The 144,179-nt window shown below is 44.3% G+C and overlaps 1 protein-coding gene across 1 annotated transcript; it reads right to left on the bottom strand.

Annotated features, from left to right (window-relative positions):
- Positions 1-28,030: 28,030 nt before the first annotated feature.
- Positions 28,031-127,122, bottom strand: TBX15 (T-box transcription factor 15). The gene is made up of 8 exons (XM_054838434.1): positions 126,623-127,122; positions 67,262-67,475; positions 57,919-58,020; positions 55,999-56,170; positions 55,474-55,641; positions 52,666-52,730; positions 44,961-45,058; positions 28,031-30,212 (listed from the first exon to the last, which is right to left on the bottom strand). The coding sequence occupies exons 1-8, from the start codon at positions 126,822-126,824 to the stop codon at positions 29,428-29,430; spliced, it is 1,806 nt and encodes a 601-aa protein (XP_054694409.1). The 5' UTR covers positions 126,825-127,122; the 3' UTR covers positions 28,031-29,427.
- Between the last annotated feature and the right edge of the window lie 17,057 nt (positions 127,123-144,179).

Below are 144,179 nucleotides of genomic sequence, written 5' to 3'. Positions count from 1 at the left end.
TTCTCCATCAGACTGCGCGATCATTAGCTGCTTTAGAGAGATATGCAAGTTGCACTAGGCTCTCCACAACCTCCGCATTGCTAAGCTGGGAAAAAAAAAAAAAAAAACAAAAAACCCCAGGATTAAGACATAGTAGTGACAAATAGTGATGATGAACCCATAGATATGAGGCTGGGAAGAGTAGGACCTCTTTCAGTGGTAACAGCTCAGGCCTCCGAATTCATCCCTAGCAAGGGTAGCAATGAAAGCATGGTTGCAGAGATGGATTCCCACTTTACACATGCGCTTTCTCCATCTCGTTTCAGGCTTGGATTGAATAATCGTTATCACCACATGGTAGCTATCAGGGGCTGGCTGACACGTTATAAAAGCCTAATGTAGCCAATGCGCATTAGAGTCTTAGCCAGCACCTGAATTGTTTGCCAGAACACTTTTGAGATAGACTGTTCTTGTGGTATTTGTATCACTGGCAAGAAGCAGAAGTAGAGGAAATCTGGAAAACATTTCTCAGGGAAGAAAAAAAAAAAATCTGTGAAGTGTTGCAGAGTCTAGAGGCAGATAGATGGTATTGAAATTCTGATTGCTTATTCAAATGACTGTGGAGCTTGGGAGTCTTTCGGGCCCTCAGACCAGTATTTCACACTTTCTGATTGTGTTAGCAGTTATAATTGGTTGGTTCATTATTTTCCCTTCAACTCTTTGGCCACTCATCTTGCCCAAAGCCTGCATTTTGGTGTTGCTGTCCCTCTAAATAAGGAAAGAAGAGGACTGTGCCTACTGAACTCAGCTGCTTAGAAATCAGGGGAAAAATATTTAGACTATTAATAAAAAATGTATTAGTCTGTTTCATGTGGCAGTGGCCTTTCCTGTTTCAGTGCTGTCCCCAAACTGCATGCAGCATCCTGAGATCTTTAGGGAGCATTTGCTATCTGATTAGGCAGTTGCATATTAGGATGACAACTGGAACATAAACCAAAATAGCCATAAAGGAAGCAGAACAGTCCCTCAGGGAGAGATTTCTGCTGCCATTCGTATACCTCTCTCGCACAGAGCTAATTGTGAGAAGTGCTACAAGACGACTACTAGAGCCCTTTGATGGGAAATAGAGAGAAAAACTGACTCTACATAAATGCAGTTGTAATCTCTAGCACCCATTCACCAGAAAACTCTGATATTTCCAAATATTTTTCATCCTGATGGATGGATGACAAAACTATTATGGTTTTTCACCGCACCAGAAGTACTGAGACATCCTGATTGACCCCTGCCTGACATTTCTTACCGAGATGAAGTTTTTCAACAGACCAAAACTGTAGCTGGTTTATGAAAAATTGAACTGGAATGTTTCCACAGCAAGGGCCTTTCCAGCTGTTTTTCCAAGTCCCCAGGAGGTGTGATGGACCTCCTGGGACCCTCTGTGCATCCTTTGTGGGCAAGGATCTAAGCTGAGCTTCCTCTTGCTGTTGCTCCATCGTGATTCTCCCAGGCTTTTTCATTTTGGTGAAAAAAATACTTGATTGATTTTAATTGCTCCTCTGACTTTTGGGAATATTTGCATTTTCTCCCCTGCCTGGGCAAAAAGAAACTCACCAAAGATCTCAAGCAATTTTTGTGGGAAAGCTGATGTAAAATCCTTTTAATCAGTTGTGTGGAAAGGAGTGTATTTATCCTGTAAAACCCTGTGGTCAAATAACTTTCAATGAGAAATATGAGCCTGGGACTCCTTCAATTCATGCTTGATAAAAAAGGATTGAATGTATTTTTTTCTTAAATTTTTCTCACTTCATTAGAAATTTACAGTAGAAAATTACATCTTTACACCTTTTGCCTGGAAAACCCAATGGACCGCTGGATGGTTAGTAAGACTGTGCATTTACAAACATGCAAAAAATCCGAGTAAGCGGGAATGGAAGGAACTTCTAATCAGACTGCTAAAAATGCCATGTGGCAGAAAGAGGGAAGCAAACGCATGAGGCCCAAGGGTAAGAGGATGCCAGGCAAGAATGGTGGTGAATCCAGACAGAAAATACAGGTATTTTGCTAGAAGAGTGTCAAGTGCCATGCTGAGAATTTCCACCACTCAGCCCCTCTTGATTGCACAGAGCACACACAGCTCGGCCACAGAGTATGCAGTGATTTCGAATGTTTTGTTGTAATCTCCCCAAAAAGTGATTCATGAAGTCTCCAGCCCCTGTCCCAGGCTTGTGCAGCCACATTTATAGCAGAGTTCATGAGGAGTTCATGAGCAGACCCTCATCCCTTTACATGGGCATGTACCCATGGCTTCTTGTACCCATTTTAGGACTTTTTAATAATGTTGCGATCACAACCACATTAGTCTAAGGCCAGTGTCTCTCACCATTGCAGGGAGGCTGTTTCGGAACCAGTCCTTTTTTCTTGTCTCAGACATTTGCATGGTCACCTTCAGCTTTCTCTGCTCACTTCCACAGAGAATATCCTGTATCTTGGGATCTTCCAGTTGCTATGAAGCCTGAACAGAACTGGACTTCCCAGCAGGAGACAGTAAACACCTCTGGTTGGTAACAGAGCTGTACTTGTGAGGTAAGTAAAGGGTGAGAAACTGATGTTTGGAAGCAACAACCTTGTTTTTCCCCTCTTTTAAGCTGTGGTGGCAGCTGAAAGAGTCATCAGAATGGACCTACTTGTTCTATAATGTGTTCTCTTAGAATGTGAATTAAATGCCGGTGTTGGTGGGAGTTGAGCTCTTGGCTTGCAGAACTGTCTGTGCTACCGTGTCTTACCAGGGCTGAAAAAAAATAAAGAAGTTTCAGTGGTCAGAAAACCCAGGAGAGAAACAGGAGCAGCTTGTGCCCTAAATGACTGTCTGCAAGTGCCACATGCTGGGTGCTAAGTGACCACGGAAATGCACACCATGGTCACACCAAAGGGGAGCTAAGAAGCCGAGGAGTGCTGTGCTGACATGGTCCTTACCCTGTGCGGGTGGAGGCATTCGACACATACTCGTAAAGCTTTTGTTCCAAGCAGATCACCTTTCTGGGAGGTTGCGTTGTCACTGGCAAATATGAGGTGACATGCTACCGAGGGGTACGCCTCTGTTAACTTTTAATTCCCTGCAACATGCGTATGTCTGTCAGGTTATGGACCGTGGAGGTTAGTAGAAGAGTTGGTGTTCAGATGGTGGTGGAAGAGCTGTCTGTTTTCAGATGAAATGCTCTTAATGAGAGATTTTTGGAGCTAACTCTTCCTGGTGTTTCCTATCACCTCATGACCTACCACTTTCCTTTTCATCCCGATTAGTCTAATTTGAACGTTAGTGTTTGCACCTTAACCTCCCAGTTTGCAGGCAGTGGGGAGATGACATGCATCTGAGTAAAACGCCAGCAGTGGCTGATGCCATAAATCAGAGGGATTTTAAAATCTGATGACAAACCAAATTCCTGTCAGAAAAGAGCAGAACTGACCCCTCCCAAACTGTCATCGAAGTCGGGTCATAAAAATCACAGCTGTCACCAAAGCATGACAGGCCTCTGGGGGACATGCCATCCTGGGGACTCATCTGCTGCCTCCACGGCCAAATTCCAAGCCCTCAGGCACATTCCACTTGACATTTTGTCACATATCTTGCTGGTGCATCTGTTCAGGAGCATTAAGTCTTCCTAAATCACTTTATTCCTTTTTTTCTCAGAAAAAACAAGGCTATGGGAGATGTAGAGGTCTGAGCAGTGGTCTGTGGCATGAAACAGAGTCCGAATGTTTAAAAATTGGCAGCCTTTGGGGTAACTAATCCTGTAGGCCATGCCATTACAGAAATAGCATCAGAAATAAAACCTGTGTTCACATAAACTTCAAAAATTATTTTAACTCACATTCATACATCCACAATGTATGTACGATAGCAAATCATCCCAGTTGTGTCCCTTTGAGCTTTTGCCGCAGACAGAGATCTGTTTCCAAAGGAGATGGGTGAGCATGAAGTCAGTCCATGATGGCTATGGTTGACCTGAGATGACTGTACACTCAGTAGTGGCATGTAAACGTAAAGACATTGAGGCACCTTTCTCGAATCATTTGATGGGGTACAAGCTCTAAGATGCCTCCATGTGCTTGAATGAAAGGAATGTTTCTCTGCTCCACGTGTGCATGAGATAATAACCAGACTGGGTGACATCAATCCTAGAGCCAAAAAACTAGCAGTCCCTACAACTAGGATGTGATAAGTCTTATGACACAGGCATTAAAATTCACAGTTACAACTTGCCCAGCAGGGATAGCAGCAGAGAGGCTTTGTCCCCAGGCATCAGAGAGGCTGCAATGTACTGAGGAGTCGCTGTTTTTTTCAGAATCACAAAATTTGAAGGCATGTGGGCTAAAGGTCTAACTAGTTTCACTGAGGATGGGGAATGACAGACATCTGGCTGAGAAGAACCTGGGGAGCATTTGCTGGACTTCTTATGTTACCAGTGACAAAACTTCTAAGAGTTTCTAAAAATAATAGATGGTAATTTCTTTACATGCAGTATCCTGCATCCGGGATGAGGCAGCTCAGTACAAATTCTTGTGCTGAACAAGGAGTTAATAACTTACCTAAGGGTCATTGGTAGTCTCAATGCCAGTGATGGCAGAAATTTATTTGTCACGTGCAAACAGAATTGCATGAAACAGTAAATTTTAATTTTTTTTTTTTTTTCAAACTCCAAAAGCCATTTCAAAATGCTTGTAAGTATTCTGACTGGAAAACTTGGAAAAGCTCAGCTAAGCCTGTAAGTCCTTTGTGGATCCCCTACCGGATGAATGCTCACAGGAGATCATCGTGTGCATGTGTAAAATGCTATTTTGTTGGGTATGGATGGAAATACAGCTGAATGGAAATCACCCTGGTTAAAAGGTTATCTGAAAGCAGTGACTAATTAACAAGCTGTCAGATAAAAAAATAGAGAAAGTAGCAGGTGGTTAATACAATTTACGAATTAAAAATACATATGTGAGAAGTCAAAATAAAGCAGTTTTTAAAATAAAAGTGACCAGTGTGGCTTTAAAGAGAACATTTAAAAATATATTAGGGGAAGAAAAAAAAAAAAAAAAAAGCCTTGCTTGGATACAGGTAGCTTTAGCAACAAAATTATAAAGTCAGAGGTATTCAGTCCACATTGTGTTTCAGTTCTACAGACAAAACAAAGCAGCGGGGTGGGGTTTATTATGTATGATACTTTGGATGGAGTAAAAAGTTCATGGTCTGTAGCAAAGGAAGGTGTAAGACAGAAGCTACTTCAAAGCAAAGTTTCTTGAAGTAGTGAAGGGAACTTCCTGAATCATATTCTTTTCACAAATCTTGGGAATCTGGGAAATTTTGGAAGTTTTAGAGTATTTTTACTGTTGCTCTGGGCGTTAAAAAAGGACAGAGCCATGAGAGAAAATCTTGAGACTCACAAATGCCCATTTGGTTTCCAGCATGAGAGCCCACAGCTTGGAAAGCAATGGCTCAGAGAAAGTCACATGCGTCAAAATTCTCAGTAAAAAAATTATCTCCCTTTGCCCTCAGTATGCTGAAAACCCTCCAGTTCTGTATAACTCTAAATGAGCAACAACTGAAAGCAAATGCAGTTCATCCGATTTCCTCTAGTTCCCTGCAGGTATCAGAAGGGAAGTTTTCTTCAGTGTTCAGCTGACCAGACATGTTCTGGTGTGCTTTCTGGCTTTTGGGGAAAGAAGTAACATTTGTTTTCTTGCTTTGCTTTTCCTGAGGCCTGAGAAATCACCTGAAGTCAAACAAAGCTTTTTGAGCGGGAGCTGGTCTGTGCTCCAAAGTGCTTCCACTGTAGATGCCTGGGCATGACGTCCTCTGCCACTTTGTTCAAGATCACAGTCCCCAACTTACTTGAGGTGCAGATGGGGCTTCCCCAAAGTCACGCTGGCATAGACTTGGAGGGGGTTTCACCTTCTTCTGCAGTACAGAGGGAACTTTGTTTGCAGGGCTGTCAGTTGTGTTCATGGATCGCTTCCCCGCTCCGGCAGGGATACGGGCACGGGGCTGGTCGGAAGCTTCTGCCGTGCCTTGCCCCCGGCTTTGGTCAGGATTTGGTCTTGGAACTTGATGTAAAAGTAGCTGGGCAACATGTGTATCCTAAGTCAGTGATACACAGTAGGTCTCAGCAGACAGCTTGGTGAGCCCTTCTTCCCTGTGAATCTCTGAAAATACTTTTGAGACTAATTTGAGAAGGTTCTGAACAATTACTGAAATTAAACATTTTATGGTCCACAGACCAGGTGCATTTTACCAGAGAGCTTAAAAGAGACTTGCTAGGGAGCGCTTTGAGCTATTTCTGTTGATATTTCGCACATCCTGAAACACCGAGACAGTTCCAGATGACTGGGAAAAAAATCTTGTTGTTGTTCCTGTGTTCAAGAGGATAAATGAGTTTGCTCAAGCAAACACAGGCACATTAGCCTGGCATCAATCCCACGGAAAACTATAGAAAGACTCATAGGAGACATGACTGGTAAAGAATTAAAGGATATTGATGCAATTAAAGACCATTGGTGCAATAATATGGAGAGCAGATCCTGTTGGAAAAAATTAAGATCTCTTTTTAGAGAGTGATTACAACGTGACTGATAAAAGTATGTTTGCTGGCCAAAGCACTTGATTTTGTGCAATGACTTTCTGATGTAAGCTTCAGCTTGTACAAATGTCTGGGCTGTGCTTGTTGGTAAAGAATCCTTCACTGAACCCTTTTTTTTCTCTCTCTTTTTTTTTTTTTTAATGGGAGCTTGTTTTATATAGGATTTTTCCCATTTGGAGAATTGAAAGCATATGTTTTGGTTTTGGTGTATATTGAAATATTTCAGTTTGCTAAACAGAAAGCAAGCTGTACTTGCCCATGATACAGCAAAGTCTAATCACAAATGTAGGTGTAATATGCTTATGTATTTTGCTATTCCATCCTAGAGGTAGGCTTTTCGGTGGGGTTACATCTGCATAAAATGTTCTTGTGTCAATCCTGGACTGACCGCAGCTCTGTCTGAAATCCCATTCTTTGTGGGGAAGCCATGAGGACGCTCAGCACTCACCTGGACAATTTCAAGTTTAACAGTCTACAACTAAATCACGCAGACTATGGATTCACTCAGTGGGCCTCTGGAGTTAGAGCAGCAATCTAAAGAGGTAATCAATAGCTTTAAAAGCTCCAGACTTCTGAAGTAGGAGCCTAAACCAACTTCTACAAAATGGAAAGAAGAAAGACAGGGCTTACCAAGAATTTTCCCCAGTAGCACCTTATCTGCTAAGCCTTCTGCTGCAAAAGTCTCCTTTGAAAGCAGCTGGTTTAGGCCACCAATGCAAACGTGAGACTAGTTGCACTACTGCTATGACAGCAGCGTGCAATGCCTCTGAGGATTTATAACACCCTCCTTGCTTGCACCACAGCTTTGTACTGGCTCAGGCAGCCTCTACCCCGCCTTGCTCTGGAGGTCTGACCTCTGGCAGCACAGGCCGTGTGCTGGATGGGTCAGAGTACTACGGTCCAACATAGCACAGCGGAAGGAGATCAGTGCAGGCACCCTTCCTCATTAGCTTGACGTTTGGTCTTTAATTCCCTTATGTTTTGTTGCATTCAAAGGGAAAAAGAGAGCATAAGGGTCTTCGTTCCTCTTCCTCCTCATTCCTCCCCTTGTCACCTCTGTAGCTTTCTCAGCCTTCTCCCTCTGCTCAGCAACCCCCAGCAGCTCTTCCTTCCCTCTTCCCTAAGGTTCCTCCTTCCCAGGCTGCCCTTCCCCTTTTTCTCTCTTCCTTTGGTCCCTTTCATTTTCTTTCCTAGCCACCCCTTGTCTCCAGCCTCTCTACTTCACAGACTCGCAGCTGGCAGCTTTCCACATTCCTCATCCTTGCTCCTGCTAGCCGCTGAGTTTTAATCTCTTGGAAACAATCTCTCCTCTCCCATATCCTTTAACCTGTTGCATCTGGAAGCTGGTGCTGACACAGCTGCAGCGGCAGAAGGGACAGCTAGCCAACTGCCCGCTCCCGTGGCTACCACTGCAGCCTCACAGCTGTTACTCTGCTTCCCAGCTTCCAGGTTAAAGGGTGGCTTTTTTTCTTTTTCTGGGGGTAGGACGGGGGGTACTTTGAATTTTGCATCAATTGCCATTCATTGGTTATTCCTGAACTGCTCCAGTCCAAAAGGAAAGGAAATCAAATGCAACTGTGTTGATCCTGGATTTGCCACTTTTATCCTTCAAAGAAATTTAAGAAGTCGCACGCATATGGCAATGAAGAACCATCACAGAAAGGGATAGCATGTTACATAGTAAATATTGACAGATATGCAGCAGATATCTGTCCCACTCCTTGCTTTTGCTCTCTCTCTTCCTCTCTTCATTCTTCTATCTCAACAGCCAGCCCTGTTTCTGCTTTCTTCCATCTGGCAGCTCTCAGAATAATCTCACCCACCTGTTAAATGAGAGAACGTCAAGTTAAATTTACAGCAGGGCCTGGAAACAGGATGCTACAGAAAAGTATTTTAATTAAAATCCTCTAATTGAATGCATGCTTCCTTGTGAAAAGGGAGCTGCCAAGAAGGGCCTGATGTCACCACCTCTACCCCCATTTGCCACGAAAGGAGGGCAATTGAAACCAGCTCTCAAGGTGGAAAGAGAAAAGGGCATTTCCAGGGAGTTTTCCAGGGTCACCCCTGCAATGCTGTTAGATGGTTCATGGGAGGTTTGCCTCTTTACCAGAATCGGAGCAGAAGATGGTACGACAGCTCTGCTACTTCTGGTCAGGCACTGCGGAGTAACAAGCTGCCACACGTGTGTAAGGATGGGGTAATACCTATGTGAAACCTGAACTCTGGGTAGAAATTTGACAAATACAAAGCCTGCCTCTGACGCGGAGATCACCATCGCGCAAACTCTCCTGGGAATGCTTCACGCTCCGCTTTGCCAGGCAATCAGGCGGGATTTTAAGACCTGGTTTACTGCAGTTGCTGGAAGAGATGCATGAATGGAGAGCAACATTTTGAGACGGAAAGCAGGATGGAAACAGACAGCAAGAGACAAATGTCTGGGCTTCCTGTTTGGAGAGTCTGGATGACCATGTCTGATGCTTGTGGGTGGGGCAGCGGACCCCCATCCGGATGCACTGTCAGCCTGAGATCTGCTGCAGAATATTAAATGCAGCATTAATACATTAAACTGCAATTGTCTGGTAACTGCGCAGCGCTGGGAGAGAGGAATAACAGGCTGGGTATGTTCAAACAAACAAGAGTGGGAGCCAGGAGGAAGTATTTGGGGAGAAGAGGGAATTAGCAAGTGCTGTAGAACTGCGTCACTGCAATGTAACTCTAACTCTTCTAAATACTATGCAAATCCATCGACACTATATACTTCCTGTAAGCATGAAACCTCTGACTTTTCTTTCCTTGTTAGACAGTAGTTAACTGTTATGAAAAGAGAGTTACAGCGAATAAAATGCACAGTACATGCCTCTATCTAAAGACTTAGTAATATTACTAACAATTCACGACATTCTGCAATATTTACAGGTTTTTCCATTAAGTTGCCCACAACACACGGAGGGGAAGTTTGGCACCACCGCATTCCTGCACCTCCAGGCTGGTAAAGGTCATTTCCCGAGAGCCTCAGGTCACAGAGGAGAAAAGTTCCCAGTGCCCTCAGGTGTTTGCCAGCCCTCCTTCCTTGACAACAGAGAATCCTTTCATAAAACACATTCATTTTATGTTTCGATATTTTTATGCTTCATTGGCCTATTTAGAAATTGGAAAATCTTACATCCCCTCTTGAGAAATCTGGCAGGCATGTTTGGCTCATGCTGGGAAAGCAAAACCACTGGCAAACCCTCCAGCCTTTGCTAAAATTTAAAATGGACAGTCCAAGTGCTAAAGACATTTTGAACACCCTTTGGGAATGCTGGGGAGTCAAGCATAAAAGAATTAAGACCTAGGGAAGGGTGTTGGTTTTTTTTCAACAGCAAATTCTGGGGTGCAAGAGTGACTTCAGACCAACAGTACAGCTCCCCAAAATAGTAGGTAGGTCAGGTTTTCAGGGTAATGGAGAATAGAGAAGCCAAGACTTTTGTCCTTTCAGCTTTTTGAGTCTCACTCACATACTTGTCAAATGTGCGCTTAGCAGCAGCTCTGAAAAAGTGTTGTTGAGTGCAGTAACTGCACACCAGGAGCAGTATTTGCCTATTCTTCAGCAATTCCTGTCACCAAATGTGTTCTGGAAAATGCTCAGGCATTGCTTTGGTGATGAGAAGGAGAGCTGGTGGACCAGGAGTGCAGGGCCAGTGCTGCAGATGTCAAAAGGGTGAGAACAGGGCTAGGGGTTGGAGAGAAGCTCTTAGGATGGCTTGGAAAAGAACTGCTGGCAGTAGAGATCACCCCGCCAGCCAGAGCTCAAAATGGTTATTTGTATACACATAACATCTTGTACAACCCAAGATAATGGAAATTTCCCATGAGATGCTTATCATGTTTTTTAAAGAAACACCTGGTAAAGATGCTCCAGTGTCTGAAGAACAATTCTAGTGTTGAACTAATGCACAAAAATGGAGAACTGCCCTTGAGAGACTGAAAGTTTCTGTAACAACATTGCTTTATAGCTGCATTAACCATAGTGTGCTACAAAGGGTATTAAATGAGCATGGAAGTAGGGTTCAGATCTTCAGCTGATGAAATATTTCTGTAGTTCGCAAAATTTACATTTTGCTTCCTGTTAAAAAATCTCAGGCATTTTCAGGCATACAATGAAATATTAAGATTCTGCCTAAAATCCTTTAAGTAATCTACAGCACCGTGAATGTGCAGCCATAGACTTAATTTGGACCATATGAACCCCATGAGTCATTTTCAAGCAATCAGAAAGTAACAGTTCAAGAGTGAGAGACAGCAAAATACAGCTAGTGCCGTACTACAAGCCTTGCACAGTAGACACACAGAGTGCCAGGAATATCCAGTCCTGCCCAGTTGTTATCAGGCTGTTAAGCTGATATATAAAAGACAGTGAGAAGTGTTGTCACTTGCAGCAGGGATCAACAAGGCTGACTGAGCTCCAGAGCAGCGACTATAAGTAAGAGAGTCAGTGTCATTTTAAAGGAAGTTTTAAAAACAGAATAGAAAATAGGAAAGAAAATAGAAGAGAGAGAGAGAAAGAGAGAAAGAGAGCAAGAAAGAGAGAAAGAGAGCAAGAGAGAAAGAGAGCAAGAAAGAGAGCAAGAAAGAGAGAGAGAGAAAGAAAGGAAAGAAGGAAAGAAGGAAAGAAGGAAAGAAGGAAAGAAGGAAAGAAGGAAAGAAAGAGAGAAAGAGAGAAAGAAAGAGAGAAAGAAAGAGAGAAAGAAAGGGAGAAAGAGAAAGAGAGAGAAAGAGAGAAAGAGAGAAAGAGAGAGAAAGAGAGAAAGAGAGAAAGAGAGAAAGAGAGAGAGAAAGAGAGAGAGAAAGAGAGAGAGAGAAAGAAAGAAAGAAAGAAAGAAAGAAAGAAAGAAAGAAAGAAAGAAAGAAAGAAAGAAAAAGAAAAAGAAGCAGAGGTTCAGAGAGAGCAAGGCTGAAAGGAACTTCCCTGCAACCATTTAGTCCTTCCCTAATGCTCATGGTGGGGAAAAGCTAAATGTGACCAGTCGCAGAGGCTCTATAAGACCAGGCTGCTGTTTTGATGAAGCAAACACTCGCCTGGTTCAAGGAGCGCCCAACTGAGGCAAACCGCCTGCAAGGGGAGGTGGATTAGGTCAATGGATGGTTGTTTGGGTCTCCTGTTAAAGTTCAGCCCTGTGCTGCAGTTGACCTAGAAAACGGGTGGATGGCAATGAAAGGGCTTCCAGTCAGTAGATGCCCGTAAGAGACGAGCCTTGCCAGCATGCTGTGATGGTATCTGGCTGCCTTCTTGTGGCTTTTGGCAGCCTCAGTAATTGCAGCCAGCATCTGAGAAAGTTGTGGTGACTGAGCTCGCCGTTCACTTCTCAAAGCTGTCACTCCAAGTCGGGTGTGAGGCCAAGCGTTGTAGCCAGAGACCTGTGTGGGTGTGAGAAGCTGGCCCTGTCTTTTGTCAGCCTACATCTGCTCTTTGGGGACACAGCTCCAATTTTTAACACTGCCAGTCTGGTATGTCTCACTGCTCCACTGACCATTTCTGAGGAAAATGTTAATCACATGTATTAGTTACAAAGAAAAGACTGTAAAGTCCAAATCACTCAGGTTAGCAGCATTGTCACTGGCACACTCCAGAGCTTAAGGCACATCTGAGTCATTACCATCAGCTAAACGAATGTAATATTTTTATTGAGGGAATGTTGCATTTTGTGAATGTTAAGGCTTTTAATGGAAGAACCTTTCTAGTGTAAGTGCATCTGCGGGGATACCACACTGTTACATATGAACTGCAAACCAGAGATGTGGGTTCTCCACAAGATCCTGGTGAGGACCTGGAAGTCACCCACATTGTGAACAATCTGTATGACACCACTGAAAGGCTGGTTTGAAGATCAGCTGGTAAGTGTGCCCAACCTTATCCCAAGCAGTCAAGTGGGAAGGGGTAGCAAAAAAGTCCTCCCCACTTTTAGTAGAGCATTACTCCATTAAGCACTTTTAGTAGAGCATTACTCCGTTAAGGCTTGGTGTGCTCTAAAAAATGCATTCAAACTGGGATTTCTGGGACATTTTCACCCTTACTGGAAGCCCAGTATACACAGCCTGTCCCAAAACTCTGCTAAAACTTACCTACCTTGAGCCGCACACTGAGTTGTTTGAGCCCCAGCTAGTCAAGGGAAGGGGTGATATCTCACCCCAGGCACTACTAATCCGAGTCAGAACCACCCTTTCTCCAAATCCCATTTGCATGGACATTGGTTTAAGCATCATGTAACTAAACATGTGGCTTTCATTCCTTTCATCTATTTCTTCATTTCAGTGCTCAAAGGAACATTTTCCCAACTCTTGACTGACATGTGGTTGCTTTAGGTTCAAAATACAGCTGTCAGTCCTACATAAAACATGGGCTCCACTTCCTGCTCTTCCCCTCCCTGGAGGGGGAAGAGCTGCTGTTGGTCTCTGCTTTTTCCCCTCTCCCACTGCATCCCTCCCAACCTCTCCAAGGCTCTTCCCTTGCCTTTCTTACAATTTTCCTTACTGCTGCGCTCCCCTCCTCTCCTCTGCAGCCCTTTGCCATTCACATCCTCACTCTGAGCCACTCTGCCCTCTCTTCTTGCTGTGCCTTGCATTTCTCTGTGCTCTCTCAAGCTCACTCACGTTCTCTGCATTGCTTTTGGCCTCTCCTTCCTGCACCCTGGACCCTCCTGTGCGTGCCTAAGCTGTGACCTTAGCTAACTACAGGTCCCTATGCCACTCTCACTCCCTGTCCCTGCTCCCCAGTCTCTCCCTAATTCCCTGCCTGGCTTTCTAAGCAGCTGCCCCTTCCCTCTGCCCTTCCAGGCTCATTCTCCTCTAGTTGTAAGAAGGCTTTCATTTCTAGGAGCATCCAGCTGCTGTAAGACTATAGGCATCTGGGATTGACTGCTCTGTTGGTCAAGAGTCTGATAGAAAATGTTGGAAGATGGAGCCATTGTGGATAATGTTGACTTGTGTCAGCAGATCCTGAAGGAAAAATATCAATATTGGGTAATTCAAGCCTCATTAGACATAGTTATTTGTTGCATTCTCTCTCTCGATCTTTTCTTGGGCTCCCTGCTTTCTCCTGAAAGTTGTTCATCCTTTCCTCTGCCCTCAATGACTTTTGCTTTTCCTTTTTCCTACCATTTCTTCTCCCTGGTGTTTAGGTTATAATGAGGGGTAAATTAATTAAATCAAAAACAAATGAAAAATAATGAGTCTCAAAAACCCCTCAGGACAATGTCCGATCACATGTATAGAAAAAGCTGATCATGAACTGCCGGTACAAATCACAGAGAAAGATTCAAAACCAAACTGCATGTGAAACTACAAACAGGGTGGAGAGGGGGAGCAAAAGGAAAATGCATGACAAATCCACATGAAGTGTCCCAGACAGCTTTTGTCTGCACAGAAATGGTTTTATGGGATTCTGTGCAGAAAAAGGAACAAAAAATTAAGGAGTTGAGTTCAAAAGATCAAGTTGCATTTTCATTGATCTCAGACTTGTAAGAGCTGCCCCATCAATCACAGTTGCTTAAAAATTCCTATTAATGGCCTCAAGTGCTGGGGCTGCCCATATGGTTCATCTTTGTAACATTTGGGCATCTCCCTGGGAGCAGCGTGAGATCTGTCAGTGTCAGAGCCAGACACTCCGTGCTCATCCCTACATTCCCACAAGTGGCATAAGGAAAATACTACCACTACAAGACTGACGACCTCCATCTGATTCAGGACAAAAGTAGCAGCAGAGGATGAGATAAGAATAAAACCCAAATGATTTGGCTTTCAGAGATACCGAGGACAACTGCAGACCTGGGTAAAGCTCCCAGTTTGTAGTCCAGGAGGTGTATGGGACATCTTCAAGCCAAGGTGCTGCATGGCATCGCACAGAAATAAACACCTGTTTGCTCTTAAGGAGCTGAGAAGAACATGGCTAGTGGCGGCTTTCAGACTGGAAAGGAAAATTAAAAGGAGAATCCCCCCCCGCTGCCGCCGTTATATGGACTGATGTGATTAACACCATGGTAGGCTGGAAGTCTTGTCAGGTACAGCTTGAGCTTGTCTTGCCCCGAGCAACGAAGTCAGCATGGTGGTAAATCACTGAATGGTGATTTTTAGAGAGAGCTTTGTAGATGTACAGACAGGAGCTGTGCTCCTCACTGCTAGCTGACTCATGCCCATGGGCAGCAGATACGCTTTTACTGAGCTGAAGACTTTGGCTGCAGGCTTTGGCATATGGACATCTGCATTAGTATGGACAGAGTATTAGGAATACGCTTGATGCTGAGCACATGTTTAAGACTTTCCTCTATTTCAGAGGACTATCTCATCTAGCTAAACTGACTCCACACCCTTAATGCCATCAGTTTTCCTTGGAGACAATTCAGATCCACAGCCAAAATTCAACAAACAAATCTTTCTAATGGGCACAATTTTTTCTTTGCAGTAAGTTCTCCTTCTTTCTTGCGTTGGGGAAATTGTCATGAGGACACATTTTTGAACTGGATATTCAACTCAAGTCCACATAGGATGTAAGTAGCAACACAGTAACTCAGAAATGTACACTGAAAATGATTGTGCTGGAGTCTGCTAAGAGTTAGAGCATTCACTTTGCCACTGTTGTCCCAGAAGTTGTGACAGAGTAAGTAGGAGCCGTCAATACGGCCAGGAGGTCCTTTGAGTTTGCAGGGTCTTTCTGCAGAGAAATCTGCGAGGGCAGAAGAATATTCACAACCCATACTCCCCAAATGCCGAACAGAGGCAACATGAGTAATGCTGTGAGAAAAGTTATTTGCCGCAGAAGCACGAGCAGAGATGAGATGTCAACGGTGTCAGCCCTCCCTCTTCAGAGAGCCGGCCTGCTGCAGCCAAGTGCTAGTAAGCAGGATTAAACTTCTTGAACTAAGGCCTGCCACAGGTTGGGTGTGCAGGGACCTTCTCCTGCTTCTCAGACTTTGTACACGTGTACACACACACGCACTTCCTTTACATGTGAGCTGTTTACAAGTAACAATGCTGAATTTCCATGCGCATTCAGTATTTCACACATTTTCTTCTGGTCTCCTTTTTCTCAAGCACTTATGCATCAAATTTTTGAGGGGACAATACAGGTTGCCGGCATTTTCTGGATGTCTTTATCTTGCTGGTTCTACAAAGTTTCTCTCTTTGTAGCTTTGAGAAACCACTCTGATTATTTTCCCTTGGCTAGTTTGATCCTGCTTTGTGCTCGCAGGAGCAAGAACACTTTTTCTGGTGTCTGCCTCAGGATCCCGGCAAGATGCCATAGTGTGTGAGATGAGAAATGGTGACCTCATGGATAGGGGGAGGGAAAAGAGGGGGCGAGACTGAATTTTTGGTTTTCTACATTTAAATCCCATCAGGTTTCGTGTTTTCATTTCAAATTCTTTCCAAAATACTGTATCTATTTTTCTCCAAGATACTATGACCGAAATGACTTTACGCTTTGCCTCCACTGATTATTTTTCTAAATAGAAAGAAATTATTTGTCTTCAAAAGGATTGAAAACTCATCCAACAAAAAGTACCCAGAAATAAAGCAAAAAATGGGAAGATGTGAGTGCTGTAGAAACAGGAAAGTCAGAAAAGAGTTAAAGTTCTTTACACATCGCCAAGTTAAATAAGACCTGGAGGGACACATGGTTCTCCCCCCAGCACCCCCTGAACTCTGGGGTGTGGGCTCATGAAATGCCTGGGAGGCAAAGTTGGCCCCCATTGCGTCTTGTTTAATTTGGCTGCTTGAAGTACTTACTTTTTTTGTAATTTGGCTCTTCCTACAGCTCTCACACCTTCCTTTAACGTAAATGTCCTTTACATTTTCAACATGCCTTTTCCCCTGCTCTCCATACCATATTGTTTGGACAACTGTCTCTTTTTCTCTGTGCACCTACACAAGGCTGCTGGCACGGGGCTGTGTTTATCCGCACACAGAGAGGGAGTAAAACCAAACTGAAGAGCACCATCAGCACAAGCACGGCGTTTCCAGGGGTGCACTTTTCAGCTCTGCGTGCTAGTAAGGAGCTGGCAATTGTGCTCTGGAGATTTCCACCAGCCAGCAGCAGAACTGCTCTGGAGCAGCATGCCATGGCCAAGTTTTCCTGCCTGTGCAACCCACAGCCTTTGCAGCCTCAGCTGGAAACTCTTTCACCACCGCCTTGCCATGGGTCGGTGATAAAATACTGAGCTTGGTCCCACTAAGCCTGCGTGTCCGGGTGATGTTGCAACAGCGACGTGAGAAATACAGCTCAGACTACCTGCGCTTGGTGGTGTCATCGCACGTCACGCTCTTCCTCTCATCTGACTTAAATGCTGGAATTATAAATGGAGCAACGTTACCTTTAATGCCATATCAAACCGGCAAAGATGGGGACTTCGTCATCGCTTCTACCAGTGATTACAGTTTTGCAGTAAATGGAGCGGAGACTAGTGTAGGGTATGCATGGCCAAGGGCAAGTTCAGTTTACTGGTATGTAAAATGGGGCTGTAGTGCCTTGACCAGAAAGGAAGATGTAAGGATTACTTAGTTAAACTCTCTAAATGTCTTGGCCATGGAAAGCAGAGGATAAATGTTCAAGTACTGTCACAAAGAGGAGGTTGTAGGTATTTTTCTGGCTATATAAAGCAGCAAAATTCTCTTTAAAATTAATTAACATGAAATAATATTTAATGGAAAACCTGAAATTATGGGGGTTTGCTATATGAAAGTCTTTATTTAGACATAAATGCCCAACAACTTTGCTGAAAAGCAGTCAACTCATTCTCACACTGAAGAAGATTCAATCTGCACTTGCAGCATTAGAAATGTGTTCGCCCTAAGGTGTATACCTGTCTGAAAGGGCAAGGCCCAAAGTGGGTGAGAAAAATGATGGAACAGAGGAAATGCCAGCTGTTGAGACCAGACCAGAAGGTTGTGGGACCACATCCGTCCATGTCTCTGCAGACTCTCTTTCAGGGGCTGCTGAGTCAGGGGACATCCTGTCCGTGTCTGGGAACAGCATCAAGGACAGAACTTATATTCTTTCCACTGTATGTCACTGAAACAGTCCCAGAAGAGAGGCAGCTCCTGCTGCTGTGCCGTTTCAGGGACTGAAGACCAGCAGCCAATAACAATTTTCTTTCTATTATTGCTGTGCAAAAATAAAAAAACCAACAAAAAAAACCAAAACAACAAAACCAAACCAAACCAAAACAAAAAAACTCCAGAAGGAAATCTGAAAAAGTGCAGTGAGAAGCCAGTGGGGCCAGGAAATGGAAATGGATGGCTGGACACTTTGGGATTGTTACAGGCAGCTCTGGTTCAGTGAGGTTTGCTGGGCTGCCACTTTGCTAGCCTGGGAGATGCATTAGAAAATGATGTTTAGAAATCATAAATAATCTCATTATATTGCAGCCGTTAGCATTCTGGGAAACATGGATAAAAGTAGTGGAGAACTGAATTAAAGAACCCCCCAGTGGCACAATTGTGGCAACAGCTGAAGGGAGAAGAAAACACAGATATTACGGATGGATGAACCTATAGAATTTTTTAGGTTTGGATTTAAGCTCAATTGAAATTGTGAACTCCCCACTTGCCTCGTAGGGGCAACTCATGGATGCCGTATGTTGCTCCTTCTGTTGTAAAACTGTTGTACTTAGAAATGGAAAATAGCATTAGCACTGGGCATCTAGTCTGCAGCCCACCCAGGACTGATCCTGCAGGACTTTCCTAAGCTTTAGAGCTGTGACACCTAAATTCAGCTGGTCAAGCTACTTTACTTGGTATTCCTCTTGAATTTCCCTCTTCTTGCTGCATCTTCTTTTCACCACTTGTTGTATATGACGAAAAGTAAATCATTGCTGAAACTCGGGGTCAAGGGATGTCAAAATGCACTGAACACGTCACATTGATTTGTATATGGCTATGGCCCCATTTCATAGATATTGCTCACTGATGCCAATACAATGAACTACCAGCTTAGACCTGAAAGAGATGGGCATCAGCAGACCCCTTCACATCAGGTATCACGGCACACTCATACTCTCACAAGGTGAATATGACCTGGATATTAGAAAGGAGAAGGCGAAGGAGTAGGGCCATGACAGCTAAGCCTTGCTCCCTCTCTCTGATCCTCTCACTTTTTACTATTTATAAGCCTCAGTTGACAGGTTGGACTATGGTCACATTGTACAGATGTTATCAGCCTTAGATTTCTTCTACACCATTGCAGAACCTCCCCACCATGTCCTCTGTGGTGGAAAACACAGACCTTAAAATTATTTAGTTCCTCAATTTGGATTTGTGCATGAGTAGACCTGAGACAGAAGCCAGGGTCTTCATTTTTCAACAGAAACCAAGTATCAGAAATCAAGAATCACTATTAACCAGGGTTTTAACTCTAGAAGTTCTTTGAATCACATTGTTTCCTTCCTAGGTCATGGCAGTGATGGAAAATGCTTCCCAAGTCCCCTGTTACCCTGACAGCTGAGATAAATCCTAATACTTATTGGTGTTTGTGTCACCCAAAATAAAGAAAGAACAATTAGGCATAGCATAGTACCATTTATGTTTGCGTATACTCAAAATAACCAATTTTATGTGCTTTTAATTGTGAATGTTTAGTGATTGCCTGATACATTTAGTAGCTATAAACAGTCTATACAATAGTGTATATAGTGTAAACAATAAATTTAATACAGCACATTTTATGTTTAAGAACATGTTTCTTTTCAAAGGCTGATTTTTTTTTTTGGTTGATATGAATTTTATCTATGTGGTAAGAAGCTAGAGCATCACAAGCTCTTTTGGACAAGCTCAAATTCTCCTTTGAAGATGGAGGGTCATTTATTATTCAGTATTCAAAAGTATCTGAGCTATTCACAGAACATCTTCACAGACTCTATGCTGTCTCTTTTGCTGTGTGTGCATGGCCAGTTCTTTCTTATTTTGGATGTGTGCACTATATTTTTCATTTTTATGTCTGTTTCTTCAGGCTAGTTCAATCTCCTTTTACATAATCTTTTATTTTCTTTTACTTTTTTTTGCTTAATTCACCACATTTTGGTGTTGGTTTTCTCTAATCTTCTGTAAAACTTGACTTCGTAATGTTCACAGAGTTTGGAGCTGGTGTATTTTATGGGTAATGCTACAGCTGTAGGAACTCATGTTAAAAAAAAAGTGCAAGACTGTATAGAAGTGGAAGTGACTTTTATTTAGTTTTCTAAAAACATGACACTGCCAACACATTCATGGGAGTCACAAGCTGCAAAATGTATGTCTCCTAGAACTCTGGGCAGAATTCTTCACTTCATCTTCTGGCTTTCTTTTCACTGGTGATAATGCATTGGGTTTTGGACAAGTCTTTTTTATGTTTCAGGAGTCACAGGTATTGAGCTTTCACCTTGGATTCTTGGTTAATTACCCACTGTAAATCTTGGGTGACATTGCTGCACATTGTCATTGCTGCACATTGTCTTCTCCTTCCTCATTTTGGGTAGCTTGCTGTTAAAGCCTGGCTCCTTGCTGGGGTTACAGGAAAAGAAATGGTGCACACAGTGTGCTGTAGTCTTGCTGCCATTCTGCCATTACTGGATTGCAGATTTTCTGCTGTTGAGTCATCCGTACTGTGATTTTGGTGAAAGCAATGCATTCCTCAGTGTTTACCAGTTTCACTGCTGATGATCATGTCCCTGGCTATCAGTACAGGCCATTCTTTGAATTCTTGCTCTCATGTTCCTCTGGTGCTTTTACACACACACGTGCATTCATACCTCTTTCTAATTAATCTTAATATTTCTGTATACAGACCTTTGCATAGCAACATAATATAAACCATGGAGCACAGTGCTGGCCCTGGTTTGGATGGTTGGCAGGCTGTACATAAGCTTATGCTGAGCGAATTGCACTGCAACTTGTTCCAGCTTTACTGGGTGAGGCAGATGCAGGTAATTACATCAAGACTCCAACCAGTAGACTGCATTATTTATTTAATATATCAAACTGACTGCAATTTTTCTTTGCGCATGTTCCTGGGCCAGTTCCACCAGCTTAAAATGAACTCTATAAATGTGCAATTACCTGACTGCACATTAAGGGAAATGTTATAAACCAGGTCAGGTAAGAGAGGAACTCGAGGCCATGTCACCCCTCCCACCACTCCCTGGGCACCCCTGATTCTTTCAAAGGAAGCACTGGGAAGGCAGTGGGTGCTGCAGCACGTCCCCAGGGCTGTCATCCGTGTGGTCTGGAAGGAAAAGCCTATCCCAGGTGCAGGCACCTCCACTGAGAATATCTGCAGGCAGTCCCCCTTTTTGGCTGAACCAGCACCACGCTCCCCATTATGCTAAGAGAAGGGCTGATGCTCTCTGCTCACAGCCCCCCTTGGGCCAACTCTGTGTCTCTGCAGTACTGCTGCATCCAGTCAGCTGGAAAATAGTGCCCTGAGGTGTGTACGGTGCTGGATGCTCAAGGGTAGACATGCCCTAGCAGAACCTAGCTCGTGAAAGCATCCGAGAGGAGCCCACAGAAGTCACTCTATCTCAGCAGAGAAGGGCATTATCCAGCTGAATGTCAGAGCTTCCAAAATGCTCAACAAATTTAGAACATTACTAGAATAAGAACAGCATCTGTAGGAACTTCAACCAGTGTAAAATTATACAGGCTCTTAATCCTTCTCCCCCACAGCATGCAATGAGTTCCACATTGAGTCAGAAACAAAAGACGAGCTCAGTGCTCCAGAGATAGACCATTGCACAATTAACCCTACTGTGGAGGTTTATTGCTCCTCCCTGAATCAGCCGATGCCGACCACTATCCAGCACAGAAGCCATGCTCATCACTGCAACACCACAGTGTGCAGCCATGTGAACTGCTCTTTTCCAGTCCAGTCCTCCATTCAGACAAGCTAGAATTATCACAGATTTTTATTGTAGAAAGGAGCTAATATTTAAAGATGTGTGCTCCATACACTGCTCCTGCCATTTATGGCCATGTTACTCTTCTGGGGCAATAAGCAAGAGTTACCGACCTGGAAAAACAACCCTTGAAAAGAGTTCCAGGGATTTTAGCTGTATTCGATACAGTTTCCTAGATAGCACTTACAGACAAATTAGAAGGAGCAGTTAGAAAAATGAGTGAGCCGCTTTTCCAGCAGAAGCTTTTTAGGTCATCAGCAGGCTACACAAACCCCTCCCAGCAGACCAACAGACAAGCTCTCAGAAATGGTCCCATCACCTGGGTTACAGACCTGGCCAAAATGCCTGGTCCTGCAGGCTGGTTCTCTAAAGAAGTAAAAGTGCTGAAGGAGTCAGATGTTCCCTGGATGGGAACTGGCTTATTTATAGCAAATTATCCCTTGGCCACACCAGCACCCTCCTCACAAAGTTCTGTCACTGCTTTTATAGTTGCATTTCTAGTGCATCTGCAGCATGTCATTGGCATGCTCAGGCATTCCTCTGCCCAGTCCTTGGGTGCACTTTCATGTTGTCGCTGTTTTGTTTAGAATGATGCCCAACAAGCAACATCCAGCAGAACTCATCTGCGAGTGCTAGTCTAACATGGGATGTGTGCTCTGGGTCAATGCACACATTGGGGAAAAACAAATCTGAACACTTTTTTTTTTTTTTTTTGATGGCAAATGACAATCTGTCAGCCCTCACCTACATCAGTAAAGCTTCACCCAGTATGCAATAAATCAGGCACACTAGCTGTAGTTTTTGCTGTAGTATATTTAACATAATGTCACGGGCAGTGTACCTTAATCTGTATTTATGTTTGTGCCCTGAGCATTTTGCTTTAACACATAGTATTTACATTCCCTCCAAGAACACTATGTTGTACTGGAGTGCAATGTCCTGGGTATGCTGAGCTGCGCTGACTGTGGTCACGGTAATATTTATGTCTTGTGCCTGTCAGTGTGTTAAGGAATGAAGCTAAATAAACTTTGCAAAGCTGACAAACCTGCTCTGATTACTTTTGCCCCATCCCTTTCATTTGTGTAACAAGTTGCCAGTTTTGCATTTGGAAGAGCCTGTGCTGCAAGACCAGGGATCTCCTATCACTGAGATTTCCACTGTGCTTCCTGCCATTTGGATCGGGCTTTTTAAGAAGGGTACTTCTTCAAAGAGCTACATGATGTTTCACCTTTTAAATTTGCAGCATCTCACTGGGAGATACAGAGTCTTCTCTTCTCCTGGACTGGAAGTCAGAAGCCTGCCTGGGCTAAGAGCAAACAGGTCAGCTCAGGAGTTGTGGAGTAAAGATCCCCTGGTTTCTGCAGCTCCTCTGGCGTCTAAAAAAATGCATATGCCAGATGAAACTTGGTGGGTTGTGTGGCGTGTGTGCATGCATGATACCTGTTCCTTGTGTGGCTTCTTTGAATAAGGAAATGTCACATGGTGACCGCCCCTGCACTGGGAAAATGAGTAAAAGCCCTGTCCTCCTCCGCTGTCTCTTCTAAAGAAACATGTGAGAACTTACGTCTTTGTGACTGTGACCACACTATCAAAGCTGCTTAAAGTTGGCCAAGGGGTTCAAATGTTCGTGGTGAGGTAGGGAAGGAAGGAAGGGGAGAGGAACCACACAACTGCTGCCTCTGCCCCCACGCACACATGCTTTGCAAATGAGCAATCAAAGGGCTCCTGGATGAGAGCGTGACCATACCAGGAGGACTCTGAAGCCCTGTGGTTAGGGCAGTTACCCAAGAAAAGGGAGTCTTCCGGGAGTTGCTGCTGTGTGTACTACAACCCGGGCCGCCCACCAGGCAAGCTGGTCCCAAGCGGATCTCCCAGTCTGGCCCCGGTGCACCTCTCCCATTGCCCATTGGCCATTGGCCATCGCCATCGCTTCTTCTCTGGGAAGCCTCAGTAAAAAGTGGCAAATGGCTCAGAGCCTTGTGTCCTGCAGGGGTGGCAGGGGGAGAAGAGCCACTGCTCTAGAGCAAGACACCTCTGTCATACCTGGGTCCACTTCAAATTCAATGCTCACCTCGTGTTTCGGGGGGGACATCAAGGCCTTAAGCAGACTGCCTGCTCAGGGGAGTGTTATCCTGTGAGGATTTCACCTCTGCACCTAACTGAACACTAAGTAAATAATTTTTGATAATGCCCTCCAAACGCTGCTCTACTTCTACTTTGCACAGTGACAACCAAGGAAAAAGTTTACTATTTTTTTCCCATTTCACTGTTAGCTTGTTTTCAATCCTCATAGACTGTCAGTGTAACTTTCACACTGAGTCATATTTGTGTACTTAGAACTTTACATCCTGGGACAGGGAAGCCTCAGGGCTTTTTCCTGTTCTTTTTCAGTCTTGATGCTGAATATTCTGATCCTGAATCAACAAAACACTTACAAATATGCTAAGATGAAGGAATAACTATCTAGCTAGCTAAGGTCTCTCATTTTATATGTGTGCCACATGAGCTAAATAATTATGTCCATGAATATGGTAAATAAATATGGTCAATAAATGCTTACCCTAAGTTCAGTAAGTTTCATACTGTAGGCAATTGGATAGAGTAACATTATCTCAGTATGCTGAAGAGCTTGGTTGGATCAGGGGCAGGGTGCTCAATACCTTGAAGGATCATATTGCTGAAGAGTCTGGGTGGCAATTTCAAAGCTCTTCCCCATGGATTCCTACTAAAATGCATGGAAACTGGGATTCCAGTTCTTCACACTAATATTGAAGGTTGTGCCCTATATCTGCCTTTTGCTTTCTTCAGCGACTGTTTCCAGTGATAATTTTTTTGTTTTAATTGTGATTAGAAACATGTGTTTTGATACTGAAGATGATTTCGATTTTGTTGAATCACACTCTCTTCTTAGCTGAAATACAGATTCACTCACAAAGAATTAAATAGAATAAATAAGAAAAAGCAATCTAACACAAATAGCCAGCAGAAGGAAATACTGGTTCCCACTGCATATTATTAACCTGTAGAAATCATTGCCATAGGACGGAGTCAAACCCAAAAGCACAGCAAACCTCAAAGCAGAGATTGAAGGGTATTTCTGAAAGATTCTGAAAAGACTTTAGAAAGGCTATAAATCTCCCTGTTTCAAGATTAAACCAAGAATTAATTATTAAGGGTAAACAGAAGAGCTTGACAATGGTGACAATAGGGTTGAATGTTTATGGGTAAGAATCAGGGGGAAGGCCAACAAGGCAGATATCATGGTGGGATGCTGTTATAGACCAACCAACCAGAATGAAGACGCAGATGAAATATTCTGTAAGCAGCTGGGATAAGTCTCACAACCACTAGACCTTGTTCTCCTGCGGGACTTCAACTTACCAGACGTCTGCTGGAAATACAATACATCAGAAACAGTCCAGGAGGTTCCTGGAGTGTGTGGACAATAACTTCCTGACACAGCTGGTGAGTGAGCCAACTAGGGAAGGGGCCCTGCTGGACTCGTTGTTTGAGAGCAGAGAAGGACTTGTGGGTGATGTGACGGCTGGAGGCCATCTTGGGCATAGTGATCATGAAATGGTAGAGTTTTTGATTCTTGGAGAAGTAAGGAAGGGGGTCAGCAGAACTGCCACCTTGGACTTCCGGAAGGCAGACTTTGACCTGTTTAGGATCCTGGTTGGCAGAGTCACTTGGGAGGCAGGTCTGAAGGGCAAAGGAGTCCGGGAAGGCTGGACACTCTGCAAGAAGGAAAACTTAAAGGCACAGGAGCAGGCTGGAAGACAAGCTGGTGGGGAAGAAGACCAGCCTGGCTGAACAGAGAGCTTTGGCTGAAACTCAGGAAAAAGAGGAGGGTTTATGGCCTTTGGAAGAAGAGGCAGGCAACTCAGGGGGACTGCAAGGATGTCGTGAAGTTATGCAGGGAGAAAATTAGAAGGGCCAAAGCCCAACTAGAACTTAATCTAGCTACTGCCATAAAAGACAATAAAAATGTTTCTATAAATACATTAGCAACAAAAGGAGGGCTAAGGAGAATCTCCATCCTTTGTTGGATGTGGAGGGAAACATAGTGACAAAGGATGAGGAAAATGCTGAGGTACTTAATGCCGCCTTTGCCTCAATCTTTAGCAGTAAGATTAGTTGTGCTCTGGGTACCCAGCCCCTGAGCTGGAAGACAGGGACAGGGAGCAGAATGAAGCCCCCATAATCCAAAGGGAAATGGTTAGTGACCTGCTACACCACTTAGACACACACAAGTCTATGTGGCCGGATGGGATCCACTCGAGGGTACTGAGGGAGCTGGTGAAAGTGCTCACCAAGCCACTTTCCATCATTTATCAGCAGTCCTGGCTAACTGGGGAGGTCCCAGTTGACTGGAGGTTAGCAAACGTGATGCCCATCTACAAGAAGGGCCGGAAGGAGGAACTGGGGAACTACAAGCCTGTCGGTCTGACCTCGGTGCCAGGGAAGGTTATGGAGCAGATCTTCCTGACTGCCATCACATGGCGCGTACTGGACAACCAGGTGATCAGGCCCAGTCAGCATAGGTTTATGAAAGGCAGGTCCTGCTTGACTAACCTGAACTCCTTCTATGACAAGGTGAACCACTCACTGGAAGAAGGAAAGCCTGTAGATGTTGTCTACCTGGACTTTAGTAAAGCCTTTGACACCATTTCCAACAGCATTCTCCTGGAGAAACTGGCTGCTCACAGCTTGGATGGGCATACGTTCGTTGGGTAAAAAAACTGGCTGGCTGGCTGGGCCCAAAGAGTTGTGATGAATGGAGTTACATCCAGTTGGTGGCTGGTCACAAGTGGTGTTCCCCAGGGCTCAGTTCTCTTTAATATCTTTATCAATGATCTGGACGAGGGGATCAAGTGCACCCTCAGTAAGTTTGCAGATGACACCAAGTTGAGTGGGAGTGTTGATCTGCTTGAGGGTCGGAAGGCTCTACAGAGGGATCTGGACAAGCTGGATCAATGGGCTGAGGCCAACTGTATGAGGTTCAACAAGGCCAAGTGCCAGGTCCTGCGCTTGGGTCACAACAACCCCAGGCAATGCTACAGGCTTGGGGAAGAGTGGCTGGAAAGCTGCCTGGTTGAAAAGGACCTGGGGGTGTTGGTCAATAGCTGGCTGAATATGAGCCAGCAGTGTGCTCAGGTTGCCAAGAAGGCCAACACCATCATGGCTTGTATCAGAAACAGTGCAGCCAGCAGGGCCAGGGAAGTGATCATCCCCCTGTACTCGGCTCTGGTGAGGCCACACCTTGAGTCCTGTGTTCAGTTTTGGGCCCCTCACTACCAGAAAGACATTGAGGTGCTGGAGCATGTCCAAAGAAGGGCAACGAAGCTGGTGAAGGGTCTAGAGCACAAGTCCTGTGAGGAGCGGCTGAGGGAACTGGGGTTGTTTAGCCTGGAGAAAAGGAGGCTGAGGGGAGACCTTATCGCTCTCTACAACTACCTGAAAGGAGGTTGTAGCCAGGTGGCTGTTGGTCTCTTCTCCCAAGTAATAAGCGACAGGACAAGAGGAAATGGCCTCAAGTTGTGCCAGGGGAGGTTTAGATTGGATGTTAGGAAAAATTTCTTCACTGAAATGGTTGTCAATCATTGGAACAGGCTGTCCAGGGAAGTGGTTGAGTCACCAACCCTGGAGGTATTTAAAACATGCATAAATGTGGTGCCTGGGGACATGGTTTAGTGGTGGACTTGGCAGTGTTAAGTTAATGGTTGGACTTGATGATCTTAAAGGTCTTTTCCAACCTAAACGATTCTATGATTCTATGACAAGGGGAGGGACAGATTCTCTCCCATCCATAGTCCCTTCAACCCTTTTCAGCAACATCCACGGCTAGTCACAGTAAAAGCCAGAATACCATCAGACAGACTAGGCACAGAACTGGGAATGGTATTGGTGTATTTATCTTCCCTTGTAAAAATAACAATTAAGAAATGCTTGCAGAATTTCTCTTTCAAGATCTTTCTACTTTCCTGGTGCTTTTTCAATTCAGAAAAAAAAGCTTGTTGACACAAGGAAAGCTGTAAACTCTGCAGCCATAACTTACTTCCAGGTTTGGAGGGGGCTTCAGCTTCCCCATTGCTTTCAGTGTTAATCTTTTAATCTCATACTAGAAATGTAGTGCAAATGAAAACCTGACACATACCCCAAAATTACATTTAAAAATGAGAAACAAATTATACTGTTATTTGTAAATATTATTTTCTATATCGACTGCGAAAAATTATTCTGAAGAGCTTTTTATTAGACTTCAACAATCAAAATAACAATTCTAGCTGTCCATAAGACACACTTCCTGTGGAAGCAGGCACCTTGCAGATCCCAATCACTCATTTTTTAAAATTTCTTGAGAAGAACAGAATTTTTTTTTTGGTGGTAATATTGCCTGGAGTTCACAGTTTAGCACCATGTCCTCATTTCCTCTGTTGTGCAAACACACGTGGCGGTATTTTGAAAATGTCTGTCTCTAAAAGACCACTGAGGAAGCCTTACAGACAGAGAAAAACACAGAGGGAACAATTGCAAAGATTTATTTAGCGCATTCTGTGCTTGGCACTTAGAAACAGAGTTCCGTGCATAGGGCAAATCTTTATACACCTTTTTCTTCTTACATATTTTACATACCATTTTTATTGCCCTCTTTTATATTCATAATATTGAATACCCCACTAGGCATATAAATACATTTATCTACAACACCTCACAACAAATCTCAATATCTGTATTCTGTTACTTGGTATTTGCATTTTCACACAACTTAAATGCATAGCTTGCACCAAGCTACAATTGTTTTCTTATTTTTAAAGGATTTGAAGAAAAAAACAAAAAGAGAGAGAGAAGAAAAAAAACAGAAAAGAAAGATGTCAAAAGGCAACGATCTATTTGGTTAAACAGAGATCATGTGGCAGGCGGGAGGTTGGTGAATACTCGACCTCACCGTTACTGAAATGCTAATGGTTTTCTATGGCAACTCTTGCATGCAAGGTGGGGGAGGCTTGGCTGCACTTCTGTAGAGCAGGGCTCTTTTCTCATTGCTCTTCCCCGTGAGCTCAGTCTGGAGAGTTTCCTCCCATTGGGTTGAGTGCTACGGGACACACGTTCCCCACAAAGGCTGTCGTCCATTCGGTTTGGGCGCGTCACTTCGGATCACGTCAACAGGAGGTGAGCCCCCTCTCCCCCACGCATCTTTATGAAGATCAGTCCCTGCTAATGTCTGAGCCTCACCTGTGGGATAAAATTTTTCTCTCTCTCCCATCTCTGTCTGCAGGCTGGGTGCTGGTAAGCTTGACCCTCGCAAAGAAACCACCAGTTGGGTAGAGCTGTGGTGAAAACGCAGAAACCTCTTTGGGAGGAGAAGCTCCAGGCCAGCAGCACCATTCCTGTGCTACAGTGGGAGAAGGAGCCACGGGCCACTGTTGGCTTCAGAAACGGGCTGAACCACTCCAGGAATGAGGAATGGTCTGGAAAGGGGGAGGTCTTTAAAGCTATGGGCAGGGCAGCTTCAGAGGACGAAGCCTTGGGAGACTGCCTTTCTTCAACACCTGGAGGAGACAGCACAGGGGCATGGCTCCCTCCACGTCAAAAGCTCACACTAGCTGAGAGTTAATGCATAAATGGTATATTCAGCTGCTTCTCTCCAGGTTCCATTAAAGTCACGCCCTTCTCTCTGCAATGTCCAGAAAGAGCAGATGCTCCGTGCCAGGTCTGGAGGCCCTGGGCTACAACAAGCTGCGATGGCTGTCAGTTGAGGCTTTCCACAAGGTTCGGTGGTGCATACCTAGGTGGCTTGTGTTCTTATTTGTCATTATAATACTAGTTCCGCTATAAGTTTGAAGGCAAAAAGGTACTGGGATGGGCTTTCCCACAGAAACGACGAAGGTCCGTCTGCCTTCGATGCCAAGGAGAGGCACGGCTTGTTAGACCATGTGCACAGACATCTGTGAGGAGGAGCCCTGAACCGCACCGTACTGTCTGTTGTCACAGGCGTTGGCCGTCTGCTGGTTGCTGGAGGGAGGGCTGATCATGTGCATCCCGTGATCCATCCCTGTGGAAAGGTATTGCCTCTCTCCGAAGGCCCCGCTGGATGGGGAAGAGCAGAGTAAAGTGCTTTGGGAGGTGGTGAGTTTCTCCGGGCTTGCCGCCAGCCTAGGGGAAGCAGGGAAATTGTATCCGTAGAGGTTGTAGGGATTGTGCAGGGAGAAGGCGTTGTAGGAGCTCTGCTGCATGTGGCCGCCACCGAACATGTGTGAAGAGGAGGAGGTGGAGGCAGGGTTGCCTGCTTGCATGACATACTGAAACTGGGAGCTGGGGAAGGACCCCAGCTGGCCGCTGTATGCCTCCATCTTGCTGTTGCTGGGCAGGGAGGAAGGAGTTGGCATTCCTGAGATCAAGGATGGAGTCCTCTGAGGCATGAAGGTTTCGGAGGGCTGCGAGGAGGAAGCGGTGCCGCTCTGCAGCCGGTTGTAGCCGCCGTCGCTCAGCCCGGGGTAGCTCTGCAAGGCAGCCATGTTGCTTCTGGCGCACGGGGGATAATCAGACAGGTTGAGGTTGCAAAGCTGACTCTCCCGACAGCCAACGTTGAAAGTGTTGGGGGCCAGATGAAAGGCTGGAGGGGAGCAGGATGGAGAGAGCAGGTGAGAGGAAGCGGAGGGCGACGGGGTCCCCGTGCTGGAGGTGGTCGGGGAGGTGCCTGTGCTGCCTCCTGCAAAACAAAACACATGGGAGGATGTTCAGAGCCTGGGATCACATCTGCAAAACGAGACGGTCTCATTAAAAAACAGCTTAGTTTAATAAAGAAACAAGGGTGGTAAAATGGCCGCTGGAAAACTCAGCCTTTCTTGGCAAGGGCCCTCACTTTATTAACAGCATCCCTTGGTCTTTCCTGCTGGTTTTTTGTAATGATTTTGGTTTTTTAACAGAGGTTTTCTTTCCTTTTAAAATAGGAGAGGGAAGCAAGCCTGCCACAGAGCAATCCAAGGCAGTAGGAAAAGCTGCAAGGAAGCACTGCTCCGTCAAGAGATCTGCCATTTCCAGGCATGTTTATCTAGTCCTTCCCCCCCACCCCCCAAAAAAAAAAAAAAATCTCATCTCCTCTCTCCTGGTCTGCAGGAAGATCATCAGTCAGTGGGCCGTATGGCCCCACTGCAAACATGCTTTATTATCTGCTCGGGGGGGCTTGCGGTGGGAAGTGGCTGAAAGCACGTTGGACTTCTGCACCATTCAACAGTTTTTTCAGATGGCTTGTGGTGCAGCGGTACTGATTTAAGCAAGAAGTAACACTGTAATGAAGGGACACAGTTTCAAGCTATAGCCTGTTCCACAGAGCGGAGAAAGGGGATGTGTCAGGATTTTCAATCATGTGCTTTAACTTTAAAAGGGATTCCATATGTTGTATCACTGGTGTTAACAAAATATTGATATATATGCATGTCCATAGCATCGATGCATTTATTATACATTATTTATGCTATGAATGATAGAATTAATTATTTTGCACAGCAGGGATGCTCACATTCTGACCTGGGAAAACAACACTGCATAATACAACCAAAACCAGTAACAAACTGAAAGTATGTGATATGAAGAAGCTGATGGCACAATTTTAGGCTTGAGAAGAGATTATTATAGGCAAGATTCTGAGTTAGAGGAAGCTTCCTTCGTCAAGCAGGAAAATCAGGTCTGTGTTTAAGGGAATGCAGTTTTCTGGTGTGAAACACGGGTTTTTTTCAGTTGAATGATTCTCGTTGCCTGAGATCCCATTTCTGCATTAGGGCAAGTAATACTGAAGACTCTTCTAAAAGGAGCAAAGAGGTGCTGGTGAAGAGATTTGACCAGGGGATAAGCAGAACCAGAGGAACTAGGAAGACAGCATTTTGTACAGGCTAGAAGATGACAGGCGAGTGGCAAGGGGACTGGAAAAGAGGGCGTTAGAGTGGGCGGCTGAAATTTAACCAAGGCAGAGATTGCACATTAAGGATCAAAAGTAAGGGACAACTTTCTCTTGTGTCACCTTGCGGAAAGAAAAAAAAAACAGCGGGATATCGAGACCAATCTAAGTATACTGCAAAATGTGGGAGGAACTGAATGCAGTGTTGCCTGATGAAAAGAGAATAGGTGATGCTAATGGTTAAGACATGCACGAGAAAGACAGGTTCTGTGTCAGTATATGATAGTGAGAATGTGAGATTATATTTGACTCTAACACACCTAGGATGAAACAGAATGGGGCATTACAGTGAAAATGTAACTCTGAGACATCAATAATATCTGGGAATTTTTAATTTAAATATTTTTTTTAAACAAGAGCCAGAAAAAAGAAGAAAACCAGCCTTGGGTAAGCACAGCCTGGAGTGACTGCTGTTGACCCAGGCAGCATCAAGAAAATGTGTGTTTCTGTGTTGGTAAATCAACGCAGTCATTCCCATTACTAGCCGTGGGGATGAATGCTTATTGCTAAGCCACTGACACCTTTTGTCATTCATTCAGAAGCATAAAAGAGAAGCATTGTGTCAAATCTCAGTTAGAACTAAAGAGAAAATTTAAGTTTCAAATGGCATCATGGACTCCCTGTACTCCTTTCTTGACAACACTGAAATGCTCAAACAGAGTTCAAAGAACTTTTATGTGAATTTCTAATTCTGTGTTGATTTTAAAAGGTACACCTCCCTGGTTCATTTAAAGCCTCTGATAGACAATCTCTGGCTAATTCTGTTGTGGTAAGTTAAGATGGTCCCTCCTCCAGCCCTTCTCCCTGTCTCTCTGTTGCAGGTGGTCAATACCGCAGCAGGATCGGCAGAAGAGAACATCTGCCTTCACGCAAGTAGTTTCATCGCAAAGTCTATTTTAGTTGAAACTGCTGATAAAGGTGAGATTGAACTGATGTGCACAACTACAGACAGACATTTTCCTGTTAGCCATGCACTAAAGAGGGTAACCTCTAACAGAGAGGGCAGTCAGACAGCTGAGTTCATATATCATCATTTGGCTATTAAAGTCCAAAATAAAGAGGTCACATAATCACAAAACAAATACAGCACAAAGTGAGATGTATTTCACCCACAGTAATCCCGCACTTGATTCTTTACACCACATATTTCATGAATAAACTTCAGACGGTGACTTACTTGCTGACAGTGTCTGGAGAATAAGTAAAAATACATATGTATATATGTATGAGCATTTAATGATCTGTTTGAAATAAAATATGTAGAATAAATTATTAACTGCAATGTCTTCATTTCAGTCTTCCTTTACCCCATAGTTAACCTTTAAAAACTATGCAGGAGAAGAGCACACACACCAGTTACCTCGAGCATTAGGCTTTAAACATCTGCTAAGGAGTTATGAGTGAGTCATATCCATAACTGAGGCTTTAGCTCCACAGAGTAAGTGGAGATCGCTGATTTGCAAGGGTTGCTTAATGGTTCCAAAACTGAGACTTGCACATTTCAGGTTACCCCCAAAGAGGGACTGAAGTGATTCTGCTCTGAATTATCCCTATTTGCAGGCCAACAGAAAAACCCTGAAGTGACAACACAGCAATTAGGAAACAAAGTAAAACAATATTTTTTCTTTTTCTCCATAACTTTAAAATGATGAGAAGGTGAGAGATCTATCAATGGGAGCAAACGCCAGACCTGATGAATCTCTTTCAAGAATGGTTTGCTGCTGATGCCAACCACAGGACACACCATGCTTCTTCTGCAACACAGCCTAATGCAGAAGTGTGAAGTTCCCGATCATTTGCAGAATAATCTTTACACCATTAAGTGGAACGGTAAAGAATACAAAGCAAGGCCCATCTCAGCTCACTCTCCTCAGAAGGCAAACAGCTCTACTCTGCTCTGAATGATATTTCTGATCCATCTTTGCTGGCAGCACTAAGTATGGGCCAAACGCAACCTGGACTTCTGTGAAGTTATAGCTTGGACTGTAGTTGTTACAAAGTCAGCCAAATACCCCTAGAGATGGCAGCAAGCCCAGCAAGTACATCCACACCATACTACAGTCTCAGATACACAGATGTGTATGTCATTTTAATGGAAGGCATTGATACAAACCAATCTAGTTAAACTGATACACAAGGCTATGTTTAAGTCTGGTTAAGTCAAGTGAAACCACATTTAAGCAAGAACAGAAAGAATCCCTCAATAATTCTCCTCTGTTCCTTTTCTCTACCCACCGTTACCCCTGGAAATAGTCGCCAACACCAACAGCATTTACCAGTAATGTCACAGTATCTCTCACCTCCACACTTCTGATGATTCCAAAATGATTAATTATTATTGTGACTGGTCTCCAGAAGATCATTTCTGGCCCTGCATACATCAGTGCCACATATGTGTGGTTAGCAAGTCACGTTTACATAAAATACAAGGAGCCTGCTCTCTGTCTGGGCATATAAGTGATACCTAAGTTGACCTTGTCAAAGGATAGGAGCATTTCCAAAGAGGAGGCGTGAAGAATGATCTAGTGCAAGAAAGAGTAAAACCTGCAAATGGGGCTGAGAAGTAAGAAATAATTGGTAAGGAGGGGAGGTGGGAAAAAGAAGAATGAAATCATGGTGGAAGACAGGGAAACCCTGTGGAGAGGGTGGGATGTAAAGGTAAACTTTCTTCCCCATGCCAGTGTTCCCTCTTGTGACACCATACAGAAATGCTGGCTGTGCGCCAGTGTCAAACACCTACCCATGAGGCGCAGGGAAGAACCTACATCTAGATACAAATAAGACTTGCCATTAAAATTTCATCTCAAGTAGCTTATGACCGGTCTTTCCTTCCTGTTGCATGTGTCCTAAGCCTTGGTAATAGTGCCATCTCTCTATATGTTCCACATAGACCCTTGCTTTTTCTTTTACTTAGACTGAGCTTGTGTTAAGGACAATTTCAGGATAAACTGCAAGCCCAAACATACCCAGTCCACAGGTAAGATGTGCCTTAAAACAAGGGACTAGAGTATTCTTGAAGCTCTCAGCATGCCAGGGTGTCTGAAAAGCAAGAGGGACCTCTTCCACCCAGGGCAGGTCACGTAGAGAACTTCTAACACTGCAGTATAGATGGAAAACACATCTGCCAGCAGCCAGTGTTAGCCAAGGCAGCTTTCTGGCAACAGGGAGATAGAGGGGAGAGCATCCATGCCAAGGGAGCCTGAAGCAATTGTGCATGGAAAAATTTCTGGGATCTCTCTTATGAATGACACCACACTAGTCAGTTGACCCACAACTTATCCCAACCTCCTTTATCTGAAAGGTGGACATAAATCACACTTTGGACTCAACTGCAGCGTACTTTCCTTGCTAATGTTTCCAGGCATTAGTTGCTACCATCACCTGCAGTGCCTCCGTACAAACCTCTCAGTCCTTGAAGTCCGTCCTTACTGCAGACGAAGAGAGCAAGCACAAGCTGAAGCTGCAGTCAGCACAAGATACCTGAATGTGAGGGCCATGCCCTGTACAACGGCAGAGTCTCATCAGACAGCTACAGGCAAGAGCTTTAGAGTAGTTTGAGCAACGTTTGCCATTATCTGACCACGCTGGCAGTCTCCAGCTCTTGATGTGATTGGGTTCAGACAGTGATAACCTGGTATTCATGTTCTTGTTAAGAACAGATGTGGCTGAAGGTCCTCAGAGCTTGTGCCTTGACTTTCTAACAAGGATGGGAACAAGGTGATTTGTCTTAAGATCTTACATTTTGATGTTTCAAAACACAAAGTTATTATTTTTTGAGTGCAAACACTTCTTAAACAGCCAACTTCCACCTACAAGCTAGCTGAGCTTATCATGGCCACAGATATGGGCTGCAGGTTCAGCATGGGCAGCCTATGGGCTGTACTCAGCCCAACAGGACCAGTGTCTGGCCCACAGCTTCAGCCCAGCCATCTTCTCCCCCCAGATCTGAGCAGGATCTAGCCCGAAAGCCAGATGCTTGGGAGTGATAGGTGCACAGCCTCACTGATCCACCTCCTGGAGAAGCCACAGCCCCTCTTCTGACACACACCCAACACATCGGCGTCTCCACCGTGTGATAGGCACGTGTCCAAGCACCTGAGGGTGCAGAAAAGAGGGGCTGTAGCCACTAGTCATTCATCTGGCTCACGCCTCTCCTCTTGGCACTTGGCTTGAGCTAGTAAGCCCTCCTGAGTGGCAGTTTATATTCACTTGGGCACAGAGCCACGCTAATGCAGCTCTCCAGCTTTCCAAAGGGAGCTGGCCAGGAGCTGGCATGTGTTTGGCCTGCGTGGAGCACAGACAGGAGCCTGTCCATGCAGACGTACTCTAAGTCACTCCTGAAAAGCCTGATTTTTGTGAAGGCTCTACAAATATGTACACACATGTAAAGGGACTTTCTAAAGCATGGGAGAGACCAAGCCTTCACAATTTTTTGCAACATTCTACCCTTGGACACAACAGTAGATAAATGTGATGGCATGCATAGAGGAAAACAAATTTGAACTAAAAGGTAAAAACCCTTTCCCATTCTGAGCACTGACACATGCATGCACCCTAAGTATGGCTTATGAAAGTTACTCCCTGTCTTCCAAGTTACTGCACCTTTGGTCGCAGAACAAAAATGAAGTACTTGCCCAAAGGTGGAAATCTGAGACGGTAATGAGGGAAGGTTTGTGCAGATTACCAGGTGATCTGACTGATAGATTATGATGCCGGAGTGTGCCACTGTAATCATCTGACTTCATGTCCTTTAAGAGCCAGGCCTAGCACAAACCTGGATTCATTCCTGCTTCAGGCAGCACATGCCCCAGCCCTGCTTGACACCTACTTGCATCTCCAGGCATCTAGATGCCACAAAATCACGTGTCACTCCTGCTCCCACATATCATGACAACTTTTGCCTTGCAAGTATGACTGACGGCCTGAAGTCTCTCTACCCATTCCTAGCTTTCCAAAACTCAAACCTAAAATCTTCAGAAGGCAAGATTCTTCATCACATCCTTCTTGCGCCGCCACCACTACCCCTCTTGAGCTTCCTCTTAATCACCTTGGAAAACTAAACAGCTTTGATGCCTCTTCCTCGTCCTCTCACTAAGCAAGGGGAGAGATACCTAATCTGTGATGTGCTGGACTCTGTCTTGGCTCTTTCCCCATTTCTAGGAATGAAAACTTCCCTCTTTCATGGGAATGAGAGTCATTTCTGTCTTCATAGAGTGTAGCTGCCTGTTTTCTCTCTAGAGCCCTTGGCCAATTATCAAATTATGAATCCGCTGGTAAAATCTTTAAAAGGCCCAAATGAGACCCAAAACCTACCATGTGCCAAGTTGCTGGGTTTGTAGGGGAAACATAAAGAGTGCTTTGTAGTTCTTTGAGATACAGCTCACAGAGCACAAAAAGGATGGTTATGGCAACAGATTTAAGGGGCAAAGTATATACTGTGTGGCACAAAAGTGAGGAATGAAAGGAAATTTTATTTAAGATGAGTAAACTATAGAGAAGGATCTTTTTTATAAGTTTGCCTCAAATCACAAGAATCACTGGAATTAATGGTAAATCTAGAACAACTCAGAATAACACTTTCCTTTAGCTGTTATGGATTTCTGCAACACAAACTGAGCAGTCAGCAAGTTAGAGATGAAACTTGCCTCAGTCATCCTCCAAGATAAAATATTTTCAACACCTAATGGTAAAAAACAACCCTTTTTTCTAATGTGGACAAGTGCTACAAAAAACTTACAATTTAGGACTTCTGATTTCCATTCCCACTTACATCCAGAGCACCAAGAGAACTTTCCCAAAAGTGAGACAACATCCCCTTCCCTATCCCTCCCAGACTGTCTTTAATATAAGGGTTTCTGCTCCTCATACAAACACACAGTATTCTTGGGCCAGCTCCATGCTCTCTCAGGAGGTGGCCTGTTGGACGTAATTTTCTGTCTTGTGTGCAGACAGTTGTAACGTGTCATACACAACATTTTCATGAGCTGTACATTAGCTCCTACAGAAATGTCTCCTGTTTCCCTTCTTCAAGTACAGATGGGTCAAATCAACTCCGGCTTGGAGGATGATGAGCACCCCACTTTAGTGGAGAAAATTGTTCATCAGTGATAATTATGCACTGTCCCTCACATTTACAACCATCAGCTGGACACATTCATTGACAAAAGGGTCATGTAATGAAAGGTACCCCAGGAGATAACACTGAATGAAAACAGGATGCAGAAAAGGACTCCCTGTGGCACAAATCCTTCAGAAAGTCACAACAGACTCTGCTGCAACTTTGAAGCTGAGATTAACTGAAATCGTGGCGATTTCCTTGGTGGTGACAAAAGTAAACTGAATTGCAAACCTCTCCTGCCATTCTTGATGAAGTCTGCTTTGGGCCAACACTGACCCTGGAAGTTCCAACACATTAAATGATAAAAAAATACAATGAACAACTATAAAACACCAGAGGCACTGTGGTTCACAATTTCTGAACTAAGGAAAAATGTCTCAGTATTGTGGCAAGCTCAAAGCACATGTCACTTTCTACTCGTGACAAAATAATGTGCTGCTCTGAAGAAATTGTGCAGATCTTCAAAGTACCGTTGCCCCTCTCCATTCATTCACGTGAAATGTGATCACCGCCCATGAGATAACAGAGGTTAAGGCTTCAGTAATTAAACTTCAGGGTAAACACCTCCCTGGAGTAACAGAGTGCTTCAGGCACCTTTCAGGTCCTCAGGGAGCAGCACAGACTTTGACTCTGCCCCTCATGTCACATCTGGGAGGGTATTTTAGCTTTTCGCTGTGTAAGATAAGATCTTGGAGAACCAGAAACACCCTTTCCCTAAAGAAAAACTGTCTGCAGCTCAACCAAGAAGAAGCTAGCACAGTTTGTTCCCTGTTGCTTCATTTACATGAGGCAATCTACTTGCCATTTGAAGTATGCAGCAGAAACCAGCTCTTGATCCCAATAACTCTGGCAACAACTGCTCTGTTTCCAACCTCCTCTTCAAGGTCAAAAGAATCAAGAAGATAATTGAGACCAAACCCAGAAATCTGACCTCTGCCAATAGCCTAGACCATTCACAATTGATTTTGAAAGGGAAGCAGCATCCAGATTATCCTGGTGGCATTGTTGAGAGAATCAATGGCTGCCATTGGGAGGCAAGTGGCCAAGCAGATGTATTCGTAGGTTGTTCAGCCTCTTTTGACATCAGCAGCTCTGCTCTTTCGGGAGATGCTATTTTTGGGATCTGGGATCTCAGATAAAGCCAAACGGATCTTAACAGTTATTTGTTTCTTTCTGCCTCAAGGCGCCTCTGATGCCTTCAGATGAAGTTCTGGAGGGCTCAGTCTTCCCTCCACTTGACACCAATGCACATTTGTGCATTCACAATATTGTTTTCAAATGGATGCAATCAGGGCAGCTCTCTGAGCACCACACCCAACATGGAGAAGAGTATTATACCAAAGAAGAAATAAGTAACAAGCAGTACAGACAAACTTTGGCAAGACAGATGTGATGCCTGCCCAAAAAGGGTAATGTTTACAGACAGGGAAGCTGGAAAAGCAGCAACACCTCAGCTCAGGGTATCTGTCTCCCATCTGGTGATGTATCATGCAGCCTTAAGGTCTGTCTGGACTCATTGCTACTACAAGAAAACATTGTTCCTTTCCAGCAGTACATGAGCAGATTGAACCTCTTCCACACAGAGAAGAAAAGAAGCCTTTTGTGCATATCCTTGCCGACACAAGACTGCAGCGTTACAACGTTCCCTGTCAGAGGAAGATGCTAGGAGCTGTACTCAATTGCCAGTTTGTACATGCACGCTGCTCTAGAGATAGCAGCATTTCTGCTCCTACCAGGGATACCTGCTGATACCAGAGACAGCAACAGCTGTCTTACTGGCAAGGAGCACACCCCTTTTCACCTCCAGTACCATTTTAACTTCAAGCTTTTGATGCTAATCTGAAAAACCATTAATGACAGTTTTGCAGACTCTCTAATACATGGCCTCTCTACCTCAGATCTCCCATCCAAGATCAATGCAGATGCTCAAGTTGATGGAGAACAGGTTGAATCTACTGAAAGCAATTGGTAGAGTCCTCAGAAAAGGCATTTATTCAAGCAAAGAAACCCCGTTTGAAAGGAAAGCTGCCTTGAGAACTCACCAGTCAAAGCGAAGATGTTTGACTCTTGCGGACTGGGTATGCACGTATCAAAATAGTAATTTAATGGTGAAGTAAAATTTTATGTGCTGCAAACCTGCCGATATACCACATCATGTCACTCTCATACTGGTCCTGAAATTCTGCTTAGGAGGCAATTCTTTTTACCAGCTGCCAGGGCACCTTCAATTTTACTTTTGCATAAGTCATAAGCTTTTATAGGAAGGATCAGATACTGATCACTATTCTAGTATTGTCACAGTGCCTTTCTAGTCTCTATGTCCTGGCAAAACTTACAGTCACTGATAACAATCTGCTCATCTCAATATCTTGTGGGAAACTGTATATAATAGAGGAGCCAGTAATGGCTCTTTCTACTCTTGGAAAGTGACACAATCCAGAGTTACTGGAACTCTTATTTTCTTTTTTCCCTCTTTTTTTTTTCTTTATGTTCCCTGTTAAAAGCAAGAAACTAAGCCACATATTTTTAATAATGAGAATCTGGATGAGGTTCAATCTAAATTTTGACAATATATTCCAATTAAAGACTTTAATAGATTCTTGGCTTTCCCCACATCTCATTGCCATGTGCATTCAATAATCCCAAGCCCCCTTTTTCCCTAGTAATAAGTAGACTGCAGAGCGCGTGACATCATTCTCCAGAAGGTCAGCCTCCCCTGGACTGCCGTTTTCTGAGCATTTCTTGCAAAGTGTTTGTTGGGGGGGTGGGGGTGGGGTGTAGAATTTTTGTTTTTTCAAACTGGCTGCAGATCTGCTGTGATTGTATCAAACACGGTGCTTGCTCTTATAAAGCTGCGATGACTTTTGGATTGCGTGCTCCAGAAGAGAGGTTTTGTAGCCAGGCCAGAGGGTTTCACTGATAGAAATGGCATGTGCTTCTCCTTGGTAGGACAATACGGTGGCCACTCAGGTCACAGACCTGCAGAGACTTACTAATGCACTTTACTTCAACAGCAACATGTGCAAATAAAGCTCGTGGACCACCAGTGTCAGCCACACCAGGCATCTGTGTGACTGGTCGTGATATCCGGCTCTCCAGTTTGTGTGGCAGCTGAAACCTGTCATTGTGTAGATTAGAAAGTTATTTAATCCCTGTATGAAACAGCTGCATCCAGCGTGCCAAGTATCGATTTGGTGTGTCACTGTGGCCCTTGCTCAACATACAGCTTGGGCCAAACGAATAAGCAAAGCACTAGGACGCGTGTTGAATGGGAGAAAGGATAATGTGGAAAAAATTATAATACCTTTAGGTAATTGTATCATGTGGATGCATCTGGAATACTCTGTGCAGACTTGTTTTTAAAGAAACGATTAAGGATCTGGAAAACTTCCCACTTGAAGAGAAAATAAATGACTGGCAGTATTCACTGTAAGAAGCACAGGAGGAGGACATGAAAACCTGTAAAATAACTAATTGTATGAAGAAGGTGGATGAGGGGGAACTTCTGTTCTCCTTATCTTGTAACATCCCACAAAAAGGGATGAACATTCAGCAGGAGTAGAAAAATCAGAGCCATCATAATGAAGCATGTTTCACACAGTTGTGTCATAAAAACATGGAAATCGCAGTCACAAGAGTATCGAGGATGAGTGATATGAAGCTGCCATGTATTCTTTTCTCTGCTAAATACTATAGGCCATAAAGATTCAGTACTTGATCTTCTTTTTGATTAACATGCAAACTGAGCTTTCACTCTCAGGCATCTTCTCCAGCTAAATTATTCCACTTTTTTTTTCCCTGAATCCTCTTCAATCTCTTTCCACTCTTTAAAAATATTTACAGTTGAAGATTATATTGTAATGTCCATTTGCAGCTAGGAAATTGTCTCCCCACTGCTTGCCACTATTTTTTTTCTACACCAAAGATTGCACGTCCCCTTTTATCACAGGATTACATACACTGTCCCTTGCCTGTGCAGTGGCTTATCCACTGAGACTTCCAAATTTTTGTCAATGTCAACACTTTCCAGCACACTTGGTGAGTATGCATGTCCTACATTTTGTTTCTAGACACATGATATTGTATCTGGCTGAACTAAAAGCCACGCTTTGTTTGAATGCATGCAGCTGACCGAGCAATCTCTATTGCTCTTCATACATTTGTCTCCATCATTACAGACCACTTTGCAGTCTTTATGAGATTTGTACCTTTTAGCAACTGGACTGTTTCATTTAGTTCTGAACAAGTTAGCACTGGAACCAGTCTCTGCAGAGCAACACTGAGACTGTCCTCACTGGATGGTGTTTTCACATCAGTTTTGAGATCAGTCAGCTACTCATTTCTTAATACGTGCTAATGCTAACTTTTCCAAGCTGGCACGTATGGCAATAAGTTAAATGCTCTCCAAAAATCCATCACAGCTATATGGTTTTTTCTATCAGTCAAATCTCTAACCTAAACAAATAATTCAGTTGGATTTTTTTCACAGAACTGTTTTGGAAAAGGCAGATAACACTTATTTAATGAAAAAAATACTAAGTGACAAAAGAAAAGCTAAGAATCCATAGCAATCCTTAGCACATGAAAATCCAACTGGAAAGCAGCAAAGGCACCATATTTATGCTGCTGAAGTCACAAGCATCTGCCCCAGAAAGCACCATTTTTCCTACGACAGTAAGGGGGACTCACCCCTCAAAAATCAGAGCTGAATTCCACAGTTCCTACAGGGCATCTGTTCCATCACTTTGCTAGATTTCATATAACTGGAGCCTATTACTTTTGTCCTGTCCACCACAGACAGCATCCTATTTCAGTACTATTACGTCGTCCCTCCCTCCCCTCCAGGCTGAACAACCATAACTCACTCTTCATTGGTGATGTTTCTACTAGGCATGTGTCCATTTTTGCTGCTCTCACCTTGTCTCTGCAGTAAGCGTGCCCTCCTTTTAAGCTGCAGTAGGTACATCTAGGCTTCATGCAGAGCCACAGCAGAGATGAGAAGTGAGGAAGGGTAGTTCACGCATCCCAAAATTCTCCCCTAGCCCCAGAGCAGTTCCCCAGAGCCAGCCATGTAGCACTCCTTTCTGGTGCCAGCTGTTCAGCTCCCCAGGAGCTGATTTGCTTCTCATCCATAGCCATAGTTAAAAATATCCATTTTGGTGTCAATCCCCAAAAAATTCATCCTAAACCAAATGCAGCCTATGCGAAACTAACAATTCAAGGGATAAAAGAGGGGCTTGCAATTCCTTGAGTGTTTATTTGGAAATGCCACCCAACTTTGCGGACAACAGTATGATCTAGAACTAAAGTGTCTGGTTATTAAAATAATACCCTGAAAACATCTAATTCATAAATATGGAAGGGTATGAGATAGCAGCATGCAGCTCAGAGCACTGAAGCTTCAAGTGGGAGAGAGAAGTAGAGTCCCAAACAAGTCCTTTACGTGAAAAGACTCGCTAAGGCTCAGAGGATCTGAGGTGCAATAGCTTATGCTGAAGTCAGCTGTTAAATACCAGTGATTTACTCACCTGTCACACAGTTCATGTGCTTGAAAGCAAGGAGATGAAGAGGTATGGACACTGTACATCCTGGTCATCTTAGGTTTGGAGGGAAGAATCACACGTGGCTTAAAGCCACCTCAGTATTTCTTGCTCTTTCTGCCAGCAATTCCAAGACCTCCAGACTATATATTTGTGCTGGTCCTTGGGGGCTGTCCCAGCAGCCAGAAATTAAAACAGAGTTTGTTTGTACCTTGGCTTTGCACCTATCGCTGAGACCAGGGGTCAGCTTGTTACAGCAAGCACTAGAGAGATGAGCACTATAATGGAGAGAATGTTTCTGATATTCGTTATCTTGAGGTTGTTTTGCATAGCTAAATGCAGAGCTCAAAAGCACTGTTTTGTAGTGAGTTATTAAGTTTTGAGATTGACCTGTGGGCACAACTTTAGTTACGGGCTGCCCTAAACCTAGTGGTCTGTGGGGTCGTGGTGGTGGTCTGTACAGAGCCGTCTGGTCACAGGGTACTGGCTTGCTTCCTGGTTTTTCAGCTGCCAAACTATATTAAAACAAGCTAAAAATACATTAAATATTTTCCTTTCCTAATATTACCTTACCACGTAAGCAATAGCTGGACTTGCCACTAGGATGTTATCTGATAACCAAGGGGAGGGGAAGGGAGGTGTGCAAGCCCAAATAGGGGGGTGAGACAGAGGAGGGAGGCTGCTTCAGTGACCGTGACCAGGAGGAGAGGCTGTTATGTTTCTATTTAGGTGGGTGATGAAAACGTTTCTGAATCCCTGCTTTAACCCATCTCTGACCGCACACATCACTGCAAGTGCTCCTCGACACAAGCCCCTGAGCTTGTGCAAAACCTCTCCTGCCCTGTGGTGGGCAGCCCTGGCAGCCACTGCTGCTGCCCTCCCTCTGGAGGACAACATGTCATCCCCAGATGGATTTGAGGTCTAGAGGGAAGTTTCGTGGTGATGTCAAGCTCAAATGTGAGGGGCTGGAGAATTTGCTACACAGGGCATGCATTTGGTTTTGATTGCTTAACCTCACAGGTTTCACATTTGAACACAGCTTTAGATTGTTTCTTTTCTTGCATTTATATTGGAATAAAAAAAGTACCAGTTTACCCTCATACCTCTCTTCCCAGTAATCACTGTGTGTTTAACTAGAAATAGCTGCAATGAAGTGAATGGGGAAGTCCTATTAGTGCAAAAAAAATAAATAGTAACACAGCCTGAAACTGGAGATGAAAGGCCTACTTAACAAATGAGAGATGTAAAGGGCAGAAGCTATGAAAAGACACAGCATGAACAAGCGGAAAACACTTGGCCTGCCCAGTAATTCCTCCCAGACTTGTACTGACAGAAAGTCTCTCCAGCAAGGCCACCGGGTTTTGAAAGCAAGGCAGTGTGGTCCTGGGAGGAGGCACATTTCTGGTCTCCTAAAGCTTGCAGAGGGCATACACCCCTTCCCCTTGTGTTTCCACACAAATGGCAAACGCAAACTGTAAATGGAGAACGTGTCTGACGTGCTAGAGCGTTTCCTCGGTCTTCTCTATGCTTTCTTCACGCTCATCTCATGCCATGTACTTGGGCTAGATCTCCCAACCCTGCGCTCCTTCCTGCTCCTCCTCCTAGCTTTTACGTGCATTAGAGACATTAGGGAGATGAAGTGGCTGCACTGCACCTCAGAAGGTACAGCTCGTCCACCATTTCCATCCATCCTCTCTGCTTGCTGTCCTCTCACAGCAGTCAAGAGCTCAGTGAGGTGCATGAACTCCCCATAGCCACCAGACAGACACACAGCAGCGTGCATTGCTGCTCTTACACCCTCTTCTGCTCTTTCTACGGTTCTTTGCATGCCCTCAGTATGCTCACCTTGCTGCTTCTGCATGGTAGTGAAGTCTTCGAAGGTGAGAGTGCGCACGGGGGGCCTCCAGAAGGCGTAGGTCTCCATAATGGCCTCCAGCCCCGTCCTGTGCAATGAAAATAAAACAAGGAGAGAAGAATGTCAGTCAGCTGGTAAGGGTATCGGCACCAGGGAAAGAGGGCGCTGACCTCACTTGACAGGCTGCCAGCGGCCACCAAAAGGTCACCTTGGCATCTGTGAATTCCTCAAGCAAGCCTTCCCGCACAGGTGCTGGCCACTAGAGTAAAATGAAATTTCCCCAGCCCAGGAGTTCAAAAACTCCTAACAGTCTCCCAGGGCCTTTTTCTTTCTTTAACAAGGATGCCAAACTTTCTGTCTGCTTCACAGGGGACACATGACCGTCAGCTCCTCCAGACATGCTTTATCGTAGAGCTGGCTTCTACACTGTGGATGCAAGCTGTCATGTAAACGAGGGAGGTCTGGGATTCAGCCTACAGAAACAGAGAAATTTTGTGAATTGCCTTTCCATGCCACTTCCCAGTTCTGGACACTGTCCTGAAGTGCTACAGGAAGCCATCAAAAAAGGAATCTCCTTGGTTTTGGACTTCAACTAGAAATGCGTAAGAGGCTTTTTATAAAAAGGTCAGCGGCCTCTCTGCTTTGAGTCCCTAATTCACTGCAAAGGCATTACCAAAGAGAAAGGCCAAAAATCAAGCAAGAACAGCTTTTCCTCTTGAAGGGCTGGGGTCTCAGATTTGTTTTTATTTTTGCCACAGAATGCTAGGTCTGCTGACAGTCTCTAATTCCACAGGCTCAGTGAGGACATAGGTGCATAATCAGGCAATGACCCTCGTGTTCTTTAGAAGATAATCCCCTGGAGTTCTTTGCAGGAAAGCTTCTCTTCTGTGGAAGCTGCATTTTGCTCTGTTCCCCATTCCTCGCCTTCCCCTGCCTCTTTTCCAGCAGTAGGTTACAGCCCTTTGCACTGACTGAACATGACTAGAGATGCTTCGTCAAATGCGAGAACATATCCCCTTTCAATGCAAAAGGCTCTAACATCCCCAGAGCCTCTCATCAGATGTTGAGCTGATACTGGAGCTGCCTTTTGCTTCTGAAAATGTCTTTCTGCACGTGCCTCCACTCACTCAGTTAACTTTCCAAAGTCTCCCCGGAAGCTCAGATGCTTTAAATACATTGGAGTTGGCAAACCAAACTCTGTATTTTAAGAGGAGGTTTAGAAGAGAGGTTGTTGCATGGTGTTTATTAGCTGCTAAGCTGTTAGAAGTAGATACAGAAGACATCTCTGCATAGCAGTCTCACACTAACACTGAGCACATTACAACAAAACTATTTGGTTAATACAGTGGCCTCTGCCAGCTCATGGAGCTCAGAGACAACAAGGCAGCGCAGAATGTGAACCCATCTGCTAAGCTGGACTCTGTGTGCAAAAGCAGCTCTTTGACAAATGGTACCACCCCCAGGATTCCCTCCACTCCCTCTGTGAGAATGCCACACGTGTTCAGACTCCCTCCGCTTCTCGACACACACAGTTGGGAAGAGAACGGTACCTTTCTGCACCCTCATGAAGTGATCCCCAGCCCAAACACTGAAGGAGGACTTTCTGGTACCATATATCCAAGGGGCATAAAATGCCCTGAGCAGGTTGCAATGCAACAAGACCTGCTGTAGAAAGGACCTGCCTTGATGATTAAAACCGAGTAATACATCCAGAAATGCAGACTGAAAGTTCCAGCTGTGCTAATCCAGCTGCTCTCCGTCTGCCACAAGGATTGCGCAGGGAAGTAGGGAGGCCAGCTCACCAAAACCTGTGTTCACACAGCCTGGCTCAGTCATTAGATCCCCATGCACATAACCCCACTCTGCACCAGCATTTGACTTCTAGCTCTGCTCTCATGACTCCCTTCCAGTAAAACCCAACCGCTAACAGGAGGTGGCTCAGGGAAAAGGCAGGTTAAAGCTATTAGCCCTGCCTCTGCATCTTTCTCAGCTCGGCTTGACTCACAGTTCAAAGTTTCTAGCTCTCTGTCTACCACTTTCCCCTTTATCAATACAGTTCTCACAAGTACCATATAATTTGTACATCTAAAAGAAAAGGAAGAAAGAGAATAATCAGGAGATAATAAAAAGAAGAAATAAAAGAGTAAAACAGGAATAATATACTGCTTTCAGGGGCTGGACTCCACTGTGCCTGTGAGCTCACAGAGGGTAAATGGCAGCACTGAGTGTACCAGAGCAGCTTGCAAAGATGCTCTATTCCTGCCTCAAATACCAGGGAAAGAAAGGATGCCACCAGGGACCCACCACTACAGCTGGTCTAGAACAGCCCCTTTGTTGTGGACACGGGTCCTGTCACCCTCCCCTTTCCATATTGCAACTGCTGGCAGCAACACTGTGGCTTCACCGGATCACAGATTGCCGTGTAACGCTCTGAGCAGCACCGCAGCCGCAGGTACCTGAAGAATGGATGTCAAACTCCACAGTCGGCTTAAAGCCACCTCTTTTCTCTTCCCACCCCAAATAAGAGTCCTTTACTCCCCTAGAGGTGTGCACTTGCTGAACATGCATTATAAAAAACCCTCCCTAAGTATGTGGGTGACAGACCTCAAGGTTATGTCCAGTTCTCCTATACACAAATTTAGGTCCCTGTATACTAGATCATGCTTCTTTTCCAGGTTTGGTTTTTCTTTTTTTTTAATCTTTGTGCAGAACAAATGTTGTGGGTGTTTCTGAAATAACATCTAAGCAGAACACATCCTTACTGAACTTTCAGATTCTCCCATGCATCAGACAAGGTCCATGAGACAGCAGCCTCTTGTGCAAACCTGCTAGGCACCTACCACACCAGGTATGCAGTATTGCAGAAAAACAACGTGCAGCCATGCAAAAACAGCTTGGGTCAGGATGCACACCATCTTTGTGTGACTGATTTACAACTCTATCTCTAACCTTTCAATGTATTTTTTTTTTCTTCTTCCTGTGATGTATTCTTTTTTTTTTTTTTTTGGGGGGGGGGGGGGAAGGTGAGGTGAAGGTCTGGGAATCAAGAAAGTCCATTGTTCTCATCACTGTCACCTCTAACAGCTCTCTCTCCCATAGCAGTTTATGACATTAGTGTGGTACCAGACCTCCACCACAGGACAGAAAGATAATGCTCTCGAGTCAGCAGAAATACTGAAGTGCTATTCTGTGTGTGTTCCCACCCCTACAGGGAAAACAAACCCCACCTGTTCAATGAACACTGGGACAACAGTAAATGCTGACAGAAAAAGAATTGTTTTCAGCATTTCTGAAATATCAGCAACTTCTTTTGGGCTTTGGTGAGGGCTGCTGGTACCAAGTGTGCTGAACATTATCCATGTGGCATCCACTTTCTCTTCCAAAGAAAGGTACTAAAAAATTGACTTCAAACTGTCTATCAGGCCATAAACCCTCCCCTCTCACACTATCTTTATGAAGGAAGTAAAAAAAAAAAAAGTATCAGAAGAGGACTCACTGCCAGCTTTATTTTAATAAGGTCAGTCCTTTAAAAGGTATCCAAAATTCGCTCTCTCTTTTTCATTCATTTTTTTATTTTTAGTGCTATAAAGTTTTAATAATAGGCAATAAATGAAACAGTTCCATTGTCTGAAAAATGAAAAAAGATGTACAAGCTATCTGTGCACCTCCATAATCCATCCCATATGGCCGACCTCGCCATTCCCGCTGCACGCAGGATTCAGGTCATCATTTCATTGTTCACTGGGGAAGCCAAACGATTGGCTCCAAGCGCCCTCCTGGCTGTCTTACCCTAGACAAAAGCTCAAAGAGCATTTCCAACACAAACAACTTTTATCCACCTCAGCTGCCCACATCTGAAAGGAAAGTGCAGTTGCTTGCCTTCAGCTTAGGGGTTTTTTTTCTTCTCTCACTCTGCTGGGTTTCCTGACTGTTGTCCCTTCTGGCTTCCTCCCGGATAAGGAGCTCCCCCAAGCATCCCACTGTCAAATGAACTTTACTCCGTCTCCAAAATTAGGCTCTGTGGCATTAAACCTGCACCCTTGCTACCCAGACATTTGGCTAGCTCAGCTCCATATGTCAAAAACTCTGGTTCTCAATCTCTTAAAGTTCAGAGAAGCAACCAGGTAATACCTGCCTCATACATATGTTACGTAGGTATACTTTCACCACCAGGACCAGTTCTCTTGTTTCACTTTTACAGATGCTTCACGTGCTTTTGCAGACAAAGCAAAGAGGGACCAAAAAATCACGTAGCGGGAATCTCTAATAAGAGGGAGCTAAGACTCGGCCTTCTAACAGAGGCTAGTTCCCTAACTCATCAAGGCTGATGGCCAGATTTTTGAACACCACTAGTTAACATGGTTTGAGTGCTCTGAGACTGCAAAACAACGTTCAGCTGCTGAGCTGTTTGCATCTTTCCCTCTCAGATACCTCACTGCTCCTTCTCCCAGCGCAAGGACTGAGGCACTCAGCTGTGAAGGGAGACAGCCATGCAAGCAACTGAAGGAGATCCAAGAAGGGATCTGTGAAAAGATCCCTCCCCAGATGGATACAGGCAGTTACATCATGATGGGGTGTCCCCAGGGCAGCAGGATTTTAGCAGTCTCTGATATTAATGAAGGCAGAGCATACTGATAAGGAAGCATATGGGAAGGTTGCGAGCTGACAGAAGTGAAAGATTTTAAAGAGGAACTAGTTTTAAAAACAGTCAATACCGTAATTTCTGCAGCAGGCAACAACAGTGAAACAATATCAAAATAAGAAATAGGTGCAGGAAAAACATCTCCATTTCATGGAAAAGCCTCAACACAAAGCAGAAAGTAAATGTCCTAGGGAAGAAGTGGCCTAAGAGTTCCTCTTCTCCCACCATGCTCTGGGGACTTTTTCCTAGTGTTGGGGGTTTTTTTCTCCATCATTTGCTGGCAAACTCTAACCATGGCTCTGATTTAGTATCCCGATGTCACTGGGATACGATGCACCAAGGCAGTCTCAGACATTCTATTGGCCCCTGCTGCTGCCACACTTTTTTTTTTTCTTTGAGGCCTTATACAGAAAACCTCTTGGACATATACTGCACTTGCCTGCTTCACAAATGAACCCCTTTTCAAATTACCCTGTTTCTTTTTCAAATGAGGCCTGCATTTTCAGTGGGACATTCTCCAGCTACAGCCTGATGCACCGTAGCTGACCAAAGTTGTTGTGGGGATGTGGGAAGCTCCAGAGCATTGCAATCATCACTCCAATTGACCAGTGATTCTGATAAGATTAGAAGGTCACAAGGGGAAGAGGAGCCATCCAGCACAGTTAAGTCCCATTTGGAGAGTCCTTTCCACACACAGCTCGGACCTTAATGCTTTTCTCCCTCTTATGTGTACATCTAGGTACGTGTCCTCCTTAAAGGGAGCAGCTGAGCGTTAGAGTGTCCTCCACTAGTTGACAACAGTGGTGCAACCTTAGCCAGACCACTGTTTGTGCGGCAGGCGCCTGACTGCTATATATGCTTGCAAATACCTTGGCCTGTTTTTTCTTCCTAAAGCCTCAGGCTGCTCTCTTTGATGTGTAATACCTTAAAGATTTTAATTCCTCTTTACATCAGCAGAGAGCCTTACTGAGCCCTCCCCACAGCTGCAGCCGTGTAGCAATTTCCTGCCCTTTCTTAAATCAATGAGCTACAAAGATCAGTAATTCCCAGCCTTTTCAGGAAACTGTCCAAATTCACTGGGCTAGGACCTTATTAATGCCTTCCACGTTAATCTAGCCCACCATGTACCTGGAACTGCATCAATCTCTATTCTAAGCCCAGCCTCCAGTGCAGCTGCGTCTCTGCACACAGGGAAGACCTTGTACACCGAGCACATACTACTTCCCCCACGCGGGAGAGGAGAGCAGAGGAAAAGTCACGTATGCCTCAAGTACCAGAACGAATGCTCACGGCGGGAATTAATTAAGGGTGGTAACATCTTTTCACAGGGCTACATTAAGATGAGAACAGAGGAGCTGAGCTAGGAAACCACTAGGGTCAGTAAGATGTCTTCTTTGCGATCACGGAGAGCGTAACATTTACACGGGTGACGGGCAGCACAGGACAGTTGCTTATTCACTGAATGCTTCCCGTACCAAACCATGAATGAGGTAGCGGTCCTGGTGAACACACACAAGAGGAGCATGCAAGTAAAAACTGAATTACAGCGCCCATGGGGACAGCAAATGAAGGCTATGCACATGACTTTCACTCCAGTCTGCACACTCAGAGCTTTGCTTTACAACCTGAGGGTTCTTGTACCTTGGTCATATATGTCTAATTCTATAATTAATTTAATGGTGAAAGCCTTTGTCATGCTGATTTAAAGGATACCCACATCATTTAGATCTGAAATATTTAGATCTGCTGCACACTGCCGGATTCATGAATGGCAGAGAAAGTTGAAACTTTTTGTTTGGACTTTCTTATTCTGTAATGTCTTTTACTAATACAAAAGGTGTTTTTACTAAAGTTCCCATTTTACTATTTAGAATACATTATATTTTAACAACAGAATAATGTTTAAGGTGTTCTACTCAATCTTTTCATAAAAATACTGACAAATTTAAGCGACACAAATTGAAACAATTTTACATCACTGGAGAGAAATTGAAATTGTTTGAAACTAGAATATTTTTGCACTTTTATCCTGAAAACCTACCAGAAATTCATTTTTTCTTTTAATGTAAAGCAAGCATTTGTACTCCAAGTTTTGGAATTTCCTGTGAAAATTAAAATTTAAAAATGCCCTTCCACTAGCTCTACATATAATAAAGAACAAGCAAAAGCATCGAGGTCCCCTCTCCTACAACTTTCATTATTTTTGCAGAATGTTAGCCTGTGACCTATTTATCTGTTTTACAATCTGCAGTCCTCCATTTTTCTATCTCTGTTCTTCATTTTAGTAAAAAAAGTTGTTGAGTTTTTTAAGAAACTCTACAGCATATTTACAAGTTCATTTATTTTACCTAATTCATTGGAAATTACGGCACCGTATCAGTAATACATGAACAGTTTTCTAATAAGTTATCAGAGATGTTAAAGAAGGTTTTAATTGTGTTTCTCAACAACAAATGGAAAAGCTCAGAGGAACATGAAAATAATAGAAATAAGTATAAATAAATAAATAAATTATTCAGCAGGAAAAAAAACAACAGCAAAACATATTTACAGAAGAAAACAGCCTTGAAAGTAGTGGTAACAGAAGGGGTACTAAGGTAGCAGCAAACAGAGAATTAAACATACAACAGCAAAAAAAAAAAACAAACAAAAACAATCGCAGAAAAAAATGCTGTCAAGCAGGGCAGTGATAAGCTGTCTTTACAGATATGTTCTCTAAGAATATCTAAAACCCTCTGTCAGGGTACGGGACTGCAGGATCCAGGCAGAGGTAGGAGGAGCACTGAAGGAGACTTCTGAAAAAAATCAGAGTCAGTCTAACTGGCAAACCTGGCAAGTATTTTCTAAGGAAGTCATCATTATACGTTGGATCTGTTTAGGCAAAGTAAAACAGTCCTTCTAATTCCTCTAAGAACTAGTCTACAGCAAACTTCTCCTGTAAAAATTAATTAAGATCACAAAACGCCTTCCTCAGCCTTAGACACGTGCCTTGCGCACTCATCGGGGGAAGGAGAGAGGAGATCAGTGAGGAAACACAGACAAGCTCCTGTTACCTGTTTCTTCCAGAATCTCTGAAACCTTTAGCGAAGGGGTTTCTGTCAATTTTTAATCTGGTGATCTACAAAGGAAGAAAAAGAGAATTGGTTGATCTCTCCAAATCTTTTTCCTTTCAACAAATGAAAATTACTGATGATTACCACTCTTGCCCAAACCACCTGCACAATGATCTTTCATACTTATTTCCCCAGACTTATATTAAAGTTGCCCTTCCATTATCCACGAATGGATTATCTGCTTAGCAAATGAACGGCGCCAGAGGCAGAAACCTGGCAGCATCGGGAATCCTGGCACAGCTGGGACTGAGAAGCTGTTCCTGAAGGAGAAGCACACCCTGGACCCAGGTGTAAACCCCAGGAGCTATAACTCATCAATGGCCATGTGGTTGGGGAAGCATAATAATATTGAGATTTTGACCTTGCAGCCCGTGATATCACACTCCCTGTCAGCTACTCCCCGACCTGGTGCAGCACGAGAGCTTCCCTCTGCCAGCCTCACCTTGTCCCAGATACCCCGTCTCCGGAGTGACGAGAGAGCGAGATCCCCAGATCCTATCAAATTTGAGGTGTTTTTGCTGAAACTGCTCAAAAGGGACTAGTTTAATACAGACTGATCTGAAGCGGATTTGCAGGTGTTTTGCTTCTGTCAGAACCAAGCCCTTACTCTGGATATTAACCTCAGATCTGGAATGCAGCTCCTATTTTTGCAGAAGCTTAATTTGTGAACTTAATTTCCGCTAGCCTGACTTTGCAGCTGTCCTGGGACTTGTGTGTACAGAGACAGATATGTTCTGTGGAGGATGGAATTACAGCAGAGGGAATCCCTGTGGTGGATTCGCTAACATTTTACAATTGTTTCCAGAGACGCTTCTCCCAGTAAGGCAAAGTTTTACAGCCACTGGAGGGCAGGCAGGCAGATTCAGGGCATTTAAATTTATTTTTAATGAAAAGGTTTCCCCAACCCACCAAAATCTCCTTTACTGGTATCATAAAAATGCTCCCCCTCCCCCCCCCCCCAAAAAAAGGGGGGGGGAACCCAAAATATTTGGAATTCAGAGAAGATATTTCAGTGCTTCTTTACATTGAGGTGGCTTACAGACCCAGTGCCTGACAGAGATCCCTCCCTTAGCACTTCTCTTACCTTATGTCTAATTCTGTAATTAATTTAATGTTGAAATAATTATGTCTTATAGGTCTAGTCATTAGGGAAGAATGACAGGCTTATTTCCTGTCATTTCTTCTCCTTTCTCTATTCTCTTCCCATGTCTGGTCTACAGTTAAAAGTTTGTGGAGTACATGGTTTGGGCAAGTGGGGCGGGAAGTTTCCAGTGCTGCAAGGACAGCAAACCCACCATTGTGCTGCAATATTTTTTTCTGCTGGAATAGTTGATGCATTTTGGATCCTGATTTAAGTCAATTCAAGGGGACCAGACTGAGAAAAAGTTAGGAGTGGGTATCCAGAAGCAATCATGGGAGCACTGTCAGCACGTGTGCTCTCTCTTTTATGTTGCAAAATAAAAACTCTGTAACAATTCACAATTTTTACAGATTGGCTAAATATTACAATTTGCCCTAAGCTGTTTTGACATGGGTCTGTCCCTCAGTCCAAGAATACTAAATATGATGATATCCACTGAGTTCATGAAGTCATTTTCCAGAAGCACAGATGTTGTATATGTACACAAACAAGAGAAGAGGAGCACACTGAGCCCAAAGTGTGACAGAGGTTGCGTGAAGGCTAATGGGAATCCCTGAGGATTCTGGTAGATGAGCGGCACATAAGGAGACTACAAAGGTGGATATAAGGAGCTCTCAACGTGTGCAATGAACATGCCTGCAGAAGCGAAGCAGCAGGTCACATTCTTCTCAAAGACTAGGACACCAGCTTTCACTGGCCACTGAAGGAGAAGGGTGAGCAAGATGTTTGGAATCCACAGCAATACCTCCCCAAAACTCCTTTCTTTGCTGGTGTCTAAAATGCTTACATTCTCAAATGCTCGCATTTTCCTAGCAATTAATTTCCTCTAAAAGACTCCATATCTTTGGGGAAAATAGGGATAGACAGGGAATTCTGTAATCAAACAGTAGTGTAGACTGAAATTACATTTCCTAGTGCCATGAAGTCTTGTTTGAGAAAAAAGGCAGACCAGTAACAAAGCTCAGTAGTCAAGGCCTCTGCAGATAGGATCCCACTGTGGCAACATCTTTTCCTTATGATATCTGGAGTCAATAGTAACACTCTCCACTGGGAGCCGTGCAAGATCTGAATCAAACGTGAATTATGCATGAGAATTTTAGTTCATATGCAATACATGGACTACTGTTGCTTATGTTCAAAGGCTTCTTTGGTCAGCAAACTGATAAGATTCCCCTTCTCTAAAACTTTTCCTTCATTTTAGCAGTGAAAAAACCCCTTTGTGTTCACTCTCCGAGATAACAGATCTGGACTAGTTGTGCTGCCTTGAATTAGAGTGGGGACAGGACACTGTCATTTGTACCACAAGGCAGCAAGGAAAAGTGAACACAATGCATCTCTTTACGGTTTATCTCACCTACTTACTTTACAGTAAAAACTGCAGGCACCTTATTTGCAAGATGGTTTTCTGCCTAGATACCTCATGTCTATGCACTACCCCATAGCAAGCATTTTCTTTTTGTGCAGGAAGAAAAAGCAGTGAGCTTGTAAAGTGTACACCCTTCTTGAGCTATGTTTCTTAGAGAAGTTAATGTCTCAAACACAAAAAAGCACACTGATATTTTTATGAACACCCAACATAAAAGGAGCCTGAAGGCACACAGCCTTACCTGTTGATTTTGGTAGGCTGTCACTGTGGTGAAAACAGTCTCAGGGAAGTTGAAGGTTTTCACCCCATCTCCTGAAGGGACTGGTTTTGTAGGAGAAAGATCACTGCTGAAATCCTTGCGGATAACATGAACACGGGGCTGGTACTTATGCATTGAATGCAAGATTATCTGAAGAGAAAACAAAAGGAGAAGGAAAAGATTTTTTTTTCCCCAAATATTCTACACTACATCCAGATGTACAAGGAAGCAGGGATAGAGTAAGAGCTAACATGAAGAAAACCCCCCTTTTCTTGCACAAGTATGTATGAGATGAAGTTTGTGCTATGTACAGGGAGAAAGGAGATTTATTGCTTTATAGGATCATGCAACATTTTGAAGAAAAGCACTGAAGTAAGGAAAAAAAGCTCCCTAACTCTGGAGAGTGACTGCAGGCATGCATGCCCAGCACAACACAGGAGCATCAGAGCAGCAGCATCACCCTTACAAGTCTGAGACAGTAGGCACCAGGACTAGCTTCTAACTTACATGGCCTTGATCATCAAGCTCGTTGTTGGTCAGCTTGAGCTTGTCAAAACTGACCACCTGCCTCATCCAGGTGTCTCCAGAAGCCAGCGAGTCGGGGTGGATGTAAACCCTCGGGGGCACTGGGGAGTCAGCATTGCCAGCCACCATCCACTTGGAGCTGTGATACACATACCTGAAAGAGGAAGGGGAGATGGCTAAGGGAACTTGCCACTCACTCACTGGAGGAACATTTCCAGGGCTCCCCCTTGCCTGCCACCCTACCGCATACATCCCAAGCTCTCATTTGCAGTCAGGGGAGAATGTGCTTTATTGCAACCTCCTACCTTCTAAATGAAAGCCAGATTACCCCTGAGCCACTTGTTCAGACTTGATTCCTTATTAAAACCACCTTTGCAGTTATTTTCCCTGTAAAACTCTGCCACATGTGCCTTCTCAACTCCTTAACCCTCTCTGAACCAGAATAAGAGGCTAGAAAATACAGGTAAACAAAGCCCTCTCTGAAAATACTAATAAATGTCCTGTAATTTCTGGAAATCTGCATTGGCTGCTATGCCAGATGGTGCAAAACACGTGTGTCTTCATCCAGAAAGGGCAAAATCCAATGGATACCACTAGAAGAATTGATAGAATTCTGGTTGGAAATGTTGCAAAGTAGGAAATTCCATATAGCATTACAAATGTTGGTATTAGAGGAAAAAATATTTTTTGTGTTCCTGATCAAGCCATCCTATATATGCTATAAATTTCTCTATCACAGTTTTGCCTAGACACTTTTCTTTCTTTCTGTCCTGTGGCTCTTTCAGCCTAAGGCATTTCACCAACCATCCTGCTAACACCTCTGAGTTCTGCCCTGTGCTGCTCTTCATTGGGTGTCTACTCAGCTCTGCCAAGCTATTGCATTCCTCACCTACAAACAGTGACTCATTTCATGTATTTTCAAAAGAAATGCAAAAAAAAAAAAGTCCATTCCTTTCACTGCTAGTTTGCTCTATGTGGCTGCACAAGCTAACAAGGACAGAAACAAAGTGTAAGACAATATATTTATTTTTTACATTACTGCTGTCAGAACCACGCTCAAAGAACGGGGCAAAACATCTAGCTGAGTATCAGAAAGTACCTTGATGCTTCCCAGGAAAAGCATTTTCCTGAGAAACACTCTGCACAATCTGAGAGCAAAAATGTAATATTTATCATTTGAAGCAAAGGATCAATTCTTGAATCCTTGATATGTGGCGCGATCAAGACTATTTGGGGAAAAGACTTGCTCTCAGAGGTCTTTTAATAAGTATAGATAAATCACCTCTGTCTGGATAGTTTTCTGGGATGCAGAGGACCGTGAGTTTTCCAGAGTGCTTTTTAGGATTGGGAGCCCATTAATACCAGAGAAATCTCCTCTTCCTGTCTTTCAGCTCAGTGGTGGAGACACGCCAGAGGCTTTCTCAGTGTCTCCTTACTGTAGGTCAGGGCCCGTATCCCCTGTGCCTGCTGGGCTGGACAGTGAACGCTTTTAGAACAAAAATCACCCAGTTCAGTTCAGGCCAGACCCAAGCTGCCACTTGCCCGTTCCTTTCTTGCTGAAGTAGTTTTAGAGGCTGCAGACTCCCCACTGATAACTCCAGTTATCAATTCCCTCAGACAGTCATTGCTAATTATGTCGATTGTGAAATACATGCTGCAGATCTCCCTGATTAAAAACTGCTATTTGAAAAGAGCAAGATTTCAATCCAAAAGTGCAAAGGAGTAGATTAAACCTCTGGGGTTTTGTCTCACAACTGTGGTCAAATCAACTATGTTGGTGTAAATCAACGTGGTCTCCTCCAGCATACCTTTGCAATGCTGTATAACGGTATGTGTCTTTCCTAGGCTTTCCCTGACACTAATTTATCACAATGTTCCTACCTCTGCACCTGAAAAGCTTACCTGTATCTCTTGTTATCCACAGGCACAATGTCCATGGCAATATAATACTGCTGGTGGGGATCCAAGCCTGTAATTTTCACTCTCATGGCTGGAAACATTCTCCTAGGAAAAGAAGAGTAGAAATAAGGAAGAAAATGGTGAATAAGGAAGCTGAAGGGGCTCCTTAGACCCCTCTCCGACAACCAGGAGCACACTACTTTATACAGCCCAGTTCTTGGTATGATTCCTTTGGGCTTGGCATCAGTAGCAAAGACTGTGGTTTAAATCTTGAATTTTTTTCCACTTAAGAAAAACAATAACACACTGCCAGTCAAGCAATCTGTCTGTTCCCAACTCCTAGCAAATAGTTCTGTTATGTTTCACACAAATTTTCCTCTCTAGGCATTTCAGTACTCACATGGTAGCATACCTTCTTCGTGCTGTTTTTCCCATTGGCTGTCCATCTAGAATTATTCTCTCATATCACATTAAATGCAGGATCACTTTAGTACTCTTTTTTGATAAAATCACATTTCAGTTTGGAGTTTGATAGTACTGGAGTAATATTTAAAGCAAATCCATTGTCCTGAAAGATCCTTTTGACCTTATGTTTGTAGTTATTTAAGAAAGAATGTCCCTCAAATGAATCTTCTTATTAGGCATATATTTCACATTTAACAGAAATGCTGGCGTTATCATCATGTTTTCTTTGATGTCTAGATAGTATTTTGTGCAATCTTTTCAGTAAGTGTTGTCTTTTCTATAACATATGATCCAGAACTGTCTTCAGCATTTTCTCCTCATAGGCAAGTTATGAAACTTTACACCACCAAGAATCAATTCCCACCCTCTCTTTTCTTGTCTGAGCACAAGCTTAGCTCTGTTGTGCATTAGTCACTGTTCTGGGGGTGTTTGTAGCTAGACAATTATTTCAGAAGAGAACAGCTCAGAACAATTTTAACCTCAAAACATGTCACTGTTAGTGTGGCTATGACATAATTTCTTCTTCTTAAAAAATTTCTGGTTGCCGACAGTCCAATTGCCGTTCTACACATCCCTCAAACAGCGTGCTGAGTGAATTGTTTATGCCATATTATATTTGCAACTAATGCGGTATTTTAATGTCTTCATAAAATCTGAGGAGCAGAACTGGGTGAAGTGCAAAAGAAAATGTGCAGCAGACCGGAGCACCAAAAGAAATACTGTGTTGTTTCACTGACTGTTAACTCAAGCCTGAGCTCTACTTGAGTGGCTTCTCAGACCTTATCTAGGAAAACCTTGAACTGAGGTCCTACAGGATGGTATTACTCAGTTGCATGGCTTCTGCCCAGAAGATACAGAGTTTTGGTAGGAGAAACTCTGAAAGTACTGGATGCTCATAAGAAATTACATTCTGCTCCTGTGATAAGTAGATATCTCCTGATGGAATGAGGGTGGTTTGGATGGAAGGAGGATATTGAAGGGGAATTTAAAATCCAAATGCCAAAATTGTGGAAAAGTGTACAAGAAATGTTTGTCCACTGTTTCTAGGGGCCATCCCTAGAAACCATTGTGACACTTTCCTTTCTAACTAGTGAGGACTGGTGAAATGTCAGGGAAGAAGATGTAAATCTCCTCCCAAAATTTCTGTTTCTCAAAGTATTACCAGTGGACACAGTCTAGAGGAGGAAGAAAACAGGAAAGGTTACGTCAGCATCTCCAAACATGTCTCTAATCATTTGCACTGAAGGGATGTGGCCATGAGAAACAATTTTATTCTTTCCCATCCCGGCCACATATACCCACTTGCAGAAGAAGGTGTGAAGGAGGAGGTTGGTGCTCAGCCTTCGCCCTACCCGCAGCTCTTCCATTTAAGGCCACAGAGAAGGAAAATTCTGACCTGTTAGTAACTGCATCTGCCTTGGAAAAGGGCATTTATCATGGGGGGCAGGGAGAGCACCACCCCACAGCTGCCAGAGCACAGCTAACCAGAGTTATGAGAGACATAAAACTGTCAGAAAAATTGTCTGCATAAATCCTTCAAGGAGAGAGCAGATTTGTGGAACGGATGGTGCGAGTTTGCTGGTTGAACAATTTGGGGGGGAGAGGAATAATGGATTAATCTTTGGTGGCTTGAGGGCAATACCTTGTTTCCACCACAATGGCTCATTAAATCTGCCAAGCCAAATGGGTACAGGATGTGGCATTTTACAATCCAGGTCTCCTTAATTGGAGAGAGGTGGCTTGGGAGCAGCTTAAGAGGTAGGTCATGTTTCAGAGGGTTGATGAGAAACCCAGGATTAGATCTGAGTCTCTTTGGGTCTAAGTCTGTGCACTGTATTGGGAAAACTGAATGCTGTGTGTTCCAAGAAGCTCTCTCCAAATCTGTAGCCCCGTGTAAAGTTGCAGTATAGCCTGTGGGGTTGTTTGCTTATGAAATACCTTGTAAAAGATTACCACAGACCATTCAACAGGCTTAGAGGCTAATCTCTAAAATGGCCGGAGAGAGCTCGGCTGATCCCACTGCTTTCTCTAAGGTTTAAGTGTACTTTTAAAGTTTTGTAAATTATTACTGGTTTTCTTTTTCTGTGGGTGTAAAAGTAACTCAGGCTTCTTTGCCATAAGGATGTGGCCTGGAACTGTCACAGCAGGTCTCCAGCGGCACTGCCGCGTGGAAAGGGGAAAATGCAAAAGGCAGAGGCAAACAGTAGCAACTTAGGGAGGTACTGGGGTGTAATCCTGGTTAAGTCCCTGTGCTCCGTGTTCCTCTTGGCGGGCTCTTGCCCCCCTGGAGGCACCAACCCTATAGAAAACTGGAGGTTCAAAGGTTTGGAAGGAACTCAGGCCGTTTGAATATGGCTGTATTAATATACAGTCAAGAGGCTTTCATCTAGAAAGATATCAGCTAGCTTTATAGTCAGCAGCTACAGACACGAAGGCCGTCTGTTTTCATAGGGAGCACGTGATGACATCTGATATAGTTTAGGAGGAGGTTTTATATCAACAACAGTTTGGGATGATCAAGTTATTTATATGTTAGCTTTGCCACTCAGCAGGAAAACAGTCTTCCTAAATTTAGACTGTGAACTTACACACAGTACCCTTTTAGGGGAAATATGATGTGATATGAAATAAGTTAATACAATTATTTTAGGACCACTTAGAAGTGTATTGAAAAGCATTTTTGTAACAACCATGTGCCTCAGTCTACTCAATTCCTCTCTCCTTCAATAACAAGAATGAGGTTTATGAAACTCTCACTGTGAAGAAAATTGGTGATATATAGAGATCTCTAAAACCTGGTTAAAATAGTATTTGCCAGCACAGTAGTGTACTGATATTAAGAACCATGTTTGGGAACTTTCAGCAATAGAAAGAAGTAGTTGGAACGTGGCAACCAGCATAATTTTTTTGTTGTTGTTTAAAATTTTCATTTAACACAAAGATATAGCTCAATTTTCCTTTGTGAAAACTGTTTAAAGAAGGAGGATCACAGGTATATCCCCAAACTGGATTTTTTTTTTTTCCAGTAGCATAAAGCTTCAGTTTCTAACCCTTAGGACTCTCAAGGTTCCAACTCTTATCCCTGCCCCTTGAACCAGCACAGGTGAAGCTTGGGTCAGGTTGGATCTGTCTTCAAAGTTGGCCTGCTCTGAGTGGAGGCATGGGCCAGATGAGCTCTGAAGATCCCTTCCAACATAAATTCATTCTCTGTTTCACAGTTTAGCTTTAAAGAGGGCAATTCCCCATTAGGCAATAAGAAATTTAAAGGTACCTGGCAGGTTGTCTCAAAACACAAATGCAATTCCTCAAAGCTCTTCAGACATTGGAAATACTTCTGTACAGACAGCTTAGTGAGCAGAAGTCAGATGAGAGTTTACAAGGACTGACACAATTTACTGTACAGTTTTCATGACTGTTTAGTGTAACGATTTATACACTATGTAAACGACAACTTAAATAAGATTAAATTTGCTTAAGGGTGACATCTGCTAAATGCAAACCCTAAAATTAAGGGATGTGCTCTTCAATTGTAGCAAAAGACAATTTGTCTATTGACAGTGACAGAGTAGTCATTTCCCAGTCGTAAAAAAATCTGATTGAGAAACCCTGCAAAATAATCTGATTTAGATTTGGAAATGAAGTGTGCACGGTGCTTACAATGTGCATGAGTTCACAGGGCAGCCTGAAGTTATCACTGCTGTTTTATACCTCTTATTTCCTTGCATTTAAGACCAGTGCCAAACATATATTTCTTTATAGAAACAAACCTGTGAGAAGTGAAAGTGAGGGAGGGGAGGGAAGGGAACAGAGGAATGCCTTTCTGTTTCCCTCTGCAGTGTGGGATCATGTAGAGATGTTTGTGTTGAGAGTAAAGGCTGAGGGCAGGGTTTGGGAGCAAAAGGATTTATTGTTTATGAAGGAGAGGGAGCCCAGCAGATCTTCTCAGTAGCTCCCAAAGGGAACATTTTTCTGGAAGCTGGAGAAAGCTTATCTGGCCCACTGGGCCAGGACCTCTGGGCAGCAGTTTGGTAGCTGTAGCCTGACGGCTCTAGCTCTGAAGAGTCCTCTCACGTGCCCCTTCAACAACAGCAGAGCTTTGCAACAAAATGCCCACTTCTGTTTCTAACTGAAGAGCACTATAGAGCCGTTCCTTCCTTCCTTCCACTGGAAATAAAAAAAAAACCATTCAGTAATGTAAACAGCCCTAAGTACACATTTCAAACAACTCAGACTCACAGTTTCAGGGAAGCAAAGAAACTCCAGACTAAATACAATTTAACCTATCAGGAGGCACAGAGGAGTCAGGAGAGGACAAAGTCACCTGTTCCACTCACTGCTGGTTTTTTCCACTCTTATTACTGAGAGCTGCCTCAGCACCCAGGTTTGAGCCACCCAGCAGTACAGATATGATAACTATGATACAACAGATGAGATCATTTCCCTCATTGTTGAGAAGAAACGCTGGCTCTGTGTCAGACAGAACCTGAGTCCCCAGAGGAATACCTCCTGGCTGTGCTTCTGTGCGTGGTCACACTCGTGTCACCACCCCCATAAACAGTAGGCAGCGCTTCCCGTGGAGCGGGACTCCACGCACTCTTTATAGTGTACCCCCCAGCAGTAAGTGCAGATCGCTCCCCCCCTTTGGCAGCACCTCCATGCAGTGGCGAACTGTTACCCCTGCAGCTCCGGTGACCACGGACCTTAGCTAGAGATTGTAGGGGTGTGGGGAGGGATTCAAATTCCTCTGCTGGTGTTTCCAGGGTACATGTGTGGTCACCATTGGTGAAGGAGAGCAGAGAAAAAGAGTCAAATATGGTTTTAGGACTAGTTGCTTAGATCAGTATGACTTGGGGCTTAAGTTGAATTTATTTTATTTTGTACAGAGTCTAAGGTTGGATTTCAAACAAAAAAGAGATAAAGGAGATTGCAGATTTGAATGCTCTGCAGCTGACAGAAAGCCATTTGCATCTTTTGCACAAAGAACAAAGGAGTCTTGTTATAAGCATTTTATTAAATTCTGAATAACAACGTGCTTTCTTCTGGAAAGGAAAAGTTCTAAGAGGACTGAAGTACTTTATGGAAACAGACAAAAAAAGACATCTATAAATATAGCATCAAGAAAAGAAAAAATAAAACAGAATTAAATGTGAGTGGGAGTGGGACTCTGAAAGTTAAATAGTGTAGCAGGCCTGACCTAGGCAGGATATAGATCCAGAAATATGTTTGAAATGAGAACATAGGTTAGAAACTAGCATTACGAAGTAAGAGCAAAAAGAGATTGTGGGGTCAGGCAGGAACCAAGCAGTGCCTTACGAGTCATAGGAAATTAAGGAGCAGATGTAGTTATAGGCAACTGAGTCTGTAATTATAAAGGCTTTCAAAACAAGAAGGCCTTGCAGCACTCAAACAGGGTTTCCAAAGAGAAAGCAACAAGAAGAGCAAAATTTTCCCTGGGGAAGGAAGAAGTTGTAAATGACACTGTGCATCTCTCACAATTTCAATAAGCAGTAGGAAATCCTCAGGAAATAACACCGGTTCTGCTATTTTTGTCAGAAATCATACAGTCTAATCTATGGGATGCATCATATATCATGTATCCCATATGGAGAAACAAGACTGCTAGCCTCAGCTCTCACCCATCACAGAAACATCCTCTCTGAAAGAAAAATGTTTAACCTGGGAGGTTTAATTTGTGAATTTTATCATATCTGTAAGGACCATCCCCAATAAACAGATGTGCTACCTAAAGAAACTGCCCAGCTTTTCATTGTGCTTTGCAATGGTTAACCTAGAAATGTAGTCAGCAGAAAAAAAAAAAATTCCCTCCAATATTGTTAACATCACTTCTGGAGCAGAACATCATCAATCAGAAAAAATACATATATTTAGTAGCTATATAGATTTTGAGTGAACAGCCAGTGAGGAGCCAGCTGGCCATCAGCACTCAAGTAATAATAAGCATCTCCTTTCAGGGAGAAAGAATATTATTTAGGAATATAAAGAATATATGATTTGCACAGTAAGTTATGACTCTGTATTGTGGTACATGGTCTTTCCTAAGTGGAATAATTATCAAGACTGGAACTTGCAAAGGCACTTGAGAATGCTGTTAATGGTCTCACAGAAAAAAATCTTGGAAAGAGAAATATTCTTTACAGTCCTTACAGGTTTCCCTACATCTATTCCCTACTAAAAATAATCAAAATACATATTTTTTGAGTCCTTAACATAAAGTTAGGGTTTCTGTTCTTTCATAACATGTGCTGTTAAACACCTCTAACAGCTGCATAAATAGGGAAAGAGATATTTCATCAGAAAATGCAGACCAACCAAGGTTTACCGAGAGCATACAGGTCTCTCCTTCAAAATATGAAAACCAAAATCGTTGAGCCAAAATAAAACTTTTTTTTTTTTTTTATTTGGGGCCAGGTAGAAGCAAAGAAAAGAAAAACAGGCGTGGGAAGTGAATCTGAATGTTTTGGTTTGGGATGCTTCTTTACTAAATGGGGCTCATTTTGCTTGGCATGATGCTTCACTGGAATTGTAGTTCAGCTGCATCATGTACCCACATGGAAGGAACTATGCACATCTCGCAATAATTCTTAATCAGCTTCCTTTTATTACAGCGTAATTAGGGATATGTATCTATTGTTTGTTATGATGCTACGTGATGTGGGAAGCTGCATTTTTCAGAAAGGCAACACAAACGGCAAGCTCCATGAACCATTGCTGACATGAAACATTTCAATTCATAAATGTTAGAACAATAGTTTTGTATCAAAAGTGTCAAAATACATACTTCAAACAGTTCCAAGCAACAAATAAAAGTGTATAGCTTGAAGACAGTAGATGACAATTTTTTAAAAAAAAAGTTGTGGTTTTTCTTTAAAAACTGCAATGTATTCAATATTGTAATTTCCTTAAAACTTCCAAGGAACTACAGAATCTTTTTCGTATGTGTGCAGCAGTCTGACCAAATAGAAATTTATCATTTTTTTTAACTGATCCAAAGTATTTAATTTCATTATGTTATATATCCCCAGAATATTTCACTGTGTTTTTTTTTCCATGAATGCTTCTTTCTCCCGGACCCCTGCCAATGTTCTTAAGGCTTTTGTGAGAAGTTGTGTTGAACTATTTGCAAAATTGCAGTAGCATTGATGTTGCAACTTTTTTGGTGACTTTTTTTAAGAAACCCTGTAATCAGGGTATGGCTTTTTAAGATCCCAGAAAGATCAGCTTCTTCAATCAGAAATGTGTGAGCTGCTGAGATCATCTTCATACCACTAACCTCTGGGCATTTTAGCGTTCACTGGTGTTGGTGGGCTTCGAGAGATGTATGGTGCTGTTAAGTCTATCTATCTACTCCATGTATCATAAGAGAATTCATTATAGTTAATCCAACAGGTAACAATATATTATTTTAATTTTCTGAGACAGCATGGCCCAGGCACCAGGGCAACAAAGTCAGAAGCAGGAAACTTACTTCTTCCAGTGGTATATTTAATGATGCTGAACAGATCACTTAATCTGTTTAGGTCTCAATTTCAACCCCTATGAAAAGAGGATAATAATAATTTTCTCTGCATCTGCTTTGATATCTCTAGAGAAAAGTTGTTGCATAATAGCGAGTGTTATAATTCCAGTTACTTTGCCTCTTCCATTTGAGGCAGAAGGGCCAAAACAGCAGCCCAATCTGTACTGATGCAAGATGCTTCCTGTGCCAGTGAGATCGTGTATCTAAAATCAGGAGCTAATCTGGTTCCGATAATCTTCTTCAGGGATTATCTGAGTTGTTTGTGCAATACAACTCTCCTCGAATTATCTGGACTTCCTGGAGCTACAGAGCAATAGTGCTCACTTCACAAGAACATAAAACAACAAGTCTAGCTGTTCTCACAAATTCTGAGAGCACAGAGATGTAACAAAATTATAAACAATTGAACACCATGTTTTTTCCCCAAAACTTGGGAAATATTCCCTTCTGCCTGCCTGCGGAAGGGGCAGAACAGCTCCTGGGGCAGTCACGTGGCTTGTTCGCTTTAATTGGCTCTGTCCATGGTGCTGACTTCCTTTTTCACAGCATTAATCGGAATTAAAACATCATTAGGTGGAAGTAAGAAACATTACGTCAACGCAAACTTGTCTAAAAATCTGGGATCGTTTATAGTTTGAGGGATCTACAAATTTACAGCTAGTTTCAAGTTGTGTTTTGGTGAACAGATTTCTAGCCAGTAGACAGCAATGATGTTCTTACCCTTGGCTAATGGCACGGCAGGGTGAGTTTATAATTTTTAAAAAATCTGTCTTATTAGTGGCTCTTCCTAATGTCAACTGACATGGTATCAGCTGCAATAGCAGAGGGAAATGTTAAGGCTGCAGATTTTTGATAAAGGAAATCATTAACATTTTATCTATTTAGAACTGCAGGAAGACATTCATTTTGTGCAAAGGTGAGTTTGAATTTCACTATATTTGAGATTAAATCAACTGGCTTATGAAGTGCTATTGGAACTTGAAAGGAAACTCAAATGGCTCATGCCCAAATTCATAACTCATCTTAAATTCACTACAGCCAACAGCACAATGATATTTTCCTGATTTATTTGCTCAGAGGAAAGGCTATACTCAACAGTTTCCTGCAGCTGCCAGTTCTCCTTTGGAGCTACTGATTCAAGCAGTAATATGAAACAACTTGACCTGTCTTAAGAAAGCTAGTAGGAGATACAGCTGTGAAACTCTGACAGCCATTTAATTTTTCCTGCATATTTATTCCTTTGGCTTATCAAGAAGGAAAAAAAGCTCTCTTTTTCTTAAAAAAAAAAAAAAAAAAAATTATGATCTTATTTTTTAACTAGACAGAAAGCCAGAGATATCTTACCTGCCTGCTTTTGTGATGATCATCTCTGTCCCAATGTCATGAAATCTTTTCCAGAGGTCAGCACACTGCAGCTCTACTTGGATCTCTTCCATGGATGAAGGTGGAGGAGGCTGAGGGCCCGAGCCACCAGATGTGAGGTCAGAATGGGAGCCAAATGAGCAGGACGTCCTTTCTGCCAGCACCTCTGTGTCTGACCCAGTGCTCTGCTCTGAATCTGCAAAGTAAACACACCAGGTAAGACAATTCAGTTCTACCTGCTGTAAGTGGTAAAGGGAGGGAAGAGGAAAGCCAACAAGGGAAGTGCTAAAGAACAGTACAATGGCCATACACACACACACACACACACATATATATTTATGGTTTGTTGTGATTTATGGCCTGATTTGGGGCTTTGGGTTTCCAACATGACATCTGGCATTTTTGTAAAGTTTTAGAGACAGCTGAAAAAAGGACCCTCAACATAAAATATAAATAGTAACAAACATCACCATAATGCTGGGAATGGAGTACAAAATACAGATGAAAAAATAGAAATAAAAAAAATAATAATTCAACCCATAGTTTCAATCCAAGATTAGATGGGCTCACTGGAAAACCACATTCCATTTAATTGAATATCCTCCCGCACTACTATTGAAGACTTGGTTATTTTTAAACAACACATTTTTTTCCTTTTAATATCCTTGTCATCAAAAATAATGAGCATTTTTTTTTTATTTTGTTATTTGGCAGTACCATTTTGGAAATGTGTTTTATTTGCTCCTATAATATATTTTTTGGAACAATGATATTTCCTGGGAGAATAACCGTGCAGCTTTTGGTGAGGGAAATGCTCTAGGCTACTGAAGGACAAAAAGGGGAGATGATAGTAAACATATGGAATGTGTTACCAAGGAAAGCAATTGAAGCAAACTGTAGAAAAGAGCACATGAGACAACCAACTCTCTTTATGGGGGAGAAGAAGAAGAAGGCATGCTCAAAAAATAAGCAAACCAACAAAAAAGTGAGGTTCAACTAGTTTAAAAGTCCAGGTTGACATGCTGAGTCAGATGGCCATTTCTTTGAAAAAATATCTCATGTACGGATTAGGTGGATGTGGTATATATATGGTCCTAGCTCTCATAAAGTAGGCCTAAGCTGGAATTTTACAAATAGCAGTGTTATTTTGCAATAGGGTGCACACCTACATTACATCAACATAATTCACAATACATTCTGCAAAGCAATGTGTTTATGTTTTGAACCCGATTTAACAAATTGGCACTAGTGTTATATATATGATTGACAGAGGAATAAAGTGATGTGAAGCTTTTGGTCAAATGGCTCAAGAAGAGCTTTGTAGATTTCAGAGATGGTACAGAAACCATACTTTAGTGTCCTCATTGATCACCTAAATACAAGCATCCTAGTGAAGGAATAAAACAGCTATTTATATATACTCCCTGCACTTTAAGAAAGAAAGAGATATCTCTGTCTGAAGGGGAAACTTAAGGAGACAAAAAGTAACAATCTGTGTTAAAAATGTGATGAAATCACCCCAGCTAAAATTCCTTCCATACCAAGCAAGTGCCAGAAAATTTAATAACCCTGGGGTCATGCAGGCTGAACCTCAGATTTACAGAGTTTCCGAGAGATAGTGTCTCCTGGAGCAGTTTGTGCACCAGTGCAGAGGGCCATAATTAAGAAGAGGCTCGTGGTGAAGATGCCACCTGCAGAACTACCAGCCCCACCTCCTGCCACATGGAAAAATGTCTGGGAAATCCATACTGCTGGAGTGGCATGAACATAAACTGTTTGGCAGATAGTATATGAGAAACTTGCAGCCCTGGTGCAATCAGGAAGCCTTTATCTTCTGTGAGAACCCTAGGTGAATATGTCATTGGATAGTGGACTTGGTTGAAGGACATTTTCAGTAAACTTTGACAACAATTTAGACAATCTGCCTGTACAATGTAGAAATTCTGTAGGACACTAGAAAGTTTCAGTATGTACTGCTCCCAATCCATTTTTAATATCGAGTCCTTGATGTCTCCAACTGACTTCCAAGTTGGGCTGAAGCAATAACAGATCCATCCCTCTAAAGGAGTAGCATAAACCTACCAACAGAGGATTGTTACATGGAGACCAGTACTACACCCAAAACTGATATCCTAGAAATGAGGTGATTCAAGATAGTATGAGATAACCTCCTAGGGTTCTGTGACCAATAGACAGAATCAATCTGAGAGTACAGAGGGGCTGACACATTTGCTTCCCGCTTCAGGAGCCCAGTGATACTTATCTGCTTCCTCTAGCTCGAATTATTCCACCTGAAAATGTTAGAGCGCATAAGCCTAACTAGGGGTCACTATGTTTAGGACATTTGTTTTCCTAGTGATGGCTAATCACTTTATCCTTCAACAAAAAGCAAGACTGTGCTTCACAGTTCACAGTAAGAACTTTTTTTGTGTCTGCTCATGTGCTGAACCGTTAACCAAAAGTCTTGCATCTTCTCTGAGGTCCTAAGAAAGTATAGGTAAACCACACCAGGGGTCTGAAGAGACTGGACCTAGGGAAAAGCTTCTGTTATGGAGTCGTCCTCCCTGAATGAGGTGCTGGCCTGCAGGTTTGCATCTAAAGAGACTTTTAGGTCACATCATTTGTGTTTGATTCAGGCACTCGGAAACTCTGTGCATCCTCTGAAGCAGTATGGTAAATGGCCAATAGATGGCACCTGGCTAGATGCTGTCCCTGCATCATTCCAGCATTTCTTGGACAGCCTTTCAAACTGGGCATGTGGCTGGAGTCTTGGGGATCGCTGGGAATTGACTGGAATTGCTTGCTGCAGAAAATTAAATATCATTGGCCAAAGCTCCCTCTCATTGATTTTATGCCAATGTCACTCCACTGACTTTAACAGAGTTTTGGAGGGTTTTCTTTACAATGATGGAAGTGGAAGGAGAGCCACATCCTTGGATATAATTTGCCATGCTGGCGCAAATAAAAAATTGCAAAAGGAATTCACTGATTACTGATATGTCAGTATCTACCCAATCATGCAGTAACACACACAGGAGGAACAAAAACCTTCTTTTCTTCCAAGGACTATTATTTTGTGCCCTGAAATATGACCTATAACCACTCCCAAATTAGTGCACAGAACAGCAAGTACCTCTCCTTCCTCCAATTTTGGAAATGGGAGAGGGGGAATCACTGGTGTTGCTGCTCTTAGTTCAGTCTCAGTAGGCATTCTGATGGGTTTTGGTGTTCTTCAGCCTTTCCTGGGCTAAGTCCTCTTGAATGGTGTCATCCAGGTGGAGACAGTGAGTTTATTCCAGACCCAGGGAATTCAGAGGAAGTTAAGTGCATCTGACAAATGAAAATCATCCCTAGTGACATCCATCTCTATAAGACTCTGTGACTTTTAGCTAGAGTTCTCTACATGTGCTAGGATTCTGGATTAATCAAGAGACAGGTGTCAACATCTGTAAGTGAGCAGCATACAGAGGGGTGCAGGGCGAACCAGTCTCGATATGCAGTAATTAATTGTGGCAGCTGGCAGCTAGCAACAGCTCAAGCCACTCTGCTGCACATACTTGCTCGCAATGAAACAAGACAGGAAGAAGATCTGAGTTTTCTTCTGACATTCAAACTGGGAGCTTGGTTTTGTTCATGTGCCAGCTTCAGTGGGTGCAACTGCGCTAAACTCAAAGACATTATATCTTCTTTACGTTGGTGTAAGCAGAGGGGAATTAGGTAATAGCTCCTGAAGCTCCAGCAAAATAGAACATGCCTGTGAACGCCCTGAGGTACAGATTGTGGCTGATACTACATATTGTGTCTGACTGAAGGACAAACAGAAGGATTTCTGAGGAAGATGAGCTTCCTATAATTTCTTCTATCTCCAAAGTGACAAGATAAGATTCTTTGCCTTTCCTTAAAGAGTTGCCTTGTACAAAAGCCCACATGCTGAATCCAAGGTCCAGCCATAGGGAAATGCAGACCCCTCATGCAGTGGCTTCCTTTCAGAGTTAGGAGACCTTCTCAGACTACAACCATAGGAATGATGGTTCTCTGGTGCCATGTTAGGTTGCAATCATGCCACTTTTGGCGCATGTTAGGCAAGCAGCAATTAAAACAGTTTTATGTTTTTGTCTTGCTAGGGTAGAGTATAGTCCCTGAGAAAGGATACTTCAAAACCACGCTCATCCATTGCTGGCAACTAGCAAAAGCGAGAGCAGATGCAACTGAGGTTTCTAAACCTATAGTCCTCCACTGGACTTTCAGTTGAGACATTCTCAGGTCAAAATGTTCCTCATTGCTTTTACAGGCATCCATGAACGTGCACCTTCTGATCTTACCCACTTTTCTTTACAAGGTCCTCTCCTTCCCCTGTCTGCTTGAAGAAGAGTCCTTCCTGCTGCACCATAGCTATTGAGGTGAACATCTCCAAAGCTCTTGCTGACTGAACAATTCATATCACTCCGCCTCTTTCATTTCTCCCTTCTTGCAATTCTCTTCTAAAATCGCCCATTTCCACTCTTGCTAGTTCCTTATGTTCTTTTTTTCTGATGTTTCCACTGATTATTTCTGCTAGCCTATGGAGTGGTGTGTAGTCAGAAGAAAACACAGCCCTTTTGGTCTGTGTGGAGAATGACCTGCTGACCACAGGGGAATGTCAATGCTTAACCCCTCCAGTCTAATACATTCTCCCCAGAGACAATACAGAGAAAAGTTCTTAAAATACTGTCCCTTGTTACAGGCAGTTTGCTGGACAAACAGGCTGACTAAGTGTTTCTGACCATGGGACTTGGCCTGACCTGTTCAAAAACAGACAGCGTCTTGCAAGCATTGTATTTCAAGGGTCTTGAAACGATCTAATGTAACACTACTGAAAAGTTCACGGAGAAGACCCATAGGTTCAATGTGCAAAAAAACCTCCCTGAGGCCTGAATCATAGCTCTCTTTCTCTGCCACTGTGCAAAAAGGCTGTGCTGTTTCTACTACCCCATTGGATGGCTTCCTATCATTCCTTCTTACCACACTGACCACGTATCTAGCTACTGCCATTTAACAGTGTTGGACCTGGAGGAGAGGAAATTTCTCAGCACTTTCAGCAACCTTTGAGCCTACCAACAAGACCACAGAGTCACTTTCAGAGCTCCCAGGGATACTGTGGCCATTGCTGATATTACAGAGGAACATTAAAATAGTTCAGATGTTTTATTTCTTAATCCCTTTCCCATTTCTACTATCTCCAGATCGCTCTGGAAATCCTCCGCTCATAATTTCTTTTGATCCACAAATTCCCAGGCTTCTTGTTGGCAGATAGGAAGGAAAACACCATTCTCACAAGCATGGTGACTCGGAGGTCAGCATCCCCACTGAGTGCCCCAAGATGATGGAAAATAACCCCAACCAGCTTCCTGCACCAACACTCTGTGTCCTGGGATCAGAGCCCTCATACAAAACAGCGAGCTGCTGCTGCCTGACTTCTTTCTACAACTCAGCTGCCTAGTATTCCTCATGTATATTCCCTGCTTTTTCATTAGTCTGATACAAGAGGCAAACTGGTATGTAAGACATTAAAAGACATTAATTTTCTAAGCAACTTCATACGTGGATCTTCAGCAGAATTTTCTGTGCAGCTGGAGCACAGCAGGGATACTACAGCCCATATTTAACCACTAAAACAAAAAGAGCTCAGTTTAGTCCTTGGCCATATCATGCAGCTCATACACTCAACAAATGTTTTACTCCAAGATATCAAAGAATGTAAACTCCAGGAGTGAGAACAATGACAAAAACCTTATATACATAAAACACCACCTACCTAGAGGAGCCCAAAAGACTTATTCTCTTTCTCTTTTTTCTTTTTTTTATTTTTTTTTTAATTTGCATATGTGTAGATATCTAATGTAGATCCTGTCAGATTCCATTAGCATAAAGATTTCTCTAGGGTGGAATGTGGCAGCTGTTACAAGCTGTTAGGGTGGGTTTTTTAACTGTTTATTTTTATTTGCAAGGTTTGTGAATATTTAGTGCAACAGGTGGTCCTTCCCTCTCCCCTGCAGTTGATTTGCTGGCAATCAGGGTCTGCAGACTACAAAGAAGGTACAAAATCCTGGACATGCAGAGAAAATTTGGGGGACATCACTTTTTTCTTTTTTCTATGAACTCAGCTGAAATTAACAGAGAGTGGACACCTTGCTTTTGCTGCTGGTTGCAGATAGATCTCATGGTTCCCTTTAGACTTCTCATTTTCAAACTGGCTACTGGCACCCCACAAAATCAGCAGCATGGGAACAATGCATATAGTAGTGTGACATTACTGGAATCCGGATACAAAATGCACAGCCTTATGAAAGTGAAAGAACAGACACTTGCTAAGTCTGAAGAGTTTGAAAGAGTGGAAGTTCATCTGGCCATGGTGTGGTGGCGGCTGGTACAGCTACTTCAAGTATACAGCTGTTTGTTGTATTATACTTGCCCTAATACTTGGACAGAAACTAAAACAAAGACCTCAGTAACTTCAAAATCACACAAGAAGTCCAGCTATGGCCAAGGCAGCAGTCGCAGCAGAGGTGAGGCAGGTTGGAGTTCAACAGAGTCATTCAGGTTAGCACAGCTGCATTTTACACAGCTGATCTGGCAATTGCTCTTGCTGTAGGCAAATGTTTCTAAACACTTCCTGGGTGATTGTAACCACATGCACATGCTGTACACAACAAATATCACAAAGGTAGTTCTGTAGGTTTTCTTATGTATTGTCTCACCCCTCTGAACTGTTTTCCATTCATTCACATACCCTACTGTATTAATTGTGCCTTCTTCCAGCATTTGGCCCGTTATCAACTACATACAGCTAGAATTTGTAACGTGTTTATTACTGATAATAGAGTCATACAATTGTTTGGGTTGGAAAAGACCTTTTAAAGATCATCTAGTCTAATCCCCAATAATATTTATTTTTATCACGTTAGTGACTACAAGTTGCAACCAATATCAGGATTTACTGATCTAGGGACAGTACAAGCTTATCCAAACCCAGAACTTCATCAGTACTAATGCTGCATTACAATCTCAGACAGCCCAAAGAAGCATTCAAGTAATTAATTTCCAGCCTAAGACCCTTTTATGAAACCACAACAGGACAAAATAGCATTAATATCAGCAAGACTCAAAAAGACAAAACTAGAAGATGTTGTATAGAGGGGGAAATGTGGCATAGACAAATAGACCTGACACAGTCACAAGTGAAATCAAAGAGAGACAAGCTGATTCTGAAGTGAATAATTCCTCTGGCACTTTAACCTCAAAGACTTCTTCATCTTCCTAAATTATAGTTTTATAAGGTGTTTTTATAAAATTACTTGAGCCAGCAAAGATTGTAAAATACACTGAAGTCGATGGCTGCCCTTATCAAAACAAAGACTGAGTATAAGGCCAATATGACATGGAAATACTACACATCTATATCCCCATGGCAAACACAACTAGCAGGAGAATATAAAAGCAAACACAAAGACAAAAACCACGGTGGCTTTGGCTGTAAATGCAAGTCTTGCATCAACTTGACTGTGCACTGCCAAGAACTGACTGCCTCTGCCTTGGCTTATTCCATGTAAGACTCAAAGGGACACAAGACCTAGCAAAGAAAAAATCACCGTGATTCACTGGTATGCTCCAGCTGCTCTGCTTCCACTCCAGCAATGCAAAACAGCTGTAAACCTGGTTTAACCAGCAAGTTAAATTGGGTTTATGGATTCTCAGCATTGGCAAAGAAGTACAAAGCAGCTGGAGTTTACTAGTATACTTAGCCCTGGGGGTTTGCCCTCAAAAGTTAACTCTTGCTCCAGCCAGAAAAAAGAATATCAGCTACAGTTAAACTTTAAAGTCTTATTTAATCTCACAGTCTATGGTTTTTTTTAAGAATGCTGAGAAAAAAGAAACTTACACATTTTGCCCACACAGAGTTTTGAACCAGACATTCAAGAGACCAGCTCCAGTTTCAAGCTGAATCAGCTAAAAATGGAGATGCTGGCTGCTGGGGTCTGAAGTCATCCTTGGCAAATACAAATTCTTGCTACAGAAGTGTAAGCTAGGTAACCAAGAGTGTTCTGAGTAGTGTCACAGCATAGGATTTCTTTGTAGAATTCATACCCAATCCCATCATATTCTCTCAGGAAAACTGCCTGGAACTCATCAGTCTGCTTCAGACTATCCATCACAATTAAAGATATCCCATCAAATGGATGTCAACCAAAAACCTGTTCTATATACTCCCCCATCTCTGGATTGAGGTAACTTTTTTGCTCGAAAGTATTTTATAAGCATAACCTTTCCCCAGCAGAGGCTTCTGGCAACTGTATTTCAGGAGAACAAACCCCACTGAAGTAGCAAATCTTGGACTCAGCGTTTGATGTTTTATTATTGTCTTCCAGAAAGTAAAAAATAGCTCAGGTCCTCAGTATCTCAGACTAGCTTTAAGGAAAATGCAATTTGAAATTTCAGTATAGAAGAAACCAAGAGATTCCTAAAATTCCCTGAGGAGATTCTCTGCAGCTGTCAGTCAGCATTGCCTTAGGATGAGGAATTACCAACACAGCCTCACAAAAGACTGCTCAGTAGCAAATATTCAGAAAGCCCATACTGAAAACAGTAAAAGGCCTTAAAAAGAGCATGCAGAAAAATAAGATTCAGTTAAACCAGGAGGTAAAATAAAAGAGCATAAAATTCAATAAAATGCAAAAGAACACAGAGAATGGCAACCCTTAAAAACATGAGAAGTACCAGGGAGAAAGTGGGATGTTATTAAAAGAAGAGGGAGGTGAAATTGATGACAACTTTAATCTGGCCAAGATCCTGAACTGTACAAAGAATTTGTCTGGCCAATGTCCAAGAGTTTGTGTAAAATTAAAGAGTGGAAATGCACTTGAAAGTTAGGGAAAGCTAAAAAAAATAAGAGACCAGGCATTAGATGCATTATATGCTGTAGCCTGTAAACATAGAGTCATTATTCTTATAAATAAAACCATACAACAAATATTTAGAGACCAGCCTAAACCAAAATGTTGGCTCTAAATAACCACAAATTGTGCAGGAGTTTGAAACTAGATCGCAGCTCTGTGTCAGGCCCTTCCCTGATGAGAGCAGGCACAAGCTCTGGGACAGTCTGTTTCTGGATTCCGTGGCTTGGACTGCTCTCTGCCAGTCAGGAAAAAAAATCATTTGTAAAAAGGGAAAACATGACACAAGATTAATGCTGCAGAGGTATCTGTTCTCTCTGAGACCAGGTGTGAAATCACCAAGAAATTTAAAATGACTGTGAAGTCCAGAAAATATTGCTGTCTTTTTGTAGGTATGAACACAGCTGAAACAAAGAAAGATTAACATTTTAAATTTTTGCAAGCTGAAGATATTTGGTGGCCTACAAACCACAGGGAAAGAGAAATTACATATGTTTCCCTATACCATGGTGGTTATCATGACAGCAGTACCAGGGAGCCAGCTGGCATCTTAATAATAAGAAATGTCCAACTCTTCCCGGAGTCCTACTGAGTTCTCGGCACTGCCGTCACATGGCAGTGAGTTCCACGGTGTAACTGTGCACACAAGGAAAGAGTCCTTTTTCACTTTAAACTGCGTTGCCTTCTTAGTTTGAGTGCTCACTTGCTGCAGTGTTATAACAAGATAAATAGCACTCTAGGTATTGATTGTATTTCCTTTCTAAATGAAACCATTTCAAAAGGAAATCATTAGGAAATTTCCATGGGAATGGTTTTACAAGAAAAATGCAGCTCCATTAAGCTGAAGTTTCAAGTTTAAATTGGTCGTTTTGGTCACAATCTACAATTTTCTTTTGGGAAAACAGTAATTATCGGGCTAGTCCTGTTGAACTGATGTTTGGGTTTCTAATAGTTCAACAAATCATTAAACTACATTTGTTTCATGCACATGCTACATTATCCAAACTGTCATTCGGACCCCCCCACACCCCTTTCTGAACCAGACTTTGGAAGACGATCTGCCCTAGTGCAATTTTGATTGCCCTCTATCTAAACTTCTTGACTGTAATCCAAATCTTTTCAGATTTTTTTCATAACAAAGCTTCTCCTTGACTCTAAATATTTTAATTGCTCGCTCTCTGAATCTGTTCTATTTTTATTACATACATAAGCGCGCGCACACACACAGATACATAAGTATATGTATGGGATTGAATTCTTAAAAATGTATTTGGCTTTTAAATCAGTGATCTGCCACTGGCTTACATAGCAGAAATTACAGAATTTTCAATGGTACTTTCCGTCAGGAAGTTTCTTGCAACTTAACGTTCTGTTTGCTGTTTCGATCACCTCTGCAGAGTGACCAGATGTTTTTACTAAACAATGAGCCTGAGGTATTTCTCACAAGTGATAAACATATTCTTCCTTTCATTTGCTTCCCATACAACTGACTTGCATCCAAACCAGACAATTTTCCTGCCTCTAACTATGTAGCCATGCAGGTTGGGTTGAGAGAGAAGATTCTCCAGAAGCACCTGAGCATGGTGCTGATTTTTAACTTCTAGTATTTCAACACCAAGCCAGGAACATAAAAAAATTACTTTTAAGTGATGAAACAGTGGATGGACTTGGTATGAGTTCACGGGGGACAGAACCACGAGAGACTGAATAGGTTACAGCGCTGCATTACGAGAGTAGAGTGCGTGGGCTTGGAAAGGATGTATTAGGACCTTCGATCCAACCTGTGCTATGAAAGGCAACCATATCATATAAAAACAATTTAATTTGAAATCTGAAATATCAGATGCACATGCCAAGCCATAAATACAATCCCCCCTTTAACTACAACCAAGAATGTACCTCTTATTAATTTGAAACTATTATCTTAGCAACTTTAAAATAATCAGGGGACTTGCAAAAGTGAACAATGCTTAGGATGAGGTTATTCACAGAAAGCGTTAAAACTGTAAAAAGTTTTCAAAGTTGCAAAAACTGATGCTTCACTCGACATCCAGGGAGTGGTACCAGGCACTGATGTTTAACAACTTCTTAATAATTAAACCACTGCCCAGGTGAGCTGAAAGATTGAGAGAGGCAGCACATCAACAGCAGCTGTAGTTGACAGAAGACAGGGAAGGGGATGCTGAAAGAGACCTAGGGATGCTGAAAGAGACCTAGGGATAGGAAAGGACAGATGAGTGGACTTCCTCCATGCTATGTCATTTGACCAGACGAAATAACCCGTGCAATTCTGGGCAGCGCATACAAAGACAATACTTCAGTGAGAGCCAGGCTGTGGCTGCATTTAGCAAGCAGGGCAGGAGGAAACCCTGTAGCTAGAAACTCCCATTTCACATACAGCAGAGGAACGAGATGCTGAGTTATGTTCCTTCTCAATCCAGCAGACAGGCAGGATGAGGAAGGGACAGGGGACAGAGGAGCAAAAGCTTCATGCCCATGCTCAGAGGTGCCACAACAGCGGGTATGAGCTGTTCCTCTTCGGAGCAGCGGCACAACAAGGAATGAGGTCATGGCTGAGAGAGACTCCAGGCCCTCCCCAGCTCCAGTGCAGCCATTAAATTAAATTAACCCTACTCAAAAGACAGACGGTCTGGACATCAGCTCTTGAACACCAACCATTTCATTCTGCAGATTTGCTCCTGTCGGGCTGCATGAGTTGTTAATGCAGACATTGCCAGCAACTGAATTATCTAAAGATCAATATTCTGAAATCCCGCAGCTTCCATGTACTTGCACAGAGAAACAACAGCACAAAACTGGTGGTTTAGCCTGGAGGATAAGTCTCAGTGTATGTAGTCTTTCCTTTTCCCTTAACATCCGTGCTCCTTGAATGTGTATTTGTGGCTTGGCTTTTCCTCTGTTCTTTTACGAACTGTCTTCAGCTTGAGCTCCCAAAGTCACATCCTGACACACTCTGCCAACCGCAATCCTACACGTCAAAATCCCTACATGCAGTCACACATGCTGATTCCAGGAAGCGCACACTGCTGGACTTTGTTGACTTCCACTGAGCCACCCTGATTTATGCCTGCTGAAGCTATGGTCCCGAGTGTAATAACACCTACACTGCACAGTTGTCCCACATGTGTATATCCTATTATCCAAACAACAGATGCACCAGCATGCATGCACACACATATTCCAACATCTGGCAATCACAAGCTAACTGTAATAACTCCATGAACTTCATTCATCTTTACAAAACTCACGAACACTTCATCTATACATCCACTGAAGAGGTGCATAACCTTTTCCACTTCACTGAAAGAAGTATGTGCTCTTAACCTGGCATTCACAGTCACACACGCAGACATACAACCAAGCACTTGCACTTACTCTTAAACCACACGTTTAGTCCCTTCTGAATAACAGGGCATGAATGGCTCTTGACATAAACACTTCACAGATGTTGCACGTAATATGCATACAGATATACACCTCTTGATTTCTCAGTCAGACCTGTACCTGTGCCTACGTGCCCTTACCTGCTATGAGACTCACTTTTCCACTTTCTGGCTAGAAGTCATACCAGAATAAAATTGATAAAAGGGAATGAAGAATCACATCCAAATACCTGGATATCTATTAACTTAAAAACATCCCACTACTTAATACTAAAAATTGATACTTGCATAATTCAGCATTTCTGGATGTTGGAAATTTCCAGTCTGTTTTCCTTTCTTTCTCTCATCCACATCTAATGTAAAAGGTACGTTCAAGAAGAATGTGGGCAAAAACTTCTGATAGTGTGTATTTGGCATTTTATGAAAAATACTTTATTTCAGAAAGCTTGTGTCTGCCTGGCTCTCAGTTTGGTGCACTGGAAACAATGGGATGCCCCACTGAGATGTTCTCAGCAAACTCTACCTTACAGCAAAATATGCTGAAAAGTACACAGTCTGGAAGCACTGAAGTCGCAAAGTTCTCAGGTAATCTTTGCCTGATTACCCCACCACCAATGGCAATGCATCAGTGTCAGTGTGTCAGTGGTGACCTCAGAAAATGCATCAGTGGTGACTTCAGAAACCTGTTGTCTTCTGTGACCTCAGATAGCGTCATTTATGGATGTCAAAAACAGGGGTAGTAATTTGCTGTGTGTACAAATACCCACACATTTTCAACCATGGAGAACTAAACTATTTCACAACACATTCTTTTTAAACCTTTAAAAAGCATGTACTACACTTGGGAAATTATATGCATATTTTGAGTTTACTGAGGATTTTTTTCAACCATCTCTCTAAAAAAGTTAGGGGTTTTGACAGTGGGAAGAATGGCTTGCTGTATCTTACTGCAGGTGAGAAGAAGAAATGTGATGCATTCTACTGAATAACTTTAGAACTTCTGATTAGAAAATAAGGATGAAAATTTTCATATGGAAAGGAAATCTGCGAAATTCTCAACATTTTCAATATCTGAACTACAGGTAAAAATGGAAATATTCCATATATTTTTGAAGTAGAAAACAACAAGAATTTACTTCACTGTTCACTTCTATTTTAGCCTTCAGGTTATGAGTTTAAAATAATCAAGTTTCCAAATCTGAAGTGTGCAAATATCCCTGACAGCTAAATGAATATACTTCGACGTAACAGCACCTTCTCAGGACTCTGGGCATCTTGGAATATCAGCTCTGAATGATGTGATTTGTTCCACATATCTCACTGTGCTGCTAACTATGAAATTGAAGGGTAAATGTAGTAATAATATCATTAACCATTTCGTTAATAAACAGATATACAGATAACACATTGATTTTGCAGTCTCCTTGTGCCTCCCAAAAAGCCCTGTTCAACCTCAGTCTGCCGTCCAGCATTAGAGCTTGCACACTGAGAATCTCCTCCTGCAGTTAGGGCTTTCCACCACAAACTGTGGCACAGAGAAAACTGATAGAGTGCTACTGCAAAAAAGACACACAATGGAAAGTCAAAAACATTCACACTAGAGCCCGGAGATGGAAAGACGCCCACGGACACCGATACACCAAGAATCTAGGTATCTACCAGTGCTTGTTACCATTTAGCGTATTCCACATGAAAGGTCTTAACGAAAAAGCGCGTGACTTTTCTGATATGCAGATGATCGCTCACATCCTTCCCAGATGTTGCTGTAGATTTATCTTACTGGTCAGCTCAAAAGTCTCTTGGAAGAGCAGAGAGACAAAGCAGAGTTTTATCTGTCCCTGGGGTTTCATTATGAGTGGAGTATAAGTGCACAAGCAATCAATTAGCACATCCCTTATTGGGCACCTAAACATATAATTCCATCACTTAATTTATTGTCTCTGGTGCTTTTGTGCATCCTGCCATGCCCTCCTTATTTCTGAAATGCTGCCATCTGTGGCTTAAAAGTTCCTTTCAGCCCTTCCCAGCCTTCAGCATGCAGTAGTCAAAGAGAAGCACTAAACTAATAAGAAATCCACCAGTTCTCATGGGGAAAAAGAGAAGGAAAACACGGTTTCAAAACAATGTACTTTCCTCCCCATCTCTTCACCTTCCCTTCAACCATACTTCTGTCACCTTCTTCTTGTGTGGTAAAATTTGATGTGAAAAGCAGCCCAAGCTTGTCTCTAATGCTGCTGAACTTGACCATGTGGCTACAGGAGGAGGCAGCAATTTCCTCTCCTAGTACAGTTGCGAAGCCCCACAGTGATGCTTCAAAGCAAAACTGTGACCCACCCCTTCCAGCCTGGAGCCCAGCAGGGTCTGAGAAGCAGCTGGGCTGCTCTTCAGTGAGATGTGTTGTGGAAGGCATGGAAGGAGAGGGAGGGAAGAGAAGAAAACAAGGATAAAACAGAAGTTAAACAAATGTATGGAGTAAGAAAGGAGAAGGAAGAGGCTGGGGATTAGGACAGCTTCTTGTAATTGGCTTCTTGACACCAAATGCTGTAAAGAGAGGACAGTCCAGCAAGCATTACAACCTTCTCACAAAACACCTCAGAAGTGAGGCAACTGAAGGAATGACAGTGAGCCAGGCTAATGTCCTCAATGTCATACAATTCTTTCCCTCCCTTTCCACAGCTCTTGTCAGGCAGTCCTGCTTTCTATTGCTGGCTGCAGGTCTGATCTGCTCAGGCAGATCCGATGATTTCCTCCCGTGTGCACCAGGTAAGTAGGGACCTCTTAGCCCACCTCAGCAGCTTCCTTGCCCACTTCTAGTTCATGTTAGAGGAAAATATGAACGTAATACAGAAATGTGGGGCTGCTTCAACAGGATACATTTTGTTGCATGAGGCACCCAGAATCCTGGCTGGAGAGTCTGTTCTTTGTTTTAATCTTACTGAGATCGTGCTGAGGTGCAAAGAAACCAGTACTAAAAAGCCTTTCACCCATCTGCAGACTCCTTCTCCCAGCTCTGAGTAGACAGCATGTCTCACAACACTCCTCACTAACAACACGGTACAGTTGCAGGCAAGTTCCACTGAGGCATAGAGGAAAAAAATAAAAGAAAATAAAAGTGTCTGGCTGAAATTAAATGGCTATTTCCATGGCTGAATCTCAAGGCGTCTTTGCAAAATGCCAGTTTTGCAGCCACAGGTATCTTTTTACTGCTAAAACAAGTCAGGATATTTACAGAAAGGTAAACTAATGCACTTTGGCAGCCTCACTGGAAAATAGGAGCAACGAGTTTTCCCCAGAAGGCAGCAAAGCAAATCCAACATTACATCTATTACAGCCCGTACTTCTCCATTACCTTCTCTGCAACTGGGGCAAACCCCTCACAAGCTCATTATATCAAGTATTTTGCAGCTAACTTCCTTTTATGTATCTTACTCTAAAAAATGTGCCTTTCTTGCAAGGAAGATGCAGCTAGAGAATAACCAATTCCAGTGTTTACTGAGTGGGAGGAATGGAGAAGGTCACATCCATGAGACATGCTTTGCGTAATAACTCTGGTGTTTCTAAATCCAGCGAGGCATCTCCACGTGGACTTACAGGCCATAGATATTTTGGGGTTACTTAGATAGCAAGCGTGGTGCTGGTTTGGTTCTTTTCTTGAGTAAAGGATGCCTTACACTGATTGGCAATTAAAAAAATTCAGTAAGAACGTCCCATGCAGAGAAGCCCTCAGCGCACAAAGCAAGTGTCCTGTGTGGGATATTGCGTCCAGCCTATGGAGTCCCACCCATCTCCATCCCACCCATCACTGCTTGCACTCATCCACCCTCACACCCGCAAAACTTGTACTGCTCAGGTCCCTTGTGTTTCGAGCAGCAAGTGGCCATGCAGCACTCCCTGGAGGGACAGGTGGCAGAGCGCTCCCCACTCCTTGGCACAACCAGGAGGCACACGCTCTCCCCCTCATTGAAACCTGAGCCACAGCAATCCCCTCCTTTGGGAAAGACTGTGACAAAGAGTGTTCCCTTACCCAGGAAAGACCATGGTTGTCTCCTGCAGGTAGCATGGGGCACATGCATCAGCACACCCCTCCTGCAACCGGCCAGTTGTGCTCCACCTCTGAATGTGACATCATGCTGTTCCCTTGCTACACTGCACCTAACACATTATACAGTAATAAATGTTGTCAGCTACACATAAAGAAAAGGAGAATGTATACCAGACGGGGCTACAAGACAGCTGCTCCTACCATTCAGTAAAGGCGCTGTTTATTTGTTATTTTGCAAGGCTCCCCCTCCTTTATGAGAAACTCATGCAAGTCAAATTTCAAAGTCTTTCTCAACAGACTTCAGTAAGTCCACACAAAGCTTTGTTCGGAGGTCCACCACAAGCCTTCTCCTCAGCAACAGCACACCTTCGCCCTGACACCAAATAAATATCCCAATCCTACCCACGAGGTACTAAGGGAAAATGTCATCTGATTGGGAGAAAAATGTTAAAAATTCACCCTTAGAATTCACCCTCCAAAGCTTTTCCCTAACATAGTTTACCTAGCCTACCTCACAAAATATTCCTCATTTACCAGGCCAGAGATTCAAATGCTGTAAAATGACTGGTGTGAATAGCTTTCTCTAGGTATCACATCTGCCATGGAGCAATTCTGGCCCTGGTAGGAGCTCTTATATGAGGATCTACTTGGACTTGGGCAATTATTATGCTAAACTCCTAAGACACATATGGAAAGAGAGCATGTCTGCTGGAGAGGACAAGACCGAGCAGCCAGTTTGTGCAGTAGGAGGAGGAACTGAGACTCACCAAACTCATCTTAAAGAGGGACCACGGTGCATCCATGAAGTTGGTAACTGTTATACCCCCTGAGCTGGGCTTGATCCAGATTCTGATCTGGTGCTGAAAGACTCTGTAAACCACTAGCTGCATCCTAACGATGTGTTGGTGCTAATGCTACATCTTCAAAACTGAGACTACTTTTCTGGAAAGAAATTGAACCAAAGCTGAGATCTTAAGACCCTACTCAAATGATCTTCTGTTCTCTCTGCATAACAAACAGCATCATCTTCAGGTCCAAATGCTCTGTTTGTCACCCCTTTAACCTTAAATGAAAACGACACACTTGCAAATAAAACACCTAGCACAACGTTCATGGTTCTGTGACACCAAAACATACTAATAATTACTGTAGGAACATTACACATTTTTTTCACATAAATGTAGATTTTTATCAAACTTGGGAGGATTGAAAGAGTAGCAGGGCTTAAAACCAAAATGTTTATACTTACACCTACTTTTATCTAACTCTTAGGGCAAAACATGCAGGAGAGCAAGCAATAAGTAAGAAGTATGTTGTTACTCTTTACATGAGCAGGCCAATGCTACATTTTGCAATGACCAAAGCATTAATCTACTAGTCAAAAATAGTAGCCATCAAATTTTTAGTTTCTACCCCTGATCTAGCATTTAACATCAAAATGAGCAAACATAATAAAGTCCTATTAAGACTGCCAGTCAAGAGTTCAAGGGAAGCCTGTAGATGTAAAAAAAAGTCTCAGGTCTATATCTAGGCTAAAGAATCAGTTGTTTTTCATGTAACAGTGACAGAAGTGTCAGGAAAAGCCATGTGTAGATCAACTTGCAGCGGGTGATACACGATACTAATTGCTATTAGACAAGATAATTAAACAAAAGGAAATGTCTTCTCTGAAAATCTCATTCTGTAAGACTGCATGAAAAGAAGAATGAGACTGAACTTTGCTAGGACAGACACCTGACTTCATTTCCAATTCTGACAGGAGCCCACCCTGTTTATGAGATATGTGATGAGCCATTACCAGAGGTTACCCACACCAGGAGACATGAGAGCCAGGCTCATAAAGAGAGCTGGGGCTTCCTCTGGGTTTCCTGCGTAACACATTTCTCTACAAACCTCTGAAAATGCCTTTCTCTTTGACTTGGTTTCTTAAAAACTATGTACAGGCAGTAGCCTGTCTTTGTGTTGTGAAACTGATGCAGCATGAGCAAAACCTGTGACTTTATGATACATCCATAAGATTTGTCAGTACTGGCATCTTGTTCACTGCAAAATCATTTTTTCTGGGACCTAACACAGTCTTGCCACAATTACATTTGTGGAAAAAAATGTTGCATGGATAAACTTCCCATCTTGTCAACTGAGCCCTCCGCTGTATCACATCCCTCCACTCTCTTACCTTTTTTTACTACATCATACAAAAATGAAAATTCCTCTCCTTTCAAGGACCTACTCAACCTTTTTTGTCTTCTACACACATGCACAGAAGACATTGAAAGGCTCTCAGTGCCAGCAGTTATTCCCAGCTATGGAGGTGCTACAGACCTCAGCAAGCACCTCTGTGACTTCTCCTGTGGCACTTTTCACACATGGGAGGAAACATTTACACAGCCAGGTCATTCTTCTCCCTCCAACCCTTCCTTCAAACTTGCCCACCACCAGACCCATATGGGAACAGTTACACTACAGCTGAGCTCACCACCGTCACCCACTGAACTGATCAATGTCATCTCATGGGGAAAAAGCTCTGGCACAGCGATGCCCCTGTAATTAAACTCCTACAGTCTAGTTTAAGCATAATTTCCGTAAACACATGTGCACACCAGCAACTGTGAGTGAAGGAGATCAGCTGCAAAAAATACGTCACTTTGTCTCATTAATTAACAAACTAGGTACAGTGGTGCTGGAGCCACGCTGTAATGCACAGGCAGCAGAGCTAAGACCAACCTTAGAAACTTTTCCCCTGCATTTTTTGCCTGTAATGCCTAATTTCCTGTGAAATTCCACTAACGAATTGGCATGAAAACCAGTATTTGTTTGCAGGAGGCAATGTACGGAAAAGATAACAATAACTTCCCAGTTGCCTCAACTGAGTCAGGAGCTGCTCCACAGACTTCAGTATCCCTCTGTGGTTCCCCAGCTCTTGCAGGACTGGGCAGAGGTGCTTGGGAACTGGCAGGGAACTAAGCAGGGACTCCAAACACCTTAACACGGTGAATACTGCTTCTGTCCCAGCCCCACACACTGACCCACTGAATGAGTCCTGCAGACTGCCGATGTAAGGACTGTGTGCTACTATTTCACCCTCACAGCGAGAGTGGCACAGCACTCAACTTCAGAGGACCTACAGTATGTGTACCTCCAGCTATAAAATGTTTGTTTAACTGCTATATTGAGCTGCTGGAGTGGAGCAAAGCAGCCTTCAGGCTGCTTAGCACCTGACTCACTGTTTTTTCTGATTTTATTATATCTCTTTTACAGTATCATTGCTATTTCACACTTTATTTCTTTCACAATCCTTAGACTGTCTATGCACTCCCGGTGATTTACTGCATGTGATTTCCTCCTATTTATTTATGCACTCAAATACTCCACAGATTTTTATTTCAAAGGTTTGCAAAGTGCTTGAAAGAATCTGCCAGAAATGTACAGCTCTTGAGTAAAAAGCACATTACAGTTCATACAAATCAGTCACACGGGCCAGTACAGTCTGCCTAAGAATGAACAGAGCTTTCAAACTTCATAAGGCAACATGGTTGTCTTGATAGTACAAACCACCAGAAAGCAAAAACTTCTATTGTAGCACAGGCTGTTTTAGTGAAGATCCTAATAAATGCTTTAATTTCTGCATACGATTTAAAGCAATTTTATGCAGAATTTGTCACAGAAACCTATTATATTCCAGCTTCTTCAATGAGCTCGAGCAATTTCTTACTCATTTTAGACCAAGGTTGATTTGAGGGGGCTTACACAAGGATTACACATGTCCAAGATCAAAGACACACACATCTACTTACATACAATGCCCTCAAAGGCCTGCCAGGACTATTTCCCTGTGCCCGTGCTCAGCTGTGCTAGATGCGTCCTGGGGAAGTCCAAGTTGAATCACACTTACCAGAATTGCTCAGATCTGAGCCATTGCCTCACAGGGGCTATGATTAATTCACAGTTGCTGCCTCAAAGTAGCAGTAAATCCATTTGCATTCACCATGAGCCAGATTGCCTTCCCGTACAAACATGAAAGCCTCGCACAGAAGGCAGAATTGGGCTCACTGATGGTGCCTGAGGACTTGCACAAACCACCTCAAGTTATTGCGTACAGCAGTGCCACCAGCTTTATAGTAGGTAGAACCACCACAGAGTGTTAAAACAACATCGCCTTGTTAACGCTAACACCAGTTCAACAGCTTTTGCACCCACACATTTCACTGAGAAAGGACGTCCCACCCTGCACAGGGCTCTCCCAGGTGTGGAAGGAAGAAGCCAAGCTCCAAGGGAAAAGAGATCTGAAATCCGCCATGGACAGGAGGAGCCCGTGGGCAGGCAGCAGGTCCCTTCTCTCAGCCCGTATCCCCTCACACTCTTCCCCGTTTCCTTGCCATACTCAACGGCAAGTGGCAGCCGCTGATGGTCTCTAAGGCCACATGCTACCTGAGCACTTAGCATAGCAAACATTCACATCAGGCAGCTCGCTTGTCCTGTTCCTAAAGTCAGAGCACCCAGAAGGGGCTATTGCAGGAGAAACACAGGTGAATTTTAGGTCCAATTCAGTTACTGTCTCAGGAAAGGTAACCTTCAGACCTCCTAAGCTGAACACTCCAAATTTTAATTTCTAATATCATAAAAACCTGTTCCTTAGAGGCATGGGTCTCTCTGCTCTCAGTAGTTTTAAATGGAGCAAGCAAAGTATGATAGGGAAAATAAGAGCAAGAAGAATACAAGGAGAAAAAAGGGTAGAAGCAGCAAGATGAAAAGGACCTAGAAGGACATATTGGATGGAAATAGATGATGTGGTGGTGTTATGGGGAGAAAAATAATTTAAGGGAGAGGAAAAGAAAAATAAAAAAAAAAATCAAAGATGCAATGAAATAAAGAAAAAGGAAGAAAAAGCAAAGAGAGAAAATCTGCTCACACATACACAAAATAATTCAGTGACTGCAGACTTACTAACAACAAATTGAATCACTGAAAACATTCTCAGGAATTTCCTACGTGGCTTGGAAGCCAATGCAAACAGTCAGGAACCACCTCTCCTGCCACAGGGATGGCTACAATACTTTTTATTTACTAAAATTAAGGCTTTGATTGTAGGATTCACTAGAGGATCTGTTGGCTCGTATTCCCTCCCAAAACTCTTAAGACTGTCCAGAGCCCACATATTTTCAGAGGAAACAGGTAGAAACACTGCAAGTAAGAAAGGGGAGAAAGCTCAGGAGAAGGAGAATGGGAGAAAGCTAAAGAGATCAGCGTGAGAAGAGATTAGGAGAAGACAGGAAAGAGCTATAACAGCACAGCTTTAAAGAAGCGTAGAAGAAATAATAAAGCAAAATAAACATAAAGACATTAAAAGGACATTAGAAAGACATAAAAACATGAAAGAAAAATATAAAGAGAAAACAGACTACGGAAAATGCAAGTCAAGCTGAAATTCAGAAATTAACACTGCTAAATGGTTTGAACAGCTTCCCAGTGCTCCCTAGGCATAATTTCTATATTTCTGTGAGATGCCCACATTGCATGAAACACACAACCACATTCAGGTGGGCACAAAGCCACATATGCTGGATTATGGGGGAGATGTATGAAATTCCTCTAGTATTGAATCTTAACCCACCACTGTATTTCTTTGTGTGCATTTAGCTCAGTGCAAAGTAATTGCACTTTCTCAGTCACAACAGCTACATCTATTGATTTCAATAGCGTTTTTCCTCATTTACAGTGATACTAGAGATTTCTAATTATTCTCCATTGTGCTCTCTTTCTGCACAGGTATAGCTCAGGCAGCAAACCAAAGGAGAATCAGCTCTCCAGTGTAATATATCGGAGAAAATATTTCTACATCTCCATCTCAAATTAGCAATCTCTTGCGGAGGACTTTGCAATGGACCTGTTCATAGAATCATGGAATGGTTTGGGCTGGAAGGGACTTTAAAGACCATCTATTTCAAACCCCCCTGCTGTGGGCAGGGACACCCTCCACTAGACCATGTTGCCCAAAGCCCCAGCCAACCTGGCCTTGAACACTTCCAGGGATGGGGCATCCACAGCTTCTCTGGGCAACTTGTTCCAGTGCCTCACCACCCTCATAGTGAAGAATTTCTTCCTAATATCTAATCTAAATCTACCCTCTTTCAATTTAAAACCATTACCCCTTGTCCTATCACTACATGCCCTTGTAAAAAGTCCATCACCAGCTTTCAACTATTTCAGCTACTCAGACAGCCAAAGCCAGGACTTCCCCTACCATCCTGTGGAAGTTCAGGTAGAAGCCATTATGGATTTTTTTGGAAAACAGGCCAAGACAATGTGTAAGAGAACAGATGATAGCATGAAACCACTGTCATATCATTTGGCCTCAAACTGAGGTATCACCTCTCTCTTCTCCACCAACAGAAGCTTCCAATATCAGAAAGCACTCACAGGAACACAGCGATTAAAACTGCTCAGCTGCCTCAGAGGAACAGGAGAAAACATTTTGCACAGCCTTCAATATTCCTCTTCAAAAGAGGGCAGGTCGCAGTGCCTTACACAAAATGAACAGTAACAACAGAATTTATTGAGGTCCACATTGTTTCTCCCGTTTCCTCATCCAGCAATACTTCTTGGTCAAAGAAGGTTGAGGGAATGCCAGCAGAAGGCTTGGCTGGGTCCCATGGTCCTCTGACATCAGTCTCTTGAGGAGAAGCCTATAATCACAGTGCCTTACAAAGCTGGACACACCAGAAGGTGGAGATGGAAGTAGATGGACCATGACACAAAGTTTGTGTCATCAAGCAAGACCAGAAGCTGGTTGGCTGCCCACTGCCCAGCCACAGGGATGGGTATGTGCGTATGTATGCATTTCTACCTGCAGCAAAGGGTCCACTGAGAGAAGGAAGGCAGCAAGGAGGCTGGAAGTTCATGAACACTAATTCACTAATACAAGATACCAGCATTTTTCTTGATTCTTTGTTGTTCTAGTCCACCTGAGAAAGTGGTGGTAAAATGAAGCTATAACTGAAGCTGGTCAAAGAATGCTGATAAAATAGTTTTTCTTCAGAAAATGCAATTTTGTAAAAGTAGAATTGTATCAAAGAGGTATTATTATTGTTTCATAATTGAAACTATGCTTAATTCCCTGTTTCATTTTGATGATTACAACCCTTTTTGTACTGACATTTGTAAAAATCTCAATATTATCATGTCCATACATTTTTCTGAAATGTCTTTCATATTCCCACTTTCTAAAATATTTTACTCTGTACTATACACAGTGATACATGAAACAAAAAAATAAAGTAGATAGCAGGCAGAGCTGTGGAGTAAGAACAGATGCTGGAACAATCAAGCCAATGGAAGGAAAGGTGAGCAGCTCTTGTTCCCTTTCCACTGTAACACTTGATTTTGCAGGCATCCTGCTCTGGTGCAGGCTCCGTTTGGTGTGGAAAGGCTGTACGGCCACATGCCTCTTACAGTGCAAAATGTCCTGAAAGAGCATGACTGCTCTGAAAAACTAAAATGTCAGCAAGGACACTTGTGTTCCTCGCTCTTCAACCATTCCTGGGTTAAATCCATTCAATTTCTCAATTTACAAGCAAGTTGGGGGTGGGGGGATGTTTGTTACTGTTTCTCTTGGGTTTTGGGGGGTTCTAAACTTGCAAGCTGGCCTGGGATTTGAGACTCAAGCTGAGCTCCTCCCAAGAGATTCCCCTCCACTGAAATAGATTTTATTATTGTAATTGCAGCAACACCTTTCCTGATAGAAAGCAATCTCACTTTTCTTGCTACTCAGGCTCTACTGCAGCAGCAGAAATAGAAGGTTGTAAAAATACATCTTTTTTTTTTTTTTAAGCAGAAATTACTCTAAAAGCAGCCCTCCACAAAATAGAGGTATTTGCACACAGTGGTCCTAAGATTACAAGAGATTTTTATTTTTAGCACAGGTTTTTGTTTATTTGTTTGCTTATTTGTGGAGATACAATTTATAAGCAGCAGCTCTGCCCTCTGACTAAGAATCACTCTTAAATGGCCTTCAGGACATAACCACAGAAGTAAACAATGTTTTAGAAAGTACTAACTCATTACTCCCCAATTCTTCTAAAACCCTGTACTGCAGCATAATCTTAAGACAAACAGTACTCTCTGTAAATGTACCTTAATGTAATGCAAAGTGTAAAGAAAAGCACTGTCTTTGCCATTAACAGTGAAAACCCAACATTTTGGTGCCATTCACTGCTGTTTCTTCAGGGTTCCCTAAATGGTGAATCCAGCTCCTTAAAACTCCTCCTGTAGAGCAGGCAGGCACGGGCCAGCTGAAAGTCGTCTGCAGCGATCTCCTGTTCTGCTGCCTTATTTTTCTTCGAGTTTAGTGAGGGGTTCTTTTTTTTTTTTTTAGCATGAGATTTCGACAAAACTGAAAATATCTCGTAGCACAAACACCGCAGCATGCTGTGAGTAATTTACAGCTGCCAAAACCATCTAAATCAAATCCCACGAGGGATTCTTCTTTCTTCAACCCATGCACGTTAGAAAACAAAAATGGCTAGCAGCCATCCTCCTTCTCCTCCTCCTCTTTCTCCGAGCAGATTCCTGCAGCTGGAGCAATGTCATTAGAAGCTGCACTTACAGACTCCAGGGCAGAAGCAAGGCGCGCTTTAGATATGCAACGCAAGCAGTTCAATTCATAACAGCTTCACCTTTTCTCTTTTCTCTTTTCCCTTTTCCCCTTTCCCCTTTCCCCTTTCCCCTTCCCTTCCCTCCCCTTTCCCCTTTTTCCCCTTTCCCCTTTCCCCTTTCCCCTTTCCCCTTCCCTTCCCTTTCCATTTCCCTTTCCCTTTTCCTTTCCCTTTCCCTTTCCCTTCCAAAAAATGGGAAGTGGGAGAATTTCAGAAGTGAACCCTGTGGCCTGAATTATCAGCATTGCTGGCCATACCATTATTTGCAATTGCTGTTCATCTGACTGCATGCAAAGGCAGTTCAGGTGTAAATTAGGACTTAATATCTAACCGGTGTTCTGCCTGTATGGTTTTTGTCACTGTGTTCAATTAAAACAGGTTTTTAAGGCAAACACCAAGAAATCTATGAAACATCATGCAAACCAAATAAGCACGCACAGCAATTCAGGTTTTTCCTCCAAAAAAACCCACAGGCAGTTTTGAAAACTGTGTGTCTTGATTTATTGATTGAGAAAGTTGTTTCTAAGGAGGTTTTTTCCCCTCATTTTTCAATTTTCAACCTCCTAAGAGAAGCCTCAGGACTATGCATGAAGGCTAGCGTGCGCAAGGTTGGGAGTTCTCCTTCCATAAAATGCTGGGTAACATCTGATTGAAAACCAACAGAAAACACAAAGTATTGGATGAGGTCCTGGACCATACAGAAGACAGAGAAAGCAACTGCTAGCCAGGCTGACAAAACACTGCTTGAGGGACGTTACCAAATGGAAACAGCAAACCGAAGCAGAAAAGCAGCAAAAAGAAACAATGCCAAAAGAGGTTTTCAGGGGGAAAAAAAAATAAATAAAAAAAAGAAAAAAGAAAATAATCTAATTGCAAAAGGACTCGGTGAATTGTAAATGTCACGTTTCATGACTCGTGGGCAAAAATCCCCATCCCGTATCACCACTGCACTTGCTCAGTGCAAAGGAGCCCAAACGAAGACATGCATGACCCAGGGCTGCGTGGGACCCTGCAGAAAAGCAGACAAAGGTGGCAAGGAGGATAAACGGAGAGGCTGCTGCTAGCAGGGCCTGCTCAGCTGCTGTTTGGTACAAAAGAGACTGTGGGGACTCTGTGGAGAAGGTTCAAAGCAGTTCCCAGGGCTTCCTTCCCTCCGCTCCTCCCGCCCCACTTCCCTGCCCACCGCTTGGCACGACTGCTCGGGCCAGGTGCTGAAGTCTGGACTTAAGCCTCTGCACATTTTAGTTTCTGTACAGTAGTTATTCCAAATAGCTTTTGCTCTTTATTAAGGGCCAATAACAGTTATTCTGTGAACGCTGACAAAAAAAATGTTCTGTTCTGAAAATCTATATGGGCAATATACTGTGTAGCCTGGCTATAAACTGCTAGGTTTCTATTTTTTTCCAGCATCACACTGTTTTCCCCAGCTCTAGTGTGATGGGCAAGTTTTCCCTTGAATTTGTCCTCCTTTAGAGGACTGAAGGATTCCAGCCTTCTACTTTATCTTGGAAAAGTGAAGCAGTGAAGCTGTCCTCCTCTTGCAGAGCAGTGTGTGATACACTCCTTGTTCCCCACCAACGCCACGGAAAATATTGGTGCTTCTTCCACTCCACAGTGCAAATCAATAGGTCCTGTGGTCCGCTCCACAAGAAAATGCAAACTAGATTTTTTTTTTTTTTTTTTTAAGCAGCTTCTCATTGTCTTCTGTGTCTCTCAAGCCAAAAGCAATTTTCTCCAGCATTCTTCGTACCACCGCCTGCGTGAGTTGTGGTAAAAGTTCATATATTTGTAAGGTCCTATTCAGAGATATTTTCAGCACACCAGAAAATGAAAAACATTTTAACAGAGGAGGAAAAAATTAGCAACATATTAACTAAAACTGACTTCCAATTTAGAGCCATCAGCAACCACTGGTATAGTTAGTACAGAAAACCTTTCCAGTTCGGGTTTGGTTTTGCTCTGTAATTCACTCTTACATAGTCAATGTGACCTGAATTATGACTTCCTGATCCTTCCCTTATGCAGGAGTAGTTCTGCTCTTCAATCTTCTCAACCCTCTGTTTTCCATTATTTTTATGAATAAGTTATTTTTCAGACTGCTTTTCTTCCATGATGACTTTTTTTTCATCATGAAAACTTCTGTACCTGTTAATTACAGTGGTTTTCATGCCTCTCCTTCTTTATCAAGACAGCAAACTGCACTTCCAAAAGAACATCTCATTTAGCCTCCTCCCTCCAGCCTCATACAGTCTGAGGAGGTTTCCATCTTGCATATATTAGCCCCTCCTTTATCACCAGAAGCTTGCTTGGATGTAATGTGTATTTGAAAAACTCCTTCTTTGGCTTCAGAAAGGTTCTGTTAGAAAGAATTATTTAAACAATGTTACTAAGCAAGCCAACACTTAACCTTACAGGGAACTCTCCAAGCTAGGTAAGGAGTAGATGGTTTCACTTTTCCTTAAGTCAGCTCTTTATTTTTTAAATCGATCTCAAGAAAACAAAAAAAAAATTCCTGCCATTTTAAAAACTTACCACCTTTACATTGGTGGTAAGGAATTCTTCTTCAAGGGACTATCTACACAGAGACATTCAGGAAAACTACAGTAAACCAATGAAGTTGGTAATTTGAAGTGGATTTTCTTAACCGCGTGAAGCAACTTAAGTGGAAATCCGTTCTGAGAATTATGATGACCCTGATCTGATTTTACTTAGTTTATCTCTAGAGAATAGCTACCCAGCATTTCCATGTAAATTAGGTTATACATTAAAAATTAATTCATAATAACTTTCCAGCATATCCCTCTGTAGCAATGTCCTTAGTTAGTATACTTCCAGTATTACGTTAAAGTTCAAAAGTTTTCAGGATCTGCTGAGTAACTATTTGAGCACCTGGCATCTCAACAAAGAGAAACTGTAACAGACTGAATTTGCTGGTTTAATTAGAAGAGTCCTTAAACCCTGTCATCTGTGATGGTGATTATATATACTTCCAATTTATTTCAGGAGATAGGAAGGCCCTTCACCACACAAGCTAAATGCATAGGATGGAGGCAGTAGGAAGACAGGTCCAACAAGAAGACTGCAAGTGGTAAGCTGCCAAAGGCCCTCATTTCGTCTGCAACCCACTCACTGCCCAAGTCACAGGGATCGTTGGAAAAGCAATGGCAGAGACGGATTTTCATACAAAATAGTTAATCGTTCCGATGGTCCAGATGTACACTCTATAAACTAGGCTACCGCTTCCGCACTCCCTCCCACGTACCTATAGCCCGCCTGGGGATGCGCTGTGCCTGCCTCTTTTCTGCAGGGAAGGCGTCAGACCAGTCCAGCTGCACATCACTGTATATCCACATCTAGCTTTTTTCTCCTGCTCTCCCACGCTGCTGACATTTGGATATCTGACTTTTTGCCTGACTTATCTTTTAATAGTTTTTGCTTTATTTTCACCATCTCTTATCACCATGTTGGGAATATAATCCCTGCATACCAAGTTGTCTATATACCAATGGTGTGTACAGAAAGAATTGAGATGATATTCAAGTTCTGGATGCTTTGCAGATGGCAAATGTATGTTTGCTTGTGCAAAATTTCAATCCTTTTGTTGCTGTCCTCTGCCTTATTCATTGCCCTCTGTTACTCATTCTTGCAGACTCAGGAACCCTTACATTTTTCTTGGTAATATAAGAATTTTCAGCCTCTTACACTGTAAGTACCTCTAATGGCTAAGGGAGATGAGAAAAGATCATGGTTGTGCTGCCTTTCGTGATTTATGGGGTAATGCTGGTGTGTGTTGTGAAAAACTTACATTTTGCATCTGTGTTAGGGTATGCGGTTTTCTTAAGTGAAATGAGTGAATTTGAGCAGAACATATGCCTATTTCTAAAGACAATGTGGGGTTTGGGGATGCATTTTACATGGAAGAAGATTGGGAAGTGTTTGCTTTTTAATGAAGCAAAGGAAACAATCTGAGAAAATCCACTAGTTTCCCTATATTTAATGTTCTGTGCAAATGCAAATGTATGTATATTCACATGCACTGACACACATACAGTCCAAACCAAAGAATGCAAGAGAAGCTCTGGTACCACCCATTGTCCCCTTCTCCAGTTCTTGTCTTCTCCTAGAAAAAAAGGAGAAACAGCAGTAGTTATCCCTGCTGCTGCTGCTGCATCTTCCCAAGCTCCTTCCCACGGCAGGAGTTGTATGGCTGGAGTCTGCCCACCAAAGCAGCATACTCATGGGACAAGTCTAGAGAAACCTTAAATGAAATGAGCCGCCAGTGATTTGTGCCAAATCTGAGTGGAATGGAAATATCCCTCTGCAAAATGTCCAGCTCTTGTTCCAACCTACAGGCCTGCAGGAAAGGAGGGAGATTTCTGGTTTAGGATGTATAAACTGCTCACTTTGTCTCTGCAAGCAGCTGAACCATTTTTAGTCCAGTTTTGAAAAGTAAAGAAAATCAACCCTGAGGAAAGAGTAAGCACAGTATATTTCAGAACGGCTCTGTAGGATTACAATAGAGATCGTGGTGCTACCTATATAAGTATTTATATAATATGATATTTCACACAGTCATGTGCCAACATTTTGAACCATTTCACGTGGAAAAAGACTATATTCTGTGTTTTATGCGTGTTTTACATTTTTTACTGCAGACATACCTAGAGCCCCCAGTTCACCTGTGATCTCTGCTACAGGCACCTGGCATTTTGTTCTTAAATCTGTCTCCCTGTTTCTGTACTACCAGAATCAAAATTGTACCTTCAGTCTCCTGTTCATGTGATGGTAATTACCTTTCCTCTCTACACTGAATAGTTGTGATTTTTCAGTCTCTCAGCCTCTGAAGGCTTGAATGTCAGAAATAATTTCAGTTCATCAATTTTTTTGGAGGGGGGGACTGAGCAGAAATTGACATGCATCGCCCAGGTGGTTGTCAGTTGTAAATGAATGTTACCGCTATTTCTTCCTTTCCCCTGTCATTTTCTTCTAATATTGACCTGAAGAAAAATGGTTCCCTCCCATATGTGTTTAAATGTATGCAATTATAGCGGTATTCTGCTTCCCAATTGCGGGTGGGAAGAGCAGGCTCAGGAAGAATTCAGGCTATGGAAGTGATATTTTATTCTCTGAATTGAGCAAACATCATGATCTCCTCCAGAGCTTGAAGATGGAGGCAGCATCCTGCCATACAATGGGGGTGACTTGGTAGCCACCAACCCCCGGTCTCAGGACCAAAGAATGAAAGTCGTCTGTCCACATGAATGGCAGCAGGGCCGAGAGCCCCCAGTCCAGAAGCAGCTGCAATTCTAGTATTACAGCAAACTATTAGCACGCACCAAGGCTTCCTGATAGCAAGTGTGAGAGCTTCCATTGAGAGAATGACTTTCATAAAAATAGTTTGCTTGATGGAGAGGGCAGAAGATTAACACTTTTTGTGGTTAACAGTTTAAGGGTCAAACTGTGTTCTTAAGCCTGACCCGAAAGTTGGTTAAAAGTGCATGGGTATTTGTATTTAGAAGCGACACATTTCAACGTCCCAATATAACTTGGATTTGCAGAAGAAAAAAGTAGGGGTCCATAGGAATCCATAGCTTGAGGGAAGCAATGGGTAAAGGAGGCAATTTTGGCTAGAGCTTTAAATGATCTGAATGAGTCAAGGGTAAATTAGCCAAGAACAGCAAGGAAGTCTGCATTAGTAAGTGTTAAATGTATCAGGGAATTTACAGGCATAACATTCTTCGTCAGAAAACCACAATAAATATTAGCTTGTAGCCTATAAAACTAAGAATGCTGAATTAATAAGATCAGTGCACTCAGATACATTAGTGTAAATACAAAATAACAAATACTCAGGCCTGGGACTCAGAAGTAAGACAGCACCATATAAGAATGATGAAGAACATTTGTATTTATTAGTAACAGAGGAGGATGCTAGATAAATTCAGATCAGTCCCCAAGGAGTAAGTACATTCAACTTGGCAGGCCGAGACCACTTGTGCACAACAATTCTAAGAGACTTGGCTGAAGAGAGCTCTGGCCTGCTGCGATGGTCTTGAACGTATCTTGGAAGGGCAGGGGAACGCTGAGAGACCAGAATAGCGTCAGTGTGAAGCGAACGGGATGAGCGGAGGAGCTCTGCTGATGAGCCTGGTATTCCTTCTGGGCAAGAGGAACATGAAAGCCAGGAAGGGATCCCATTCATAAAATAACCGAAGCATAAAGATATAAATAATTCTATGGAACATAAATCTTGTTAAACAGGGCATGCCAAAGCAGGCAAATCCAAAGTTGTATATTTAGGAACAAAGAATGGGAGCCAAACCTACAAACTGAGGATTGTGTTTTGAACAGCGGTGTGTCTGAAAGGGGGCGGGGGGCTCACAGTGACAAGCAACACAATATGAACTCCCAGTGCAGTGCTCTGGAAAAAACAAGTAACTGCATTTAAACTGGGGAATATTAAGTGGGTTTTGAAGTAGTTTTAATATAGATTTTTAGTCTTTTAAAGTAGTGGTACTACTACTGGAATACTGTACACAGTCCTGCACACACATTTTTCTAAAAGATGTTTAAAAGCTCAATGGTATAGAGAAAAGAAACAGCAAAATTACTTCTGGTCTGGAGAAAAACGTGTTACAGAGGTAGCTATAAGGAGCTCTGCCTGGTTTATATACCAAAGGAAGACAGGGTGAGTTTATTACAATACAGGAATATGCTTACAGTATAAAACATAAAATATAAGAGAATTCTTGAATTTTCTGGAGGAAGGAATGACAAGAACCAATGCAGGAAGGTGAAGTCCTTTTCTGAGGAAAAGAAGACACATGTTCTTAGCAGTGGGATAATATCTCCTGCTGTAAGCAGTGCTGAATTCTCCAGCTTCTGAACCTTTCAGATGAAGCCTACGTGCTTTTCTAGAAGCTACTCTTTAACCAAATAAAAAGGTGACTGAGTAAGATGCCGCAGTCTGTGACAGACGGAAATATAATGGTGTCTGTGGTCCTTAAATTCCATATATCTAAACTGCTGTTACTTATCATGATTAGAAGGTAGGCGGATCTCTGTGGATTTTCATCAAAGTAACCAAGAATGCTGTTAGGGCCAAAGACCGTTCCTTACTCCACACGAGGATACCATAAAGGTATAGGCATCTCGGATTATTTCATTAAGAAGAAATAACTCTTTTAGTCCTTGCACTCATTGAACTTAGAGGCTTTAGTATTAAAGCATTGAACAATGAAGAAGCTGTTGGCTTTGGATAATGATGATGACTTCAAGGGGGCCTCACAGCCTGTTTTCTGTGTGAGGTTTTGACCCCCTTAATATCAAAAGAAAAAAAAATAAATAAATAGAAGTTCAACATGTGCATTTTTCCTAATACCATATGATAGCAAATGTAGAAGTGGTGAATATTGCTTTGCATTGTAAAAGAAACGTATAAGCTGCTAATGTAATTTATTGGTAGAAAACAGTAAAATACTATAACTAATCAGCATAATATCAAGAAAATCCTGCAAAGGCCACTAGAAGCTATCAGTAGGTTATTCAGTCTATGCTGTTTGTGGTCTGCAGCATATCCCTGCTGCTAGCGGAAAAAGTTTGAGCTGCAGTGTTAAAGTACATAATGTACTTGTGTTTACTTGGATTAAAAATAAAAAGCCACTATTGTGAAAGAATGATACTAAGGCTAGAAAGGCAAAAGTTCTCTGTGAGTTTCACTACGAAAAGGACACAGACATCACAGGAGTGATCAGTTATCTACCCTCTTCAGCTCCTCTGAGCTTCAAAACCAGCGGGAGTTTGAATCAGAAATAAAGCTGAAAAAAACCTGAGCAGTAAAGCAAGCCCCTCTTCCTCTGATGCAGATGGACCAAATTCCATAATGCCCTCACTTTCCCCCACCCATGGCATGGATCCAGAGGATCTCTATCGACAGAAGAGGTATTATCAGGACTGCACATCTGCACCAGCTTCCATGCTAAAGACAGCTCTCAAATACATCAGTATGACAGTAAATTTGCAGCAAAGCGTGCAAGAGTAATTTAATGTTTGCATTAGGTCCTGAATTAGGTTGATTTGCTATTTCCCTTTGCATCCAGGAGCATTTACTGTTGTTCTGTCTTATCCTATACTCTCCTCTGTAGGCTCAGATGGAAAGAATAGGGAGAGGTATTTTTCTGCTTGAACAGTTGTCGGGCTTTACATCTTGCAATGTTTATGGCTTTGATGTGACTTTTTAAGGAAAAGCTTACACTCGGCTTTGCGTGGGCAAATTTGCCACATTCTCCCACTCCGTGATTTCATCCAAACCATACTCCAGAAGCTCTGGTTTTAATATCGTAATGCATTTCTTTAGCTCAGAAAAATCAATACACAGGAAAGCAACACCCTCAAACTATATAGAGTTCCCCTGTTAAATTAACGTCTTCAAGTTCTCTTGATCAGGTCTGATTTCCTCTTTAAACTCCTTTAAAATCTCTTATGAGCCCTGGAGATCACTGTAGAGCATATCCTGCTTTCAAACGTGCATTCAGGACTGCTCACAGTTCCAAGAGACTTAATAACAAGCAGCACTTTCCCCGTCTGGGCAGCAGAAATCTCTCTAGCGAGGCAGGGTGCCTTCCTTGCCTTGACTTTCAAAGAGAGCAAAAGCTTCGGGGACACCCAAAATCTACTGCACTGCCAAGTTACCCCGGATGGTGAGGCCCCCTCCATCTGTACGAAATAAAACTCCTAGCGGACACCCTCCTCTTGGCAGCGGGCGCGTAACGTGCAGAGTCACCATCTTGAACAGGGCACGCTGCCGCTCAGGTTCAGGCAGTCTTTTAAACCCTGTCCTTCATTTGATTTGAATGATCTGCCACAAATCGGGAGGCGAACAGTCGCTTTTTGTGCAGGCTGTCGGGCAGGCTAGAGATCGACCCTGCTGGCCAGGCCGGCAGAGCTTTTAAAACAATGATGCCCTCCCTTCCCTACTCTCTCAGCATCTCTCTTCATTTTGCAAACACCTTCCACTGTAGTGGTCAGTACCTTCTGTTAACGAGTAGTTTCTGGTCATTTGAATTTGCAGTTCTGCTTCAAAAGGCACAGGACACAGCAATGCTTGGAGACCCAGAAGGGTAGCAATAAGGTATTTAAAACAGGAGAAATTCAGAGTGGTTAAAGTTAATTAATGTTAGTGCAGTGATATAGAGTATGAAACACAGGAAGCAAGTGTAGTAACAAGCCTGAAAAGATATCTGAAGATTCGTTGCCTCCTCTATCAATAGAAGGGGATAGTTGCTATTGCAACAGGCAGCATTGAATTGTTTATAAAAAGTATCAGCTAAAAGGAGTAGAATAACAGCCTTTAAGTTTAAGTGTTAGAAAAGCAACAGCTGGAAAGCCAGTAGAACAGATGAACCAATTCAAATGATGCCTTTAAATGTTAAATGGTTCACCAGCTTAGGTCAACAAGTTTTACAAGCAATAAAAATATATATATAATAACATGACTGTACAATTACAAGAAGCTCCTTTGCAGACCAACAATGAAAGCTGCTTGAGATGCAATATGAGAACAGACACCATACTGCTTTTCAGGCCATCAAAAGGAAAAGGGGTGGCAGTTTTATTAGTCAAATACCTTCTTTTCATCCTAAAAGCCTGGTGTTTGAAGATGGCAGATATATTCTGATCAAAGAGTCTAAAAGGGTAACTTAAAAGACTGTATACTCCATACTGTTCCATCCAAGGACAAGTCTCTTTCATTCTACTTTTTTTTTTTTAAGAATTTTTAATAAAATTTAGAACAGGAGAGAGAAATGTAGTCAGTTCATGAATCCAGCCCTTGATAGAGCAAGATCATCAGGATTTGCAGATAAGAAGATAACTTACAGCTAGTCACCTTGTCAGATGCTGGTAATGTCTGAAAGGCAGTAAGCTCTTAAGTCAGGGGATGCTCTTACTGTTGTCAACCATGCGATGCATATTCAGGCACTCAACTGTTCCCTGTCACCAGTAGCTTGTTAAATCCTGTTACTTTGATCTCTCTGGATCTAGTCAGTCAGTATCCTCACTCCCCATGCCTAATTTTAAAAGACTGACATTTAAAACAAATTATATCAGTGACAACTGGATGGAACTCTGCTTATAACTTAGGGCAAAAGAAATATCTATAGCTTTTTCAGAGTTATCTAAAAGAAAACAGTAAGCTCATTGAGATAAGAAAAATCTGTGAGACGCTCGTAAGGCAAGGATAAATGGTAAAGTTACCAGTAAAGCTTTCCATCTTAAAAAATCAAGAACCAGTGAAGAAAAAGGCCTGGTGGATCCCTTTCTGTCTGAGATAAGCAGAAAGGTGCTAAAAGGTTTTGTTAAAAAATGCATAAATCCACAGGGATTGGAGGGACTGGATTTCCTGCAAATTTGTTAAACAGAACTAGTCTAAAAATGCATAAACCAAAACATTATATAAGGGAAAGATGGTGGACAGGCTTTAAAAAAGGCAGATAATATTGCAGTTTCTTAAAAAGGGACAGCAAGGGACATCTGGTAACATGTTGAGAAGAGATGCTGGCTGATTTGAGACCAAAAGGGCTTATTGATTGCAGGTCAAGTCTCTAAAAGCCAACAACTTTTAAATTGTTGTAAGGGTTTCTTTCCCACAGAACCACAAAAAAATACGGAATTCTTGGATAACCCACTTAAAAGGAGGAAGTGAGTACTACCATCGAAAGTCTCAATGCAAATAAGGCAGCAGAAGCAGGTGGGTTGATGACCAAATACAGTGTTATTAGTCCTATTGATCATGCAAAGAAGAGGTAGTTTACCTTCCAGATGAAACAAACTAAAATTTTAAAACCTAGATAGTTGCTTGAAAATTATACAGGTTGGACTTGTCTCTGGATGTAGAAATGTATTTGATTAAATAACAGGAATGGCACTAAAAGTATGGTTTTGAAGATACGTTGAGGACTTGCACTTATGCTCTATAAAGATCCTACAGCTCATCTGTTAGTGGATTGAATGTCTTCAGTAGGAAGACAGTTGACAAGGCCCTGCTGACAGTTGTTCATTTTAGCCATGAGGAATTAAGCAAAATTCTCAAAATAAAGCAACTGTTGGACAGATCAGAGACAGGACCTGCAATAACCCTCTGTGAAACCTTCAGCGCAGGATGCCTCATAAGCAGTGGTGTTCCAAACTTGCAGATACAGTTTGGCTGTACACATAAAATTGTTCGATAAAAGGAAAGTGTTGAGTTTCTGCATTTCCCAAAAAAAGCTCAGATACAAAATTATTGCAGATTAAAGCTTCAGTGAGATACTTGAATATCTCAGGTCTTTTAATATATCATGGTGTATTAGTCTGGTCCAAAATATAATTTTATTTTTCTTTTTTTTAAAGGGGAGTTTTAAGAAACAGAATAAGAACAGAGATTTCTGAGATGGGCTAAAAAAAAATTAATAATTGTGAAAATGAATATACTCCCTCACATTCTTTTCCTGTTTCACTACTTGTATGTGTACCAGACAGCACTTTAAAGACTTGAAAAGCTGTTGTCATGAATTTCATCTGGCAATAGACAGAGCCAAAACCAAACAGCTCTGTACTATTGAGGCCTCCCACAAAGGGAAATCTTACAGGGCTGAAAGAGTGGCACATTATTACAGAGCTCAGCTGAAGTAAGGAACTCGGCTGAAGGATGTTTTATACTTGTGAGCAAAGCTATATTTGTAGACTGATACAGAATGAGAACGGTGTGAGGAAATTTCTGAGACGAGTGCTGCATAAGAAAGAGATTAAGGACAAAAATAACTAAAGCCACCTCTTTACTTGGCCTTCCTTGATATACAAAGATAAACAGGAAAAAACTCTTTTTTTCCCTTCATCTTTCCCCATTTACCATCTTCGTTAAAAATAAAGAATTCTTCATTCTATTTAATGTATAGTTCTGTTTGCATTATGACAACTTTCACCCATTCAGATCAACTCTTTCTGAGGAGGATATCAAATCTTATGAAAAGATTTGTGATAATAAAGTAAGAATTCCTCTCTTCTATCAGCAATATCAATCAGCAAGAGTTGTGTAAGAGCTTTCATCTGACCTTTTTGCCTTTTTGAGCAACTGATGTAGAGGCACTGAAGGAAAAATGGAATAATTTCTAAAATACTTGTAGTTTTAATGGAGAAATAGATAAGGCAGCATAGGGAATGAGAGAGAGAACACATAAGCTACTCATCTTCCAGACATGATTTGCTCAAAAACAACTTTAATAAAAGATAGTTCTATCTATGTATCTGTCTCAGTAGGAATCCAATGCATATTCTGTGGTGATGACTTTTCCCACTGGAGAACCTCTTGAGATGCAAGGTTCTTTTCTGTCATCCGGGGTTGGGCCAGGGACCAAACATTCTGAGTGGACCTGACCAGAGCCCTAGCCCTTGTAGTGGACAACAATATCCCCTCAGACCCGCTCCTGAGGGGAGCTGCCTGCTCCTCGCATGGAGTTCACTTGGTGCAGAAGGAAGAAAGGATATCCTTCTTGCTGTGAGACCTGAGGTGTGAAATGATCAAATGTGGAAGACACCAAATCTCCTCCTTGAACCCACCCTCTTCTTTCCTCCTTTAAAGATGCAGCCTACTAATTCCAGGATGCCTTGGCAACAGACAGAGAACCTCATCAGGTCGCATTTCTAGAAATTAGTCAGAAAAGGAAAAAGTGTTTGTAAATCTAGATTCTGTTCTTTACTTACACAAAAGGTAGAAATTCACCAGGTTATAAACCCAAGTCCCTAGTCATGATGTTTGTTATGAATAATATTTATTATTTATATATTGTGCACATACTATTCACATACTACTTTTCTTTACGTTTGTTAGCAGGCGTAATTCTTCCGTTATGTGAATTGTATCATGTTAATGTTTTTGTGCATCTTTAATAGCTTGGTTTGCAATTTCTGCATGTTCTAGCTGTGTTTTGGTCTGGGTTTTTTAGTTGTCTAAACAGAAAAATTGTCTTTGGTTTTGTTTTTGTTCTTTAATGGAACGTAAATAGCTTAGGAAGTGCCTGGCCTGATGGTCATGTGCCAGACAACATCTGGAGAGAATTATCAGCAGTAATGTTGCTGTAGGCAAGATGGTCTAAGAGTATAAACATGGTGAGTTTTCTAGGGAAAAGCAAAGAAAGAGGATTCTGAAACAGAAGGGATAAGCCGGACAGTTGGGGAAGAGAGAGTGAGAAATGAGCTGAACAGAAAGTAGCTTAAAGTAGCTAGGAATAAGCAAGAAGGAGCAGGGACGATGTACCCAAATAAACCATCTGTTTTAATGATGGATACTTTTTCCTAGCCATGCAGGTACGTCCTTGACAGAAAGGTGCATCTGGCTAGAAACCTTCTTCGATGCATTTCATATCAATTTGCTTCTCTGCAAAACCCCAGACTGAGTAGGAGAGATTCTACAATGTCTTAATAGACCAAGGAAGTAAAATGCACTAGATGTGGAAGATCAAAGTAAAGCCTTGAACCCATGTCTCAAACTCCTGTAGATTACTGACAGGCGGTCACAGGCACACAGAAGAGATGCTGCCCAGTCTGACCTCATCTGTATGGCTTGCACTGTGCAATCCTTACTTTTATTGAACAAAAATAAAAGGAATTTGTCTCAGATTACACAGATAATGTCTATCTCACTGCTGTTCTGCCCAATTGGCTACTGTATTCATGCTCGTGTGTTTCTGGGTCAGCTTCACATAGTATCAACAAGGGAAAATTCACTCAGGTCACTGGAACTGATTTATAGCCACAAGAATGTAGATTTTGTCTTTGTTTTCCTTTATGCTACTTCCTCCTTTCTCTACAGTATTTTTTTAAAGACTTTTTTCCCCTAACATTCTTGGGCTTCATGTGCCTGATACTGCAGATACAACTAACTTCAAAGACCAGTCCAACGGCAGTCATGGCTTGCATGGTATGGGTCTGGCCTGCTGAGCTCATGAAAGTGAAGCTTCATCTGTTTTGTGGATTGGGCTCTTGACCTGCCATAAAAATAAATGCTGTCTTCTACGGTTATTGAATTGACTGTTTCTTGTTACTACTGTGGTATATGTCTCTCTTCCATATGCCTGTCATTAAAAATAATAAATTGGGTTCCCTTATCTTATGGAGATCTCTTATTTTCCCCTTCTGTTTTGGTCTCCTGTTCCTTTCCACATAGTCTTGCTGACAGACTCGCACAGTTTAGATGAAAACAAAATGCAGCAGCCTTTTTCCCTCTGACAGTAGAAACGCTAGCAGTTCACACCTTCATCTGATGTTCCTCTTAACCAGCAGCACTCTCTGAACGCATAAGGGAAGCAAGGTAAAAAATCCTGCACAATTTAAGAGGAAATAAAGTTGCATACAAAGACGGTATTCCCGCTACTCTTCAGCATTGTTTAATACATTGCCATTGTGTGTGCTCTTTGTTAATTAATTCTGAGTATATTCTTCCTATGCCTCGAAACATGCAATAGCTGAGCAGGATCTTGAATCTTTCTTTTAGAGATTGAACACTTTACCAGTAACAATGTTGCTGTTCTGAAATGACCAGTTATCAATTATCACTAATATCTTCCACACAGTCACTTCACTGACATACAGCTGATACTTAATAACAGTCTTGCTCCTCCAGACTTTATTCCTTATGCTTCCTCCAGCAAGCATTACACTTCACAGTGATCGCACCACAAGACACAGAATTGTTTTTCTGCCTAGATATTCATCAAATAGTTGCATCAAAATCAGCAAACCTCCTTCTACTTCTATATGTAAATTGATTACGTAAGTTTCTTTTTTGAAGGATGGGAATTCACAGGTTTTGTTGCACCAGAGATCCCCTTTGCTCTATCCAAACCCAGGCACCTACAACACCCCACTGATTTTACATCATTAACATCCATTGCAAATGGTCACTCACGCACTTTTCAGGATAAGAAATCATCCAAAGGCACTTTCTGTCTTGAGGATTTGTCCCTTTTACCCTTTTGTTATGGTTAGCTTAGTTCCTCAGTCCTAAATTCTTCTGTGAAAAGGCAATTTTTAAAGCCCTTAGTTTCTTCCTGTTCAAAAAAGCACATTGTGCTACGTTTCAGATTGTCTCCTTAAGGTCTTAAACTATTTTTCTATCAACTATTAACTATCAAAGCAGCATCAAAATATGAAAAGTAAAGCCTCTCAACATATATTACTGATCACTGTGATCATCTTTTTCTTTCCTACTATCCACCACAATCTTATTTCCATGTCAGGAATTACACTGTCTCTGAAGTTCTGCTAGTCAAACGCATGAAAAAGTGCTAAGAAGTTGTGCTGCTGAGTATGAATTCATTAGACATGTGCATGTGCTGAGATGTTATCCAGGAACATTTCTCAACTTTTTCTATATCATTGGCCACGTAGACCCTTTGAAAAAAAGAAAAACTCATGGACCAAACCAGCTGATGTCGCCACAATGGTTTTCCCTTACAATCAAATAAAAATTTGTCAAACGTTTAATGTTTATTTATTACTTTCATTTTCACATTGAGTTTTCTTGCTCACAACTGTACTTGTGTTTTCATGGCGTTTCACAGATGGCCCGTAAGTTCAGTCCCACTGCTATCAGACATAAGGACTGCTCCCATTAACTGTAATCCCGCTACCGTTAACCGTAATAGGTGTAGAAGCTGGCTCGGTCACAATTATATGGAGAGTCATTTGAAAAACATATAAATTAACTTTATCAGTGGTTTTAGCTCTGTTTATATTGAATTCATCTGCTGAGCATCTCTTTACATTCCCTCCGTGGCATTTCCATGCATTGTTCCACTCTCTCCCCAGTGTTCAGCTAGAAGGACAATGGAAGAAAGTAGTTCCACATTTCCATCTATCTATACACAAATGGAGTCAGCCCATGCATTTTTTTTTTCTTATTTTTTTTTCCCCCAATAAAGCTCCCAGGGCAGGAAAGGAATGCTGGATCAGGCCTGTCCATAGTCATGTGTTCCCTAGCGTCCCACAGAGGGATGTTGTTGCTATTATTTTAACAGCAGATCTCTGCTGTTGTTGCTATTTTAATGGCAGATTTTAAAGCTTCCGCTGACATTGGTACAGACCCTGAAGCTCAGCTAGAGAAACAGAGGTGGCGAGCAGATGGTGATACAAAGGAGGAATGTTGTATCTATAAATATTCTGGTGAAATTCATATCCAGTGTTTCACACAAGAGCCAACAAACTATACTAAACCCTTAATATGGGGGTTAAATTAGTCTTATGTGGTAAATGGGTTCTTAATCTGGGTTTTCCTGCCAGGGAGATTTTCACTCAGAGGATGTAACTATTTATATCAAACCACTGAAAAAAATTATGAAAGGTTAATTCTATATTAATTATAATTAGAAAAAAGTTAACATTTACCAAATAAGAGGAAATGTTTCCTTCTGAGCTGTCAGGGCTTCTAAAACAGCCCAAGGAAAGGGGCAGTGGCGAAGGCACAGCGATCTCTGGGAAAACGGTCCTGAATGGTTTGTCAGAGTCAGCATTAAGGTAACGTTACAGTGCATCAACTGAATGCATAACAACTCCAATCTCCTCCCGCAAAAATCAAGCAAGTGAAATGACATTCATAAAACCCTAAAATGTTTTAATAATACACTGAACTTCTTAAAACAAGAGTTAAGACTGAAGCTTTGCATTCAAATGGTAATCTTTATTTCACTATATTTGAGTGTACTTCAGGTATCAGATAATGGGTTTCACACACACCGAGGTTTATTTGTCATTGATTGAACACTCAACGTGAAATGTGAAATGAATGTTCAAAGCTGAAATGAAATTAACAGGGTCAAAACCAATATGGCCTAAGCCTGGTTTAAGTTCAAGCAGCAGGTAAGTAGCAGGACTTGGCGCCAAGCTCAGCTCCCCACTGTCCACAGCCCTCTGTCCTCGCCATCAGGAAGCACAACGTCCTTTAAACCAAGCTGCCAAGAAGTCTGCAAACCACCTTATGGACATCAGTGTGAATCTGCAGAGTCTCTAAACCAATTGGTTTGAGTTTTGATGTTCTGTTCATATCATCAGGGGCTACTTTGTTTGCTAATCATGACATACTACATTTTGTTACCTATCTCTCGCCTTATCAAACATTGTGGGAAAAGAGAGGAAATGTTGTGTTTGAAAGACCTATTTCAGGAACAAAAGGGCACGGAGAATCAGTGCCTTTTAGCAGCATGTGCATAAGCATTATGCAGTTGGTTTTGTTTCCTAAAGTGTCGCTCGGATCTGAAAGTTGAAGAATGAAGCTATACAAGTGATAAAAAACATGTGAAAGTGTGGAACATTATTTTTTCATCATCCTTTCATAAGCACATAAAATAACTGTAGCCTAAAGCATCTCCTTTGAACATTGGGATATAAAATGTAAGGGGATGGATTGTCTGTCTCTAGCAAACATTTTACCTATGCTTCTTAGGAAATTAGGCTCACAGAAGGCCATCAGCTGGTCAGTTTTCCCTTTCCCGTTAATATTCTGGACCCACTGATCCAAATCGACTCACTCATCAGCTTCAACCAACTTTGACAGAGGAACAGAGGTCTCAAAGGAATTAAATTTCTACAAATTCTGTGAAAATCAATGGCTAAACAAATTAGCACCCTCAACTAAGTGGCTCCTTTGGCTACTTGCTGTATGTGCTCATCCAGGCAGAGCATCCCAAGACAGGAGCCAGATGGAGAAAACACTACCCTGTGCCTGGCTGTAGTAGTGACGTCAGGACTGAAATTGGGATGCTATATTCAGGGAAAAGTATGTGGAGCTGAAAATGTTGGTAAACAACAGGATACAGCCACTGGGGAAGGGGCAGGAGGAACTAACATTTCTGTGATGGGGACATCAGGACATAATGCAAGTCATTTGTCTAGCTGCTTGCAAGAAGCTTGCTTCTTTCACCAAAATACCCTTTAAGAGTCATCAAGAGTTCAGGGCCCAGAAGAAGAGAAAAACTATGCCTTTGGAGCAGAAAATGCTTATAAAATCTTCCTGAAGTGCTGCTGTGCAGTAGTTCATATTTTATTTTACAAGATGTAAATACTAACATCTCGCCAGTGCTCTGCAAATGGCTCTCAGTAAAATAGCTGCACCAACGTGCAAGAAGAGACTACAAGAAATAAAGATTGTCTCTCTTCTTCATAACTTTCCTGCAACTGAAGTCCAAAACCTGAGTAATAGCAAAACACCTTTCCCCAACTTTTATCTCAGGTTGATACCCAGAAAGAAAGATAATTTCTCACCTAACAGCTCAGTCCGCTATCATTCTCATTCTTCATGTTGAGTCTGATAGAGGTTTGTGCAGTGAATCTACCTAGCTCTATAAGATGACAGCAAGTTTGCAGTCTTTATCTCAAGCACCTCTAGCACAAGTTAAAGGTAGCATGCTATGGCTAAACTACATTTTTCAATTATGGTCATGCTTACCAGTAATATACTTTAAATCTTGATAGCATCTTTGAAAGCATGTAAATGGTTTAAGCAGACTTGTTGCTTTTGGGTTTTGGGTTTTTTTGTTTGGTTTGTTTTTTTTTTAATTTGAAATGCAGTTTAAGCTTTTAGGTTCAAGTAAATGTCTAAATTGCATCTGATGTATTTTCCAGCTCCCAGTGACTTCAGTGAGACTATTTTTCTGAATAAGGACATATAAGGGTCACAATTTCATTTTGTTTAACATTCTGTCTTGTGTTGCCACCATAAAAGGTGACTTAATAAATACTGCAATTTCTGAATGGACTTATCTTAAGTCACATCATCACAACTGCTAAATATGCAAAACAAGATCATGCACCAGGGAAATAAAATCAAAGTCCCACTGGAGTTCAATAGCAAGCAACAAAAGGGCTTGACAGTTTCACATAGAAAGGAAAATATAAAATGAAAATAAAGAACCTGATTCCTCACCTCACACCTACAATAATTTCAATACATGCTATTTTAGTAGCTATTTCTGCTTAAAACTATATACTTATAACATGAAAAATTACATTCTTCTCTGAAGGGTCTGTGCCTTACTAGAGCTACGCATCACATCTAGCGTTTCTATAACTGAAGTATTAAATAAATATCTTTTACTCCATATTCTCTATTGTTTGCTTTATGCCACGGACAGAACTCTGTGCAGTTTCCATTTCCCCTACAATTAGGCACTGATCCTACAAACACATAAATGTAAGCTCACCTTTCCTGCTGGGAGGGATTTTGATAGGAGACTCACCACAATAAAGGACAAGAATACCTTTTGGCAGGATCAGGGCCTCAGATAGCAAGGAGGAAACTAGCTAACAGAAACCACCTTTGCAAACACAAAGAGGAAAGATCCCAGGAACAAAAATTAAAGGTTTATACATTTTCAAGTGCCAGTCAGACTATTTAAGGGGAACAGAAACTGGAGGATTTCAGAACTGTTCTTTTTTTTTTTTTTAATAAATCCAAGTTGAGAGTGTCCCTTTAAGGAGTTATGGCATGGCACAGCCCAGGATTTGCTTAGTTTGGCTTTTACTGTACTATTATTTTCTTTTGCTAAGAGATTCAGCGACTAAAAGTGCAGCTTTTTCTTCCTCACAGCTGTTTGTTCCCATGCTTTCAAATATTTTCCCTCCAGCTTTTGCCCTTGCCTTGCTCACGGGGTGTAAATCGTGCAGGAATTTCGGCTGTTCTGCTTCAGTTTAGCAGAGTGATAATCTCAGGCAAACGCTTGCAATCTGTCTTTCATTAAAAGAGTTTTTTGCACTTCTGTTTAACACGGGGAATTTTTTGAATTGCCCTTCTAAAAGAGGATTTCACCTCCACTTTTGCCTGGAGGGAAACTCCGGCTGCCACGAAAATATCTGCTGGATAAACGGGAATGCTCTTGTTGTTCAGTGGTTCTCACCAAAGACAGGAGACAGTTCTGCCTTCGACTACTGGACATGAGGTACTTGCTGCAAACTTAATTGGATAAATTGATGCACAAAGCAAGGCATTTTTTTTCTGCCCTATACAAAAACAGGTGTTTGAATTCCATTGTAAAATGAAAGTAACTTTCATTATCAAATGCCTGAAACCTCTTGCAGAACACGGTTCTCTTATTTCTAGCCATCAAACATAATACTAGTATCTAATACTTGTTGCCATAACAAACTGTAAGTGTAAAATAGGAATGGAAAAGATTGGTATTTCTACAATACTTAAAATATGTTAAACGTTAAATTCAGGGGTTTAGTGGCCCTACAAAAAGATTAGACTACAGTCTTATTAAAGTATATATATTCAAAATATTATTAGTATTAGATATACATGTACATATTATAAATCTATCTATATAGAGAGGTTTACACATGCATACAATGTGGAGAAAGTATATAGCAAGCAAAATGGAATTTGAACCCAAATTCTTTGCTGTTCAATATTAGACAGTCACTTTTTCTGAACTGGTAAGAACAGTAGGAATTTCTTCCTTGCAAAAAATCCCCAATCCTTAAACAAAAGAAATCCTAGAACGAAAACAAAAAAGAAAGGGAGAACTACATTTTCTAAAAATGGGGAATATTAGATATTTGGCATAAGTCATTGTCACTGTTAAGTTTTTGTTTAAATACAGTAACAGGATGGGCTAGAGTTCTCAGCTGCTTGCTGAATCTGGCCCCAAATAGGTATCTACATACTCTTCTGAAGAGAAACAAAGAAATAAATATTTTAAAATAACTTTGTAAGTCATGTCATCATAAAAAATAACCTTTATATCTGTGCAAGGGTAGCCAAAATTTAATTGAAGAAAATGAAACTGTTAGATCTTCAATTTTGTAAGTCCCTTGTGTAAGGGACTCAATCACTGACTGATTCCCATGCTTTCCTTACTAAATCAGGATGCGTTTCAAGCCAACAGTTTGAACTGGGAATCCCGCTATTTTTAATTGCTCTGCAAACACTGCAAACGGAGCCTTCAGCTTCAGATTGCTCTCTGCATCCACAAATGAGAAATTACTGCTTTCTATTCCCTTGTTTATTTTTGAGATATACAAAAAGAAAGGGGTTTTCTCCCAACATCTTAGACAGAGGAAGAGGAAACATATCTCAGGAATTTCTGATTTTTTTTTTTTTCACAAAATATTCCTTTATAAAATGGAGATTTCACCTGTAATTCATTGTGCACTGAAATCGCACAAGACTTCCATTCTACTTCGCAAAACTCTTTCACTATTTCTTCAGTCTTCATTTAGGGTTTCTACTGTATTGAGATTTCAGTTCCTACTCAAATATCTTCAAGTGTCCCTTTGAATTTATTATTAAATGATGTCAAACTCAGACCACAAGTAAAATAATGACAAATCCTGGCTGAAGTCCATGTTTCCCTAATGACAGAGATACCAGGGAAGAGTTAAGAGCATTTGACTTGCCGTGCTCAAAGCAGCAAAGTCTGGCATAAGAAATGAAGATCACGTCTTAATATGTACATGGGAAAAAATTTAGCCAACCACAGTGTAAACGGTTGGTGTGAATGTTGTCTTATTAAAGGAAGGTGACTAACCAGCAACACCTTCAAAATATTATTCTTTGTACAACTGTAATATCCCAAAGCCCTGCATGTGGATTGACGCTCCACTGTACTGTTAAACGTAAGCAAAGGAGATCATCGGGCTGTCACAAAGAGTCAACCGTCTAAGCATGTGCAACAGCCCAAGTGCTAACAATGAATCACCTCTTGCTTCAGAAATAAAGCTAGATAAGCATCCTGATTTACAGGACAGAAGTCATGACTCAGACGAGTCAAAAATACTACAACTGTGAGCCTGGAGTAAAGAAAAAAGGAAGCAGAAATAGGGAAAAAAAGATTTTAAGACACACTTTTTTTTTTCAGGAAATAAATACAAAATAACTAGCATAGACTTCATTAGATGACTGTAATAATAATAATAATAATAATAATAATAATAATCTTTTTCTTCCCATTTATCTGCACAGCAAACATCACTGCGTAAAAGCTACAGTGAATAGGAACTACCTGAGATGTAATTATGTTTATTTTAATTCAGGACTGTCAAGCATTTTCATGAATATTCATCAATTGTCTGAATATTCGTAAATAAAATTATTAAGGGTCGGCTCACAAATAAATATTCTCATTCAACTACAAATAATTGTAATAAGAAACCACTACTACTATTCGTAATTCTTCATTTAAATTACACAGCACTAGCCAGAGTGACATTTCAAAAAAATTTTGCTGCCGTGCAGAAAAGCTGCCTCCCGCTTCCCTCCACTCCCACCTCCAGGAAAAACACACAAATAAACAAAATAACAAGTAGAAATTTTGAGTAGAGGGGGAAGACTGAATTATCTGTAGTAGTTGATTATTGTAAGTCAAGTTTAATTACTTCCTTAACAATAAGAAATGCGCTATGTGTAATTTAATTAGCAATTAGAAATTGCCTCTAGGTATACCTATATAATAAATAACTACACTCATTGCAATAATGACTAACATGTTCTTTCAGGCACATAAAAAACTTTTGTATACTGACAATTTAAATATTAATAATATAAAGCACTGAAATATCTGATTTTTTATATACAATGGAAATCAATAATGTACAGCCAATGAAACTGCATAATAAAATAGACTTAAAACAACTCCATGTGTAACAACTATTCGTTATAAAAAGGCTGAATGCCTGAATAAAAGTAGCAAAAGTAGCAAATAGGATTTTAAATATTATTCTAAAAAATCCTAGGGAGTTCACTGTAAGAGAAAATATTTCATCTAGAAAAGCCTTTAAAATTTTTCCTGAAATTCCTGATTTTTTCACATCAAACCATGCAGAGCAATGACCATGGGAAGAAATCTTGTTCTTTTTCCTGAAAGCTTCTGCTTATTTGAGAGGTTTCCCCCCCCCCGCCCAGGCCTCTTAGATATCTAAGCTACACCAAATGATTACGTTTGTCTGGTATAATGTAATAAGTTGCCTTCATAAACTATTTTGAACAGTATATTTCATTTATAGGCACTGTGCCATTCATTATATGAAAAACAAACAAACAAACAAAAAAACCACCATAGGAGGGGTACCCAGATGCAGGGAGAAGGTCTGAAAATAGTTTCTAATTCCTCCTCGTGCCGCGAGCAGCCAGTGGGTAGGAAATGAAGCCCTGAACCGCTCCCTTTCCTGCCTCATTCTCCCCTTCCAAACGGTGATCCCCCTTTCTGCCTGGTTTTCTACTCCTTTGCCCCATTAACTCATCTCTTCCTGACTTCAGCATCATTTCACCCCCAGGAGGACAGCGTGCACGCTACCGACGTTACAACGAAGCTCACGCAATGGTGACCTGGTCCATTCACCAGCGCGTTGATGTCCCTCGTTGCTCAGAGCAGTATGGGGCACCCAGTCCCCATGCATGCTCTTGATTTGTCGCTCCTCTACCATTCGTCACCCTGAGGACAAGTCAGCCCCTACAGAAGCCCGGGGACATCGCAGTCCAGCGAGCGTCTGCGAGCACAACCAGGGGCAGGGTGTCCGGCAAGGCAAAAGGGCAGAGGCAACAAATGCCCCAGACGTTTTCCGTCTCCTTTTTGGGGCTGAACTGCTTTTCTCTTACATGCTGTAACCATAGCGGGTTACTCGCTCGTGTGCCCCGTATGTACTCAGTCAAGCCTCTCTCCATTTTTTCAAAATCAATTATTCCCAAATTACCCTGGATAAATGATGCTCACCACCTTAATGTAACTCGAGCAATCAGTCTTGAAACACCCTTAATAAACAGCTGCTTCACAATCGAATCTTTCATTCCAAGAAGCCAAATGAGGTGGGTTTTTTTTCCTGAAGCTGCATTATGGCTATATTTTCACAAAAGCTATTAATTATTGTCCATTGCTGTAACGGCATGTTGCTAGGCACTTCCACAGCAGCCCTCCCCTTCCCCAGCCCAGGCACAATTTCCTGAGTTATGGAGTAAACAGAATTACTATGTACAGAATAATCCGAGCAGTCTCTAATGGGGCAGTGTAGGCTTTCTGCCGCTCCGTCAGCGTTGCAGGGACCTGCATAACAGAACTGTGATGTTACAGTCTTATGTGGGTAACACTCCCCAGCATTGAAGTGAATAACGTGACTGGCTTGTTACTAGGCAGATGGAGACTTTGCTAGGGTTGTTTGATGGTAAATGAAGACTTTTTTTTTATTTGCTCCAAGGAGCCTGGCACAGGAAACCCCCAAATCCTACAATAATAAATCTTCTATTTATCTTTTAAATTCCGGAGCAAAATAAAAACCATTACGCACCCACGGCCATGTGCTGTATTCTATATTTTCCCAGCTTCATATAACCTTCTGGCATGAAAAGATTAAGTTTTCTGAAGTGAAAAAACAACTTCTCAGTCTAAAAATAACAGCCTCATTGCCTTGTATGGAGGACTGTTTTATTGTATTACACAATAAAAAGGCAGGAGCACTTAGAAATTGCAAAGACGGGCATAATCCAGAAACCTGTATCTGATCCAACCCGACAATTTTCACACTATCAGGCATTTTCAGGAAAACTGAAGAGCAGAGGAAAATATGATCCTTCCTTCCATAACATAAAAGTGATCACCCAGGCATTAACCTCACTGTCATGATTGTTTTACTCATACAGACTGACACAGTACTCCAGCAGACGAAAAAGAAATCCTTGTACATAAGTCAAAATTATTCCAACCCTGACAGTTGTGCTGAGGGGGAGGCTACTTTCTGGCTATTGCTGTCTGTTGAGGGCATCGCAGAGCAGAAATCAAGGGAGAGGTCAAGATCTCCGTGGTGATTACACGTTCTTAACGCCACTGAAAATAAGGTCACAAAAGCTGCACCCTTGAAAACCAGCACCATAAAGTCCTTTCAAATGCAGATGCTCAGCATCTTGCAGAACCAGGCCTTCCTTCAGCAGCTGCCTCATAAGCGTGGCTCCGCACACACTGTATTTTGCAGTGTCATAGGACACTTGCAATGCCTTTTTTTTCTAATTTTGCAGATACCTGATAAATAAAAGAACAAACCCACATCTTTGCAAGAGGATATGTCAACTAAAAATTTAGGATTGCCAATGCCAATTATTGCATGGTATTTTATTATAAGTTAAGGCAGCACCAAAGTCCACTACAACCTCAAGGCTGAAGTCAGCTTTTAAAAAGGCCAGTGGGAGTGTTTCCATTAAGGTCTGAGGGGATACAGGGGAATGCTCAACAGGTCTTCTACTATTTTTTCACCCTGGTAAGAAAGACTGGTTAAAGCACAATAAAAATACATTTGCACTTTTTCTGTGCAAAATGCATCTACATGCAAAGCTGAAAGAGGGATGACAGGGCAGTGCTGGGATCATTTCTTTGTCAAATTAAGTGATGCTTGTAGAAGTGATGACAATAATACCTATAAACATTTAATAACTGATCTTTTAATAGGATCCTCTGAGCAAGCTTGAGGACAATCCAGTGCAGCAATTAGGTGAAAAAAAAGTCTTTCTGTGAATCTCTCCATCTATTCTCTTCTTCCTCAGCAAACACAAACTTACAGAACTGATCTGCAGGCATTTCAGGGATAGAACAACAAGAAACTATTTTTGAAGACTCCCTAACCTACTCATCCTATGCACCAAACATTTCTAAACGTTATGACGTGTTCTCCGTAGAATTATTTTCTGTCCATAAGCATTCACACAGTCAGTCAGCACTTTTGGTATCTTATTTAGGGCTAGTGCTACGAACTGGTGCAGCTTCTTAAGAAGTCTACGATGCACAGTTCTTCACTCTCATTAAAAGCAAAGACACTGTGGTGTCCTCAGTTTTCCCCTTAGTTTTGGGGTAGATTTCTGATCAGGGAGTTCTCTATTTCCAGAAGCTCCTGAAAGTAGAGGCTTGGTTTTCTTAATTCATTGGTCATGGGAAAAATGTTAATGCTAGCCAAGAGTGCATCCAGTCCTTGAGTGAAGTCAAAGCACTGTAAGTGATTCATAATTATTCTGTGTGCCCTGGCCCACTGATTTTCAAACAATTTTTGCGTGGCTGCATTCATATAAATGTGCAGATTATTAATATGATTTGTGTCAGTTCTTAACCAGTTGGTTAAGTACTTTTTAGAAACTGTAAATCAGTTCTTTTAAAGGTAGTTGGCAATAATTTCTTCCCAAACTCCTTTCCAAGAGCTACACATGTGGACGTTGCTGAAAATGTCCATTTAACAATACTGGAAGATTTCCTTCCCAAAAAGCAAAAGCCATAAGAAGAATGAGCGGGTGCAGATGCAGTGCAGTGAAAATGTTCATTATGGCAGGGACTGAATTCTACCGTGCAAAAGTTAAGCTGAACTTAACTTAACTTTACTTGTTTTATTTTATTTTATTTTATTTTATTTTATTTTATTTTATTTTATTTTATTTTATTTTATTTTATTTTATATAGAGAGAGTGACCAAGAAAATACAGCTTTGGAGAAATGGAAATTTATTTATGGAATCATGCAGAATTTGGTAAATAACTTTGATTGTTAAAAGAACAAAAATTGGGAAGCAGATTTGAATGTCTGAATGCTTGATTTCATTATTATCTAAATCAAAATGCCTTAATTTTTAATTGCAAATTCATTTTATAATTTGTTTTAAAAATATTTTTAAATTAATTTAAACAAGGAGGTTTGGGGATCCATTTTTAAAATGGTTGTGTAACTTAAAAATGTGAGGTGTTTTGATGATACAAAAATAAATATTTAAAGGTTGGCCAAAACCTAATTTTTCCTCTTTCACAATAAAGTAAAAAAAAAAAAAAAAAAAAAAAGCTTTTATTCAACCAAACCTAAATACCTAAATGCTTCTTCACTATCTTCATTTTTTTCCTGCTCAGTCCCCAGGTAAAAAATCCTCCTCCTCTGAATTCCTCTATTGCTGCAAATCAGTATTTGCTGGCCCAAGACATTTGCTAGGTGCTGCCTTCCCTCTAACAGCTGCAAATATACAGCAAACATTGGACAACCCACTGTCACAGGGGTTTGACTCAGACACTCCTTTCACCATCTTCACAATACTGTCAGATCAATAGCTCAACTGAGCAAATGGCATATGGAAATATTCTTGTAAATATTATTGTAACGAGTGCTTTTGTCACTTCTTGGATTGATTTACTGATTCATTGTTTTCTGGTCTTGCAGAATACACAATTAAAAGATGCCCCTGGCATGAATATTGTTGCTAGAGCTTGGATTGGCACTACGTTTCCTCTTAGAGTTTTAAAAATTTTTAATCTGCTTTCAAAGATACTTAATTTTACCATAACACCATGTTATCTTTCCCTATCCCTTCTCACCAAAGCATGCTACAGCTTTTACCACAAGAAATGCAATGGCATTGTATTTTGAGACAGCAGGTGCTTCTCAGGCAAAAAGGTTGCAGTCGTAACCTATTTTAAACAGCATTGGAAATAAACAGCACAAAGCTACACCTTTTTTTTTTTTTTTTTCTCTGAAAATAAAAATGTCTCAGCGTTGCTGCACAGTACTCTCTACCTATGGAAACTCTCGTTAGAATAATAAGCCAGAAAAGCCAAATTTTTCAATGTCCTGCTATGCAGAGCTGCTCTGGGCAGGATTAGGCACTGGTGCACTGGGAAGCCCCCCCGTCACCTGCGTTTCCCTGTACACCCAGGTGCCCACTGCTGCTCTTCCTAATGGAGCCACACAGCTCCCAGGCTGACAGACACTGACCATGCCCACCCTGCTTTTGCTGTCAGGATTTAAACATAACTTCCCATCCCAGTACGGCAAAGTAATTGTATTGTTCAGGAAGATGTCAGAGAGCTAAGGGCTAGCATAAAATCCTGTAATTCTATCAACAGGCACTAGCAAGCTCAGCCTCTTTGGGAAACTGTTGATCTCTGAAACGTTGTCCGTTTTGGAAAACTTAAGCTTCTTTCATTGAACTTGATTTTACATCACCGGTGTAAACTACAAATCTCAATATGGATGCTTGGGGTGATTTAAATCACACTTGAATAGATTTTACTTGCAACAGGAACTGATGTAAATGCCATATGAGCCGGTCTCAATATATCCAGGAATTTTCCGAGTGCTCTCGGACTGATTTTAGTGCATTTTTTAAAGTAGTATAAGCTTATTAATCTAGATCAGAAGGCAAGAAAAAAGAAAAGTTAAAAAAAAAAAAACAAACCACACTTTGACTTTTGAAGATGTAAGACTGCAAGCAAAGCTCCTATGGGAATCCAGCTGATTAAAATAGGAACAGTGTGATCTGTATGAATAGAGGTGACTTAAGTGGCACCGACTGTGTTATAAAACAATGCAAATGATCTTTCCTGAATGTAGCACTCTTGGAAGACATCTTTCAACTTTTCCATCTGAAAAAAGCATCAGTTTTCCTTAAAGACAGATACAGATAAAGCAGGACACTTCTGCCTGAGGAGAGGCTAGCTGGGCTGATATTTGATATAAGCGCTCAGTCCCCAGTGGGAGGAGGGAGAAGTGATTGATGGTTTGTAAGGAATTACTTGACTTTTGCTTGTAACAGAAGCTTTTTGGATTCTCCCAAAGTTCTTGTCAAAGACAAGAAACCTCTTTTGAAATAGAAGCTTTCCCCTTCCCAGCAGATGGAATAAACCTGCATAAAAACCACTGCAGGTTTAAAATACATAACAAAGAAAGGAAGACATTGTTCGACACACTGCCTTTTTTCTAATACTCTGTTGTTCTGTAAGATTTGTCTCTATTATTCTATCACCTGTCCTCTTAATACAGCGTGAGCAATTCACCTCTCTGCAGGAAGAGTTTCACAAACCCAGCAGCAGGAGTTCACCAATTCAGTAAGACGCATATTACCGTAGAGACAAATCCTTCTCACTCTCTGACTCCTCTGGCTCCAAGGTCAGAGTTGTACGAACTTGACCAAGGCAACCCTTTCCCGAGCCCCCACGGGGCTCTCCTGGCTCTCATCTGGACAGCTCCATTTGCCTCCTGCAACTGTCTCCTCTGGGAAGGGTGAGAGCATTAGCTCTGCGGCCAGAGTACGCGGGGAGCAGAGGCATTACGAGGGTCAGATTTTCGCGTTTCCTTCCATCACATACACAAGGGAGCAATGGATCTGAGCTCGGTATCCTCTCTTTAGGAAGCAAACTGATGATCCAACAGGTGGGATGAATTCATAGAATCCCAGTCACACACGCATTTGTTAGAAAAACGTTGCATCAATAAATCCCAGTCCCAAGCACTTCTGCCAAAGGCAAAGCTGACACTGTCTTACACCTTGCTGTTACGGAGCATTGCTCATCCACAAGCCTCAAGGACCATGCAAAGGAGGTTGTACACCAATTCACCCTACTTCAGGAAAAAGATGAGAAAAAGTTCTCTGCCAGCTCTTGAAATTCTGGTCCCATCTACCGAGCACTCAAAAGCTGAAGTGAGAAACTATGTCCGGAATCAAATTAAGTCACTCCCTACTCACGGGTTTAACAGCCACTGCTCAAAAAATGGGACTTCATCAATATGAGCATCCAGAAGCAGTGGTATATAAAAACCCAACACTTATTATCAATCACATTTCTCCTGCTCTTAAAATTTGTTTGCCTCTTCGGAGGGTCGGCGGGCTGCATGGCTCCTGCACCCCCCGCCGGCGGAGGGGGTTTGCCCGGGGGCAAGGAGGAGCACGTACTCTGCAGCGGAGCGGGAGTAAGATGGATATTCGTGCAACCTCCCAGGATAGGCAGGAGAACAGCACGCCATGGTGAAAGTGATGGAGGTTTTACTCTTGCCAGCTACGGAAGGCTTTGTCAAGCTATCGGATCTTAATCTTATGGATAAGCAGCTGTAATAAACACGTTGTAGGTCTTAAAATGTGTGCCGTGTTGTCTTCTCGCATTGCAAAGCTTCGCAGTTGTTCGTTAATGTAGCTTAAGAAAAACATATGGAACGAAAAACAATTTGCAATGCAAAGTATTCGCAGATTGATGAAAATAAAACTTTCGAACTCTCGAAGACTTTTTTGGTTTGTTGTGCTTGTTGGTTTTGTTGGGTTTTTTTAACTGTTGTGTGCATTTTTAATATATGCAATCAAAAATACCGATGGGATGTGTGATATGAAGACCGCACTGGCGAAATTCGTTTACAAACTCGCTAGAGTGTTTCTTTGCGAGGAACAGGACCGCCCCAAAGCCGAGAAATTATCAATTTTTAGCGGCACCATTTTGCTCGGCCTCTGAAGCGCCTGTGTAGCGTCTCTCCGTGTAGCGACCCCGATCGCCTAAGCGGGGGGAGAAACGCGTCCGCAGGGAGAACTCGCCCCCCAGAAAAAAAACGTCTTAAACTTTCTACTAGCAAAGGAGCGCGCTCGGCTCTGCCCCGGTCCGTCCCTGTGCCCCTGGGGTGGCAGAGGGAAAGGCCGACGAAAGCCACCGCTGTAAACGATGGTAAATAATATATACATCAAGGGAGGCAACGCCTGGGCCCCCCGTGACCTTTCCGCCGCTCAGGTTTAATCTATAAATACCCAGAAGACATCCGAGCCCATTGTTTTGCTGCCCTCTGAAACCAAACCTGCCAAGGGGACGGAGGGGCGCCCGCCGCCGCCTGCGCCCCGCCACCCTCCTCCTCCTCCTCCTCCTCTCCGCAGCGGCGGCGAGAGCCGAGGAACGGCGGAGGGAGCGGGGCGGCCCGGCCCGGCGGCGGGGCAGCAGCGGGGGAGGCTCCACCGAGCCCCGCGGCGAGTTCTGCCTCCCCCCGGCCCGGCCGCGGCCCCACGCGCGGCGCTCCCCGAGTGGACGGGGAGGGGGGAGAGAGAGTGAAAGCCGTTGTAATCCCGAATTCCTTTTCACAACTTCGTGATTAAAACCCGCACGTGATTAAAATCCCGCTTTATCCCCCTTTTAAATGAGTCTCGTAAAACAGCACATTAACTCTGGCGACAAGATTCATGGCCGAGACATAAATAACTCGGATGCTCGGGAGATATTTTTTTACAAACCTGGGAGATTTATCCGTTGGCTTTTCTCACCTTTCCCCACGCCACCCCCCGACCCAGCACCTCCCAGCCTGCCACCTCGCCTCTCCCGGGAGGATGCGGCCGCGGGGAGGGTCTCTCGGGCACTAGAGGCGACTCGGAATCACCGATATTGTCGCCGAAGGGTTTGGGCTAGACTGGAAAATCGCAGATAAGGCGTGAGGGATTTCGCCAAAACGGGGAAACGAGGAGCGCTGCCTCCCACGCCCGCCCTCCCCCCCCCACCCCCTTCGAAGGCTGGATGCTCAGCGCAGAGCCGCACCGAGGGTGGCGAAGCCCCCACGCCGAAAGCGGAGCGGGGCCGCCCCGCCACAAGCCCTCCACCACCACCACCACACCCGGGCCACCGAGCGCCACTCGCGATGGGGACGGAGAGGAAAATCCCCGCGAGACGTGGCCAACGCGTGGGAGAGAAATCCCGATACCCGACTACACGGAAAAGAGCTGCAAAAAGGAGAGCGAAGCCTTACTCTTCCTTGGCGCTGTTTGGTTCCCGGCGGCGAATGGTTTTCAGCCTTTCAGACCCTCCTGAGCCTAAATTCAGCAGGTTTTATGCGAAAAGATCGATAAATTGGGCTAGACTGATTTGCGTTATCACACGCAAAATCAACACATTAATTTCCCAGCGCATACTCTAATATTTGGGGCCTCTGTGTAAGCACGCCCGTATCGATAATATCTCCAGGAGAAGGAACAGCCCTGCGTTATTTCCTACGCTACTCGGGGGCAGCGACTTTGAGTTTTGAACCTTTGAGACGCTATAAAACCTCCCTTTTCTAATTTTTTTTTGGTATATCGCTGGAGATTTGGCATGTTTAAAATACTTTAGGTGTAAAGTTTTTTCTTAATTGGGTCTTGTAAAGATGGAATTTGGTGGCCATTATAGAGCCGCTAATCAATTTTCACCCAGCAGCAAAGGTACACCGCGGAGGATTTAGGTTTAATGAAGTGACTGCGCAAATTACAGTCGCGGACTTTATTTAAAGTCTATCAACCTCCTAAAAATGATTTCTCAAACTGTTCTTGATTTCCTTTGCTTTATGAAAAACATCACGTTTGCTTTCTAAGGTTTCAGGCATTAACAGCCATCCTGTCCCGCTCTCCAGTCTGGCGCAAGGGGAGTTTTCCAGCTTTTTATTTCGAATTCATGGAGAAATGGGCAAATTTAACTTCTAGACCGTCCAAAAAATGTATCCTATTGTGGCTAAAAATTAATGAGAAACAGTTCTAAAAATGAAGACTGGTGCACATATATGCTCTGTTATTGGAAAGCGGATTTTTGTCGTTTCGTTCGCGTATTTATTATTTTGAAGGAGGAAGACTCGGAAATCGTAAGCTTTTTTTTTTTTTTCTTTTTTTCTTTTTTTTAGTGATTGCTATTTTGATCGCTTCTGTCTCCCCTCCTTTAAGCCCGTCGCTCCGCTGAGATAGAGGTCCCAGCAGCAGATTTTACCTACTTCTTTTTAGGATTCGCACCGGGAAGAGCTACTGCTGCTACAACCAAATTGAAATGCGGTTCCTTGGGAGCGGTGCGGGGCGAGGTCTCCGAAGTTCCTGGTCTTTCCCTCCCTTCAAAAACACTTAACAGATTTCTTTACAGCAGATATTTTTTACACCTCGATCTCTAATTCTTTCTCCTTTTTTTTTTTTGTTCTTTTTTTTTTTTCTTTTTGAAACCCGGCAGCTTTGAGCATCTGATGCTTATTGATAGCGCGGGGAACGTCACGCAAATAAAATAAAAATAAATGTAAAAGGTGTTTTCTTCTCCAAGTGCAACAGAGTGGAGGAAATTTCTGCCCTTTCTCTTACGGGGTCGCGCACAGAAATCGCTTGACCTTTTTCCCCCACCCGAATATTAAAAGGAAAAGTAAAGAGAAATTACCTAAAAATTCGCTTTCTCCGCACACTATAATTGTGAGAGCGGGGCTGCCCCCTCCGTCCCATTTTAAGGCGCTGGGGAGCGGAGCGGGGGGACGGCGAGAAGGGCGCGGGGGGCTGCGCGGGTGTGGGGGCAGCGGCGGTGCGGGGACGCGGGGGGCAGCGCCTTTCACCCCTCGGGGTCGCCGTGGGTCCGCGGCTGCTTTTGCGGGCCATCGTTTTAGGCCGGAGAGAAACGGCCGGGGGGACAAGAGCAGACCGAGGGTTTCGCTTGACCCAAATGATCACTCCAAGCCAACGGCTCCCTTTTAAATAGAAATAAACAATCAAATAAAAGTTTAAAATATAGTTCAAATAAAAGCACGAGAGAAATCTCGTGCTCTCTCTCCCCCCCCCAAATACCGTGTCGCCGACCGAGGGGTCGGCACCCCCGCGCTGCTCCAAACGCCCCGGTTCCCGGGAAGCGCCAGTCTCAGTAGCAGGAGTCGGACTTCTCGGAGCCCCCCTCACCCGCTGCCCCTGGTCCTGGCTGATGCCTTTTCCCCTGCCGGGAGCAGTGTCCCTGCGAAGAGGGGGGACCTCCCTCACCCGTCCCCCCCTGCGCCGCCACCGGGTCTTGCGCGCTCTGTCCTCCCCGGCGGGCCCGATCCCGAGAGGAAGGGTCAGGCCCCTAGCCCCTCGCTGCTGTGATGAGCCCGGCCCGTGGAGGTCTCGGGTGGAACTTGTCGCGGGGCGTGGGTGCGTGTGCAGCCGGTCCCCGCCGTTCCGCGGAGCCGGCTGCCCTCGCCTCGGCGCAACGCTGATCTGGGGCGCCCGCCTCCTCCTCCTCCGAAAGCTCCGGTTAGGGCGGCACCGTCTCCGCGGGGCAGACTCGGGGCGGTGGCCGGTGTCTCGGAAAGGTGCACGGAAGAGAAGAGGGGTGATCTCTCCCGCGGGGATGCGAGTGTCGTGCCCCACTCCTTTGCCCCCTGACCCACACGGCACCCCCACGATGGTCGGAAAGCTCCGTGGCAAGGCGAAACGCGTGTCCCGAGACACCCGGGAAGGACTATCGCGACCGGCAGGCACGGAGAGGGAGGAGAGAGGGAGAAGGAGGAAGCGCGGGGGGACACGCCGTTCCCTCCCGGGAGATCATGGAGTTGGGGGGGGGGAGAGAGCCGCAGTGAGTAGGAAAAAGTCCCCATAAACCGAAAAAAAAAATAAAATCCAAGGAATCTTCGGAAAATCCCCCCCTTTTCCCCTACCCCCAGTCCCGGATGTTTTTGGGAACGCGCTGCCTCCCTGCCTGGCGCCGCTCTCCCGGCGGGCAGCTCCCGGCAGGGCTCCGCGGCGAGCAGCAGAGAGGGACCGGGGCTGGGGGGGGTCCCCGAAGAGAAAGGAGTTGCACTAACCGGGGTTGAGGTCCAGGCACTGAGTCGGGTCTTCATTGTCCCCTAGCTGGCCGTTGGGGCTGAGGCTTTCCATGGACAAATCCAGCCCCTTGTCCTCCCAGTCTCGCAGTTTCCTCTTTTTATTTGTCCCAATCAAGGCTTCTACCGAGAAAGCGTGCGCTCGGGAGCTGAGGGCCACCGCTGATCTTCGCCTCTCACTCATCTTATCCCCCAGCCCAGACCCTTGGGCAGATGAGCGGCCAGTGGCTGGGAGCGCAGAGCTCGGGGACCAGAGGCAGAGCCTCTCGCCTCTTTCTCCCCCCACCCCTCCCCAGCTGCACCCCCAGAAGAACCAGCCCTCAGTCTCCTGAAGGCACTACATGAGGCTGCAGATACTCCGTAGGCAGAGCCGGGAGGGTGTGCTCAGCCCAGGTCCCCAGCACTTGCTCAGAGGGGCTGCAGGCTGGATTTCATCTTTTTTTTTTTTTTTTTCTTCTCCCCTTTCCTTCTGTCTCTCTCTGATTGATCCAAACTTCTGGGATTTTTTTTTTCCTCCAAGAGTTAGCAGGCTGCGTGCGCCTGTCAAGCAAAAAAAAAAAAAAAAAAAACCAAAAAAACCCCAGCCAACTGTTCCTGGCCAATAGGAGGGAGAGATCGGGAGAGACCCAAAAGCTGCGATCCAATGGGGAGAGGAGGGAGACTCAGGCTTCAGGGCGAGGAATTTTGGCCATCTGAGTCCTGGAGCACCGGCCGGGAGAATTAACTGTTTGAAGAACGGGGAGCCATTAGGAAACCCATAGCTCTAAATGCAGAGAGGTAACAACTCCCGCACTTCTCTCCGCCGCACCCAGGTTTCCTAGGGGCTGCTGCTAGCTAATCCCCACGCAAAGTACCCGAGAGGGGCTTTATCACCCGTGGGTGCTGGATGAGGGAGTGTTTTTAAAACGTCATTCATGCCATGTATTACTTGCGCTTGCCGGCGGAATCGGTGTTTGGCGCGGCAACAGCAACGTATCGCGGGGGGGGGGGGTGTCGAAGTTTCACTTCAAAACGATGCGTGTCCGTGGAGCGGCGGGGCTGAGCGGGCGGCGTGGGCTGGCGCCGGCAGCGAGACAAATAGACCCAGACAACCCCGGGCACGGGGAGCGCCTTCTCTTTGGAAAGGAGAATTTATATATATAATAATTATTGTTATTATTATTTTATTTTTCCGGCGCTTTTTTGCCACTTTAGCTGCAGCGAGAACAAACCCGCTAGGCAGAGATCCTGGCCGGCTGCCTGGATGATATTCAGCATTTTACTTCTGCTCGCCGGTTCACTCTGCCCTGAAACCCCTCCAGGCTGAGGCGGGTCCGCAGCTGCTCCCACGCTCCTCGGTCGCGCGTGGTGCGGGGGGATCGCAGTGAAAAGGAACAAGGGCTGCATTTGATAAGGTGAAAAAAGCACCGGGTGTTCTCATTAGCTGATGGGACCACGGATAAATAGGTGAAGTCAAACGAAACACCGTCTAGGGAAAATTCAGAAGGGAAAGCCTCTGGGGGGTTTACTCGATCCCGAGGATCGATTAAAGGTTCGAAATAAACAATAAATAATTATAAAGTAACGGAGGGAATTAGTGTGGATCGAGTCACGGTAGAAAAGCGGGCGAGGATACACACCAAATTTCAGGAAGGGACTGTTTTTGGCCGGTGTTTCTCCGATGCTCCCCGAAGGCGCAGAGCTGCTTCGAGCAGCGCCGGGGGAGACCGAGATTTTTCTTAGGCGCAGATTTTCCATGGGACTGGAATGAACAAGTGAAGGGGGCAGGCGGGAGGGGAAGCATTTCCTTTAGCTACCAGAGTGACCTCACGGTGCCCATGTCTGCGTGGTACGGCGGAGCCCTTCAGCCCCCTCTCCCCGGCCTAAAGCGCTGGCTCTCGCCGGCGTGACAACAGCCCAACGGGGTTCACATGCACGGAAAGGGATTTCGGATGGAAAGAGAGAAAGAAGCCAGTTCTTCGGAAAATCCCGGAAAAGCTAAGCCCTGTTATCTAGACCGAGGAGAAGGTTTTGTGCGTCCCCATCACCCGCCCTACACCCCCTCACCCCGGACTCCCCCCCCGCCCGCCGCCGATATTTTCCCCTCCCCTCTCGTACATCGCCTTTGACAGGTCACTCTCCGAGGGCTCCGCGCCGGGCACAGCGGCACTGCCACACGGGGGGTCCCTCCCAGCGCTGCCCCGCATGGCAGGGGCTTGGAGGGAGCCGGCAGCGGGACTGACCGAGGAGCGGAGACTCGGAGTGGGCACATGCGTTTCCAGAGGTTCCCCCGTCTGTGTGTCCTTCCTCTGGCGAAGGAATTTCTCACAAATAAATAAAATTTAAAAAAAAAAAAAAATCCATTTTCTTATTTCCGAAAGCCTCGGAAACACTCGTCTGGGAGAGAGACACCGAGGAAGACTGTTAAAGAAGCTGGAGGGAGATTTTAGAAAGAGAGCCCAAGAAAACAGAGGAATATTTATAGCGTTTTAGCGAGAGGAAATGGTGTTGGAAAGGCAGGGCGATTTAAACGAAATTTGGGGGCTGATGTAAGAGCTCAGAAATACGTTTTCCACAGCGTTAAGTGTGGTTTTACGGGTCGACAGTTTAAAGCAGCCCCGACCACTTTTGAGTCTCATACCTAGGGGCTCTCCAGGCTGCTGCTCGAGGTCTGTAAGCCGTGTCAGACCACCCCGCGCCCGGCCCTGGCAGCCGGACGCAGCCCCCACCGCAGCAAGCAGAAACACAGCGGAGTTTCCATGCCAATATGGCCCCTAATTGACAGACCCCAGGGAGCATACCCTTTTGCCAGGGACTGAAGAGCAGCTCCCTGCGGTCCCGGGAACGGTGTCCGGGGGCGCGGGGACACACAGCCGCCGTCGGCCGCTCCTCTCCCTCCTCCCTGCCGCTACGCCAATGCCCGGGAGATTTAGCATTGCTCACAGCTCGCCGTCTGCGCCGGGCGGTGCAAAAAAGCGATAAACACAAAGGCGTTGCTGCTGCTTAGTGCGAGCGGAGGGAAAGGGCAGTCCCTGCAGCAACCTTGCGGCCCTGCGCACACGAGGATGTGCCGGGGGGAAAGGGGAGGGATGGGGCGGGGGGGGGGGGGGCAGAGAGCCAACGCTGCCCCCTCGCAGGGATCTCTGCCCCCTGCGCTGAGAGGGCTCGCCCAGAGAAACCCGCGCTTCTCAAAGTGGGGATGGGATTTCGATTCAGCCTTTGCACCAAAATCTCGCTCAGCAAAACGCATCCGCTCTGCGCCGCCGGCGCCCGGTCCCCGGGGCTCTTCTCAGCCGGAGCGGTGTTAGGGACCGAGTCCCTGCTCCCCGCGGCGAACGGCGTAAATCTGGAGTTGGCCTGGGCTTAATCTGGATTCAGTTGCTGAGGTCCGACTCTGACCCCCGGCCGCCAGAGATGAATGCGTCCCTTTGCCTGGTCTTTATTCCAGACCCTTACTCGCAGGGGTAGCTCCCATTAAATCCAGGAAACTGCTCCCTGGAATAAAGTGGCAGGAGCAAGGGTCGCAGGGCCAGGCCCCAGGGTTTATAAAGAAATCATTCACGCCTGCTTTCCAGTTGTCGCAGACCGAGCCTGAAAATATTTGTTTATATATGGAAATATTTGGGGAAAAAGAGAAATAAGGGGAGCCGGCTGTGGGGCGGGAGTGCTGTCCAGATGTGTTGCTCGCAGGGGCTGAGCCCAGCCTGTTTCAAACCCTGCTCTACAGCAAGGAAAACCTTACCGAAGGTCCTTTAGCCGGACCTAGCCCGGGGATTTCTTTTTTTTTTTTTTAAGTTAGTAATTGAAAACAATGTTAAAACTAGTCAGCGGGTGCGAGCTGAAGGCTGTCTGATAACGTGAGCGAGTGATTTACTGGACTTTAATGCAACGTCGATTGTCTTTTAAAACGGACCGGAGGATTTCGAGGCTGGCGCTCTTGTAAGAGGCGAGTTTGAAGCGAACACAAGTCGCCGCTTGGAAACTCGAGCGAGGTGATGTTCCCGGGCTGCGCGGGGTCAGTTATTGTGACTGCGGAAAAAAATACGCCTGCAATTTGTTTTTATGGTCTGCACAAACGGTATTGTTGCGTATTATTAACTAATTCATAATTATACCCCTATTATGCCGTCGATTCGTTCCCCCCCTCCCATTCCCCCGGTTTTCTCGGGCTTTGAGAATTGAACCACCGCAAAATATTTACAATCTCAAGTGTTTTTAAATGGGCTTTGTTTGTGTTTTACAGAATAAAAATCTCTATTAGTGTTTAAACAAACACCATGCCAGTCTCTTAAGCCTTCCAGATGTTTGCAATAAAATGTCAGGTTTTGCCTTTGGGACTCGAAATAAAATTTAACTACCTTCACCCTGTAATTATTCTCTTAGCTCTCCCTTCATAAATTTATCTGCTTTCTATCAGGAGAGAAAAAAAATCCGATTATACACTTGGACTATAAAAAACAGCCACTACTTTCCCTCCATTTTACCAGGACTTCTCCCCCACTTGTTTCGGCATCGCAGACCAACGCGCATACATTATTTTTGGCTCTCCTGTTTTCGGGGCGGCAGAAGACGACCAGGGAAAGCAGAAACGCATCGACAGGTTTCCTGGGCTTAAGGCAACAAAATGCCTCGTGTCCCCGGGCCTGTCCCCCCTCCTCAGCCCCATTCGGCCCCAGTGTTCCCGGAGGGGAGGCGAATCGGGAACTTAAATTGTCCCTGAACTTCCTCCAGCTCCGGGCGTCTCTTCTTCGCAGGCACTAATCAGACCTGATTGCATTTCGGAGCCTCCCCGTGGAGCTGTTTGGAAATAGGCAATTATGATGAGTAATTCAAACAAAGCAGGTTCCCCTCGCAGACAAAGACGAAAAGTCCCAGCTAGAGACCCTTCTGCCTTCTCAGCTACTAACTTGGAACGACAAGGGCAGGGTTAAAAGCCATGCATTTTGTATTTACCACGGCAAACTTCAGAACAACCCGGAGCGATAAACGAGGGTCTAAATGATCTCTTTCTTCATTTGCCGCCTACAAACCCACTTCGTCTGGCTGAAAGCAGGGTCGCCGAGTTTCTGCAGCTTTCAGCTTTCCCTGCATGCATAAAACCCGCAGATACACACAGGCGCGCTTGGTGTACTCGCTCCCTGTGCGCTGCAGTCCCCGGGCACAGCCTGGGGACGCCCCCCCCCCCCCGGGACACTCCGCTTCACACCCACGGGCGCCTCAGGACCCATTCTCGGCTGCTGCTGCTCCTGCCGCCTCTTTTTTATATTTTTTTCCCCTCCTCCTCGGGGAGAAACCTTTCTCCGCAAATTTTCTCACTGCCTTGCGCTGAGGTCTCTGCTGACAGGTGAATTTGCGTGGCTGCTGCTCTTGGGTGGCGGGAGACAGGAGGCAGCTCTACGGAGGACAGAGGCCGGCAAGCCCGCTGGAGAGCAGAGGTCTCCCCAAAAAAAGCTGCACTACGCTCGGCACCTCCCAGCAGGAGAGGGACGCGGAGGGAAATAGGTGTCTAATCAGCCATGCCAGCCTGTCCACAGCTCGCCACCCGCCACGTTACCTTCCTGACAGCCATATCTGATCCCCCCGAGAAGAGGTGGCAAAGCGAGACGAGGTCGCTCGCACGGGAAGGCTGGTGCCGAGGGAAGGGGGGGGCTGGGCTCCGCCGCCCCCCTGCGCACTCCTGCGGCTCCATCTGCACTGGGTCGCTGAGGTTTCCTCGGGGCCTCCTTTTTCCTGCCTCTGCCCCCGTTTGCAGGTGGACTCGGGGGTGGTGTTGGCCGGCGGGAAGGGACTGAGAGAGATGTCAAAGCGGTTCTTGGGTCTGGGGTTGGGTTGTTTTTTTTTTTTGTGGTTTGGTGGTTGGATTTTTTTGATGGGTGTTTTGGTTTTTGGGTTTTTTTCTCCAAGAAATAAACTGCCCTCATGGGATTTGGGAAGACATCTAGAGGGTCAGGGCACCTCGGAAAGAGCGCGCAGCGTATCTGTATCTAGGCAAGCTCTAGGACAAGAGCTTTAACCAGACTCACTGTCAGAGCCAGGGCACATGAGCCGGTCCGGCGAGGTTGCCCGCCAGGCAACAAGCATCTCCCGGAGGCCGAGGGGCTCTGACCCCCCGGGCTTGGGCTCAGCGCCGCTATTGCTGCCAGCTCGGGCCGGGCCGTGAATGCCTTCCCTATCGCCCCACGCCTCGTCGCAACGCGGCCGGAGGGATGTGAGAAGCACCGGGAAAGCCGGGCTGGATTCAGGCGTGGGGCAGCCCACGCGCAACTCCCGGTGGGGAGATTTTAATCTAAAAGATAACTGTTCTCAGTCGGGCGCCCGGCTCTACTTTTCCACTGGGAAAGAAAAAAAAAATCAGTGTCACACCTGTAGCAAACAGCATTTATACGACGGCGCGTTGAAGAGCTACTTCTTCGCAAGTTATTGCCGCTATTATAATTTTGGGTGGATTAAGCGTTTTGAAGTTTGGGTGGGTTGGGTTTTTTTCTTTTGATTTTTTTTTTTCCCAGCCCAAATGCAACCCTCGGCTCCCAACCCGCAGGACTGAGTGTGATTGTTGGGGAGATCTGTGGCTTCACCCGCACACAGCTGAGGCTGCCGGGCTGGGAGGAGGAACGGGAGCGGCCAAGCCTGCTTTCACCTCCCCCCGGTTCAGGCCGGACCCACCTGGCAGCCACGCTCCCGCCTTGTGTCCCCCCTCCGTCCACTTCCCTTGTCCCCACACCTCGCACACGCCCAAAAAGCGGCGTCCCCCAGAAAACGCTGCGGGTCTTGCACACAATGGTTCACGTATGGGGCGCCGCAGGCGGACAACCGGCCCCTTGTTACCGAGACGGGATCCAAAGTCCGCTTTTCCAGGGAAGAAAGCCGAGCTGCGCACAGCATTTCAATGTGTGTTCAATCAAAAAAATAAATATAAGGGGATTTTTTTTTCTCTTCAAGGCACAGCTCTTTGAACCAAGAGAGGTCTGTACGCTCTCCTACCTCATACACGATGTGTTATGCTGTAAACAATCCCGTTTAGGGCCTATCCTAAAATGCAGCGGACTTTAATGGGACTATTCAAAGGAGCGGTGGCTGCGGGATGTGATCAGTCTGCTATCGAAAATAGGCGTTTATCCCGCCGCGCTATCACCGCTGGGCACCGCCACAAAAGCAGGAGAGCGGTCCCCGGCCTCCACGATGGGCAACGTATGTGGCACAACCCCGGGAACTTCAAACGCGGCTTATTTCGCCCCAGGTGAACCGCGACTGCCGTGTAAAGCAGCCACGCCAGAAACCCGGCTCTGGTCCCCATAAAATGAACATGATCCTTCGGGCCGGGGCCGGGGCTCCCTTTCCGCATCGCAAACCTCGCCCGCCTTTGCTCCGCGCCCAGAATTTACCCAGATTTATTACTAAGCGAGTTTTCTTTTCGTTTCTAATACCGTTTTTGTTAGTTTCTAGTAACCGAAACGCTACCGGGCACTGAGCTCTCCCAGGGCTAAATTTTGAACTGTTCCGGTAGCATTTGCTTCTAGTGCCTGCGGTCCCTCGTTTGCCGTGCGCCCTGCCCACCTCGCAGGGGCTGGAAGATAGAAACCTTGGAAGTGAACGGAGGGCGACGAGCGATGCCGCCGTGAGGCACCACCTGATGTAGCTGGACCTTTGTCCCTCCCTCGGCGCAGCCTTCTTGCCTTCCCACAGCTCATCCCGGTAATTCCCAGCAAACGCGCGGAAACCTACAAAGATCCCCCGCTCCTGCCTCGGTGCTGGCAGCTTTCCCGTCGGGGTCACTTTCTATCTCGATATTGATATTACGAGCGAATTTATCTTCTCTCTCCATGCCCCGGGGGAGACCTCGCCTCGAAGCCGCGATCCCGCGACCCCGGCAAGCGTGTGCGATACCGCCCCCGCCGCAAGGCCTCTCCCTGCCCCCGTGTCGTCGTCGTCTTCTCCCCCCCCCCCCCCCTTTCCCCCGGCGCGTCCCCCGGCGCCCAGGGTCAAGCGAGCGGCGTGTGGCATCCCCGGAGGAGGAGCCCGAGGGCCGAGCTTGCAGCCGACTCCCGGGGAGCTCACAGCGCACTCCCGAGCGCTTTCGGGACTGGGGCTGTGAGGCCGGCCACTACGCTGGGCAGCCGCAGCGAAGCCAGACCGGGGCCGGCGGGGTGTCGGGGCCGGCGGGGTGTCGGGGGCAAGCGCTAGCGGGACGCCAGAGCCGCAAGGCGCCGGCCGGCCTGCCCAGCCCGCCCCAGGAGCCCCCCTTCGTCCTCTCCCGCAATGTCTCCTTTCAGGCTCTCGCAGAACAATATTTTGCGGGCAGGGGGCGGGGGTGCAGCAGCCAGCTCCTGTCCGCAGGGGTCGAATGGCAGGGACATCCCTGCAGCAGGGGAGAGCGGAGCTCCCCGGCCGGCGGGGGCGAGGACAGGCAGCCCGGCAGCGCTTTCCGAGGCTGCCCGAGGTGGGCGCAGCAACCGGGAGGTTTCCTGTGAAACCAACGCAGGCGGCTCAGCCGCAACTGGCTCCGGCTTCGGGAAAGGCGCTGCTGGCAGCAGGCGCCGACTCTCGCCTGACTGACACGGCCGGCCGGCTGTGGTGCAGCTCGGGCGGGTGAGGTGGGAGAGGCGGCTGCGGAGGAAACGGCAGCTCGCCCACGGGAGAAGGGGCAACAAAGCAAATTTAGAAGCGGGATCTGGCAGTTCAGCACGAATCGGGGTGCAGAGAGGCTTCATCTCCTCGGAGGTGAGCAGCCAGCGAGGGAGGGAGACCCGCTGCAGGGCTCGGGCCCGCTGCCCGTGCAAGGGGGCGTTCAGCCGCCTGCATCCAGCGGTTCTTTCGTGCGTGGGTGGCAGGCGGCTAAATAGGTACTCCTGACTTTGGGCTTCAGTCTGGCCGGATCAGCATGTCGAGAGCGGCCGCACAGCAACCAGACAAAGCCAGCCTGTGCCACACTGCAGCCGCGCTCGGGGAATAGGAGTTCTGCCTTTGGAAAATAAAAACACAATAGCAATTAAGCGCTCATCTGAGTGTGACTGCTTGTTTGGCAGAAACTGACCGGAACCTGGAGGCTTTCCTCTCGCCAGCACACACATTTGCCCCAGTTTCCCTCCTTCCTCATCAGTGCGAGAGGCGTCCCGCAGCGGGAAAGAACTCCAGCGACCGGGACGATCCTCGGGCTGTGGGTGCCCCCAAATCCACCCCCGGGGAAGGGGCGCATGCGCAAGGGGGCCAAGTTTGGCCTCCTAAAACAGCAGGGCCGACCAATAACCTCAGAGTCAAAAATACCCCCGTAGCAATCCTGATTGGAAGTTCTCTTCTTTACACATGTTGCAGATCGGTCCATTTATTAAGATACCCCTGTGCCTTGATAATCCTGCCCTGCCGCGTTTGCTCGCTTTGCGTTGATGTGGTTTCTCCTCTTGCCTTTCAGGATTATAAAAATCTCTCCCTCTCTTTTCCCTCTAAAGCCGGGTTTCAGAGGAATGTTGGCTAAACCTCCTCATCTGCTGCTTTCTTTCCCCTGTGATGGCAAATTCGGCGTCATTTGTGGACTTGCCCAGTGCAAACATTGCATTAAGAAGTATTTCAAGGCATTTTATTGTTGCTCTGCAGTCCTTTGATGTGGTCTATAGGCACCAATTGTTGATGTCTCCCTGCGACTCCTCAATGTCAGCATCTCGTTTCTGTCGTTTCTTCCCCCCTCCCCATTTCTCCTCTTTTAAAAATACGTTTTTTGAACGGTCGCGACAGATCCCGCCACCTCGGCCGCGAGTCACTGCGATCCTGTTTCCCGGGGAGGGCCACTTACAGCGGCACCGGGTTGCCCCCTCCCCTGGAGACCACAGATTCCTCGCTCGCAGTTCTCGACTCCAGGCTGCGGTGGGAGGCGGTTGTGTGCCTCGCCGCCAGCCCCCAGGTCTCCTCCTGTCCCCCCGCGGGCACCTCGCCTTCCCGCTGGCGTGTGCTCCTCTCCTCGCACCCCCGCCCCGCCGCGCCCGGGCTGCGGGGCTCGCTGCGGGGGAGGCAATGAGCGGTTCGGTTCGCACCGCGCAGGGGAGAGGGAGGCTGCGGCAGCGCCAGCCCATCGCTGCCGGGCGGCGCATCCTTTGCGGTGAAATGCCAGCCCACGCGAGGACCCAGCCTGCGGGGATGTGTCTGCCCTGTTCTGCCTGGGCGATTTCGCCAGTGGGATCGGAGCCAGGGCTTCGTAGTGCCGGTGGCTTCCGTGGGACCAGGTGGCCTTACACCGAAATCCTGCTCGCAGGCGACTGCTCTGGGTCTGTCTCCACCCGCGCAAAGGGAGGGAGAAGGGCGCATCCTCCGCGCATCCCGAGCGGGGCGCCCCCAGGCACGGCAGAAGCAGAGCCTGGCCCGAGATCCCTCCAGCGCGGCTACCCGGTGAGGCAGGTTCTGGAAATATCCCCACGGGGGCTTCCCGAGAGAGCTACTTCACGCTTTGCGTGGGCTGTAGGGACAGCGGGCTGACCCGAATCGGTACCTTGGGGATGGAAAAGCCAGGCAGCGGCAGCGATTGCCCAGCAAGAAAACCACCCGCGTTCAACGCCGGGTTCAACACAACCCACGCCGGGGACACGGCGCTGTTTGTTTTTCAGTGGGAGAGTGATGGGGTCGGTGTCTCTCGGGTCCATCCCCTCCCTCCTCCCCCTTCCTCGCATTTTATTTTCCTTAGTAAAATAAACTCCCGACCTCCGCACGGGTGGGACTCTCCTGGGAGTCAAGCACTTAGGCAGGTGACTGTGACTCGGTCAGGGAGGGGGCCGGCCCGAGGAGACCCCCAGGCCCTCCCGGGGAGGCAGCTGGCAGCCTGCTTAGCACTACCCCTGCCATCACCGCGGGCCCGGCGGCGGCCGTGGCCGTGACCGTAGGGACCGGGATGCCGGTCCAGGCGCCTCCGGGCAGGACGGAGCAGACGAAAGAGAGCTGTCCCCACCCCGGCGGGCGCAGGCACCGAGTCGGATTGGCTTTGGTAAGGCCACCGCACGCATCCCTGACTGGGAGCGTTGCAAGAGACGCGAGGTTCGTGGTCTTGTCTGGGGCGACCCATTTTTGGGGAGCGCTCAAAGAGGGCTGGCCATGCAGCAGCGAAAGCAGAGTGGCCCCCACATCTCCCGTTTGCTCTGGCCCTCGCCATGTCCCCCAGCCGCGCTTTTAACAGCTCCTGAGCTTCTCGCAATCCTACATGTGCGCGCCTCTCTCTGTGGCATCGCGCTCTCCGTCAGCCCCAGGCAGGCGCAGGGAAGGGAAGGGAAGGTCCCTTCGCACGCTCCAGCCAGCCCCATGTGCACTGCCAGAGACTTTTCCCTTGTGAACGAGCGGGGATGTAAAACTAGCCCCGAGCAGATGTTCCGGCAACCAGGCTCGTTTGGAGAGAAAGCCCCTTCCCCGCCGCCTCATTCCTGCGCTCTCGGCGTTCGCTCCCCGCCTCCCCTGGCCCTCCCCGCGCTGCCCGATGACCTCATTCCCGGCATGTTTGCCATTACGCTCTGAGTTACCCAACCAATTTTTTTAAAAAATTAAAAAATATAAATTGCTGCTTTGTGAGATCAAAGTAAGGATTTCTGGTGCATCTGGAAACTGGAGAAAAAAATTGGAGCAGCAACAGTTGCACAACTTCAAAGTGTTTTTTTAACAATGATTTTTCTCCTTCCTCTCCTCCCCAATCTTTCAAGCATCAGATAAAGACAATGGGCTCTGTGGCTGTTTTCCAAAGAAATAACCTGCCTAAAGGGCCGTACAAAATCTCAAGGAGACAGGAAACACCTTACACGGCTTTCTTCTCTCCATCAAATAGAAATAATACGAGACTCGGCTTTCTACTAGCCCCAATCCCGTCGCTACTAAACAGTGTCTGCGGACTGTGTTATAACGTGTAGGGAAACGAGTTTCAGGCTCGGGCTGCCACTAAGGCTTTATTCTTTTATAGAGGCTTCTAACAACCCAGCACATGCCCCGTATAACAGGGCAGCCGAGTGTAACCCAATAACTTGTAGGGAAGGAGCAGAGGGCGGCGGCGAGGGGACGATTTCACCAGCAGACGCCCTCGGGCTAACGGGATGGAGAGGATGGAGAGAGGCAGGTCCCGGGAGCGGCAGAGAAATGTTTGTTCCGCTTGTTATTTATTATATGCCTGCCCCGGGACCCTCAGGTTCATGCATCCCAAGAAGGGAGAAGAGAGCGGGTGGCAAAACCGCGCTCTCCTCAAGCCCCGCTCCCGGCCGGGGTCACTTCTTCGGGAGGTCGGTGGCCCTCAGTGCCGTCTCCTTAGTGTTTCCAAAGACAAATACCATGACGTTTCCCTTCCCCGCCGTGTCCCTTAAGCCCTGGGTCCTAAGGACGGGGCGATGCCCGCAGCGAAATGCCGAGGCCGAAAAGGGCGAGCCCGCAGAGGCGGCGGCTCTAATGGCTTCGACCCTGCACTCCTGACCCTGTGCTTCTTCCGCACTTGTCCCTTTTGCCCCTTTAACGACTTCAGGACCGTGTCTTTGAACTTGGAGCAGAGGAGAAGAAACCCCCATGGGCTGGGCGGTTTCCTGCGAAAGGGAAAAAGCCGATCGCGACTCTTCAGTGTTAGGAGACGTATCTGGAGCCCCGGGAACAGAAACCTTTGCGAAGTTTTAAAAGTCAGTGGGCAAGCTTATAAAAGCAGAGAGGGAGAAGGAATCACCCAGAGAGCCGCGGAGGAGAAATCGCAGCGCTTTGCTCTCTGCTCGGGAAAACAACAGCGGCTCCGAGACTATCCTCCAGCACCGAAAAAGGACGACCTGGGTCACGAGGAGCGCGAAACCAGTTCACATCCGAGGCCGGGGCTCCGGGCCTTTAGTCGCAGGTCTGCCCCCGAAGCGATCCTTCCCCTCCCAACGCCTGTTGCACCGGTGGTGGAGCTGCGCGATACTCAGCTCCGCTTCGTGGCCGCAGCCTCGCCCGTCGCCTACGCCGCTGGCCCGGGGAAGCCCCGGCGAAGGCCGCGCCGGCAGATGCGACACGTCTGGGTCACACCTTCCTCCCTCCGCCCTGACACCGGGCATGCGGGTCGGCCTGTGCGGTGCAGGTTTTGCGTCACTCGCTTTTATTGTAGCTGCATCTTCTCTGGTTTTCGCATTGGTGTTTTTTTGGGGGGGTTGGGGTTTTTTTTATCCTGTTTTGATTTTTAAACGCACGTCTCGGGCGGACGCCGTCTAGCCGGTGTTACGCGATTAATCCTCTTTTCTGCTGCAAAGATTTCCAGGCTCCCCATCCCCTCTTTAGGTTTCACGACCGATCCCCGGCGACTTGGTTTCCAGGTTTGCGCGGCGCGTCTCATAAGCGACGCTTCAAAGGCCGCCTTTTCGTTTTAACCTCGGCATTGGAAAACAATTTAGGAAACACCTCCCCCGCCCCGAGAGACCGAGACCGACACGGCGCACAAGCCCCAAAGCCTCGCTGGGGAGAAGACACCTCGGCGGCACTCCATGAATCGTGGTGTCCCACCAGGTCTTGAGGCGTTTCCCTGCCAAAGCGGAGGCTCTCAAGATCTCGGCTTTACAGCACAGTTCCCTGCGGTTCCCGGCCGTAAATCTGAGCAGAGTTGCAGCTAGAGCTCGACCCTCCCGCCTTCCCGCACTCGGTAGAAATAACCGTCGTAAATGGCTACAGAGCAATCGGGGTCGGGATCTCCGCAGCTGCAGAGCTCCCCGACGCCACAGTTTCACGGCTAAACGCCCAGCAGCTCGTCCTTTCAGGGAGCGCCTTCTCTTCAGCATACTGCCACTTTCCAAAATATGTCTGTCTGGAAACAGAGCTGGGGTGGCGGCATTAACTCTTCTCGACCTCTAATCGTGATACGAGATTTCGAAATTGCTCATCTCCCGTTTGCAACGGCAGCTACATCACAGAAAAGGGGGAAACACCAGGGGGAAACGCAACTATTTCAGAAATCAGGTCATGTTTATTTCTGGAGGAAAAAACCCAGTAACAATAAACTGGTAACCTATTTCAAATGCGCCTAGAGGAAGATGCATGTTATCTCTCTTCACACAACACAGGGGTTGGCACCTCGTTTACACGCTGGCGCGGCTCGGGAGCTTTTAATGGATCTATGTTCGTGTATATAGATATAAATACAAACACATTTCTTTCAAAGAAGCCCTCTGAATTTGATTGCTGTAATTGGGTTTTAGTTTGGGGGCCTTAGCTGTTCAGGAAGGAGAGGGTCTTTCATTGCCTCATTACTCAAGTAAGAACGAATTCGAGGGGCGGGGGTGAAACCCACCCAAAACAAACTGATTAAGGACTGGACATATAATTGAATACTCATTGATTGGACCTAGGTTGCCGCTCCCAGAAAGCCCAACCCCAAAGGTAGACAGACCGACAGACAGATGCACACATCGGCAGGCAGGGACACGGAAGGAGTTTTGCAACTTAGAAAAGGAGCTTGAGTTCAGCTTGGAAAGGGGTGGCACAATTCAGAGACTGGAGTTTACTCGGATTTATTGATTTGAATGGGAAGCATACATAGCTTTTGCAGGCACTGACTTGCACGAAATAAAACCGCACCGACACTTCCCTGTCAAGTTCAGAGGAAGAAGCAGAACGCGGAGTAAACTCCTCCTGAGCAGCTGAAGATAAAAATCACACACCAGACAAGATGGCCTGGCAGTTCAGATACAGCACAAAGAGGGGTCACAACCAGGGGCTACATTACTCATACTCACCCCCTCTGCCTTGCCCGCGAGTCGTGTGGAGACCAGAGACAACAGTTCTAGATGCCTTCAAACAGAAACCAGACACGGACACGGCAGCCTAACGCATACACACACACAGGACGCTCCCACACACACGCACGCAAACACACACACACTCACACAGAGACACACGCAGCGCGAGAGGCAGGCGAGCCCCTGGGTGCATGCTCCGAACTGGAATGAGTTTCGGGAGCAGCGCGGGGAGCCCTCGCAGCCCCCCTGCTCGCCCATTTGCGGGGACCAGGTGGCGTGATTTTGTGCCGGCTGCGGGGTTCCCAAAACACATCCCCAGGCGGGGAGCCCCCGACTCCATCAGGGCGACGTGGAAAGGCAGCGGGGGCCGGCCTGCCGGCTCCGGCGCGGCTGTACCTGAGCGCGGGCCGGCTGCCTGACACCTTTCCTTTCCCCCACTGCTTCCCCTCTGCCTTCACCCCTGCGGGGTACGCCCGCATTGCACACCACACTGCACGCCAGACCTCGCGTTAGCCATCCCCGTCTGCACTCATGCCCCACAGCTCCCTCGGCTTTGCACGCATCCTGTTTTATAAGCGGCTTTACACGTACCTTCCTTTTTTTTTTTTTTCTTTCTCTCTCTATTTTGTTTTCACACGGGATCTTAATTCTTATTCTTGATCTGTTTGCCATGGCAATTGATCTCTCCGTGCTTAGCCTATTTCCGCATCAGCAATAACGATTTTCCAGGGCATTTTTAGCTCTGTCTTAAGGATAGACTCGCTTCCTCTGAATCCGCTTTAAAGTGCATTTGCCCGAAACGTAGTTTAATCTCTCTGCCCCAACAGATCTCCCAAACCACCCTATACCATCGCAGCGTCTTAGAATGTGGAAGGAGTCAAATACGTATAAATATGCCTTTCCCGGCTCAAAGCTGCCCAGCTCGCAAGAATTAGGGAGAAAAAACTAAACCATATGTGTACAACGCCACATTCCGCATTGCACTATAAGATAAAGAGCTTCGCAGCATCGATTCAATGGAAGTCATTAAAAAAAAAAGCCCAGGAAGGTTATATCCGCACTTGCGAGGCAAACGCTTGTTTAGAAAATTTATTTCGGACACAACAACTCTTGGGGAAAGTTTGCGAGGCACAACGCGAATCGCTGGTGTAGGCGCCTCAGCCTCCTGAAATAAAAGAGGCAGAAAAGATACTCGCTGGGGCTGACCCTTGGGACTCCAGAAGCCGGGAGCGGAGACCTCCCGCCCGGGCTAAGCACCAGGATGGGCAGGGGAGACAGACCGGCTGCTCCGAGCCGCCGGAGCGGTGAGATACCCGCCCCCGGCACCGCAACGCCGCGGGCTCCAGCACCCGGAGCCTCCGCTAAAACCGCGGGGGGATCGGTGGGACTCGCCAGGCTTTGCCGAGATATGAATAAAAATGCTCAGCGGGATTAGCTAAGGCAACTAACGCTGTACCCTGCACGGAACGGTACCGGGCGCTCAAGGCTTCATTTCTCGAAACGTATCATCTAATTGTTTTCTGTTTTCTTTTGTCCCCTAAATTGGTTTTCGTCGTCGGGAAGTTGCTGCAATTTTCCCCGCTGAGATGCTTGAAAAGCAAGAGCACTGCAGTGCCTCTGCCGCTGCTGCCTGCCCCACGCACGTTGTCTCTGGGGTATTTTCACGTGAACCTAGAGTTTAACCTCTCGCTCGTCCCAAAGAACTCAAACTGCGGGAAATGTTACATGACGGGGTGCAATTCGCAGTTTTATTCCCTGCGTCAGCAAAACACGCTTCCTTTGGCCGAAATGGGATGGAGTCAATCATTGCCTTGCTTTAACCCCCCGAGAGTCCCTGGATGGGGACACAGATGTGTGCAGATCTGCCCACCCATGAGTTTGGGGCCTGAGAAGGACGGCAGAGGCGAAGGGCTCCGGACTAGACCCTCTCCGCCTGGATGCTGCCTCTCTCCTCCATCACCACTCCCGCCACACCGGGGCTCGGAGACTTGCAACGCTCCGACCCCGCGGAGACAAGCAGATGCAGGGCCACGAGAGGTTTAGCATCGCATTGTGAGGCTGAAAGAGCCTGAAGGTTGGGATACAGGGGCAGGATCGGACATGGCTTTCCAAACCCCACGTCTCTGCTTTTTTTTTTTAATTCGAAGGCATGTTTAGCTCGTCCCAGCAGAGGCAGCGGGAAACGAATAAAGCCAGGAGGAAAAGGTCGTGTATCGGAGCTCGTACTACAACAAAAGAAGGCAGGCGTCTTTATCTGCCGATATATTCATTCTGTCCTCGCTGCAATTAGCAGGATCAGGTGTATTTTGCCCTATCGATCCTATTGCCCTCTCTCGAAAACAAAGTAACAGAAGGTTTCCCGGGCAATGTAGCACACTTCTCCCTGTTTCCCCACGTTACGGAGGTGACGGCTCGGGCCAGTCTTCGGCTCGTCTAGTATTCTTCGTGTTTAGGGAAGCGGGCAGGGCTTAGCAAGTAACTCTCGATGAGCAGATCCGATCGCGCCTGCACAGTCCCCTCCCGTATGCTTTCAAACCACTCGGCCACCGAAATCGTTCCCAACCTCCGGGTCGTTTGAGGGAAAGTGCTGAGGAACAAGCGTGGGGAGAGGGATTGGAGACGGGCTGGAGTCACCTTCGTTTCCCCTACAGGGCTTCACTACCCCGAAGGTGGGGCAGGATCTGCCCCGTTTTCTGCTCTGAAATCTGCGGAAGGGCGAGGAAAGTGCCCTTCGGGATGCCGAGAGCTCAAGATGACCTTCAGTGTTCGGGCTTTGCTCCGCGCAGTAAGCGAGCATTCTCCTAGAGGAAGGGGAGGGAGAGGACAAGGTGCTTGGAAAGGCGACGCGCAACTTGAGCGTCAAGACG

Source organism: Grus americana, chromosome 1 (assembly GCF_028858705.1).
Source record: "Grus americana isolate bGruAme1 chromosome 1, bGruAme1.mat, whole genome shotgun sequence".
NCBI lineage: Eukaryota > Metazoa > Chordata > Aves > Gruiformes > Gruidae > Grus > Grus americana.
The sequence above is the reverse complement of the archived record's forward strand: the minus strand, read 5'-3'. Positions and strand labels throughout refer to the sequence as shown.

What these genes read in the sequence shown, in the direction of transcription:
- TBX15 (XM_054838434.1), bottom strand. Translation starts at nt 126,824, where the DNA reads ATGAGTGAGAGGCGAAGATCAGCGGTGGCCCTCAGCTCCCGAGCGCAC. An exon ending in AGCTTGATGATCAAGGCCAT is followed by an intron (nt 55,642 to 55,998) that starts GTAAGTTAGAAG and finishes TTTTCTCTTCAG; the next exon opens with ATAATCTTGCATTCAATGCA. An exon ending in TACCATGCAGAAGCAGCAAG is followed by an intron (nt 30,213 to 44,960) that starts GTGAGCATACTG and finishes TTTGTTTTGCAG; the next exon opens with GAGGCAGCACAGGCACCTCC.